At 34.1% G+C, this 144,179-nt stretch overlaps 2 protein-coding genes and 2 long non-coding RNA genes across 4 annotated transcripts; 2 read left to right on the plus strand and 2 right to left on the minus strand.

Annotated features, from left to right (window-relative positions):
- Positions 1 to 32,079: 32,079 nt before the first annotated feature.
- On the minus strand, positions 32,080 to 78,224 carry LOC142237004 (uncharacterized). Its single transcript, XR_012722299.1, has 2 exons — positions 78,159 to 78,224; positions 32,080 to 32,679 (listed from the first exon to the last, which is right to left on the minus strand). It is a non-coding gene; the product is annotated as an uncharacterized LOC142237004 (long non-coding RNA).
- LOC142219934 (uncharacterized) lies at positions 64,942 to 76,744 on the plus strand. Its single transcript, XM_075288710.1, has 9 exons — positions 64,942 to 65,096; positions 68,589 to 68,875; positions 68,937 to 69,109; positions 72,282 to 73,022; positions 73,399 to 73,632; positions 73,701 to 74,142; positions 74,277 to 75,305; positions 75,366 to 75,686; positions 75,744 to 76,744. Exons 2-9 carry the CDS (start codon positions 68,833 to 68,835, stop codon positions 76,547 to 76,549), a joined length of 3,789 nt encoding a protein of 1,262 aa, XP_075144825.1. The 5' UTR covers positions 64,942 to 65,096; positions 68,589 to 68,832; the 3' UTR covers positions 76,550 to 76,744.
- A 570-nt stretch (positions 78,225 to 78,794) lies between the features above and the next one.
- On the minus strand, positions 78,795 to 79,335 carry LOC142219936 (uncharacterized). Its single transcript, XR_012717825.1, has 2 exons — positions 79,033 to 79,335; positions 78,795 to 78,976 (listed from the first exon to the last, which is right to left on the minus strand). It is a non-coding gene; the product is annotated as an uncharacterized LOC142219936 (long non-coding RNA).
- Positions 79,336 to 81,764: 2,429 nt separating this feature from the next.
- On the plus strand, positions 81,765 to 87,474 carry LOC142219935 (uncharacterized). The gene is made up of 7 exons (XM_075288711.1): positions 81,765 to 82,118; positions 82,501 to 82,673; positions 82,747 to 83,484; positions 83,557 to 83,790; positions 84,552 to 86,513; positions 86,651 to 87,128; positions 87,189 to 87,474. Exons 1-7 carry the CDS (start codon positions 82,079 to 82,081, stop codon positions 87,374 to 87,376), a joined length of 3,813 nt encoding a protein of 1,270 aa, XP_075144826.1. The 5' UTR covers positions 81,765 to 82,078; the 3' UTR covers positions 87,377 to 87,474.
- The last annotated feature ends 56,705 nt before the right edge of the window (positions 87,475 to 144,179 follow it).

A 144,179-nucleotide genomic window follows, 5' to 3' on the forward strand; every position in this document is an offset into this window, starting at 1 on the left:
TTTAACAACATCGCTCTAAAATGCCTTTTATATTTCTTTAATAATTCATTTTAAAGAAAATAAACTTTTTAAATTGTTTTAGCTGCAAAACTCGAACTTAATGCCCGCTTTTATATTTGAAGGTGTCCGTCAACTCCTCGTGGACTACTTATTAATAAGGAGGAACTAAACTTTGTTGTTATACATTTTACTTTGTAATTTTTCACTATTTCCTCCTTATTTTATTTTACTGTCCCAACTCTAGAAAGAGTATAGTGCCCTTTTGTTATTTTTATGAAGACCCCTTTTTTCTTTTAACGAAAAATTGTGCCCATAGTGCCAAAATGATAAACAAAACACATGTCCACACATACATAAAATGCTGCTCTCAAGGCGAAAACACAGGCTTTTTTTCAAATGTCTATTCTCTTGGTTCCGAATGTCCATTCTCTTTATTCAAATTAAATAATATTTAGACTTAAGCATATCAAATTTTTGGCCTGATCATAAAACAGTTTTCCGAAACAATATACAAGCGGTTTCACAGAAATTGTTCTCTTTTGATTCTTTTGCTGTGTTATGTTGATATCTTTCGTCAACTCTCCCGGTTTCCATCTCTATTTCTTTCTCTATACTCTATCTCTGTTGCTCTCTGAAAAAAATATCACAACATATGTATGTTTAGTCGAAATTTGTAAATTGATATATGTTTGCATTCACACATATGATTTTTATGAAACATTCATGCCCCAAACATAATATATTCTAACATATTAACATAGATGTCCCAAACATTTAGTGCTAGTTTAGGAACATTACATGTTTGCACTTAAATATATTGTGTTTCAAAATTGTGCCCGAAACACATTTTGTTTATATCGGAACATATGAAAAACATATTTTTCTAACAGTGTAGATGACAAATGGTTTGATAGCCTTACTGATATGAAATTATAGCTAATGTAGATTTTTTTTCTAGAATTTAATTTTTTATAATTATTTGATATCTTTAATAGACTTTGTTCAAATGCATATGTCAGGCAGCTAAAGCTTGTTAGTAAAATCTCCATACAAAGTTCACTGTAAGCTGATTGTAAAAGCTGATTCAAATTGGATTTGACATTAAATAGAGAGAAAAGTCCCTCCCTTCTAAGGAATTCAATGAGTTCATTTATTTTTATTTTTTAGCATAATTAGGTTTTCCATCTCATTACAGAAAACGAAATCCCTAGAACATAGAAATAAGACAAATGACAACAAAGCCAAGGAACATATGGCATGAACAAAGAGAACTTGTTGACAAACAGTCTCAGGATGTATCCTCAAATGACAATTGGTAATTGTCAACACTATCCTCAAGGCATGCGATTACAATTGTCAAATGAATACCGAATTCTTGAATCACAATAATATTCGAAGGTTTATCCGAAATTGATTCCCTCACAAAAAATAATCTAGCTATGCTTGTCCCAAGGATTATGAAGCGATTTAAATTTTCTGTATGGACATATGAAGTGGTTTCCTTCCAATCTTCAACAAGCATTCAGTGTAATTTCCCTCAAGCATATCACCGTCCCATGAATGCACTTATGATCATCCCATCTCAGTACTGTGTGACACAGGGATAATACTCTATGCAGCTTGTTATACTCTGACCATATGGATGTATTGGCTTATTGTTTGATGAGCTGACATTGATGCTGTTGACATTTGTTCCATTCCTGTGCATTGAATATTACCTGCGTTTTTACCAACAAGAAATATGGCCAACGTGCCAAGCCACCAAAGACGATGCTTAGACCGGGGAGCAGGAACGTCTGTAATTTCAACAGCCATAAGGCATGGACATCGGCATGTGCATGAGATGAACATATGTTCGATTTTCTCTTAGGTGAAAGGACACTTTTAGTGCGCAATCAAGCCACGAGAGGAAAGGTACAAGTGTGCCTTAAAATAGGAGGTGTTTCCTATGTAATTGAGTTTTATCACTTCTCCTTCCCTGTAGTGATTGTGATGCAATACAATGTTAAAACGTAACTCGTTATCGATATTGAAACTTTGTATAGGCTCACCCAGTGCGATCACGTAAGCGGGCTTGTTTTCCCTAGAATATTTACATTTGACCATGTCACCAAGCCCAAGACCCTCATTATTTTCACGTTAAATGTCTATGAACACCATATGTAATATTCCCGAAATTCCCTTTGAATATGCATAAAAAATTTCTTAATGTGAGAGGGAATATGCATCTTTGTTGATTTTTCGTAATTAATGACCTCGCCAGGAGATTAAATATTGGAAAGAACTTCCCGAAAATCTCTCACTTTGTGTTTGTCTAAGCAAACTGTGACGTTTGCTTATTTACGCAACATCTTTTGAATACTGCCTGACTGGATGAATGATGGGATTATACTTTTCCGTGAGGTTGTCCGTTTTCCAAAAAAAAAAAAAAACGAACCTATTTGCGTTCGCATAGAGATGCTACTTTTGGGTATAGTTTCTATGTTTATATTTTCCCAATGAAAATTTCCATGGCGCATGTGTGACTTTTGGTTAAAATAACGATTAATGAAGAAGAAAGCCAAACAAACAAATACAAAAAGAACTCCAAAACATTGAACCAAAGTTATGAAGAATAATAGGAACCACGTGAACATTGTTTTCATTTCTTACAAATTTGACATGGTGGTAGACTACAATGCTGTATGCTTACTTAATTATTTATTTTTTAATCATATATTTAGATAATGAGAGTTTTTATTTACTTAATTATTACCAATAATGTGTATAACAAAAATATTGTCTGTTTTTTTGTTTTTAGATACAAAAAATAAGAACTTGTGTTAAAAGACACAGTTCGCAAATGATTCCATTTTCATACGTTTCGATATCAACTTGGACGTTTCCATACTGTTTTGAGATATATTCATTTTTTTAGATAAATTCATTTTCCCTAGGTTATATTTGTCTAACCACCAACCCGTTTGACTTTAAAATTGGATTGAGCGCCTTTGGCATTATCCTTCGTTTTTTTCAGCAATTTGTCAAAAGTAATAGAACACTTGTACAAAACGATAAAGTCTATCAAAAATTGGATTACAATTTAGAGAAACTAATTTTTTTTGTTGGAATAAATAATATTGTTCTGCATTCTTAGCATTTCTTTGTATGTATATTATGATCTAAATTTTCAATGTTTATGACCATTAAAACATATTTCACTGGGGGTATTTGCTTTTAATTAGAAAGACGTTTATTTATGGTCCATACTAACACCTACAGAGACATCACACATTTCATTTCGGTTTTCCAATTCTTCGAAGTTCATCTCTATTTCGTAGCAAGTGAACGTTTTCTGTGTAAAAATCCATCATTCATCCCCAAATTCCATAAAAATGACGCTTAAATAACAAAAAAAACGACCAAAAATGCCATAAAATCAACTACCAACAGAGTTTTTGTATTAACAACGTCATGGAAAATAGAATCTCCTCAGAAAAGAAACCAACACAAAAACCCCGAGTTGTTTTTTCTGTAAATAATGCCTGTGAATATTTGTGATAACATGGAATAGACGGAATCCAAGGGCCATAGATTAAGACTCCTTCCACCAGTAAAACGCAGAGCAAATGTGAAATGGCAGAATAAAAAAACAACCTGGACCTGGGAAGAGACAAACGATGAAAAACATTTAAACCATTTTTATGGTCAACTTAACGATGTTCTGGCCAAAATAACGATTCGTCCGACCAACAACATCAGGTGTAAGTATTAAACGACCAAATTAGTAAAATTAGTACAACTACCGATATTAACATTCTTCAGCAATGGCAAATACCATACGAACTGACCGTTAAATGTAATACGTGTAGACATTAGACCGGTTCCTATACCGGCCAATAAAATAGCTAAATGGAATGTTTTTTTGTTTTAAGCGAGTCTTTATTATACAAATGTTAGTTAGTAGAGTAGTTTTTAGGCTAAAGGGTTGATTGGCATTTCACAACATTAATGCGAGGATATGTGATAAGAAAATGACAATTAGTAAGTGAAGAATTCAAGGTATGTATCGCTTCAATAAATGTGAATTAAGTTTATTTTCAATGTATCTATAGTCCATTTTTTGTGAATATTTAATGATATTTGCTGTTTAAAAAAAATTAAGTTCTCACAGTTGAGATATTTTGAAGAGACAAGTTTTTATGGTATTCCCAGTTAAGTCGTCTTTTTGCAGCTGTATTGCATTTTCTAAAAGGCCAATGGTGGTAACCATCAAATATAGAGGGTGAATGGAAATTGTTACACTCTGGAGTGGAAAAGGGAAAACATGTTCAATATTGATTACAAAAAAAAATATTTAAATTTTCTTTAAGGAGGATTTCTCACAAGTACCCTTTGTTTTCAAGCAACTTTGTCGGACTATATGAAACCAATTGCAATCTTTCTTGTAAATAAACGAATAACATATTTCAGTTGATCTAATAATCAAAGTGTGTTTAACAGGTAAAATGGAGAATGTTCCTATATTAAAAACAAGTATATACGGTCGTAAGTTCGGCCAGGCCGAATCTTATGTACCCTCCACCATGGATTGCGTAGAAACTTCTACGAAAGAATGTCATCCACAATAGAACTACTTGGGTTGTGGTATATTAAAACTTCTTAACATCATTTTCTAAGTTGTGAGTTAGTCCATTCGTGGTATATATTAGACAAAAAAGTTATGTATAGGTAAGTCTTCAAATGTATAACTATAGACCGATATGGACCTAGTTAGGCATGGTTGTTAACGGCCATATACCAGCACAACGTACCAAAATTTCAACTGAATCGGATGAAATTTGCTCCTCCAAGAGGCTCCAAAACCAAATCTCGGGATCGGTTTATATGGGGGCTATATATTATTATGGACTGATATGGACCACTTTTGGGATGGTTGTTAAATATCATATACTACCACCACGTACCAAATTTCAAGCAGATCGGATGAATTTTCCTTCTCCAAAAGGCACCAGAGGTCGAATCTGGGGATCGGTTTATATGGGGCCCAATAATCATTATTGTCCGATTTCGACCAATTTTTGCATGGGTGTTTGAGGCCATATATTAACACCACTTACCAAATTTCAACTGAATCAGATGAATTTTGGTCTTCCAAGAGGCTCCGGAGGTCAAATCTGGTGATCGGTTTATATGTGATTATTATGGACCGATGTGGACCAATTTTTGCATGGTCATTAGAGACCATATACTAACACCATGTACCAAATTTCAGACGGATCAGATGAAATTTGCATCTCTTAGAAGCTCCGCAAGCCAAATCGTGGGATCGGTTTATATGGCTATATATAATTATGTTCACATCGGTCCATAATTATTTTTGCGTGGTTGTTAGACACCATATACTAACACCATGTACCAAATTTCAACCGGATTGGATGAAATTTGCTTCTCTTAGAGCAATCGCAAGCCAAATTTGGGGGTCCGTTTATATGGGGGCTATACGTAAAAATGGAACGATATGGCCCATTTGCAATACCATACGACCTACATCAATAACAACTACTTGTGCCAAGTTTGAAGTCGATAGCTTGTTTCGTTCGGAAGTTAGAGTGATTTCAACAGACGGACGGACATGCTCAGATCGACTCAGAATTTCACCACGACCCAGAATATATATACTTTATGGGGTCTTAGAGCAATATCCTATGGTGGAGGGTATAAAAATGATAACATTTACCAGAACGACGTCATATATATTTACAGTAGAAGTTTCAGTGTTCCTATCTAATGTCCATTTGCTGGAAATGACTTACTCTGTATCATAAAATTACCTATAAAAATATATAACGAGCTCACCTATGTGTGCCATGTACTCGTGTTTAAACGAAGAAGGTCACTACTTATATATTGAGAAAAGTGGGATATGATTTTATATAATCGAAACAGTTTCTAAGTTTTATGTCCTATATGGACATGATATAATAACTGTGATCTGATTGGTAATGTGATGATGATTGATTAAACCTATATTATATACGAAGAGAATTTTTTGATAAAATAACAAAATTAATGAAATTTAAATTAATTTTATTAGATATTTGGGCACAAGTCAAGGAAACTGTAAAATAAGAGTTCGTTTTCACTGTTTTATGCATTCATTTGGTTTTCAAAATGCATTTTGCATCAGAGATGCGCATTCGAGAGTGTTTTAGTAGTTTTGTCTGTACTTTATATATATATGTCTAGCTGCAAGTACATTGTTGCATCAATGTCTATCGGAGATTCAGTTTTTTGTTGGTTCCCATTAGTGTTACCATTGCACAACTTCATTGGCGAATCTTCTCAACGAAGCGATGAGTCTTTTGTACCCTATATTGTGCCACTAAATGCCATATTTTTTTATATTTTTGCGCCAACTTTTTGTCATGTTTTACCACTTATTAATTAATTCATTCTATGCTATAATATATATTTTTTGTAAAATTTTATCAGCATTTCTTTTGATATTAAGTTTATGAGCTGTGCTTTAACAAATAATCGAATTCATGTAACTCATACTATATTTGTTAGAACTTTTCCATTGTCATACAATATTGCTTTCAAGGAAATATGTGAGACCCTTGACAGTATGTGAACCGAGTTGCCCTTTTTTAAATTGCTTTACCACTTTTTATTGCAAATGATACATTTTGTGTCACTTTTTAAAAATTATCAAAACTAACGATGGCTCCCATATTAAACTTCCAATTGTTAAAAACTTATAAGACCTCAGAATCAAAAACTGTTGGTTGAATTTGTTTTTGATATTTTCGATGACATTCGCACGATATAAGAGCTTTGATTCGATGCTTCAATAGCCTTCGACAAAAGTTATAAATCTATTCAATTTTTCAAAAAAAAAATTCTATCCAAATTACTAATTTTCCTTTGCTTCTATATAAATAGAAACCAGTGTTGCCAATTTGGTGCTTTTAGCACCAAATTTAGTGCTTTTTGATTTCTAAAAAGCACCAAATTGCCTTTTTGGTGCCTTTTCAAAAAAAGCACCAACTTGGTGCTTTCTGGCATTTTCATTTAGTGCTTTTGGTGCTTTTTTTATTTTGAACAGTATTAAGTTTAATTGATACAAAAATTTTGATTAGACTTTCAAGAGCACAAGAAACTCAAATTTATTGCCAAATATAGAATTTGATTGTTATGAAGTTGGTATTGATTATTTTGTAATTAATATTGTTATTTAGGGTATTCTGTAGGAAAGTCGAGCGATGAGTGTCGAATTTTTGAATTTGGTAAAGATGTAATTAAAAACGTTTGTATTAAATTCACAAAAGCACGCACAACTGAAATAAGCAATAGACTCCTTCCATATATTAATATTTTCAAAGTTGAAAAACATCACTGATCAAAATGAATTGGACGAAAGCAATAAAACTGATCAAAGTGTATACTTGAATAGCGGTTCATAATGGTGAGTACTAAGTTCGAGTTTTGCCGCTAAAGTGAAAACTATATCAGTAAAAAAGGCATAAAATTATGCATATTTGCTGCAAATTTTATTATAACTTGATGGGGAATAGCCAAAAGCAAATTTTCACAAAGTTTGTATTCCTTAAAATTAATTATTAAAGAAAAGTAATTGTAAAAAAATGACTATTTTAGCAGCTAAACTCGATCTTAATACCCACCTTAACTTCTTAAAATTCAATTCACAAAAGCTCTATAATACATCTTCAGAAGTTTTTTTTTTAGAGAGCATTTAATTTTCGATTTTGTGGTGGAAGGTGGTATATTAGATTTATAATATATTTTTTATAATATATTTTGGTGCTTTTTGGCCTTTGGGAGTTGGCAACACTGATAGAAACCCTCGTCTTTAGGTACATTCATCTATATGGAAGCAATGGTAACACTATATACTTTAAGCATACCAAGTTTTCCTAGTAATAATCCACATCAATGATGGTCTCCTATTGTCCAAAGAGAACATCATTCTATCAAATGTGCACCGTCAAATGTTTTACGTCTCTTGGACAACTAAGAAACAATTTTATAACTGGATTTAGTCGTATTTTATTACCTGGCTAAGAGGATGTTGTTGAATATTTGATGTTTGGCGATAAGCACAAAGGTAGGCCATTTTTTTTAATTTTGATTTTTATAGGCCAAAGAAAATCTTTTATATCATTCTACTCACATTTGCTTGTATAACATTTATGAACATTTTTATTAGAAATGAATGCGTGTGGACATATCAATCAATTTGTAAAGATGACACGTAATAAGAAATTCTTATTTTATCATTTAATTTAAAATGGCTGAGACTGCATTTTGTTTTAGAGAGCTTCATATGAAACATGAGATGCATATGAAGAGGTGAGAAATTCATTATAATTTCCCAAATTGCTCATTTAATAGCCCTCTTCCACAGATCACCTGACATTGATATTGAAGGCAATTTCATCTAATATCCTAGAAAAATATCCAGATTACAAACACACTGAAACTAACAAGTCCTATATGATATTACAGGTTATGTACATATCTCTTACCTATGAGTTCTGCCCGATTCTATGTTTAGCTTAATTACAAGGGTGTAGGTTTTTTGATTTCTAGATTGATGGCACAGGTCAATAATATTCCTTCCATAAACACTAAGTAAGGCAACCTCCAGGTTGGATGTTATAGGCGTATTTTATGTGCATTTTTCATCAAATCCCTTTGATATGCACTACCAGTATTGGTCATAAATCGAATTAAACAAGTTGGAGCATCACTGTAAGCTAAATACACGCTCACAAAAAATCGCTTCTGTAACATATACTCCCAAACATATTTTGCTTCAAGCATATACATTTTTGGGTATTGCCCAAACATTTATATGTTTGATCTCTTCCAATATATAATATGTTTGAAAGCATATTGGTATAAACAATACATGTTTGGGTAGTCTAAGTTCCAAACATTTTGTATTTTAGCATCCAAATTCAATAATGTTGTCTTCCAAAAAACAATATGTTATTATGTGAACATATAATATGTTTGGAAGCATTTTGCACCCAAAAATATTATATGCTTAAAAAATTTTCCCAAACAATATTGTGCTCAAAATTTTATTTATTTATTTATATATTTACAATCATAATGAATTATGAAACTAAACAGGATATATAGGTGCTAACAACATAGGTTTTCGACCTGAATGCTCAAAATTTTGTTTCTGCCCAATTGTATATTCCCACACATCTTTCTCACTTCCACGAGATTTTTTAGTTCTTAGCACCTTTTTCTGTAATACAAACATTGTAGAAGAAATTATTCAATTGTATGATTTTTTTTTATTTTAATTTTATGTTTTGCCGGACGGGGATTCGAACAGCGGACCACACAGTTTGTAAGGATCAAAGAAGTAGCTGATCAATTGCCCAAGGGAAAATAAAATGTTAATTTTGTAATAACAAGCAACAACCACCAACTTAATTCAATATCGCTCCCTGTTAAATAGCGCTCCAAGCTACTAAACACATATATGTTTATAGGCTATTTCTAAATTAATATATGTTTGCATCCAAGCATATTATATTTACAAACATTTTATGTCCCAAACATAATATGTTCTAACATATTAACATATATGTCCCAAACATGTTATGCTATTTTTTGAACATTATATGCTTGCACTCAAAAATATTGTGTTTAAAATTTTGTGTTCCAAACATATAATGTTTATAGCCAAACATATGAAAAACAGTCTTTTTCATCCGTGTAATTATTGGAGTACATACATACATATATGCCGTGTTTCATCAATTTTACTTATTGTCTACTTGGTTTCATAAACTTGCCATGCAATTTTAGCATCTTCACGATGCAGCAGAGCTATGCCAAATAACAATCATGTTCTATTAAAGAAAAGAGGATGTATGCCCATTATTTTTCCCCAGTTTTCACTTAAAGCTTGTAAAACCTGTTCATGTAAGACTTGTAAGCCACATGAAATTTACATTTATTAAATTTTGTATACCAAATTTAATATAAGGAGCACATTCCACTTTCATCCGTCTCTCATTCGAACACCGTTGGTTTACTTTCTTTCAGCAAAAGTGGTGGCGATTCTGATCATCGATTCTTGAGAACTCCATTAAGTGACAACACCCCGTTACACGTTAATAAGCCTTTCGGACACCCCAGCTTTCGAACAATTTGCTTTGGATTTTCCAGTGTACTTAACATAATTACTATTGTTTAAATTACTTGTCATTTGAAATAATTTGCCATATATGTGGGAATGTTGGTTTGTCAATATAGTCAACGTTAAGTTGTTAACACTTTATCCTGTACAAAAGCTTAATAAATGTCTAGAAGGATAGCTTATTGATTCAGTGACTATATCTGCGAGTTTTTGTTAAGCATATTTAGTTATCTTCGTTATTCCCATGTTGTACTATACATTCCTCGAGCTCTTCTTTACATCCACTTAAGACATAGAGCCTCTTTAACAGGAAGCACTCCGACGGAGCTACAACTTGAAGGATATATTCACCCAATCATATTTCATAGTTTCTTCTCCCAGCTCAATAGGAGGGGTAGGAGGGTCTGTCATAGTCTATCCAAAGACAACTTTAGCTAATTCAATTTTATGCTCCAAATGACTCATTCATTTAAGCTTCTAGTCCTTGGCCTTGGAGCCATCTTCTCATCGTCCTGGGTTTATGAGTACTGCAGCAGCAGCAGCAGCAACAACAGCAACCAGTCATTGCAATTGCCTTGCTGGTTGTTGGCTTTGGTGCACATCAAATATCCTGGATGTTTATGTATTTTTAGTGCTCGGCTGGAGTGTTGTTTACAATTAGGGAAACTCTTGAGTAAATGACAATGACAAGAACTTTTAAGCAAACTCTTCGATGTGAATACAAACCACCACCACAACAACACTGGACCGGGGGCCAAAAGAGATGATGATGATGCCTGAATGTGATACATTCATGAGTTCCATGAGGATGGTGACGATGATACTCACATGAATCCTGTGCGTTTCGTCGTACATTATTTGGAGAGTTTTGTTTGTGTGCACTTTGCACACTCTAGGCATTTCCTCCTGCAGTACGAGTAGAGTACTTATATAATCGTTCGTACATGAATCCTGGATGATGGTGCTTCAAGGAAATTATGGGGAAAATTAATGTTGACAAATTGTTGTTTTAAATCCAGACCAGGACTTCATGAACAAATACATGCACACATATATAGTTACAAATTCTCATTCGGATAAACAAACCTTGTTCAAATGAAATTCACACACCAGTGCAAAATAAATACATATTTGATTTTGAATTTCAAGAGAGCAACAAATCAAAACAGAACTAAATCGATTTGAACTGGCAGTGAACTGATTTCAGATTTACCTACAAGTACCCAACATACACTGGTATTTGGCCAATCATTTAAATATTTTTTTTTATATTTTCTATAAAAATGCGGTTTATACACGCTCACAAAAAATCGCTTCTGTAACATATACTCCCAAACATATTTTGCTTCAAGCATATACATTTTTGGCTATTGCCCAAACATTTATATGTTTGATCTCTTCCAATATATAATATGTTTGAAAGCATATTGGTCTAAACAATATATGTTTGGGTAGTCAATTTCCAAACATTTTGTATTTTTGCATCCAAATTCAATAATGTTGTCTTCCAAAAAACAATATGTTATTATATGAACATATAATATGTTTGGAAGCATTTTGCACCCAAAAATATTATATGCTTAAAAAAAATTCTCCCAAACAATATTGTGCTCAAAATTTTATTTATTTATTTATATATTTACAATCATAATGAATTATGAAAATAAACAGGTAATATAGGTGGTAACAACATAGGTTTTCGAACTGAATGCTCAAAATTTTGTTTCTGCCTAATTGTATATTCCCCCACATCTTTCTCACTTCCACGAGATTTTTTAGTTCTTAGCACCTTTTTCTGTAATACAAACATTTTAGAAGAAATTATTCAATTTTATGATTTTTTTATTTTAATTTTACCTTTTGCCGGACGGGGATTCGAACAGCGGACCACACAGTTTGTAAGGATCAAAGAAGTAGCTGATCAATTGCCCAAGGAAAAATAAAATGTTAATTTTGTAATAACAAGCAACAACCACCAACTTAATTCAATATCGCTCCCTGTTAAATAGCGCTCCAAGCTACTAAACACATATATGTTTATAGGATATTTCTAAATTAATATATGTTTGCATCCAAGCATATTATATTTACAAACATTTTATGTCCCAAACATAATATGTTCTAACATATTAACATATATGTCCCAAACATGTTATGCTAGTTTATGAACATTATATGCTTGCACTCAAAAATATTGTGTTTAAAAATTTGTGTTCCAAACATATAATGTTTATAGTCAAACATATGAAAAACAGTCTTTTTCATCCGTGTACATGCAGAGGTCACCTCAAACATGCCGCAAAACGTTGTTTTCTAGTCTAACATAAATCAGATATGTAATTTTCGAGAAACTAACAGGTTTGTAACAAACATGTTACATGTTCCCCTATAACTTTTTCTCTTGAAACATTTTTAAGATTATCATATTCCTTCTCTGGGTATATCGCCCAAAGAAAAAATACTTTTCTCCGGACCGGACAAACGATTTTTATTTGTCTTTTTTTATTTGTCTTTAAAGAAAGTTTTTCAATGTCAAAAGAAATCTTCGTTTGTCTAAAATGTCATTCCGCAGAAAAGAAAACTCGTCTTTCAATGTAGATATCGGGCATAACTCATTGATAAAAGAGAAGTTCACCAATCACAATGAACTGAATAGTCAAATGGAGCCTTAAATATCGGCTTGCCACCTTAACCTTTTTTAGTTTTAAAATTTCTATAAATAATGAGTAACATGGAAAAGATAAATATTTAATTTTACACTTCCAAAAAGATTCATAGAATATACCTCAAAAAGTACAAAAATAGCACATTTAATCACTATTTTGAGATATTGCACTCTTGCTCCTTAAGATCATCTACATGATGCATTGTTCAAATCACATAGTCATATGAATGCAACATTTCACATTGTTTAGGTAATTAATTTAATAAAATTAAATGTATTTCCCCCTTGGTCAAATGTCTAGAAATTCATACCGTCTATTTGCAGAGTGGTACTGGTGAGAGGAAGCAAAATGAATTTATTATTGAATAACAATGGCTGTGAAGGCATAATGCTTTCAAGTATCGGATGCGGGAGAGGAAGGAAACTAATTCTCTGATTTAAAGAATGAAAACATTACCGGAATGAAGAAATATGTCAAATGTTGCAAAGAGAGTCAAACAAAAAATCATGTACAGGTTTGAGGTACGGTTATAGTTAGTGATGAATATTTTTGTATTTCTCAAAAAAAGAGGTTTTAAAAATCGAAAATACTAATGGCTGATGGAGATGCTTCCGCAAAACAAGCTATACTCTAGAAAACAGTAAAGGTAAACGTATTCGATACCCCACACGATTCCACATTAAGAAAGATCGAATATTAAGAAGTCGATTTTTGATGTTGTCAATTTCGCCTTTTTCGTGAATTGGCTGAATCAATAAAAATTTACTGTTACACCATTCCATTGAATTAATAAACTAAAATTAAGATTTATTAACACACAAAAAAAATAATAAATTACAGAGGTTCTAAGTTAAATTATTTAATATTTAATTGGCATAGCTTTGCGGATATGTTTGCGTAATTGAACGCCACGTAGACTTTTAAATTATAATGAAAAAATGCTTCAGCAGCAGCCCTTTTCTCTATTGAAATCCACCTGAAATGACCTGAATATAGGCCAAATTTAGCATCACTCCTTTTTATTTCACTTACATTGAGCGATGCTACATTTTATCTGGACCAGAACTTACCATTTCAATCGACACTAAGTGTATATCTACATATATCTTGTGTACTCAGTTATTGAAAAATTTCTGAATAATTACTTCTGAAATGCATTTGAACGTGCCACAGTGTGTGTGTTTGTCGAGAAGTTTGTTTAGAAACTTCAAGGATTTATTTAAGTATTCATTTATTTGATTTTCCTGTAAACATCCTGTCAGAGATAAGAAATTAATTTATTAATATTTAATCTTTATATTTGTGTGGGTGTGTGGTTTACAAAAACTCTCGTACACACAAAATACATACAAACTAATATTTATAAAATAAATTTCTCTCTAATGGGTTGAAGGGCGAGAGTGGGGTGATATACATACATATGTGCTTGTGTTTGTGAGGCATCAGCATTACCATCATTACCATGCAAAGGCTAAATCAAATGACAACATCAATAGAAGAATAGTTTATTTGTTTAAATACCCAAGTATTTACATCCTTATTTGTTTTTATCTTCACACGCATACATTTAAACTTACATTAGTCATGCACACACACACACATACGCGCACACATGGCTATGTATCTTTTATGTGTAATACATAAGCAGACTAATACAAACTCAAGAGGATAATCAAGGATATTCTCAGGCTTTGTGTTTAGCACTAAATTGATTTGTGCAATTACTACAAATCTCTGCCAATATTTGCAGGACAAACACAACAAGGACTCGGCTGCATTTGAATCAATAATCAAGCAATTGTAAAAATCTCAGCATCTTAAGGACCTAAGTGCTTAGGATTACACACAATCCAACAGCAAATGAATATCTGTAATTTTCGTTAATAGACCAATGACTGTGCGTATATGGGTGATTGAGATAAGCAACTTCATTTTAAAGCACTTTCACTCACACCCAAAGTGTAAGTGTTTTATCTTGTAATTGTCGGAAAACATCATCGATGCAGAACACTTTTGTAACCACCAAAATGTGAAACACCAAGAACCGTGTGTCCAGCAGAACTTATGTACGTGTGTTTGATTCCATAGCCGATAAGCGGAAGGAAGGAAGTCTCCATGCACAGAAATGCGTGAGTTATCACGCGAAAGATGATTGCAAATGCATTCAAGTCTGCATGTGTCATTCACATGAAATAGCACACACACACTCCACTGGCCACAATCAAAACGTATGTGAAGTAGAGATTCACCATCACTCCAGCTATCAAGCTTAAGTTCCTCCTGCAGCCTCAACAACAAAACAAATATGTTTTCATGTTTTCCTAAAAGCATTTTCAACTTCCTCCAGCATGGAAGCCATGCAATTCGGCAAACAAATCAAATTCATTGACAGGAAAAACCACCACCACTAGCTCCATTAATGGCAACACTTCCACAAGAAATCGTTTGACAATTTTGGACATCGATTGATGCAGCAGCAACCGCAAAAAGCACCCTTCGATTCCAGTTGAAGTGCACACAAAAGAAGTTTCTTCAACAGTGGGAGAGAGAAAAAACAGCGTCGATCTCCTTATCTGTGGGAAACATATTGAAGTGGCAACAACGATTAGTGCAAATGCCATGTGAGATAAGGTGGGTACAACTCCTATTGTCCTTGTCTTATTCGATTTGTTGAGAGTCGATTCGAAAAAATTTTTGAACGTTTCACACTCTACTTAACTGAATAGATGATAACATTTTTGTTTTCGATAATTTCATTGATGTAGTACGAATGTTTGACACATTATTCCAAATGTTGGTCTTGCACTATAACAGTCCCAGTGAGTTAGAAGTGGTAAAGACTACTCTATTCTTATTCCTTAAAATATGGTCGATAAATATATAAAATCGACTGTATATGGGACCTCAAATGAATGCCCTCAATAGGACTATTGTTTTCATGCTGCAGCCTTCAATAAGCTGGGCACTTATTAAAAGTTGCAGCGGACCATTTTTCTGATTTCATTTTCTAAGATTCCATATTTTGATTTGGTGCTTTGTGATACTATGCCCTTTATCGATTTATCTGTTGCTTTCACGCTGCAGCCTTCAATAAGCTGGGCGCCTTTTAAAAGCCATTCTTTAAATTATTGAATTGAAGGATATATGAGCTTCAACGATGACCTATGAAATTGGCTGGTACACCATAAAAAAGTTAAATCATGGCTTTTGTTTTAAAACATTAGAAAATCAAATTAAGAGGTTTTTAGCCATTTCCAAAATCCTATGTAGAGTACAGAATCGGATGTTTGTGGCTGAAGCCGAAGCTGATATTCAAATAAAAAGGCAATATTCGACCAAAGCCGATTTTTTAAATCCATAATTAAATAAGTTTCGACTTTCAGCATTCACAATCAAAATTTGACTTCATAATGACAAATACAGGTTTTTTTGAAGCCGGTATTAAGTTCGCATTGTCTCGAGCTCTACGGTTATATTTCTTTAATAATTCATTTTAAATCAAATTATTAAAAGACTTGACAAGAAAGATTGTAATTTTATCATATTTTTATTACTTTAGGAGAAATTATTATCTTCTTTTATGCCATATAAGAAGAACGTAATTTAGACTTTTACATGTACAAAACAATCGAAAGCAAATGTAAATGGAACACTAATAATATTTACCTCTTTTTATATATATTTAGCTAATTTGATATATATTTTTCCGGTAAATAATTCTATCTTTCACAACAAAAACAATTTATCGCCCAATTTAAGTGGTTTCACACGTAGATCAACACTCCATTCGAATTCTAAAATGCAAGTATTTTTACATTGATCGTAACATTGAATCGATCATCACTCATTGAAAAGAGATAGATTCACCACCTATGGTATCACAACATCCCAGCAAAAAAATTTGGAAGTTCTTCCAAAGGCACAACTTTAAAAGCACTTCCAGAAGATGCACTCCCAATGATGTTCTTTATTTTAACTACCCAGGAAGTTCTTTTAATTCAATCTTTTATAACTTGGTTTTTTCATACTTTTAATGGGTAATTTTAAATTTTTTGTGTCAAATAGGTTAAAAACAAGCCCATGTTAAATTCATCGCTTCTGCATCAATTTTGCACCACTTCCGCATCCAAAAAGAACATTTTTATTACTTTTTTGGCGACGCTTTGTTTTTGCTGGGATACTTTTTAGCCTAAGGGTGTCTGTAAAAATAGACAGCCACCATCCTCATCTACGATATTTACAGATTTTCAGAATATCAATAAATTTTGAGAATCACGTTTCAAATTGCTCTCAGTGCATCTATACATCCTTGAATTTATTCGACTGAACGAGAAACATAACAGGTTGGCTGATAAGTCCCCGGTCTGGCATATAGATGGCGTCGCTAGTATTAAATGCATATTATTTTTATATAGTACCAACCTTCAAATGATTGTTATTGTGAAAAAAATGGAAAAAAGGAATTTCGTGTTTTGATAAAATACTGTTTTCTGAAGGGAAAAAATACGGTGGTGGCAAAAACTTGGCTTGATAATGAGTTTCCGGACTCTGCCCCAGGGAAATCAACAATAATTGATTGGTATGCAAAATTCAAGCCTGTTGAAATGAGCACGGAGGACGGTGAACGCGGTGGACGCCCGAAAGAGGTGGTTACCTACGAAAACATCAAAAAAATCCACAAAATGATTTTGAATGACCGTAAAATGAAGTTGAAGCAACGTGTTGGTCATATCATTCATCAATATTTGGATATGCGGAAGCTCTGTGCAAATTGGTGCCGCGCGAGCTCACATTTGACCAAAAACAACAACGTGTTGATGATTCTGAGCGGAGTTAGCAGCTGTTAACTCGTAATACACCCGAGTTTTTCCGTCAATATGTGACAATGGATGAAACATGGCTCCATTACTACACTCCTGAGTCCAATCGACAGTCGGCTGAGACAGAGACCGGTGAACCGTCTCCGAAGCGTGGAAAGACTCAAAAGTCCGCTGGCAAAGTAATGGCCTCTGGTTTTTGGGATGCGCATGGAATAATTTTTATCGATTATCTTGAGAAGGGAAAAACCATCAACAGTGACTATTATATGGCGTTATTGCAGCGTTTGAAGGTCGAAATCGCGGCAAAACGGCCCCATATGAAGATGAAAAAAGTGTTGTTCCACCAAAACAACGCACCGTGCCACAAGTCATTGAGAACGATGGCAAAAATTCATGAATTGGACCTCGAATTGCTTCCCCACCCACCGTATTCTCCAGATCTGGCCCCAGCGACTTTTTCTTATTCTCAGACCTCAAAAGGATGCTCGCAGGGAAAAAATTTGGCTGCAATGAAGAGGTTATCGCCGAAACTGAGGCCTATTTTGAGGCAAAACCGAAGGAGTACTACCAAAATGGTATAAAAAAAATTGGAAGTTCGTTATAATCGTTGTATCGCTCTTGAAGGGAACTATGTTGAATAATAAAAACGAATTTTGACAAAAAAATGTGTTTTTCTTTGTTAGACCGGGGACTTATCAGCCAACCTGTTATTTGTAAAGGGTGATTCTTTTGAGGTTAGGATTTTCATGCATTAGTATTTGACAGATCACGTGGGATTTCAGACATGGTGTCAAAGAGAAAGATGCTCAGTATGCTTTGACATTTCATCATGAATAGACTTACTAACGAGCCACAACGTCGAATTTTCAGTGAATGGGCCCTAGAAAAGTTGGCAGAAAATCCGCTTTTTTATCGACAAATTTTGTTCAGCGATGAGGCTCATTTCTGGTTGAATGGCTACGTAAATAAGCAAAATTGCCGCATTTGGAGTGAAGAGCAACCAGAAGCCGTTCAAGAACTGCCCATGCATCCCGAAAAATGCACTGTTTGGTGTGGTTTGTACGCTGGTGGAATCATTGGACCGTATTTTTTCAAAGATGCTGTTGGACGCAACGTTACGGTGAATGGCGATCGCTATCGTTCGATGCTAACAAACTTTTTGTTGCCAAAAATGGAAGAACTGAACTTGGTTGACATGTGGTTTCAACAAGATGGCGCTACATGCCACACAGCTCGCGATTCTATGGCCATTTTGAGGGAAAACTTCGGAGAACAATTCATCTCAAGAAATGGACCGGTAAGTTGGCCACCAAGATCATGCGATTTGACGCCTTTAGACTATTTTTTGTGGGGCTACGTCAAGTCTAAAGTCTACAGAAATAAGCCAGCAACTATTCCAGCTTTGGAAGACAACATTTCCGAAGAAATTCGGGCTATTCCGGCCGAAATGCTCGAAAAAGTTGCCCAAAATTGGACTTTCCGAATGGACCACCTAAGACGCAGCCGCGGTCAACATTTAAATGAAATTATCTTCAAAAAGTAAATGTCATGGACCAATCTAACGTTTCAAATAAAGAACCGATGAGATTTTGCAAATTTTATGCGTTTTTTTTAAAAAAAAGTTATCAAGCTCTTAACAAATCACCCTTTATGATAAAGAGAAAATTATGTGTCATTATATTCTGGATGAAAAACTTTCCGTCACAAATTCATTGCAATGTGAATAGTTGGCTACACTTCTTATGATATTATCCCACTCATCTCAAAGTGGGCTAATTTTGAAACTCGTGTATCCTTAAACGTTTATTAAAATTCACTGTGGTTAGAGTGTTCTCAAAAACTCATAACTTTGTCATACATCGCGTTAGTTTTACCATTGTTTCTGTCATTTTCGTGATTGACATGTGTCCTTGAAAGAATTTTGTGTTTAAAAGCACAGATTACATATCAGTTACTATTAATAAGGATACAAAGAGACATTTAGAGATGTCATACCATGTACAAAGAAATTAGAAAAGTCATAGACTGGCGATCGACTTGTTTTGCGAAATACCTTGCCGTGATGATAATCTGTGAAATATTGCACATAACATAAGTAGTGAATTTATCATCCAGTTTTTTTTTCAGTTGAAGTCATCCGGAGAGGAAATATTTCTAATTTACTTTCTGTTAACTGCACACAACTAACACAAAAATATATATGAGGATGATTATATTTTTATCAAGTATTGAGAAATGAAGGATGGAATCAAGGCAATGATTGTGAAACGTTTTATATTTCTAAATGAATGGATTCAAAAAAGTAGCCGTGAAAACAAGTTGGTTTTCAGCTTGAAAATCGAACATAGTACTTACCTTAAGATGCAAAATGGACAAAACTGTAGTAAATTGGACAAACCTCTAGTAAATCTGAAAACTTAACTTAAAAACTTCCTTACTCGCATATGAATATATAATATAGAATATAAGATGACAGACATCAGCATACGGCTAAACAGCATTAACGGAGTTTCACGAAAATGGGGGTTACCCAGCACATTGTTTATGCCTTCAACCTCTGAAATTCTGAAGTTATATCTGCATGTTATATATTCCACATTATATACACTGATTGACCCAGAACAACCTGCTGAGTCCGTTGTTTGTGGACCTTTAGGTCGCCATGATCGTAACCCCCGCTTTCATAATATTTCAATGCAACAAGGTATCTGTTATACTTTAGTGACTTCATCCTTAGGACTATGACACCTAAAATTTATTTTCAAGTTACATTACATCCTATGAACTACGGAAATTTATTTATTTATTTTTTCACAAATGCAATCATTATCAAAGTTTGCACATCCCATAAATAGGCTTTCTACAGGGAAGTTGGAGAGATATATTTGTGTTTAGCCTTAAGGTAATTTCTTCGATTCCCTGTTACCTCTTAAGTTGACGATATAAAATATGGATTATTATTAAAATTGTTTTGTTATTTAATGTAATTGCGCGGCAGTCTGAGATTATCTACAAGAAGATCATGAATTTATACTTAAGCATCCCTAAGGCATTTATAAACTACACTCACATTGTGAGTATGTTGCTCGCTACACTCCATTCGTCCGTTTCATGAACACATCCCATCGCATTTTACGACACAATATCATTGCTGACACTCAACATTAACAATGGCACATTAAACAAATAACTTACTCGTACAACAGTTTAAAACACTCCACAACAACGTTGCAAACTCATGCCCGTGGTTGTAGGATGTACACTGAAAAAAATCAGTATAAAAGTACAAAAAAAACTGTATCGTGAAAATGTTCAATAATGTCGGTGATTGGTAATGGAAGCAAAAATAAACAAACATTTCAGAAAAATGAGAGTTGAACGGGCCTTACTGAAAGATGGCAGCTGTATCTAAATTTAAACCGGTCTGATGTTTATCGACTTGACGAAGGATATCACAAGATTATTATTTTCGATATTTCAAGAAGCTAAATAAAAAATAAAAATGTAGAATTTCTACATAGATTTCTAGATTTTTCCGGTATCCATATAGACGCAAATCATGTTTTTTTTCGCTCAAAACCAAACCAAATTTTTTACAAGTTACACTTTTTTTGTTTGTGCATGTCAAAATACGTGCCTTTTTGTGTAAGTGTGAAGATATATGTGTGTATTGGTGTGAGTCCTGGAAGGTAGACAGATTGACAGAAAGAGAGAGAGAGACATAGTACTTAGTTACTTACTTGCTGCTACTAAAAACATTTCATGTTGCATGAACACAACAATACAAACATTTGACAAGTACTTGTCAGATTTATGACAGACTGAGTTCTCGTGGGGTACTGAATGAAGAGCAGCAGCACCAGCACCAGCATCCCCATCATATTATTAGATGATGTACGACGCTACGACCCAATGGTAATGCTTTTACCATAGCTCCATTCCGCATTTCTCCTATTCAGGCTAACATGCAAAGTACTTGGTCTAAAGCAATGGAATGATAATGGCAAAGTAGCAAAGCAACAACCAGGAGAGTGTTTATTCCAAAGAAACTGTAATATTTCAAGTAATTTCACTTGGTTCCTTCATACCCAAGGATACTAGGTTGCCTTTTAAGGATGATAGATTAAAGTAAACTCACCCACACAAGTGTTTGAAGAAGGCAGTGTTTTAATGAAATAATACCGAGGAGCTTGGGGAAGCCTAATCTTTATCAGCATCATGTTGGCAACTACATAAGGAATTAATCGGGTTGGCTTGGCTTGCCATTTAATAGGATTTTAGATATGCACTCAACTATAGCCTTAGGCGGAGAGGTCATTAGAGCTCTTTACATTCGACCACTTGCAGTTTTCAACAATGAAGGCAGAGGAACTTGCAGTGCATGCTTTTTGGAAATTGGATTGTGTTACTTAACTAAATATGTGTGTGGTATTCTCATCATATGGCAAATAAAGGGTTAGGCACACTAGAATTTGACGATAAAACAGTTACGTTTATGCATCGCCAAAATTAAAGTTCGTACTTTTTCATTTAACTGAAAAGAATGATAAATATCTTAGACCAGACAAGAAACTAAGATATAAAATTGTATATGCTACACACAAAAAAATTTCACGAACATTTTTCCAATTAAAATTTTAATTGAGTTTTAAAAAATATTCACTTAAAAATTTAATTGATTCAACAAATTTTTTAATTGAAACAAAAATCAATCACAAAAATAATAGTATTAATTAATTTTTTAATTGGATCAATTAACTTTTTAATGGACCTTCAATTAATTTTTTAATTGATACTATCATTTCTGTGATTGAAGACATTTCAATTAAAAATTAATTGGATCAATTAATTTCGTGATTGAATCAGAAAAAAATTTTTTGTGTGTAGTTTCTGATCATGGGACTAAAACTATCCGGCAACGATTATTGAATATCATATATTTCCTGAAATATATAATATTGCCACATTTTGTTCCATTGAACTGGTCGTAATAAAATATGCTAATTAAATGTTTTTCATCAACAATTGGAGAGCCATGGTCGTAAGTGCGATCTCAGTCTCAGGCAAGTCTTCAGAATGTTATTCAATCGTTGCATAACATTTCAATCATAATGGTAACATCTCTGACTGTTTAAGTTGTTATACAAAAAAAAACTATGAGTGGTACTGAACTCTTTGTGAAAGGTCCTTTTGACTGCACCATAATAAACAATTTCCTTATTATTAAGTTGAAAATTGAACCAGCCTCATTGTCGGAGTATATTCGTTTTCTTGAGCGTTCATACCACGAACACAATTCTATCCCCATTTGGGCTGTTTTTTAACGCCTGCAGTATTCTACGAATCGTGACATTGTCGTCGGTATAAGTAGGTTTTGTTTAGCTAGACAGTTTCACCTCTGCGTCTAACCTACATGAGAGGGTATGGATATGGTGCAAAGTAACGAGTACATTCTCGTAAAGTATTGCGACTATATCCATCAAAGGAGTAGAGTAACTATACAGCATGTGAACTCTCTTTTATTTCGCTGAGCACTTTACCTTTCAAAATCCTGGAGTGGTGTATTTGGAAAGTGAAAATGCTTCTACTACATTTCTTTTTTTTGGATATGTTGGATTAAGCTCGTGGATAAAGCTCGTCCTGTGGAATAAAAGAACGATTTACCAATATAGTCCAATAAAATGAACTAATGACGATGTGGAAATCCGAAACAACTCTCTTCCCAACCATTATAGACAACATTTTTAACATCATAAAAATCTGGTAATGATAGGCTAATAAATAATTCATGATATCATTGCATGAACTATAATACGCTATATGTACTTCGTACAAGAAACAGTCTCGAATGCGCATCACTATGATAAATGCATTTTGAAAACTTTTTCTAAATATATCACGATTCATAATCATATTTCTCTCGAAAGCAACTTCTTTGATGTCTACTAAATTTTGATATCTTGAAATTGTAGGGGATACAATATGTTAACGCTAAATACTTGTTTCTATTTTTTTCTCTTTTATAGCCAATAACGCATGTGCCTTATTTTGGGCACTATTATGCTCATGGTTAAGTTTAATATCAAGCGAACCCATTTAAGTTGTCCATTATCAAAATAAACTTAATTTTATGGACATTACTTTTTGAAATGGTGTAGGGTTTGTTTTTGTTGCCAACTCTATTACTAGACCGAAAAGCATTATCTCTAGCCTCTTCAAATTTTCTTGTAGAAAACTTTGCTCGAGGCCGTGCAGGCATTTGCCATGAAACTTTTGGACAGGGGAAGATCATAGCAATTTCAATGTTTCATTTTCAATTAGCATTCCATAAAAGTAAAATCTTGGGCCACACATACGGCCAAGAGAGCACTCTTGCATTTTATAAAAATCTACTACTGCTCATAATAAAAATATTTTACATAATTTAGGCAAGACCTTAAGCACCGAGCGAGCTATTTCAAGAAATAACCACATCAAACCACACAAAACTCTCGTTTAACGTTCAACGAGCAGGAAAACTTAATTAAATTCAAATCGACAAAAAATCTTAAATGTCAAGAATGTCGTACACGTACACACATACACTCAGACCCCCTCCCAGTCGCCTACACCACATACGAGCACAGGTTCCATATGAGCATATCCTTGGAAAGTAAAAAAGAAAATATTTGCTCTTCCATAAAAGACACTTGCCAACACTCATTCAACTCCGGGGCTAAGAGTCAGGCGGCATTAAGTCATTTTATAAGCTCCAGGAATTTCTCGTTTTTGTCCCTCTGACACACTGGAATTTTGATAATATTTTTTGCTTCTTTCATTTACGTTGTTCCAGTTGTTGGGGTTGAGGTTGTGGTTCCTCATGTCCTTTTCCATGTTCTGGCAATTGTTATATGAGAGAATAATTTTAGGAGCTTTGTGACGAATACTGGCCACCCTGGTAGTATATGAACCTAATAAAATGGTCATGGTCGATTTCTAGGTCCTTCCGTATATCCGCCCACTTAAATGGTACAAAGGTGATGTTCAGCCAAAGAAACCTAGAATTTTGTCAATATTCAAATATTCCTTGTGGGTAGTAACGAGGAAGATAAAATTTACTCCTTGCATTGTATGACTACCAAATTAACCATATTGTCCCTATACAAAAACAGTTCATCAGAGTGACATAAATCATGGCATAATGATGAACCATTGTCGCACATTTTTGTATGTCATAGGGATGAGGAAATGAACAGGGCAGTATAAATTTCCTATTAAATATTGCTAATGATTTTTTTCTTAAGAGTATAAGAGAATAGTAGAATATTTTGAAGAGGTCTCCCACAGATTGATTATACATATGTCATGACATTGCGCTATAGGGATCAATGACAGGTTTTTTATACAGTAACTGAACGGAATCACCCAGAGCGTGGAATTGATAATTATGAGTATATGGGCGTATCGAATTTTCGAAAATTTACCATTAAATTTTGCCATGAACTCTTCCAAAAGTAGTGGAAATAGATTTCTGACTTTTGAATAACGGAAATCTATGAATATATGGGCATGAGCATTTCAGTTTTTTTGCAAATTAAGGCATAATGGTGTAAATTTTTTGCAGAGGAAATTTCACAAATTTGTATTAAATTTTTGGACATCTTCAAAAGCTCACGAAACATTCATTAAATAACACTGGAGATTAGGAAAATGTGCCCACTGCCACATCCGCTTGCCTATGGAAGGTGTATCTCAAACTTGCCAGTGTATACAAAATTAAATATACCTATATTTACATAGAAAACAAAATTTCTGGAATTAATTAATCCAATTATTTTTTTAATTGATATGTCAATCAATCACGAAAATGATAGCATGAATTACAGTTTTAATTGGGCATAAAAAATTTATTGGTTTCATTAGCAAATTTCAATTCATTTTTGAAATGGTTCAATTAAAAATTTAATTGATGTTGATTGCAAAACGCAATTAATCTTTTAATTGAAAACTTAACTATTTTCAATTACATTCTCAAATGACTTAGTGTTTTTAGTTTGATTAAAAAATTGATTGTTTGAAATCAATTTTTCATTAAAAATTAAAAAAAAAATCCATAACTCTTTTAACTTACTCTTAAAAACTACCAATTAATTTTTGAATAAAAAATTTTAAAATTGTCAATTACTGGTTTAATAAACGTAACGTTTCTATTCTGATTAAAAAGTTAATTGTATCCATAAATTTATTAATTGAAATTTTTTTTGTCTTCAATTAACATTTTAATTGGAAATATTTTGGTGATATTTATACCCTTCACCACTACTGTGGTACAGGGTATAATAAGTTTGTGCATTTGTATGTAACGTCAAGAAGGAAAAGTCTGAGACCCATCGTTTAGTATACCGATCGGCTTAGAATTAAATTCTGAGTCGATCCGTCTGTCTGTCCGCCCGTCTGTCTGTATATGTAATTTTGTGAGCAAAGTACAGCTCGCAGTTTAAGCCCAATCAGCTTCAAATTTGGCACAGAGTTTCACTTTGACTCAAAGACAATCGCTATTGATTTTGAAAAAATCGGTTCAGATTTAGATATAGCTGCCATATATATTTATCACCGATCTGGTCATAATTGACGTATTTATCAACGTATTTTCTCAAAATTTCGGGCAGCCAAATATTTTGGGGCTTTCGTAAGATATGCAAAATATCAGCCAAATCGGTTCAGATTTAAATATTATACCCATGTATATCTTTCATCCGATTTGAACTTATATGGCCTCAAAATCCAGAGTTTTGCCCTGATTTGCTTCAAATTTCGCACAAGGAGTACGTTTAATAGTATCATTAAGTGTATCAAATTTCGTTGAAATCGGTTCAGATTTAGATATAGCTCCCATATATATTTTTTATCTGATTTTCACTTATATGGCCAAAAAAGCCAGAGTTTTGCCCTGATTTACTTCAAATTTTGCACAAGGAGTACGTTTAATAGTATTGTTAATTGTGCTAAATTTGGTTGAAATCGGTTCAGATTTAGATATAGCTCCCATATATATCTGTCGTCCGATTTCGACTAATATAGCCTCAAAAGTCAGGGTTTTGCCCTGATTTGCTTCAAAGCTTGCACAAGGAGTACGTTTAAGAGTATCATTCAGTGTGCTAAATTTGGTTAAAATCAGTTCAGGTTTAGATATAGCTCCCATATATATCTTTCGCCCGATTTAGACTCATATGGCCTCAAAAGCCAGAGGTTCGCCCTGATTAGCATCAAATTTTGCACAAAGAGTACGTTTAATAGTATCGTTAAGCGTGCCAAATTTGGTTCAAATCGGTTCAGATTTTGATATAGCTCCCATATATATCTTTCGTCCGATTTAGACTCATATGGCTTCAAAATCCAGAGTTTTGCCCTGAGTCGCTTCAAATTTTGCATAAGGAGTACGTTTAATGGTATTGGTAAGTGTGCCCAATTTGGTTGAAATCGGTTGAAATTGTCTCCAAATCGTTTCAGATATAAATATTTGTATATGGGAATATAAACCTTGATAATAACTCCCAACAAATTTGAAGGAGTTGAGATGGTAACACAAATTTTGGTCTACATGATGGTGAAGGGTACACGCAAATAAAAAAAACGTTTGGAAAACGTGTACCGAAAACGTTTTTCTTTTGTTAGAGTTTTTTGAAATGCTTCGAAAATTTTAAACTTTTATCACCAAAAAAATTCGTTTGTTACAAAATTTTTATTTTTTCAATAAAAAAGTTATTTTTGAAACAACAATACAGTCCATTTCGTTTATATCAAACACTGTTCTTTTCTGATTTTAGGGATAAGACACATTTTACAGTTCAAAATTTAATATACTACAATGTAATATAGAAAATTTTCTCGGAATCTTCCGAACATATCTGGAATATATGTAAAAAAAAAAACAAAAAACAAAACTTTGGTCGAAGCAGGGATCGAACCCACGACCCTTGGCATGCAAGTCGGACGTAGCAACCACTGCTCCACGGTGCCTAACTAAATGTTTTTTCCTGTTAAATAAACTTTGTTTATTTGGTTCGTGGGCCCCGCAAGCTATGCTATATAAATATAACTTATATGGATATTTATCTATTGATGACCATAACAGGTACATAGCTCAGTGGTTAGTGTGTTGGCTTACAAAGTGCATGGTCCGCGGTTCGATTCTCCATCCAGGCGAAAGGTAAAAAAATTTTAAAAATTTATAAAATTTATAAAATTTATAAAGGGTGATTCTTTTGAGGTTAGGATTTTCATGCATTAGTATTTGACAGATCACGTGGGATTTCAGACATGGTGTCAAAGAGAAAGATGCTCAGTATGCTTTGACATTTCATCATGAATAGACTTACTAACGAGCCACAACGTCGAATTTTCAGTGAATGGGCCCTAGAAAAGTTGGCAGAAAATCCGCTTTTTTATCGACAAATTTTGTTCAGCGATGAGGCTCATTTCTGGTTGAATGGCTACGTAAATAAGCAAAATTGCCGCATTTGGAGTGAAGAGCAACCAGAAGCCGTTCAAGAACTGCCCATGCATACCGAAAAATGCACTGTTTGGTGTGGTTTGTACGCTGGTGGAATCATTGGACCGTATTTTTTCAAAGATGCTGTTGGACGCAACGTTACGGTGAATGGCGATCGCTATCGTTCGATGCTAACAAACTTTTTGTTGCCAAAAATGGAAGAACTGAACTTGGTTGACATGTGGTTTCAACAAGATGGCGCTACATGCCACACAGCTCGCGATTCTATGGCCATTTTGAGGGAAAACTTCGGAGAACAATTCATCTCAAGAAATGGACCAGGAAAGTTGGTCACCAAGATCATGCGATTTGACGCCTTTAGACTATTTTTTGTGGGGCTACGTCAAGTCTAAAGTCTACAGAAATAAGCCAGCAACTATTCCAGCTTTGGAAGACAACATTTCCGAAGAAATTCGGGCTATTCCGGCCGAAATGCTCGAAAAAGTTGCCCAAAATTGGACTTTCCGAATGGACCACCTAAGACGCAGCCGCGGTCAACATTTAAATGAAATTATCTTCAAAAAGTAAATGTCATGGACCAATCTGACGTTTCAAATAAAGAACCGATGAGATTTTGCAAATTTTATGCGTTTTTTTTTTTTAAAAAGTTATCAAGCTCTTAACAAATCACCCTTTATAATTTCTTCTACATTGTTGGTATTACAGGAAAAGGTGTTAAGAACTAAAAAACCTTGTGGATGTGAGAAAGATGTGAGGGAAAATGCAATTAGCAAGAAAACAATGCAATTAGCAAGAAAACAATTAGAAACGAACGTTGTTTGTCAAAAATTTCGTTTGGGAGGAAAGAATTATTTTTTTGCGTGTATAATATAGTCGGCCCCGCCCGACTTTAGACTTTACTTACTTGTTTTTCTGTGTAGTAATAATGGGAACCTGTTTTTATCTCAACTTGGTCATTACCTTGAAGTGGAGAAGTAGAGCAATTTTACCAGGTAATAGTTTCCTCTGAATAAATTTCTGATGCTCGCATTATAGACAAACGTTATGTCCTGGTTTATACGATCAATTGTTTTTATGTGTGAGATATCATCGGTCATTGATCTCATGGTGTATTGAAAGGAATAAACTCATAGAGGTACATGAAAGTAAAATTTACCAACATTCAAACTTTTTTGATGATATGGAGCATGAACAAACTCTTAGTATCCAAATGTAGGAGGAAATCTTCCTTTAATAGCGAAGCTTGTATTACTATCCTCTAACAACGGAATAAATGAAGTTCATCTTCAATAAATATTGGTCCAAGGCGATTTGACACAGAATCACTTCCGAAGACGATCTTGTATACTTTTTTCCACTTGCTCTTTTTTCTTTCCCTCATAAACAAGATTTGTGTCTCAGTACATCTATAAGCATTTTCAATTTTTGATTGAAGTTCCTTAGCTTTTTATGACTTTTGCATTGTTGTCTCTCGTTTACGCTTTTCTCCTATTATAGCTTCAAGTACATTTAGTGCATTTACACTAGTTTATTTTATGAAATTATACACATTCTTTGGGGGTATACATCCCCATGTTTTATATTTATATCTAATTTAGAAAATGGTAAACGAATGATTATTTATTTTCAAATTTAATGTCTTTTCTTGTTTCAAATCTATTAAATGCAAATTCCAGTTTCCTAAATATCATGTTTGAATGCATGTATGAACGTAAATGTATTTATCTCAAAACTCATATAATTTTCTTAGAAATCTCTTAATTTGATACAAAGCTCGATACAAAGTAGTAAAGTAAAAATATCATCCATTTTCAAATATAAACACAAGAAACTATGAAATAAAATGACAAACTTATTCCCTTTAGATTCTACACAAAACAGAAATACCTGGGCTTACTGCAATATCCTTGTACATGGTCTGTGGCCAGTTGTTGTTACATCTTGGTAAGCAAAATGTCCTTCTGCTTTAAATTCTTCTACGGTGCTGGCCAAGATGTTAACCGAAAATGTGCTCTGTTCACTTAGTACCAATATTGATTGATAACATCGGCTACTAATTGAAATTTTAGTATGATGCACTTGATAAAAACACTCATTTTGGTCAGGAACATAGAGACAGAAATTTATATTTTGCACAAGATTCGTTGCATGTGTTGGTCTCAATTGGTTTCGGAAGTTAAGGGAAATATTAAAACAGAGTATAAGCCATCATTGAGGATGAGTAATAAAATTGCAAAATGCCATTATTTGTCAATAAAAATTTGCATACACTTTGATTGATGCACAACATTCGATTTGTCTGTAGATGATACCTGATTTTTTTGTTTGCACAAACCGCACTGATAAAAGGAATCTTTTAGTTTTGTTTTACACACTGCCCACACAGGAGGACAATTGAATTGATTTGAAATATTTATATATGTGTATCATGGCACATAAATTTTAGCCTAAATGTTTCATGTACCGATAATAGTCTACGCAACCAAAATGAAAATTCTGATCGCGACGAAAATATTTTTAGAATTTATCGATATAGTCTATTCGTTATAGGTTGAAAACAAAGATAAATACACGCAAAAACTAATTCTTTCCTCCCAAACGAAATTTTAGACAAACAAAGTTCGTTTCTCATATGCTTTCTCATTGGAAGAAAAGTATATACTTTTTATGATAAACGTTTATTCTTTTCCAGAATGTAAAAACAATTTCACAAAGACTAACTAAACAAAAAAACAATCTTTTCTGGCTAATTGCATTTTCCCTCATATCTTTCTCACTTCCACGAGGTTTTTTAGTTCTTAGCACCTTTTTCTGTAATACAAACAATGTAGAAGAAATTATTCGATTTTATAAATTTTTTAAATTTTACCTTTCGCCTGGACGGAGAAACGAACCGCGGACCATGCAATTTGTAAGCCAACACACTACCCACTGGGCTACGTAGCTGTTATTGTCATCAATAGACAATTATCCAAATAAGTTATAAACAAACTTTATTTAACAGAAACATACATTTAGTTGGGTACCGTGGAGCAGTGGTTGCTACGTCCGCCTTGCATACCAAGGGTCCTGGGTTCGAGCCCTGCTTCGACCGAACACCAATAAGTTTTGTTTTACATATATTCCAGATATGTTCGGAAGATTCCGAAAAGGTGTTCAACATTACATACTACTATATTAAATTTTTACTATGAAATGTGTTTTATTATAGACTTAAAGTCAGAAAAGAACAGTGCCTGATATAAATGAAATGGACTGTGTTGTTGGTTCAAAAATATTTTTTTTTATTAAAAAAATAAACTTTTTGTAACAAACGAATTTTTTTGGTGATAAAAGTTTAAAATTTTCGAAGGAATTCAAAAAACTGTAACAAAAGATAAACGTTTTCGGTACAAGTTTTCCAAACGTTTTTTTTTTTTTCTTAGCGTGTATATCGCTTAATCGTGTATATCGCTAGGTCAAGAATGTTCTTTAGCCAAAACTTAGAGTACTTTAGATAGTAATACACGTGGTACTGTTTATACCCTACACTACTCTGTGGAATAGGCTATTATATGTTAGTGCATATGTTTGCAATATCCAGAATGTGATGAGATAGATACAGGGTGTCTTTGTAATTTGTAATTTGCTATTTGTTCCAAATTACAACCAAATCGGTTCAGATTTAGATGTAGATCCCTTATATATGTACCCCTCGCATCAATGGAATTTCTAGCTCATAACTCGTGATCTATCGTTATATCCGTCAAATGTAGATCAATGCAATGATTCAAGGAGATATCTTTTTGTTTAATTTTTCTTAAAGATTGTTCTAGGGCTCCACTCCAAATACCCTTGTTACACAAATGTTTTTTTTTTATTTGTTTATATAAAAAAAAAGTAAATGCAAACAAATCATATCTTGCTCCAAAGTAAAATTTCAACACCAAGTAACTTTGTATTTTTATTGTATCTAAAATGTAAAAAGTTTATACATCCTTAAGGTAAAATCATATGTTTCCGGTATAATTAAAATCAGTTATGAACATTTGATAGTTTTTATCCTTAGCACTTGAAAAAAACAACTTTAAAATCTTATTGATTTTCCCATCCCTGAACTATAGCCATGGTGTTAGAATTATTTTCCTATAGTTAAATGTAGTTGAGATGTTCACATTTTGTATGTGTTTGTGTAGTTGAGCATATGAAAGCTTTTTGGTAAATATTGATTGAATGTTCATTTTACTTAAATAAGTTTTCTAATTTAATTTTATAGATATTTTCTTCAATATTTTCAACTCTTTATGTTGCATGGTCCCTTACATACATACATCGTCCTTACATCGAGATTTTGTCCTGCCATAGATGCAGCATGCATTAGCAGTCAGCCAGCCAGCATCAAGATGCACTTACCAGAAGTGGTAACTTAACAACTTTTGTTTGTAGACATGCAAAATATTCTTTCGGTCCAAAGTCCACAAGTCATCACATAGATGGACTAGAGCTATGCCCAAAGATTTAAGGAGAGAAAACAAATACGAAGCAATATATCTGCAAAGACATTGATAATCAATTAAGAAATGAAATTTGAACAAAACCGAAGAAATTATTTGTGATATACAAACATAAATATGTAAATATGAGTCTTGGGTTTTTGTTTTGCAAAATGCAACCCCATAAACAAATTAAGCCAAAAAAAAAAATATTGCCCAATGCATTTTTATCTTGTAGTAGTGAATTTTATGTTTCTGAAATTTATGCTTGAACTCCCTAACAACGTCTCTAGGATATGCTCAAGAAGGACAGACAGATACTCCCGCATTATCACGAACCTAAATCACTCTCATAGCACTCGAAATATTCTGTAGCATAATTGCAAATTTAAAAAAACGCATTTATACACGCATAAAACAAATTAGTTTATGGTTTTTACTTTAACCCTAGCTTTGGCACTATATACAAATGTAAATATTTCATTTTTGCCATTTCAACAATATAGATCCGATTTTTATGCAATTTGGACTAAGTGGCTAATTGTTCGTGCTCTTTCACAATATGAACATATTTAACAATATTTTTTTACAATATAGCAGTTTTTCAATACATCAGAGAAAACTACCAAAAAAATCCTCTCTGAGTTTGAAATTTCGTCTAAAAATACGAAAGAGAAAATAGTCAAATTGGTTGATGTTAACAAAAGAATTATTCTCTGTAGATGTGAAATATTGTCAATTAAATGACGTATTGGCAAAAATAGACCTTCAAGATTCATTATGGGGAAGTTCGACAGTGGTAACTATTGGTAGATAGCCCAACACAACTATTTATTGAATCTTTACAAAACACCAGAAATCTTTTTGGAATCCCAATGGCGTAGAATATAAATTGCAATTCCAAATGTTTGCAGGGAATTAAGGTATGTTTGAGTGTTTTTATTTTCCATTTAATCCTTAAATGATTGTGAAAGTTTAAGTAGTCAGAGCAAAGGTTATGTTGAATAGAACTATTTAAAGATTCAGGTAATAGAAAAATACTTACCTGAAGAATATCGAAATGATTCGAATGATTAGCTGCACTCGTCGCCATAACCTATTTATGTCTTTATTCAATTGAGCTACATATCGTAATTAACTATTATTCAAATGAGTTCTCAGCTGTTTACAAATAAAGATATTAAACTTAAATATATCTACGAGTAATATGAATTTTAACAAGTAAGAAAGAGATAAAGTCTGAAGGTGTAGATAGAGAGCATAAACCAAAATCAAATTTAATGAATTAGCATACCTTTAGAAATGTCTAATTGAAAGAATACTTTGTGACAATTAATATGTCAAAGATATCTGTGGAGCTACACCTAAATCTCGGTTCATCGGGCGACTCATCTATACAATGAGTGCCATAACAAAGTTCGGCTTTTATATTGACTATTTTGTTGAAAATTTCTAACACCCCTAACACCGCAAAATACACATTAAAAAAAAAACCCTTGGAACACCCAGAAAAAAGGGGCTCTAATGCCAACTGAACTTTATTTTAGTTCATGAAGATTAGTTTATTTTAGTTAAATTTTGCACAATATGAGTAAATGTTTCTTATTTAAATAATTTTTTGCTAACTTTAATGACGTGAACTAAAAATAAGAAAAAAAGTTGTATACAAATATAGTGCACAATTTTACTACAAAATAAAATAGTTCATATTTTCCTATAATGGCAGAAGTTTGTTTAAATTGAGTTCATGAGTCTCTCAAATGAGTAAATTTTACTAAAATTGTACCTATCTTGAACTTCGTACTGCGCTAAAGACATTTTAACAATTTTTAAATCCAATTTTTTTCTTTCAACATATGAAATTTTTTTAAACTACAGAAAAAAATTAATTATTTACAAAAAATTCTTCAGTTTGACAAAAATATTAAATTATTTATAACATGTTGCAATTAGAAAGCTATTTTAGCTAAAATTTTTTTTTGGGAGCCACCGTGGTGCAATGGTTAGCATGCCCGCCTTGCATACACAAGGTCGTGGGTTCGATTCCTGCTTCGACCGAACACCAAAAAGTTTTTCAGCGGTGGATTATCCCACCTCAGTAATGCTGGTGACATTACTGAGGGTTTCAAAGCTTCTCTAAGTGGTTTCATTGCAATGTGGAACGCCGTTCGGACTCGGCTATAAAAAGGAGGTCCCTTGTCATTGAGCTTAACATGGAATCGGGCAGCACTCAGTGATAAGAGAGAAGTTCACCAATGTGGTATCACAATGGACTGAATAGTCTAAGTGAGCCTGATACATCGGGCTGCCACCTAACCTAACCTAACCTAACCTAGCTAAAATTTTCTAAACTAAACCTACATTTTCTTCCACGGTGGGTTCACTTTTTTTGGGTGAAGACTTTATTTTGATTATCACTGTGTTTTTGAGTAGGAGAATGCCTAAATTTGAACCGATATTGTTGATATAAGTCAGACTATATCTTTGTATATTCAATATCATTGGTGCTTGTGCCAAAAAGAGTTATAGCAAATAAGAATAGGTAGACAGACTGATGGGCAACCTGGCAATGTCGTCTAAATTTGGATAGCAACCGTGTTCTGGATAGCAAATATATTATTATGAGTTATTATAATTATTGCTTTACGTTACAATACGAGTTTATATGAAGATTAAGGAATTGATTTTATTAAGTTATTGAAAAGAAAATTATATATACCAATTTCACAAGCCTGACTATACACTTATGTTTCAGTCTTGGCTAATACCCATTTTCATAGGCTATAGTAAGATCTGGCCGGGTGAGATGATTCAATTTGGGTTTTATATTGCTTGTATTGATATGCATTTTCTATTTTAACTTCAGCAAAAGAAAAATTATACTCCATATATTTTCTAGTTTTTTAATTTTGATATATTTCAAATTTTCACCAAAGGTCATTGTTGTTCGCAAAAAATCCAATTATTTGATAAATTGATTCACTTTATTATAAGCATATTTGCCGATTTATATAAAACACATTTTATACTTGCAATCAGTTATATTCTTCACCATGGTATTTAATTGTCCTGATAAGAAAACGTATTCAGGCGAAATGCTCCTTGCAACAATGTCTGACTATAGAAAATGGCAAACCTTTATGGAATTAAATTAAATTTTGTATTTTCTAAAAAGTTTATTAAATGCATACACACACTACACTGCGATTCTGGCAAGTGATATGCGTTTATATGCATATCAAAATCTTTATGTTTAAAAATATTTTACGATTGAAGCAAGATGTCTGGCATGGAGTCTCTTCGAACGTTATATGTTTTTTTTTTTTTTTGACATTGTTAGAAATAATTACATTAGAAATGACAGTCTTTGTGAGCGCAATTTCTTTTAGACTTCAGGCAAATACAGGATATATTAATGGCATCCAACAATAACATCACAAGAGACACAATTTTTCCTTAGACAGTAAAGGGCCCATGTACAAAGTGTCGAAATTATGATCTTAAGTGATGGAGGGAAGGTCACCCAATAAATATAGAGGTTTTATTTATTTATTTATTTACAATAAAATTAAAAATATAATTATAATGTGGATTGATAGGGTCCTAAATTTGAAATATAATGTTTTCTAGTTATTCTTATGATATATAAGTTATTATTTTATTTTTAAAAAATTGTCATTATTGCGGTTTGGACTCCTTAATGTGGATTAAGTTTTCTTAAAGCCACATATGTATATTTGGCCAACCTGGAACTTTTCAATTAAGTTTTTCTATAATGAGTTTTATATCTTGTTTTGAACCAACTAATAAAACATTTTCAAAATGGATAATATCCCTAAATCAACGTTTTGGAACATTTTGAGTCTGAATTTAAATCAAATCTTTCGGTATTTTTAACTTGAATTGCGGGGAGTAGAATGTAAAGATTGTGTTTGTCATTTCCGCAAGTATTACAGTAGTATCCTTCCCCGTTGTATACGTACTATGTAACCCGACAAAACTTATGAAAATATTTGACACACATATACTTGGGTCATACACGCATATAGGCCCTCTATGTATTGGTATACAATACTAAAATATTTAACTCGAATGCGTTCAGCACAAATTTTTTTTTTAACTAAGTCAAAGTGGATTTTGCTAGTCCCATAATAATGGCTATAACTACAAATCTTACTTCTAGCATCGGAACATATTGAGGTGGATTATCTTTATGATGTTCGGGACTTCGATGTATGGCACACTCTGGTGTACATGCTTTTGAGCGAGTGTGTGTATGTGTCAGTATCTATGCAAATTCATAGCAACAAAAGCTTCATTAGTTACCTTTATAAAAATTCGTACGTGTGTGCGTGTGTGTTTGAGAACAAGATCCTGCCTGACTCGGGCAGGGACTATGAGTGAGAGTACAAAACATAATCATAAAAATATCCATGCAAACGTGTATACTTACATTTCTCATATTCTAATCTTCCCATTTGGAGCATCATTGGCATATGGATGGACCTGTTTTCGCCTGTGGATGTGTACCTTGAATTCTTTGCTTGTGTAATGGAGGCAAGATATCCTATTGCCATCTTTAGATGCCTTCTTCCCTTTCCCAATTTCATTTCGAATTTTAATTTTATTCACCTATTCTACTAAGTACATATGTCGATGTGGTTGTATGTCGGCCCATATCTACTCTTCCCCAAATACATACGCTCACCTATGTATGCTCAAGGAAACGCGTAACCATTATTATAGAGTTTCATGTCATTATAAACATGATTGTTATAGGGCTTTGCTATTGAAGCTGAATTGTCTAGAGTAACTTTGATGCGATGGTATCCTTTTTAGCATGCATTTCATAATTAAATTTCATACAAAATATAAAAAGGGTGTTGCCAAAACGAATTGGACGTAACTCTAGCATATGGTGTGCTTGTGAACTTATTGTGTTAGATCACAAATTTCAAGAATAAAAAGAAAAATGTCTGAAAGATAATTTTAGGCATTTTTAAAAATCCTGTTCAGATATAAGCATACGAAAATTTCTATAGTTGATTTATCTTTATTTTAGTAGATTTTAGTAAAATTTTTCCACATGTGAGAACATTTTCGTATTTTAATTATTTTTTGCTTTACAGTTTTTTACAAAAATTGAGTACACAATTTTACTAATTTTGAAATTTCCGCATAATATTTCAAATATTGTCTGTCTTGAACTTCATATAGAGCCAAAGACATTTAAAAAAATTTTAAAAAATAATTTTTATTTTTTCTTAATTTACAATTAATTGTTAATCGAGCTTTATGGACAAAGAAGTTTAAGGAACTTTATTTATTTTTATTTCGTTTTCTTACTGCTGTAATGCAACAACACAAAATTTATTTTTAAATCATGCATTTGGACGTTATTCGCCTGTTTCAGTATCAGGATAACATGAAAAATAATTATTATTTTTAATAATTGTTCTTCAATTTGAAAAAGAGTATTAACTTATTGTAGCATCAGTAAAATTTTTTTATTTAACAGTTTTTTAAAATAAACCTGATTTTTTTTAATGGTGGGTTAAATTTTTGGTGTGTTGTTTAAGTTAAAAATGATTCTTAGGACGGAGCTATAAAACTACAAAAAATCATTAACACATCGTTCACGACTTCTGCACATTTGGCCACAAAGCTCACAACTTCGTTTATAAATTTATTTACCGATCCTCCAGAGTCCTTAAGAATTCCATTTACGTTTGGTATCATCTTCCTAGACAACAGTGAAATCGATTGATGTATAAAGCCTATCAAACAATTTTTTAACGCCCGTCTTTTTCAACTTTGTAACAATGACATAGACCAAGGTTGTTAAGTGCTCGTTTAAAAAAAACACACACACATACATACGTTGGAAAACATATGCGGCTTTCATTTGGCCAACAAAAAACGCACTTTACTAGACTTTGGTCAATTACATCGACTTTGTTAAAAAGTTACTTGCAGTAGCATAAATTTGCTACTATGTCCATCATTGGTGGTGCTATGCAAATGAAACAAGAATCGAGACATTTATAAACACACACAGACACAAGCGCACAAATACATTCATATTTACCAATGCGTACTAACTAATCGGCATATGTGTTTGTATACCATTCAAGTCGAAGAACGAAGGAATGATGCTGAACAGTGCCGTAAGAATGAATAAAAAAGGATGCATCCTGGGAGTCAAACATGTTACAAATCGACATATTGACAAGTCACATGGAGTTAACAAGTTTTGTGGTTTGGGGCAGTAAATCAAGTCCATGACAAACACCGACACTCCAAACACGGCAATCGTCTATGAATGGACGGATGAATTGTCAGCAGGCTATGCCAAGTTGCTGGTCAATAACAATAACGACAAAACTAACCGACCAACGACGATGCACAACCAAAGAATTCCAAAACCAATAAAACCAACAACAACAACAAAGGAAACAATAAAAGTATCCAAAACTGCTAGAATACTGTCCCAAAACGGAAAGCTAACACAAGTAGCAGAAGCACTTTTCCCAATGTTTGTCTTCACCACATCCATTCAGTGCCTAACTACATCTTCTCTGTCCCAATGGACCGACGACCAACAATCAGTTCCCCACAATATGAGCTAACAAAGGAAAGCAGACAATTTGCATATTCCTTAATTCACCGGGGAGTTGGAACAATGTCTCCACCATAAATGTGCATTTGAATGATGCCATCTACCCAGGGGAAGGGTTAACATCATCTTAGGAAAGCAATGAAATGTATGGCCATAGATTTGTTCTCTTATGCGTAAGGTGATGGACTTGTCGAATTTATTAGGATTTCAAGCCAAAGCTAACAAATCTCAATCCGATTTACTGATGAGTGAGTGTATGGGAAATACCTCAAAGTCAAGGATTTAAAATCTGGTTGCAGTGTTAAATGGTTTTAATTTCTTAAATTCCCCTCAAAAAAAAATATATACTGAATTTGAAAGATTTCCAATTTTGTTTTTTTTTTTTTTTATTCTACAGGCCAGACTATAATAACTTTTTCTACCATCTCTTCTAAACTGGGTAGATATGTATAAAAATCTTCATCATATTATAGAAATCTATTTATATATTTTATAAATACAAGGCAACTATTCAAACAAAACGAAACTTTTCATACTATTAATGAACATTTTCATTATCCTAATGAAAATTTTTAATTTTTTTTGTTATTGCTGGTTTCTCCTCAATCATTATTGTTGTTTTTGATTTCAGCTTAAAACCATGCATTGACTAAACTACAAGTGTAGCTTAACCAACAGAGGAAAAGTATGCTTGTTAAATTTATTTGGGCAAAGCCCAGTTATGGACATTATAGGCCATTAATTGAATGTAAAGAATTTCGAGTGGCTTTGATAAAACAAACTTTCTCCCGAAAGACCGCCTCAGATGGTACGTTGGCAGATGTTTAATTTAAAATTCAGCTTCCAAGGACATCGGGTGTGTATGGAGATTTCTCAAGTAATTATCTCCAGATACAAAATCTGGGCCGACATGAAATTTTCGCATTTATTTATGGATCTCAAATATCACAAAATTTCCGACAAATCTTATGAAAATTTTAGACTGGGAAACATTTCTTAAAACAAATCGGAGATGGGTTTATATGTAGGTGCTATATCACAAAATTGTCCGGTATGTCCCATCTTCGCACTCGACATGCCTGCCAAAAATTCAGAACGTTAGGTTCTACTGCTATATTGCCTTAAAATTTTACCTTAATCAAGAGCATATATAGGATTAAAATCGATAGTTTAATATGTTAAAAATGGATTATTTAATTTATTTAATTCAGCCCATATTCTAGTAAAACCTACTTTTTATATCACGATGAAATTTAACCCATATAAATATACTTTGAATGGCCTGAAATCCAGTACTTCGTTTTTCATTGTTCGATTAAAAACCCCAATCGAATCTAATTTGTCGAAATATTTCTTTAGTTACAAAGATATGAAGAGTTCTTCAAATTTTGTTTCGCCGGAGTCGGAGTCGAGCAAAATTTATACGACTCCGGCTCCACTCCGACTCCAGCAAAATCTTCAGACTCCGACTCTGGCTCCGACTCCACAGCCCTGGCTCTAACCTCTCAAATAAATGACATATTTGTTAAGCTTTATACAAAGCAACAATAAGAATATTTACAGGAAGTATGAATGAGATATATGACCTCCCTACCGCGAAATTTAGAGCCGTATATCCTTCAGTTAAATTATAGTCTTAACTTATGAAAATCTCTCAAAAAATCTTGAGCAAAGGCATAAACCATAATATTTATTAGAGTGCCCTTGTTTTTGTACTTATATCGCTTATTCACGTTTATTTTGAAGAAATATTCTCCTTAAAAATCGTTTCGAATTCATTTCTTGAAACTCTTCGAAACATTTCACAATCCCTACTGAGTACTACGAAAATACCTTACCCAATAAAATCTCAGTATTTGCATACTTTTGTAATTTTGCAAACTTTTTTTTAACGAACTAGTTTTTGTAGACCAGCTTATTCAGGTTCACAATTGAATGCAATAGTTGCACAGGTGGTACATTTGGTTCACAGGGTCAATTCCATTGCTACGAAAACATTAAATAAACTCAACTCTCCTGTACTTTACAAGTTCACAGCAACAAAAAGGCAAACTTTTAATCAAATTAAGTTTCATAGTTAACGCTGCTAAACCTGGTCACTATCAACTGGGCCCCAGCACAAGGTAGAGAAGCGAAAGAATTTGTTTCCCTTTCGACTACATTCAAGAGAGAAAAAGGAGGAACTGAATAACTTGGATTATTTCGCATTCCTCTAGTTGGCAATCTGTCAATAAGACGACACAGGCAAACGCACACGTGTCCTAAAAGATATCCGGGCTTTATTTATTGGGACATTCCTTGCTTAGTTTCGAACAAAGTGCTTTTAATCGTATGGACGAGTGTAAGTAACTTTTCTTTTAGTTTCGATGCCACGGAGAGAAGTGAATGCAAAGACAACTAATATACAGAGAGTGTCAATATTGACTACACTACTACCAACAGATTTAAAATATTTCCACCGGAGAAGGATGATCGCCTCCTAAATGTTATTTTGGATAAGGAACATGGAACATTTTGCCGTGGGAACGTTGTTTTTCGCCAAACATAAAATGGTTGTCGAAATCGGATTCATAATAGGGCTGTTTTCTTCTAGCACTGGATACCCTAAGCCGTGAAGGACTAAATGAAAATATCATGGTACCGACAAACATGTTACGTGTAACCTCCAATATTAACCTTGAGGTGATCATATTCATTCTCTGGGCGTATGATCAACACACAATTTTTATTTACTTTTGGTTCATCATCCCCTCTCAGTAATACTGGTAACAAAAAAAAAGGCAGCATTTTCGCATTATGAAGAGCTTGCTATATTATGAAATAACAATAACTTTGGAATGACACTATCATTTGGGGGAAATAGTGTGTGTAACACTAAGGCAACATATTTTCGTAGAATCGAAATTGCCCAAAGTGAGATCAAAATATCGAAATTCGTGAAAGGTTCAGCACTCTATAGAAAATATAGTAAAAGAACACAAATTTATTTATCTCTTATGTATGCTTAATCGCTGATATAAAAATATTAGCAGTGAATCCAAACTAAACTTAAATTCGTTTCATAGCCTTCTTAAACACTTCAGGCAAAACACCTTGCAATGGATCTCATCTAAATTAAACCCCTTTCCCTTTGCCCTTGGTGTAAAATATAAAAATCCATATATCTTTAAATTAGGAGTTACTTCGACACCCACTGTATACAAGTGTATGTTCGTGATAGATTGTCGGTACCACAACTACGCGAAGAATTCCATTGCATGACCTTCTTCCAAAAGTTTGATTGAAATGTTTATGGGATTTGTCAGAAGAAATCATTGTAAGCTCTTTAGTAAGCAACGCTTAAATGGTTTTAGTGCTAATTGTGGTGACCAAGCAGAGGCCACCAGCAAAGGCATCCACTTCAATAAGCATTCGCAATGCGACATCTAATTAAATGAAAAGTTGGCAATTGAGAAGACAATTGTTTTGTGTGCTTCTTCCAGCCAAGAAAAGAACTCAATGGCTTGGCTGTGTGGGTGTTCAGCAGCGTTCAATAGGACAACTTAATTCCACTTTAAGTTGTTCCATTTAATTTCTTTTAATAAGTCTTCCATACTCCCACACAAACAAACAGAAGAAGTGGAATGTCACGCACCCAAGCTAACTTCAATGCCAGTAGACTGACTGATAGCCGCAATAGGCAAAAGCTTATTTACTTCCAATAATGTTATCTCCATAATAACAAATTAAATTATGGCCCTAAGCAAATGGAAACTTGGAATGGGAAAGCAAACATATTGTCAGAGAAGGATCTGTGGACGATGAGATTTTTGGGGAGTTAATGAATGAAGTAATTTCCTCTACTCACATAGCACCAGTAAACGTAACCCTTTTAGGAATAAGTTTCAGTGGATTCTCGACAAGTTGCAACCTGCAGCGCAAACAACTGTCAGCTGTCACAGGCAGGCGAATTAGACAAATTCCAAATTACCAACTTCTAAATGCACAAACTCAAAGCCAAATAGAGCAGAATTCACCTCTATATTTTCCAATAATGGAGAGAAAAGTTCTCCGTAAGACCAAAAATTCCCTTTTCTTGCAACTTTAAAAACGATGTTCATATGGGAAAACAAGTAAGTAAAGTCTAAAGTCGGGCGGAGGCGACTATATTATACCCTTCACCACTATGTAGACAAACATTTGTGTTACCATCTCAACTACTTCAAATTTGCTGGGAGCTATATAAAGGTTTGCATTTCCAGATACAAAAACTTTTAATGGAGACAATTTTTTGTACTTCTACAAAAACTCTAGAATTAAAATTTAAATCGGCTAACACTCTGGGATGAAACACAATGTTAGTAAAAAACAAGGATATTGGTTAGATCTCGCCATGATATGTGGTCAAGTGTGGGTTGTGATATACTATTTGGTCAAGTCGGGCGACTTGGAGCCTTTTTTAAAACTCAACCGTTCTGTGGAAATTTTGGCATTACAGTGTTTAGGATATGACTAAATATGGGGAAATCATCACAGAATTTTGTGTAAAGTGTGGGAATTTTGGCAATATTTGTATAAACCGGAAAAACGAATATATGGAGGCTTTACCTAAATGTGAACCAAATTAGATCAAACTCGACACACTTAAATGTCATATTAAATATATTCCCTGTGGAAACTATCCAGTCAATTGGAGGAAAATTCCATTTGAAAATGGGTCTAAAATATGAAACAGTCTACCATATTTCCCCAACTCTGGTGTAAGTATATATGGGAGCTATATATAATCTGAACCGATTTTGACTAAATTTGACATGCATAGTTAGAATAATAATTCTGCACTCTCTGCAGAATTTCACGTAAATGGGAGTATAAATTTGGCCCCCGTAGTCATATGAGTGTAACTCGGGCGAAAGATATATATGGTTGTCGAAATCGGATTCATAATAGGGCTGTTTTCTTCTAGCACTGGATACCCTAAGCCGTGAAGGACTAAATGAAAATATCATGGTTCCGACAAACATGTTACGTGTAACCTCCAATATTAACCTTGAGGTGATCATATTCATTCTCTGGGCGTATGATCAACACACAATTTTTATTTACTTTTGGTTCATCATCCCCTCTCAGTAATACTGGTAACAAAAAAAAAGGCAGCATTTTCGCATTATGAAGAGCTTGCTATATTATGAAATAACAATAACTTTGGAATGACACTATCATTTGGGGGAAATTGACTAAATTTGACATGCATAGTTAGAATAATAATTCTGCACTCTCTGCAGAATTTCACGTAAATGGGAGTATAAATTTGGCCCCCGTAGTCATATGAGTGTAACTCGGGCGAAAGATATATATGGGAACTATATCTAAATCTGAACAGATTTCAACCAAATTTGGCACACTTACCGATACTATTTAACGTACTCCATGTGCAAACTTTGAAGCAAGTCAGGGCAAAACTCTGGCTTTTGAGGCCATATAAGCCCAAATCGGGCGAAACATATATATAGGAGCTATATCTAAATCTGAACCGACTTTTATTCAAATTTGGCACACATAACGACACCGTTAACGTACCTATCGTGCAAAATTTGAAGTCAGGGTAAAACTCTGGCTTTTGAGGCCATATAAGTGCAAATCGGACGAAAGATATATATGGGAGCTATATCTAAATCTGAAACGATTTCAATCAAATTAACCAAGCATTGGTAGAATATCAATTCTACTCTCTTTGCAAAATTTCACGAAAATCGGTAGTAAACTTGGCCTCTGTTGCCTGAAGCCTGAGCCTGAATCGGACCAAAGGTATATATGGGAGCTATATTTAAATCTGGACCGATTTGGCTGATATTTTGCAAGTTTTTCGAGACTCATAAAAAATGCGGATGTACAGAATTTTAAGAAAATCGGTTGATAAACACGCCAATTATGACCAGATCGGGGATAAATATATCTAAATCTGAACCGATTTTTTCCAAAATCAATAGCGATTGTCTTTGTTCCAAAAAACGACGCTATGCCAAATTTTAGGACGATTGGTCTTAATTTGCGAGCTGTACTTTGCACACAAAATTACATATACAGACAGACGGAGGGCAGACAGACGGACATCGCTAAATCGACTCAGAATTTAATTCTAAGACGATCGGTATACTAAACGATGGGTCTCAGACCTTTCCTTCTTGGCGTTACATACAAATGCACAAACTTATTATACCCTGTACCACAGTAGTGGTGAAGGGTATAAAAAGGCTTGAAATAGGCTCGCCTCTGTTGTTGTATAAAAACGATCTAATAGGTGATTTAATTCACATGCGGTTACTGTTGGAAGCGTTTAAAATTGCAGAAATCTGTTACCGGGGTGTTACCATCATAAGATGAACATGTGAAGCGTATTGGTAGTACTTTCTTTCAGTTTTCATCCTCCTAAGCATGTGTATTCCACTGAGCTCATACCATCACTTACAAAAGGAACTTTAAGTTCTCCCTCTCTTTGGTGCTTTTTCATCATACTTTGGGAAGCGTATTTGTGAGAATCACTGTATGTGAGCCAATGTGTACGAGTGTCTACAACAAAACAAACACTTTGCTTTAGCATATGTCCTTGTCATTTACATGTATGCACGTTTACATTTACAAAGAGCAAAGGAAACAGGCAGCCCTTAAGGTAAATGTTTTCCGCATTCTAACTCAAGAATTACCACCCCAACAATTTACCCAGACTGTCCACCCATCTAAATCGAGTTGAAGAGGTTCCCGCTCCTTTTGTTCTTTCCATTCTCCACCAGCGACAGCATCTCCCGGGTGCAATAAAGTAACGTCAAACAGCACTTTTACCCAGTGACAAACTATTCAAAAAAATAAAAATTACTTCTTGCCCTAAGAATCTATGCTTTTATGGAGGTATGTGGAAGTATGTGAATATGCATGGATATGGCTATGTGTGATGAGCATATCAAAGAACAATAACAGAACTCCTTTAAAATTCTACACAAAGTGTTGTACGCTTTGGCCTTTGTTCTTCGTTTACCGTTCCAACAAAACTCATGAAATATATACGTACATCTCTTGGAAAGAGGTACAGTGGAGCAAATATTGGCTAAAATCTAATAGAGGCCAATATTTCAATAGGAACGTTTTATGCTTGATTGGTATCAATTTTGTATTTGGTGTGAAGGATTGGTAAAAATCGAGTACTAAACTTTAATGATTATACGCCACTATTATTTAGTCGGTTTGGTACTACTTTAAATAAAGATAATAAACTCGCGGAAATAAAAATAATAATCTCGGAAATAAAGATAACAACCAAATGGGCTACTAAAATTCAGTAGTTGCATATATGGATCAACTAAAAGGAAAAAAGCTATTTTCCACTAGTTTGCGAATAATATTGCAGAGCTATTATGCTAAATGATTTGGGCGTGTAGAGCATCGTTCTCGTTCCACGGTATGGTAAGTCTGTTATTATTATTGTTATGGCTTGTAGTTTGTGTTTTTATTGCGTTACTCATTTCTCCCAAGATATTCTGGTGTGTCCACATTGATGTGTCTGTATGTGCATAGTACATATTCAAGGGTATGGGTACGTACGTTTGATAAGGATTTCTTTTGGCTGGGCCCACTCATACACTAGCATTTGCAAGAGCACACAGATTCTATATTCCCAATGAATATTTACTTGAATTCATATGAATACATATCATGAGGGTCTTATACATGTGTTCGTGTGTATCCATGAGGTGGGAGTTGTGCGGATGTGTGTAAATGTAGTTTTGTTTTTCTGTGCGAATGTCTGATCCTTTGGCCCCATTGACGAAAAGTATGTGGGGGAAAACCAAAAAAGGCAAACAAAAAACGTTACACAAAAAATGACTCGACATTTCAAGTTGTGGGTCATAATTTATTTAAGCAGTAACTTGAGTGCATACAAATGCAGGGTTACATTTTCCCTTGTCCCGTCACCCCTTTCATTGCCAAAGCCAACGACACATTCATGTATAAAATAGCATTGCAACACCATCAAATAATTCCAAAGAATCATTTATTGAGTAAAAAACAAAACGGATTCTATCAACACCACATATGGAAATATGATTAATATAGTCTCAATTGTGCACAACTTTGAAGCTTATGATTTGTCACAGGACCCCTTACAAGTCCTGAAACTGATTATTGGCGTATACAGTGGAAGATAGAAAGCAATTTCTTATAAAGTTCTTGATGGCGTGTGTAAACAAGGCCCGAAATATTTTTAATTATCCCAACCATAAAACGTTGGTAGACCTAAACATAAATCTTTAAAATAATCAAATAAGCCCCAAAATATCCATAGTGTTCTTACTTTTTGTAGCTGTTATTGGAGTTTATGTTGGTGTGGTGGTTTTTCTGTGTTTGTTTATTTATATGGCCCAAAATGCCTTTAAAAGTAAACATTGAATTGTTGGTATTGTGGATGTTATTGCCAACGTTGCTGTTGTTTTTGTTTTATTAATAATAAACTTTTGCCTTTGAAAGTTTTCCGCAAGTAGTGGTTCAACCAGCATCCATACATTCGTCCATCCCCCAGAAGACATAAGAAAGAGCTCTCTTACTCGAAATGCTACTAAACAACCACATGGCAAACGAATTTTTTTAATCAAACTCCATATATACTTGTAGAGGTTAGTGATGTGCACGTGATATGACATTTTCATGGATCACGTGTGAGTGTGGTGTCTCATAAAATTCTCTATGTGTGCGCTTGTAAGTTTTCTCTTGTTGTAAATAATTGTCATAAACCAAAACATGTTGTTCAGTGATAGTTTTTGTTGCTGTAACCCAAAACAAATTAATTTCCTACGAAAGCAATTTTTGGACTATTGACAATCAAAGGGGAATGTTATAAAATATTTTCCTCAAGAGCAAATAAAGCCGTTGCAACGATTGTCTTTAACCATCTTTATTTGCTTTCAAAGAAAATTGTTCGCATCAAAAGAAAACTTCGCTTGTGTCAGTCCTAAAAATCTTCTTTCAGTGTATGTTGCATAACTGAAAGGGCAGGAGAATGAAGCCGCCGACTATTTTTGCCCAGTCGAAGCCGTAAAGGGCCGCGGCTCGATTCATCTCGACTGAAATGTTGTCACCAGTTCATCAAAACTTTATACATTTTAATTTGAAAAAATGCTTACAATTATTTTATTTTAGTTTCAGTCGACGCGTCGTCTTCATTCTCTGGTAAGAACACTTCAGAATGTTTATTTATTAACCGACCAAAGCCTATGTTTGTATGATGTTATGGAGAAATGAGATTTAATCCCTAGTAACCATGTGCAACACTTTTTTTCCCCTTGAAAAGAAAATTTGGGCCACTGAAAATCTTTTTTTATAGGCTTTGTAGACAAAATTAGCAATTGACACAATAAATTATGGTTTATATGGTTTGTAGGCCTAACATTTGGTATCGAACCTAGATTTATTTTTGTTTATTGGACAAACTTCTGATTCCATTTGCAGCAGTAATTGAGATAACAGTAAGAATTTAATTCCCATATTTTTCTCACCACATTCCATTTATTCCAATTTTACTCACTTACTCATCTCTACTATAGGTGTCTAATATCTGTATATGTATGTATGTATGCATGGATGATGCTGTTGCATTCACAACGATATGAGTGTTAAATAAAATAAACATAAAAACCTGAAAGATCAAGCGAAGAACAAATAAAATCCCAAGCCTCATACCACCAATTTTCCAAATCCAATACTAATGCGGATACACACCCATATACTCTCACGGAGATGGTAAAGCACAAACAATCACATATAATTTCTGAAAATGGTCATAATGAATGAAGCAAAAGCACTATAGAGAGTTTTTGTTGTTACTGTCGTTAACTGAACGAGAGAGCAAGCCTCAAAGGAAGACGGACGGACGGAATTGGAATAGTCCCGTAGGTATTTACTGAGGTACCATCATCCGTTTTGAAAATATTTGCTCCCATACATGAATTAACCCCATAGCGAGCTATCATCCCCAACCTTATAAACATAGCAAGGAAATGATGACCCAAAGATGACTAAGATTCAAATAAACAGGGTACACACAAAATTTTTTTTTTCAGATTCAATCACAAAATTAATTGATCCAATTAATTTTTTAATTCAAATGTCTTCAATCACGAAAATGATGATTGATTGAACATTCCTAAAAATTATTTTATTAAAAATTAATTGATTTCATTAGCAAATTTCAAATAATTTTTTAATCGATTTAATTAAATTTTGAATTGATGTTGATTGCAATATTCAATTAATTTTTTAATTAAAAACGAAACTATTTTTCATCGCTATACTATATTTCAATCACTTTCTATGACTATTTTAAATCTTTTTTAGTTTGATTCAAAAATTCATAGCTTAAAAAAATATTTGAGAATTAAAAAAAAAAATCCATAATTTTTTAACAGTCTTACTCTTGATTAAAGTTAATTGCATCAATTACTTTTTTAATTGAAAATTTAAGAAATTCCAATCATTAACTTAATGTTTCTAGTTTGATTAAAAGGTTAATAGTATCAATTAATTTTTTAATTGAAAAAGTTTTCAACTTCAATCAACTTTTTAATTGGGTATATTTTGGTGATATTTTTTTCTATGTATGACGAAACTAGGGTCAAGTAGGCCTGTTATTACATTTGAATGGAGGAAACCAGTCTTGCCAATGTGAAGCAAATTTCTCCAATAAAAATCTTTTCGAGCTATGGCCATACGAAAATTGCAAAAAAGTGCTCAAAATCGAATTTGGCGATAAAATTTTAGAGGTTCTCCTCTCAGATTCTCCTCTAATCGAGTACTTTCGGCTGGGATAAGTGATTTTTTGTTTGGAGTCAAAAAGTTGAATTTTGCGTCACAGTGTAATGCAACTTAGAGAAACTGGATGTTAGTAATACCGATTTTTTTTCAAATTCCTCATCACATCCACATTTGTCAAATAATCCCCAGTTCGGGGAAATACCCAATACTGGTAACACAGGAGGATACCAATTTTGTAAACGTTTTTTCCCCAATTGATTAAATCTTGATCTTATAAGTAATCTATTGCAATTTCTAGCACTTTAGTTGTCAGTATAAATAAAAAAATCGGTTACGACTATTCCACTGTTTTGACAAAACCCCGATTAGTTTATTTTCGACTCTTTTATACTAAACTCAAACTTGACACTAGACTAGATTCATGCGTATGAAATGAGAGATCAAATATTAGTTCATAACATCCCATATAAACGTTAGTAAATCGATAATCAGACAAAATGTGATTATCCGATTTTTCACAAAATATTACCGTATTGGATTCATTCATTATCCGAAGTTCTTCAAATTTTGCACAAGTTATGATGTGATGACCCTAAAACCTACAAAATATGTCTGATTTTCGTTTCAGGATAAAAAAAATCCGGCTGGCCTAAACTTTCATGCCAGAACAGGGTGCATGTAGGCGAATATTTTGTCACACCCTGTTTATAGTTAAACATAAGACTCTGTACGTGAGTGGTAGGGGAGGAGGGGTACTAGTTTCAGATTACACCCATCACTTAACATCCCCAGTGATTTTACCAGCACTCAAGCAAATTAAATGAAATGACTACAAAACAGAAATCATAAAATTTATCTCTAAAGAAGAATCTGCAGAATCACACACTAACAACACCGGCCACACTCCCACAAACATTTGCCCATACCAACACACTGCAACCCCCAAAAGATTGCTACATGTTTTCAAAAATCTCCTGCACACATATACACGCACACGAATACATACACACAATACTCTAGACTTTAATACAAATGCACGCATTTATTTGGAAATCAGACATACATTCAAATCAAGTGACCACAGAGCTTTTTATTCTCCATTTCTTCAGTGGTGTAGCAAAACACACAACGTGTGATTCCAGTTTACACATTCCCGAGGTGCTAATTTCAGCATAATAACCCCAACTCAAGTACGTGATGTAAGCAAATGACGCAATTTATATGCATCCATGATCCCATTACCTCACGAGATGGTACCAGCCACCAGTCGACCCCTCGTATAATTTCCTCTAGCTCCATGATTCCAGTTTACCTCTTACACTTGTATTTATTCCAACATGGTCGAGGGGTTGGAGGTGGACAGCATCCCCCTTTGTTGTCGGAAGCTTTTACGAGTATTTATTTATAGAAATAACAAACCTAATTACACGTTGGCCAAATATTTACCGAAGATATCAGCAATCCTGTATCAAATTACCTCTCTAATCAGGGCAACTCAAGGCAATGGCATTACAAGTTGGGCTCCGAACTAAATAATGTTTAACCCCCCCAATACAACATGGCCAAGCATAGTATGTTTACCTACATAAGAACGAGAATACGTGGGATACTCACTACAGTAATTAGAAAACGTTCCTATTTCAAGGCGCCATATCACCTGTGTCCATTGTTTCGAGGCCGAAAAACATAAATGATGGCTGCACACTTGATATGATAGTCAGTACACAGTAAAAAGGGCTTTCATTAAAACTCGGAATGGTAATGCAAATTTATTGGAAAAAATCTGTGACCAAACTGGGACAGGTACTAAAGTTTATATATAGCCAACGTCAACTATTCTGAACAGGTAAAACAGGGAAGAAGCATTTACTTACATGTAATAAAACATTTGGCAAAAAGAGAAGGTGGGAAGGAAACGTAATTTGTTTGCCTATCTCAGATAAGGTATTGACAAAGGCAATCACCATAAACCTAAACTAACTACAGTGTGTATTCATCAATTTTGTTATATTATTTTTTACCTCAATATTTGACAAGATTAAATAGTTGGGAGTAACCTAACTACCAAGAGTAATCTTATACAACAGAGTTGGAGCGAGAAACCTGAAAGACGCTTAGATGCTAGAGCCTCAATATGGCGTCTAAATCGAAAGATCACATAGGATATGCGTAAGTTTAATTAGGCTCATGCAGGTGTATGCAACAATAAACTGGTGGACACAAAAGGAGAATAAGCAGCTCGTTCCATAAGTACAGAAGCCCCAAAACTGACCCACATGAGATAAAACGAGGGCTGTATAAAGTAAATATGTAGGTCTTATTTCAGCCTATGAGGCAAAATACTTATCGAACCTGTAACAGAATACCCCATATCGGCGACGATGTGCGCATGTAAGCTACTTGATCGGGAGAGTGTCTCGAGACAATGAACGAAGCGACCCTTCGTAGGGTATGGTTAGGTAAGGTTAGGTGGCAGCCCGATGTATCAGGCTCACTTAGACTATTCAGTCCATTGTGATACCACATTGCTGAACTTCTCTCTTATCAGTGAGTGCTGCTCAATGACAAGGGACCTCCTTTTTATAGCCGAGTCCGAACGGCATTCCACATTGCAGTGAAACCACTTAGAGAAGCTTTGAAACCCTCAGAAATGTCACCAGCATTACTGATGTGGGATAATCCACCGCTGAACAACGTTTTGGTGTTCGGTCGAAGCAGGAGTCGAACCCACGACCTTGTGTATGCAAGGCGGGCATGCTAACCATTGCACCACGGTGGCTCCCCGTGGTGCAATGGTTAGGTCGTAGGGTATTGCGGATAACAATAAAATATGCTACACTGAAAAAAGATAAAGATTTTGTATTGACACGACGGATGATTTTGGTATTGATTTAGATCCAAAGAAGTGGAGAGTTCACCCAGAGAAGGAATATGATCACCTCAAACATGTTTTAAGAGCAAAATGTTATTTTTGGGTGGTGATCATGTAACATGGTTTTCGCAACCATGGTGTTTTCTCGGAAATCATGTATCTGATTTCGGCAAGCAGGTTATATTTCACGAGAAAATAACATTTTAGTGACAAACATGTTACATGGTCACCATACAAAAATAACATTTTGCTCTTGAAACATGTTTGAGGTGATCATATTCCTTCTCTGCGTATTGAAGTAAGGATACTTTAAGGACAAAATTCCCTTTTAAATTTGATTCTAGGAAATAAATTTACTATTTTATTTTGCAGCTTTTTTCTTCATATACCGTCAAATTCCTTTAAAAACGAAAGCTTAAATTTCCAAATTCAGACTCGACTTCAAGTAGTAATAATGCTATGTTTCAAATAAAACTTGTCTTTAAAATAAAGAGTTGAAAGACATGTCCTATTATTGAACGCTTTTTTTCACTCAGGATGCAGAAGACAACAACTTTATAGATTTTTTCAGAATTATTAAAGCCAAGTGGACCTTAGTCAAACAAAATTTCCTTTCATGTAAAGATACCCATTTCTAAGTCGAATCACTTAACTATGAGGACAAAACGAAAAGTTTATCAACTTTTGGAAATGGAAAAAACTTCATATCAGAGAAATCCGTCTTCTATGCTAAGCAAAACTCGCATTCATATTTTAAGGGCTCAAGACAATAATTTTTTCAGTATACCAATTCAACATTACCAAAGATAAGAGTGGGGAGCTCGCAGAGGTTATGTGGGAGGGGCTAAGCGATTCCGAACTTTAGAAAACATTTTTTTATTATATTTTTTTATTATATGGGAGTATATTAACTTTGTCATTCCGTTTGTAACACATCGAAATATTGCTCTAAGACCCCATAAAGTATATATTCTGGGTCGTGGTGAAATTCTGAGTCGATCTAAGCATGTCCGTCCGTCTGTTGAAATCACACTAACTTCCGAACGAAACAAGCTATCGACTTGAAACTTGGCACAAGTAGTTGTTATTGATGTAGGTCGGATGGTATTGCAAAAGGGCCATATCAGTCCACTTTTACGTATAGCCCCCATATAAACGGACCCCCAAATTTGGCTTGCGATTGCTCTAAGAGAAGCAAATTTCATCCGATCCGGCTGAAATTTAGTACATGGTGTTAGTATTTGGTCTCTAATGACCATGCAAAAATTGGTCCACATCGGTCAATAATTATATATAGCCCCCATATAAACCGATCCCCCGATTTGGCTTGCCGAGCCTCTAAGAGAAGCAAATTTCATCCGATACGGCTAAAATTTGGTACATGGTGTTGGTATATGGTCTCTAACAACCATGCAAAAATTGGTCCACATCGGTCAATAATTATATATAGCCTCCATATAAACCGATCCCCCGATTTGGCTTGCCGAGCCTCTAAGAGAAGCAAATTTCATCCGATCCGGCTGAAATTTGGTACATGGTGTTGGTATATGGTCTCTAACAACCATGCAAAAATTGGTCCACATCGGTCCATAATTATATATAGCCCCCATATAAACCGATCCCCAGATTTGACTTGCGGAGCCTCTAAGAGAAGCAAATTTCATCCGATCCGGCTGAAATTTGGTACATGGTGTTAGTATATGGTCTCTAACAACCATGCAAAAATTGGTCCACATCGGTCCATAATTATATATAGCCCCCATATAAGTTAAGAAGTTTTAAGATACCACAACCCAATTAATTCGATTGTGGATGACAGTTATTCGTAGAAGTTTCTACGCAATCCATGGTGGAGGTTACATAAGATTCGGCCTGGCCGAACTTACGGCCGTATATACTTGTTTTATTACTAAGATAAATACGTTCACTATTAATCGAAAAGTTTTACATCGTCTTTCTTTTAATATATCTCATCTCGACTTTATATATTCCTTACTTCTTTCTTCAAAAGGTCTAACAACTTATAGTATGTCTTATTTACCGCCTGGAAAATTAATTGACAAATCCATGCTCTTCGAACCTATGTTTTTTTTCGTTTTTTTGAAAATGTTTCTTTAAACCTTAAATGCGCATTGTATCTTTTAAGATACATCGAAAAAAAGTAAACTGTTTTATAGGAAGAATAAACTAACTCGTACGAAAATTGAACTAAATTTTGCAACACATTTTGAGATTTCCTCAAAGAGTTGTTAAAACCAGGAAAATTGAATGCCCTGTTGTACTTTTTAACTACAGTTCATAAAAGTACACCCTCTAATAGAAGATAATATTAACTAAAAGTTAAGAAGAAATCATTGGCACTAAATCATGACCATTTTAACCATACAGTAGTTCATTCTTACACGCAAAAAAATAATTCTTTCCTCCCAAACGAAATTTTAGGCAAACAAAGTTCGTTTCTCATTTGCTTTTCGCTGTAAGGAAGTGTATTTGGGAAAAAAATATATACTTTTGGTGATAAACCTTTATTCTTTTCCAGGATGTAAAAACAATTTCATAAGGACAAACTCAAAAAAAAAAAAAACATTGTTTTCTTGCTAATTGCATTTTCCCTCACATCTTTCTCACATCCACGATGTTTTTTTAGTTTTTTAACACCTTTTCCTGTAATACCAACAATGTAGAAGAAATTATACGATTTTATAAATTTAAATTTTTTTTTACCTTTCGCCTGGAGGGAGAATCGAAACGCGGACCATGCACTTTGTAATCCAACACACTAACCACTGAGCTATGTACCTGTTATGGTCATCAATAGATAAATATCCATATAAGTTATATTTATATAGCATAGTTTGCGGCGCCCACGAACCGAAACAAAGTTTATTTAACAGAAACAAACATTTAGTTTGGCACCGTGGTGCAGTGGTTGCTACGTCCGACTTGCATGCCAAGGGTCGTGGGTTCGATCCCTGCTTCGACCAAAGTTTTTTTTTTTTTGTTTTTTTTTACATATATTCCAGATATGTTCGGAAGATTCCGAAAAAATGTTCAACATTACATTGTAGTATATTAAATTTTGAACTGTAAAATGTGTCTTATTAAAGACCTAAAGTCAGAAAAGAACAGTGTTTAATATAAACGAAATGGACTGTGTTGTTGTTTCAAAAATAACCTTTTTTATTGAAAAAATAAAAATTTTGTAACAAACGAATTTTTTTGGTGATAAAAGTTTAAAATTTTCGAAGCAATTCAAAAAACTCTAACAAAAGAAAAACGTTTTCGGTACACGTTTTCCAAACGTTTTTTTTCTTTGCGTGTACTATTTTTGGGAATCATACGAACATTTTCATTTGCTTTAGTTCATATTGAACTTATGCGTACGGTCATCGAACTTTATACTCACGTTTAGTTCATAAAATATTTGAGACATACTTAAAAAAACGAAAGTTTCATTGGGCTGTGGAAAATTTGCCAAAAAGTAATAAAATTTAACTACTAACAAAAAAATTTTTTAACAATAAAAATAAGTTAAATTTAGCGTTAGTTTAACTAACATAAGGTAATTTTTTTCTATGTACAACCAGAAAAAAAATCTTACGTCTTAAAATTTTTACCGAATTCTACAAAAATAAGTTTGGTGAATATAAAACATCATAACGCAGTTTTAAAAAATCTACACACAAAGAAAATTTCATTAAAATTGAGCCAACGAAAATTTTTCATTGATACAACGAAACATTTTCATTAAGACAATGAAAATATTCGTTAATAGTACGAAACGTTTCGTTGACTAACAGAAACTTCGTTACAATAACGAAAAATTTCGTTATATCACTGAATTTGTTTCATTGGCTCAATTTTAATGACACATTTCATTAATATAACGAAACTTTTTCTACCAGTGTATAGTACTTCTGTGAAAAGTGAAATCAAAATTGAAATAAAAATTTGTCCGTATTTGTATCTTTTAAGATACAACCTCTATTTTTGAAAAAAAAAAAAACGAAAAATGTGCGTTACGGATGTCCTTTTTTACCATTACGCATAAAATATATTTTTTTCAAGAATCGGTGATGTTGTGCATTTAAGGGTTAAATGTATTCCGAAAAGAAATGTCCGCAATAGATTTAAAAAATATTATTTGAATAATTTTTCCTTAATTATTATTTGAATAATTTTTCCTTAATTATTCGTTCTTCTTCTTAGTGTATAGTTCCAACTAAGCCAGTTAACTGTTTTGAGCAAAATTCATTTAAATTCCAATGCTGACATCGCTTAGCGATAAACAAAACGCCACATTGTTTATCACCAGCCAGTATGGGATTCCATCGTTCGTGGGTTGTGCGATATGCGTACATATCAATTGAATTGTGGTGATTTCTTGCGTGTCACCACAATTTCCAAACTAATTCCCCTTAGAGCAGATACGATAAGAATGGATTCGTGCACCGTTTATGTCACTGCGGCCAAGACTACGATACCCAAACAAATTGCACCTGCTACTCCTCGCAGCATTTTGTCATGGCAACGCAAAAATTATTATTGTTTTTTTTTTTTCAAATTGTTATTTGTTTTCTAATGCTTCTCCATTCCACCTCCTGGCCAAGTGCATTCCATTCAAAAGCAATCATCTAAATAAAACCAGATAGCGCTTTCAAATGATTGCAACAATTCCATTATGGAAAATCTATTAACAGTGAAAATTGTTCATGCCAAACAAACAAAAAAGTTAATAGCCACCAACTACCTTTGTGCGGTTGCTCTATCCCATAACGAGGGTCCCTTCCCAACAACGCATATTCTTCTGTGTATATAGAGCAGTCAACCTAATTGCAACAAGCACGCGAATCATGGCATTCAAGCGTGAAACCAGTTAATAAAGCCAACAATGTCAAACCCCAAATGTGTTAGGTGCATTCGACTACTGGAAATATGGAGAAGTGGCTTATATTGAATATCTCCCTTTGCTCTTGGGGTTTTGGGGTTATTGTGCACACGCATATCGCAAAAAAACTACTTCAATTCCCATTTGATAGCAAGAAACGAAAATGAGTGGGACTTCAAGTTACCCTCTTTGCTCAATATGTCACATGGTCAAAAATATTGCCGATTTCGGAGGCAATCATGCGACAACATTCAATGAATTGGAAATTGTTTTTTTTCTAATGAAATAATTAACTGTGCAGACGAAGTTGCCAAATGAAAAAACTGAAATAGCGTGTATGAGCATGTGCAACCTACGTCACGATTGTCATGTTCTCGGCAACGAATGAAAATTGGTGTCTTCATCTCAACTGCAACCCGGTTATAAAAAGCGCTGAAACAAAAATATAATCCGTTCAGAAAAAAGCTACCTTTTTATATGTTTGAGTGTAAAAATATGTTACAAACGTTCGATATATGTTAGAGAAGCGATATTGTAGGGTTTAGAATGACTTATGTACTTATGTCCTTTCCACCTAAAACTAAAACACTTTGTCTCTAGCTTTTTGATTTGGACAATGTTTCGGGGCCGATGATGCAAGGTAGAGAGTACAAGATTCACAAGATGCAATGCAATTTTAAGTTAATATTTTACATAATTTAAACAGTAAATAATAGTAGCCTTTTTCCGTTCATGTCGTTAGATGTCACTTTTTAAGATTTTATTCTTTTACCATTGACAACTAAAATAACGCAATAATTCAAAAAGGAAGACAACCCACGCTTCATTAACATATTGAAATTATAAAAATTCGCTACGAAAATTATGACAACCTTGCGGTCACAGTTCGAAAAGTCCACTACATGGCGCACAATCAACGAAGCCTTTGCACTTTAGGGTTAAAGTTTCCTTACCGTTTCAACTCTCGAAGAGGTGATCACAATTGGCTGCCGAAATCTTCTTATGGAGACCAAAATCGACTAACAAAACTTTAACAAAAAAGAACAAAAGCCGAATTTCAGTTGAAAGGAAAATATGAGTAAATCTTTTTATGCACTTAATTAACTACAAATTTGAAAGCTGCGATGTCAAAACCTACTTGTCACTTGTCATAAAAGTCGAAAGTCCACTTCATAAATTAACAAAAAAATAAACTAAAAGTCGACTTTTCTAAATTTTGAAAAAAAATCGGGAATTTCGGATAATGGACATTTCTAAATTTTGACAAGTTCCAAGAGTCGATTTTTCGATATTCCACCAAATTCCTATTATAGTCCATCTTCTAACATTCTGTTGTTTAGGGTATAAGAAAGTTAGCTTTGGTCATGTACTATATTTCGTAAGAACACACAAATTATTTCCGTACGCACTTAAAACCGGATTTTTTAAACGAAATTTACTTGTCACAAGACTACAGCCTTTTACCACTATATTGTTCCTTTTCAAAACTCACAATAAATTATTTTCAAATTAAGATGACTTATCAAACCCACAAAAAAAAATGTTCAAACCCAATATCTCCTATACGTAACCCATCCGAGCTATGCCGCATTGCATTGTCACAAGGAGATGCAAAATTCTTCCACGAAGATACGCATTGGTCACGACACTCACTGACACTTTTAGTAGCTAAGGCAATATCTTCGAACCATTGATGCTCTGGCATTCAAGCGAATCGCAAATGTGTGAACCCATCGATGCAATGCAATGAGGACAACCCAAACAATTTTTCAAAACAAGCGACAATTAAGATTGCTGTCACTTTCGTGGGCGAATGCTTAAATGGAAGTGAAATTAGATATCAAGCTTGGACCAAAAAGGGAGAGAGAGAAGCCGAAGTTACACCTAAAGAAAGATATAAAACCCAAAGCCAGCGAGTATGACCACGCGTAGGAAGCTTTATTCTCATTTTGTTCAAACGTCACAGGAGTCCGATTATCTGAATAGGCCGACGATATTTATTTGTGACAGATAAAATCTTAAACAATTAAAGAGATATTTCATACGAAAAAGGACGTGGTCGTTTAAAACTGGCGATGGAATTGTGAAGATACCACGCGCAACCAGCCAATGCTTCAGATTTAGCAAAAGAAACGTTTCTAAATTCCACTTGAAGTCATTTTTATAGCAGCCATTAATCATGTATGTCTGTGCGTCTGGCAAATGTGAAAATATCGATAGGTATGAATATTAAAAATGGCCATCAAGTGATAATGATTGGTCTCACAAGAGATGGTGAACATAGCTGACAATGACATCTTTAGTGGCCATTATCATATTTGCCTACTTCTTATGAGACTGAAAGATGATGAGAAGAAATCATACCATAGGTAGGATCGATTTTATGCCATAACTAAAGTTTTACATTGGACCTTGATTCATGAAATAGAATTAATTCTGTAACATCCATAAGAAAACTATTTTCTTTTCTTATATCCTAATGGAAGTTTGGTAAAATTGTTAACAATATTTGACACATTCTCCCATCATATTAAATATTGTGTAGTGTCCAAAGTGATTCCAGAATTTAATATTTCAGAATACTCTAAAAAAAGAAAATCGTCATTTGTTAGATTTTTGAGAAGGCGGAAAAAAGAATGTCACAATAAGCCAAAATTTTCTCTTATGTAGTTAATTCCTTTATGAAGCTCTATAAGTTGATCCAATTTGGTATTGCAAATTGCATTAGAAATAATTGTTGTCCATTTTTCATGCCACGATAATTTTGCAATTGATTAAATGCAATGAAACCTACAGGTAAGTGGTCAACTAAAGATAACTTCCTTAAATAAATCGATGATTAAATGGAAAAAAGGAACCATAAAATCACTATAGATTCGATCCAATCCAATCTAAATGTTTAATATGTGAAATCATATGAGACTACTGCTGGCATGAAGGCCATGTATAGTCATGGTCTGTATGGTAAACCTAAAATATGGACACATTGTAACAAGTCCTCAATACTCCTTTCTTATGTGGTTACTGGGGGGTTTTCGTGGAACAACGTCTTGTGCCTGGACAACCGTTCACTTGGCATTTCAGGTTTATTTGTTCGTTAAGATCGCTGAACAGATTGGCAATTAATTGGCAGGCACGTCACAAGTAAATTTGCTTTGGTTTCTTCATTTCATCGCAGTCCTTAGGTTAGGTAAGTGTGTCGGCCGACCATCGAGCAACCATATTACATGATTAAACTACGTGGTGGGTCTGTCAGCATTTGAGTTGGCTGAATGACTTCATGGATGACGTTAATCAGTTTTGGTTTTGATGACTCAATTAAGAAGAATCTGCAAGAATACCAATCAAGTGCATACTTAGATGAGTAAGCTTCGACTACTGGAATAAAGGGCGAATTCTCATTGCATCTTCGACTTAAGTACAAGAGTGATATAGTTAAATAGGAAATGTAAAATTTCACATAGAAAACAATTAGTAGAAGTAGAAGGCTGTATATACATAATGCGACCATCTAGTCTTTTATAATCATATTTTTATACCCTCAACCATAGGATGGAGGGTACACTAACTGTGTCATTATAGTTGGAACAGCTTTTAATGCTATGTCTAATGTCATCAATTGACTTAAAATAGGTTCTTTGCAGCTGTTGCATGTGTTTGCTAAACACCCAGATGTTGCATGAAGCTAAATTCTGTGGTTCTAGAACGATATTGGTTGAATTTTTTGGGAAAAGCTCATGACAATCAATGCGGTATGCGAGCTTAATTATCGTTGACTTTAAATTTCTGTGTGAAATTTAAAGTCATACTATTTTGTCCGCAGGTTTTTATTTACTATGCACAATGTATTTGTTGTAATTCCTTCTAAACTTCAAAATAATTTATAAATATTTAAAAATATTAAGGTCAATACACACTAGATGTATTGTTTGGTTTCTTTAGCCTTCCATTCAAAAACCTCTAAATCACTAATAGGTTATTATAGGTTATTAATGTCACCATTACTGAATGGGTGCCAAAAAGGACAAAGATAATATTTTTGCAGCATCATATTATGTATAACACCTATAATGTATTATTTATCATACTTTTATGAATATAAATTTTGTTGTTTTTCGACCTTTTTGTTTAATGAAAACAAAACATAAGATACTGTTATTAATATAATTTTGGATTTCCTAGTTCTTCCAATATCATTGAATTAGGAAGTTCATTAGTAACTAATTTGAATAATACAACCCTTTCTGCTTGTGAAAAGACAAAGTCAGCATATTAAGAAAGTGTTTATATTATAATTAGCTGATTTGGTCATCCTTTTTTGTTACAAGACAAAAGAGGAAATATGTTATATTATTTATATTGTCATCAGAAAGTTATCACGAAAGTTATGGTCCTTGGAAGCAGTTGTGAGGGATGAATCAGAAATGAATAAGCACTATCAATTATTATTTTTCTAAAAATGACTTTGTTACTGTTATGATGATTATTAAAATGTAAAATTGAATTAAAATTTCTAACCTACTTTTAGGGAAGGGTTTCCTAACAAGAGCATGGGCAAGCCGATTTATCCTATAGAAAAATATATTTTTTTAGATCTAAGAAAGGTTAGGTTATAGGTATTTCTGTGGATAATATATATAACCTTCAGCACCTTTCTTATTTGTTTAGCAACTGCCATTATCAAAGTTCTGAAATTGGCTTCTTGAAATCATAGGCATTGGCGTAGATAGACAATTTTCCTAGGGGGGGCTATAGCCCTCCTAGATAAAACTTAATTGACTGAGCTTATAGGTCCAATTAATGTTTTATTTTATAAAAATGAATAAAAAATCAGACATCAAGATAAAAAACCAAAAATTTCCCATTACAAATAATTCATTCTTGAATGCTAAATCCATTCTATAAAAATCGAAACGTTTCAGACAAGCATTAGAATGCATTAAAAATTATAAAATATATCTATTTGGGAAAATATCACAACATTTTTTAATTCACACTCAAAACACTGCATTCGGATGACACCTTAAGAAGTGATGCAAATTCAGTGTAACGGCTGTTGAAATGGGAGACATCTGTCGTACGACAAGTTCATGTTACAATCATCGCTTCTCCGCCAATTTTGCACCACTCCCAGACCCAAAAAGAACTTTTTCACTAATTTTTTGGCGACACTTTTTTGCAGCATTATTAATATATAAATTTATGAAAGAATAGTTTTAACATCAATTACTATTTTTTAATTAAATTGACTAAAAATCTGACTACACAAAATAATAAAGGAGCTTTAGTTATTAAACTAAACTAAACTAAAAATTTAGGAACTTAAATCATAAGTTCAACCACATAAGTTCAGACTTCAAGCATTCACTTATAATAAAGAAACTAACTAACAATTTAGAAGATAATGTTAAGAAATAAAACTATATATTTCCATCGGCAACTGCTAACACAACCCAAGTAATTTGATTGTGCATGAAAGTCTTTAGTTTATATCGCAGCAAAAAATATTTCAGCAGTAAGAGTTTAGTTGCGCTTTTTTGGTATACAATAAAGTAGGCAGTGCATCCACACTGCATGAATCGGTGGCAATAACGTAAACGAGTAATCAAACTAGTTTATGATCATTCGTTTACGTTATTGCTGTTTTCCTTCATGCCAACAATGCTATACTCTAGATTATATATCACTTCTGAGCAATATTTCTATTAAAATGAGCAATTATATCAGCGCTATGTAGAAGCTGCTTTAAATCGGGACATCGCCCACAAAAATCAGCGCTGATGCGGTTGTTTTGTTAGCAGTTGATACTGCATTTCTCCCTTACAATCCTGCTGAAATAGTGCTCCATTTTTTGCTGGGATATATTTAATTTTATATCACAACAATGGACAATCGTAAATAGGTTTTCAAATTCTGGGGGGGGGGGGGGGGTCTAAGCCCCCTTCCCAGAGGCCTTCCTACGCTTATGGTGGTAGGAAGTATTATACAATTAATTTAATTCGAGTTTTTTTCCCAGAGAGAAATAATTATAATGCTTTGAGCATGCAAAATTATCAATTCCACCCGTGTGACGTTTTCATTCTCATTTCATTGTTTTCCCATATTAAGCTTTATTAGTAATAAAAAAACACGTTATTGCAAAAATAACATGTTCGTTTGCATTAAGACAATATTATGTGATAATAGTCTATTATTATGAATTTTATTAGGTATTAATTTGGAAGATCACTCTTAAAGGTGGGTACTATGTTCGGTTTTCGAGCGGCTCTTTCGCAGGGTTACGATTTCTTTCTTTTCCATTCCCAATTGGACAAAACTGATAAAAAAAAATCCAAAATTTATTTTGGACTTTTACTATAGAGTTTTAGTGAAAAACCGAACATTTTACACACCTCAAAAATGAAACTACAGTCATAAACAATAGTGAAATAAGGTTATCCAAAAATTCACGCGCATAAAAAAACATGTTTGGACATGGTTGCCGCATCCATTTAGTGATTATCTAGAGCATGTAATTGTCGCGATAACCATGTATTTTATCTTTGTAAAAAGATTTTTATAAAAACATTGAGCAGGAATGGACGGACTGTAACTTTTTTGTTTATGAATATAAGTAAATACTTCAAAAGCAAAAGTTTCATATTTTGTTAAGATCTTTACAATGGTTTTCAGAAATGGGGATCATAGATGTATACGAAGCGAGATAAAAAAATTAAAAATCAAATTTGACGTCGGAGTCAAAAATGACCAATGTACGAAATATAGCCCCTGATCAACCACGAACAACGATATGCGTTTCTTTTCGATCGGACTTCAAATGACGACACAGCACAATAAATTGCATTTCGGGGGGTCGTAGGGTGCACGGAAAAAAAGTTTTGGTGTTCTGAAATTGTCTTCGAATATGCTACAAAATTGGGGGGTGACCGCATCAACTTTTTTTCGTGACCCTATCTACTGTACAGTGCTACTGTGTGTTTGGTGTTTTTTTCTTTCTTTCTTTTTTGGTTCTCTTCTAACAACTAAGTGTGACCACAACAACTTTTTTAAAAACTAATCGGAATGTGGTCAGTTTGTTTTGTAGTTTCGAGCAGAAAGTCTCCCGATTCTCTTCGATCGTCGTCTTTTTACAAAAACAACACCGACATACATTGGCTCGACATGTGTTTTGGCAAATTTCCCATAACTTTGGCTTTTCAGTCGACAGTGTCATTTCCCCTACAATAGACGTTGGGGCAGTTGTTTTTATTTTAATTTCGCTTTTAATCGATTTCGTTTTTAGTTGAGTTCTTGTTAACGCACGTGCATTGTTATGAGGTAATTTACATGAATGAATGGAATACAAAAGCGTACGTAAATACGAACATAGAAAATAGAAAACAAATATTAGTGTTTCAATTTGATTTGATTATCTCTACAGAATTCAAATATCAGAACTGTGAGCTAATGATGACTGTGTGAATGGTATCAATGAATGATAATAATCGACCGGTTAATTTATTTGATTAGATAAAATATTTCCAATTATTTCCACTTAGAAATGCCAGTGATGCCAGACCGTTTGCAATAATGGGGAACAGAGAATTTCTAGACATATTAGTTATATACATGGCTCGACACAGATTCGCTTCTTGAGTTGCTTGCCCGTTCGATCTGTTATCCATTTAATGGTCGCAAATGAGGAATGCAGTGATTAAGATGGCCTTTAAATTTCCACATGTTCACTAACATGTACTTCAATGTTTTTGTGGTAATCGGTCACATAGACTATTACCCGATTTCAAATACAATTCACTTGTATTGTGGACGTATGGATATTAAAGGCCCTTGTTTAAGAGTATACAAAATTTTTTCATTTTGGGCTTCTGTCGAGTGGAAGTTATTTCTTGGAGTGATCAGCGTCTACCATGTTATGACATGAAGACAATTTTTCGTAGTGAAGAAAAGAAGAAAAGAGATTTTCGAAAATTGATATCATAAATATTGAAAATAGGTTTACATTTTATACTGTATTAATTTCGAGGAAGGAAAGAATGTAAACATAAAATAGTTTATATTGTAAATATTTTTCGAGCTCTTTTCGTCAAAGGAAATTTGGAAACATCATTAATTAATAAGAAAATGCCAGATACAAATCTAACTGTACATTTTTCAGCCCAGGCTTAAAGTTGGACTTACGTATATGTTAAATCTGGCTAGAGGTGATGACTCAAAAGACAAGAAACAAAGAAGAATTATCCGATATTATTGTAATGGGATAATTTTTGCATGAACCGAAAAAAAGTGAAGAATAAACTACCTCGCGCGAAAATTGAACTAAATTTTATTCCACATTTTGAGATTTCCACAAAGCGTTGTTAAAACCAGGAAAATTTAATGTCCTGTTGTACTTTTTAACTACAGTTCACGAAATTACATCATCCATCATAGAAGAAAAAATGAACTAAAAGTAAAGAAGAAAATCATTGGCGCCAAATCATCACCATTTTAACCATACAGTAGTTCATTCTTACTATTTTTAGGAATCGTACGAAAATCTTCGTTTGCTTTAGTTCATATTGAACTTACTCGTATGTGTACGGTCATTTAACTTTATGAATTTTATGAAGTAAACGTGGGTAGTTTACTTCATAAAATTGTTAAGACATACTTAAAAAAAGTAAGATTTCATTAAGAAAATTGTAGAAAATTTCGAAAAAAATAATAAAATTTAACTACTAGTAAATAAATTTTTCCAATAAAAATAAGTTAAATTTAGCGTTATTTTAACTAAGGAAATTTTTTTCTGTGTGGTTTATCCTTTTGAATTTGTGGCGTAAGAAATTGAGTCCTCTCCTCCAGTTAGATCTACAATGAACATCTAATAATAAATACTAGCTCGAACTGGAGTATAGAAAATCAGACATGTTTGGATTTGTATCTGGAATTTTCTTTTTAATAACTTAATTAACCAATTTCCTTATTCTACTTGATCCATAAACGCTCGAAAAATATTTTTAATAAGTCGCTTGTTTCGATATCCACATAAGATTAAAAGAGTTTACATACAAACGAAGCATCACTATAAATCTGTGTCTGCAGCATGGGATTTAGTCGACAGCATATTGCAATGGGATCCAACATTCGTTTTAGCGCTGTACACAGAAAAAAGTAAACTGTATTATAGCAAGAATGAACTACGTCGTGCGAAAATTTAACTAAAGTATACTCCCTGTTTTGAGATTTCTTCAGCCCGTTGTTAAAACCAAGAAAATATAATGCTCTTTCGTACTGTTTAACTGTAGTTCACGACCCTCTCATAGAAGAAAAAATTGACTAAAATGTATGACATACATTTTTGGCGCAAAATATATAAAATAAAATTTTATATATATTATATATGTTTCAATCAATATTAATTTCCACCGATGTTATTTTCTATTTATTTTTTGTTAACGATCACTTAGAATAGTATCACAATGCTTTGTTTTACAAAAGTACACACCTTCCCATATTTGTTTGCTCAGTATTTTATATGATTTGTTTTCGTGAATAAAAAACTCCTAAAGCTAAATGTTGAATTGCAAAGATTGGTGGTGACCACAAAATGCTTTGGTGAAGCCAGAATTATATGACATCGCCAATAGAATATTAAAACAGCTCTTGAAAAGTGGCGAAAAAAGTAAGGTTTTTAGAAATAAAAAAGGGGACTCCAGTTTTACATTAATATAAAATTCAAACAGCAGTACAGTAATTTGCATGCTTTAAATTTTTTTCTTCAAATTAAAATTGTGTGTATATATTTATTGGCTTTTTGTAAAAAAAAAAAAAAATAACTACATAGCTATAACATGCTGACAAAACTGCAACAACAGCTAAAAATATTCATCTTCGAAAATATTTATGATAATACCATTTTTTTTTTTCATAATAACAATTTTTACATTTTTTAAAAATTAATTTTTTTTTCATTATATTTCATTAACGATGTATTATACGGCAATCAATCGATTTGAGCAATACTTTACTTTTTCTTAAAGTTACCAAATATGTAGCAACCCTCGTACACTTTGTAGTGATTTATTACTTTTTATAATATATTTTTAATAATAATGTGTATATTAACCACCTGTCACAAGAGCATATTTAGCTATCTTTATTGTTTGTTTCCATTGATTATTCATTAGGATGGGGCACATTTAATTTTTCAGTTCTCGAACATTTTTTTTTATAAAATATACCAAAAATTCAACAACTTTTATGAATACCTGAATATTGCAAAACCAAGCAAGCATGACGAAATATTTTTTCTGAGAGTTAAACTAAGTTTGACTGTTTATGGTTTCTAGTTTTAAATAAAAGTTGTTAATATGGGTCAACCATATTTTTGTACCTTTATGACACTTGCATGTAGTTTTCAGCCACCATATGTGATCTGATCCCTATAATAGTTATAAAAACTTCACATTTTCAATAACAAAGGATCTTTACACCTAATAAATTTAGGCAATTTTCTAAAACGAATAAAAGTTAACTGTATGATATGTGCGATTTTTTTAAGCTAAAATTCCTATATATTTCTGCTAATACAAAAAATTTAAATATTTCCTTATTCAGGACACCCCAATGAACATTTCAAATTTTGTCAGTCTATCAATGTCCAATACTAAGTGAGTGGGGCATCTTGCAAAAACAGTGATAATTGCACGCCACTGACCAAAACTTCACAATAACGATCTTCAATTATTTTCTATATTCGATTTTAATTTATCAATCTGCCACTGCAAAATTCAAGTATGCCATAATGTGGTTTTGTTTATTTATTTTCAGCATTAATGTCATTTTAGCTTCATGAACTTGTAACTGTTCGACTCAATAGAGAGGCAACAGTCATTCAGTTTTTGTGCAAACGTGGGGCGAACCAGTCCTAAGCCAGAAAGCCGGTGGCATTTCCGTGATTAAAATCAACGAAGAGATTTTGCCTGCAATATATCCAGCAACAAAAATCTTCCTTTAGTTTCAGGTGGGGGATAAAAGTATTTGGTGGCTATAAAGAAACGATTTATCGACGAGGATGAGTACAACGACATTCAAAATAAATGGAGTTCCATACACAGGTAAAAGATATTGTATATGTGGATGTAGTCAAGTATCAATCATCAATGGATAATATTCTAGTGAACCTATCGACGCTGGCTCCTGATATAACTCTGAATGCCTTTATTAGGGATCATGCCCAATTGACAGCGACCAAATTCATGTGCTTGGAAGGAGGTTGCGGAGCTTGTGTGGTCTCCGTAAAAGGAAAACATCCGGCAACGGGACAAATGAAAACATGGGCCGTGAATTCGGTAAGTAAGCGTATTTATATCTGCCAAATTAGTTCTCAATTATTACGAATTTCCTTAATTGTTAAATATTTTGCAAGGCATTTGGAATATTCTAATTGACATCCTTGGATATATGTGAAAATAACAATTTAAGTTTAAACGTGTATTGATTCTGATTGATTCCGGTGCACTTTTTTTATATACTCTGTCATTTGCGAAACTATACCCACTATACACCGATATATTCATTTTCGTCTCTATATCCGATTTTCCCGAAATTGCGGAAATGCGGGCGAACATATCTGGTAGACACATTTTCACGCATATTAAAGCTAATATATCTCACCAAAAATATGTAATCAAAACTTTTATGATTAGTATTATAAACCCCATGGTACAAAATATAATGTTAAATGTTGCAGCTGCAAAAGTACAATACGTTTAAGCCTAAAAACAAAGAAAGAGTGCCTCATAACCAACAATTGGAAATAAACTTCATTGTGATTTCAAAATCATTAGGTATAAGCAAAAAAAAAAAACGATGTATAATTTTGTACACATCAATACATACTTTTCAATTGTATTATTGTCTTTTTTTATTAGAGACTAATATCATTTCAAACTCTCTACAAAGTCGTGGAATTTGTCGTAGTGGACTAACTATATATATTAGAAACAAAACAATGCAGATGCAACTACAAATAATGACGACATATAAAAGTTTAGCAAAAATTATTCAATTATAGTATTGTTAACTAATTACCCCTAGACGGCTTCAAACTACCGTCAAATGATTTGTGTGATAGAGCAATATGAGTTCAGAAAAATGAGAAACTGTTTTTGCAATTCATTATTACAAAAAAATATTAACGTTTATCAAGTTGATCGAAATACAGTGGCCCAAATAGCAATAGGTACAATAAGTGAATTAAGAAAATATTAACAATACAACTTGGTATTCTGGACCAAGATTTTTAACCGAGTAGATATGGGGAGGGATATATACAAAATAATATCACAAATTTTTCCAAATAATATTTTAAATGAATTTGAAATTATATTCCATTATAAAAGTTATTGATTCCAAATTACTACCACACAAAAAAACTATCAAACCAAAATATTTCCAATTAAAAAGTTAATTGAAGCTGAAAACCTTTTCAATTAAAAAATTTACTGATACAATTTATTTTTAATCAAACTTGAAACACTAAGTCAATTAGGTCAATGATTGAAAAATTTTCACTTTTTTATTAAAAATTAATTGATAGGAAAATGAGTGAACATTTTCGTGGTTTTTTATTAAACAGTTAATGTTGCGATTAACAATTTATTAAAAAATATAATCGATGTTGATTGCAAAACTCAAATAATTGTTCAACAGATTGAATCAATTAAAAAACTGATTGAGTTTTCCAATCGAAATCAATTAAATTTTAAAAATTAATTGATTTTGCCCACAACATCAATTACATTTTTAACCGAATCAATAAAATAATTGAAATTTTCAAATCAAATTAATTAAATGTTTAATCAAATAAATTAAAACTGTGATTCAATTAAAAACTCAATTGGATTACTTAATTTCGTGATTGAATGAGTAAATTTTTTGTGTGCATCTATTGATTTAATGCTCATTATATCGTTATCCTAAGTCTGAGTCACATCCTAAATACTGAATCTGAATCTTGTACAACATTTTTGTAGAATTTCTTCGTTATTGGAAGTAGAACAAAGGAATTTTACACAAATTTCTGATTTTTTATACCCTCCACCATAGGATGGGGGTATATTAACTTTGTCATTCCGTTTGTAACACATCGAAATATTGCTCTAAGACCCCCATAAAGTTTATATATTCTGGGTCGTGGTGAAATTCTGAGTCGATCTGAGCATGTCCGTCCGTTCGTCTGTTGAAATCACGCTAACGTCCGAACGAAACAAGCTATCGACTTGAAACTTGGCATAAGTAGTTGTTATTGATGTAGGTCGGATGGTATTGCAAATGGGCCATATCGGTCCACTTTTACGTATAGCCCCCATATAAACGGACCCCCAAATTTGGCTTGCGATTGCTCTAAGAGAAGCAAATTTTATCCGATCCGGCTGAAATTTGGTACGTGGTGTTAGTATATGGTCTCTAACAACCATGCAAAAATTGGTCCAGATCGGTCTGTAATTATATATAGCCCCCATATAAACCGATCCCCAGATTTGGCTTGCGGAGCCTCAAAGAGAAGCAAATTTCATCCGATACGGCTGAAATTTGGTACATGGTATTAGTGTATGGTCTCTAACAAACATGCAAAAATTGGTCCATATCGGTCCATAATTTTATATAGCCCCCATATAAACCGATCCCCAGATTTGAACTCCGGAACCTCTTAGAGGAGCAAAATTCATCCGATCCGGTTGAAATTCGGTACGTGGTGTTAGTATATGGTTTCTAACAACCATGCAAAAATTGGTCCATATCGGTCCATAATTATATATAGCCCCCATATAAACCGATTCCCATATTTGGTTTGCGGATCTTCTAAGAGAAGCAAATTTCATCCGATCCGGCTGAAATTTGGCACATGGTATTAGTATATAGTCTCTAGAGCCATTCAAAAATTGGTCCATATCAGTCCATAATTATATATAGCCCCTATATAAACCGATCCCCAGATTTGAACTCCGGAGCCGCTTGGACGAGCAAAATTCATCCGATCCGGAAGAAATTTGCAACGTGGTGTTAATATATGGCCGCTAATAACCATGCCAAAATTGGTCCATATCGGTCTATAGTTATATATAGCCGATCCCCAATCACACAAAAATTAGTCCATATCGGTTCATAATCATGCTGGCCACTCGAGCAAAAATAATCTAGAAAAATTTTATTTCTATAGATAATTTTGTCAAAATTTTATTTCTATAGAAAATTTTGTCAAAATTTTATTTCTATAGAAAATTTTGTCAAACTTAATTATATACGTATTTAATCGGCCATCGGATGACAGTCTTCAGTAGATATTTCTATGTTACGCAATCCATGGTGGAGGGTACATAAGCTTCGGTCTGGCCGAACTTACGGCCGTATATACTTGTTTTCCTTTTGCATCTTACATTTGTATTATTTTCTACTCAAGACATTTTCAGATTTGTGTAACCTTATTTCATTTTCTTCGTTTCTATTTCTTTTTTGCAGTGTCTAACATTACTAAACGCTTGTACCGATTTGGAAATTACCACCTGCGAGGGAATAGGCAATAAACGTGATGGCTATCATCCAATTCAAACTCGCTTGGCCAAAATGAATGGCACTCAATGTGGATTTTGCTCCCCCGGCTTTGTTATGAACATGTACAGCTTAATGGAAGCAAAAGATGCGAAAATTACAATGGAGGAAGTGGAAAACTCATTTGGAGGCAATATCTGCCGCTGTACTGGTTACAGACCAATTTTGGATGCCATGAAATCGTTTGCCACCGATAGCAACATTGAGGTTCCGCAAGAGTGCCTGGACATTGAGGATCTAACCAAAAAAACATGTCCCAAAAGTGGCCAACCATGTGCTGGCTTATGCCACAAACCTTTACAATCTCTTAGCTATGACGATGGCAGTGCATGGTATTGGCCAAAAGATCTCACCGAACTATTTGATATTCTATCGAAGATGGATGCCAACGATGAATATATGCTTGTTGCTGGCAACACAGCTCATGGTGTCTACCGCCGATCTGAGAACGTAAAACACTTTATTGGCATCAATGCTATAGGCCCACTGAAGAAATACGAATTGTCCAAGGATAAGTTAACGTTGGGCGCCAATCTCAGTCTTACCGAAGCTATGGATATTTTTGCCAATGCAGCAAAGCAGGCAGGTTTCGAGTACTGTCAACAACTCTGGAATCATTTTGATCTGATAGCCAATGTACCAGTAAGAAATGTAAGTATACTCAATGGAGGCATTGGAACAAGTATTCAGCTTTGACGTGATGATTTATAGTTTGAGTAGAAGCTTCAAACTTAATGAATTCCAGCAACAGGAATGGAAATCACACAAAAAAGTGAGAGTGAATGATTGTATGTTACACAACACCTATGTTAGGAATGGTTCCAAGGTTAACGAGAAAATTGTAATTTATTCATTTACAAATGCAACATCGAGATATATTCACTAAGAGTCAATTTCCTTGTATGCTAACTTACGGGATAGATTTTTTTTTAATGGGAAGTTTTAAAATGATAAACACAAAGATTGTAGGATGGATCCAGAAATTGATTGTCGACTAAACGCGTTATTTGATTTTTCTATTTAATAGAGTGGAACGCTTGCTGGCAATATTTCCATCAAAAAACATTATGAAGAATTTCCTTCGGATGTATTCCTAACTCTGGAAGCTTTGAATGCTCAGGTGGTTGTAGGTTTCAGTGCAGACAAGCAACAAACCATGTCTATGGCAGAGTATCTGAAAGACGCAACTCCAAAGGCTGTTATTCTTGCCTTTGAACTACCATCATATCCCAAAGATAAATTTATTTTCAAATCATATAAGGTAAGACTTCACATACAAGTCGTATTTTATCAAAATAAAATGTATACCAATTTTTATTATATCTTCAGATTATGCCTCGTGCACAAAATGCCCATGCCTATGTAAATGCTGCATTTTTGTTGGAGGTTGAATCTGCAACGGGCAATGTAGCTAGCTCACGGTTATGTTTTGGTGGAATTAGACCTGATTTCGTCCATGCATCAGCTCTCGAAGATCTACTAAATGGCAAATGTTTCTACGACAAAGAAGTAGTAGGGAAAATTTTCTCTCAACTACCTACCGTACTGCAGCCAAATGAAGTTCTGCCCGATCCTTCACCCGATTACCGTCGCAAATTGGCATGTGGTCTTATGCTCAAGTTTCTCCTAGAATGTGCACCCTCGGATAAAATTAAGCCGGAATACAAGAGTGGAGGTCCTATTCTTAAGAGGGAGCTCTCATCTGGCATTCAAACATTCGATACTCAGAAGAAATTCTACCCAGTAACTCAACCTATCGAAAAATTAGAAGGTAATTTTCTAGCTACACTAAATTATACAAGCTTTGTTACCACTCGTTGCTCAATATTAGGGATTAATTATTTTAATCACAACGAATGTTTTTCATAAATTCTATAAGACATTGCTTGCTTTGCCTTGTTTCAGGTTTAATTCAATGTTCCGGAGAGGCCACTTATATGAATGACACTCTTACTCCGCAGAATGCTGTCCACTGCGCATTTGTCAATGCAACCAAAGTAGGAGCTACCATTGAACGCATTGATCCCTCTGAGGCTCTCAGTGTACCTGGCGTTATTGCATTTTACTCAGCCAAAGACATTCCTGGATCAAATACATTCGTCGATCCATCATTTGGCTACGAAGTTGAAGAATTGTTTGCCTCCAAAACTGTTCGATATTATGACCAGCCTTTGGGAATGATTGTTGCCCTTAGCAGTGATATTGCAAATCGGGCAGCTTCCAAAGTAAAGGTAATTTATTCAAATGGAGCAGAGCTGATAATGCCTACTCTACCCGATGTATTTGCCAACAATCGCATGGATCGAGTCCACAGCATAACACCATCTGATTTGAAGGAAATAGAATTAAGTGCAGCAGCTGATTTCTCCGGTAAAGGTATCTTGGATATGGGCCTGCAATACCACTTCACAATGGAACCTCAAACTTGCGTGGCCGTACCCTTCGAGCAGGGCTTACAAGTGTGGGCCACCACACAATGGATGGACCATACGCAATCTGTTATATCGAAAATGCTGCAAATGAAAGCAGCCGATGTTCAGTTGAAGGTTAGACGTCTTGGAGGTGGTTATGGCAGCAAGATCAGCAGAGGAAACCCCGTGGCCTGCGCAGCCTCACTTGCAGCCTATAAACTAAATCGTCCGGCTCGTTTTGTCCAAACCATAGAATCAATGATGAATTGTAATGGTAAACGCTGGGGATGCCGTTCCGATTACGAGTTCCATGTTAAGGCCAATGGCAAAATAGTGGGTTTGCGTAACACATTCTACGAAGATGGTGGTTGCTCTCTCAATGAAAACCCTGTTGATGGGCACTCTACCGCTTGCGCAAAGAACTGTTACGCCTTCACAGCTAACAATCACAAATTGGATGGAAATGCAGTGGTCACAGATGCCACTAGTTCCACATGGTGCCGTGCTCCAGGATCCGTTGAAGGTATGTGACATTCAACTCCTATCTGAGTTGAATGCTAATTGAAATGGTTTTCTTTTTCAGGTATTGCCATGATTGAGAATATTTTGGAGCATATTGCCTTTGAAGCTGGTATAGATCCAGCTGATGCTCGTATGGTGAATATACAGGATGGTCACAAATTAAAGGAGTTACTACCCCGTTTCATGGCATCCACAGAGTATCGTAAGAGAAGACAGGAAATTGATGATTTCAATTCGAAAAATCGTTGGTTAAAAAAGGGTCTAGGTATTGCCATCATGGATTACCCGATATTCTACTTTGGTCAATATCCAGCTACCGTATCCATCTATCATGTTGATGGTACGGTGGTTATCAGTCACGGAGGCATAGAAATGGGTCAAGGTATTTGATATCTCATTAGAAACATAAGTAGACAGTTGCTAATCTCTCGTTTTGCAGGTATGAATACGAAAATAGCTCAAGTGGCCGCATATGTCTTGGGTATCCCGTTGCAGTTAATCAAAATAGAGTCCAGTGATACCATAAATGGGGCGAATTCTATGGTGACTGGAGGGGCTGTGGGTAGTGAGAGTTTGTGCTTTGCTGTCAGAAAGGCATGTGAAACCCTCAATAAGCGCCTGAAACCGGTAAAGGATTCCCTAAAAACCGGTGCATCTTGGACGGAAGTCGTACAAGCAGCTTGGACCAAATCGATTAACATGATTGCCAGTGACTACTACAAGGCAGGCGATATGAAAAATTACAACATTTATGGCTTGGCTCTCACCGAAGTGGAAGTGGATATCTTGACCGGAAATCATCTCATAAAACGAGTCGATATCTTAGAGGACACAGGTGAAAGTTTGAGTCCCTATGTCGACATTGGCCAAATAGAAGGAGCTTTTGTCATGTGCTTGGGCTACTGGTTAACAGAACAATTGGTCTATGACCGCCAAAATGGCCAGTTAATGACAAATCGCACTTGGACGTATAAACCACCAGGGGCCAAAGATATTCCCATTGATTTTCGAATTGAATTACTTCAAGGTTCGGCAAACCCTGCTGGTTTTATGCGTTCCAAGGCCACAGGAGAGCCACCTTGTTGTCTGGCTATTAGTGCTGTATTTGCCATTCAACATGCAATACAATCTGCCCGCAATGATGCAGGTTTGAAGAAAGAATGGGTACGATTAGGTGCCCCCACAACGCCTGAGACCATAGTCTTGAATGCAGGCAATGATGTGGCGTCCTATTCTTTGGAATAGTTTATATTGTTACCATTGTTTTTGTTAGTATCATGTAATCTTTAGTCATAGAACTATGGGGTGGTTGGGTTGTCTAGCTCACTTATACACATACACTCACATACATACATGCATGCAATACAGTTCACCAATATTAAATAAACAATTTTGTGTGATAATAAACAATTTACTGAACAAATGTACATTATTCACAAATGCTTGGCCGTTGTTTTGTTTTGTCGCTATTAGGTGAGAGAGAACAAGTATATACGGCCGCAAGTTCGGCCAGGCCGAATCTTATGTACCCACCACCATGGATTGCGTAGAAACTTCTACGAAAGACTGTCATCCACAATCGAATTACTTGGGTTGTGGTATCTTAAAACTTCTTATTCCTGCATGGTTGTTGGATACCATATACTAACATCACGTACCAAATTTCAACCGAATGGGAAGAATTTTGCTCTTCCAAGGGGCTCTGGAGGTCAAATCTTGGGATCGGTTTATATGGGGCCTATATATAATTATGGACCGATATCGACCAATTTTTGCATGAGAGTTTGAGGCCATATATTAACACCACGTACCAAATTTCAACTGAATCAGATGAATTTTGGTCTTCCAAGAGGTTCCGGAGGTCAAATCTGGTGATCGGTTTATATGGGGGCTATATATAATTATGGACCGATGTGGACCAATTTTTGCATGGTTGTTAGAGACCATATACTGACACCATGTACCAAATTTCAGCCGGATCGGATGAAATTTGCTTCTCTTAGGGGCCTCGCAAGCCAAATCGGGGGATCGGTTTATATGGGGGCTATATATAATTATGGACCGATGTGGACCAATTTTTGCATGGTTGTTAGAGACCATATACTAACACCATGTACCAAATTTCAGCCGGATCGGATGAAATTTGCTTCTCTTAGAGGCCTCGCAAGCCAAATTTTGGGGTCCGTTTATATGGGGGCTATACGTAAAAGTGGACCGATATGGCCCATTTGCAATACCATCCGACCTACATCAATAACAACTACTTGTGCCAAGTTTCAAGTCGATAGCTTGTTTCGTTCGGAAGTTAGCGTGATTTCAACAGACGGACGGACGGACGGACGGACATGCTCAGATCGACTCAGAATTTCACCACGACCCAGAATATATATACTTTATGGGGTCTTAGAGCAATATTTCGATGTGTTACAAACGGAATGACAAAGTTAATATACCCCCATCCTATGGTGGTGGGTATAAAAAGATAGAGAGTGAGGGAAGTTTTACTGCGAATATCGACAAACTTTCATGAAACCAGTTCAATGGCCTTCGAAATTCCTGTAGGTGGATCATGACTATGAGAAGAATATTCCTTATTACCGACCTAAACCTGCAATAGGCAACCACTTATTGAAGCCACACAATTAACTTTATCGAACTTATCAGCAATGACTTTGGTTGAAAAAATCACCAAAAAAACAAAATTTTGATTTATTTATTATTAAATATATCAGTTTTTAATAAAAAAAATTTGTTTTATCAAGAACACGTCTCAAAGTTTTTAAGTGAGTACTTCTTTTCATCATGACTTATGTTAGTAAATTATATTCACGAAAACATTTTGATTTAAATTTACCTGGTAATGGCTACGCGAACGACAATTCTTAAAAGAAGAGAAAAGAAAGACATCTACGTATCCAATCCAACTACCGAGTACTGAGCTATTCCGTTTTATTAAGTTTTCGTTTGGGCATAATAAACACGATCATATGATCGGCATTTTATTTTTTATGTAAAACTTGCATCCGCAAATTGAATTTAAAGAACATGGTGTTACTTTTCTCCGGAACGAAACTTTAGACAAGCGAAGCTCCGCTTTGTATTGGATATTTTGAGTTAGAGTAAGTTATACACACAGAAAAATAAGTATATCATTTATTTTTTGAAATTGAAGTTTGTGGTAAAAGCCTTCGATGATAAATAATTTTCAAAGAACGCAGAGAAGAAACATGATTATCACAATCAATCATCGAAGAGCACAATAATATGATAGGAGCTATTTGTGACCATGTAACATTTTCACCTGCAAACATGTTGGCTCAGTGAACATGGTTTTTAAAAAAATAAAATTGTCCTCATATAAGATGTTATAGTATTCGTCAAAAATATTTTTCTTCCAGTTAAAACATGGTCACAAACTAAAATGATTTGATCTTTATGAAAAAAACTTTTTCGTCGTTGAAAAAAGTACGTCAGAAAAGAAAACACAAAATTAACTTTATTTATTTGTTTTTATTTATTTGTAAACTAATTCATTGTTTATTTGTATTTACAATGTCGTGCAAGCAACATCGCAAATTTTTACATACTCTATTTTGTTTCAATTTCAACAATAAGTAATCATTCCATAATTACTTCGTGCCCATCAAATGTACCAACGCAGACATCATGTAACTGCAAATAAAAATAAATTATACCATATATCAAAATGCAGAACAAAAAACTGGTACATTTTTTCAATTACTCTTTCCTTTTTTGTGTTCACATAAAACCACGTGCAACTTCTGAATAAATAAATTAACACAAAACACAGTAATTCCGTATTCTCCGTCCATTTCAAGAATCAACACACGACTGACGCGCAAAATGAAAATCGTGTGTACCTACCTGCTCAATCTTTTTATAAAATTCTTTTCGCTGCAAAAAAATTAAATGGTCGCGAAAACAATGTACATGGTCTTTATGGCCATGTAATGGTTCTAGACATGTCTATACGTATCCTATAAAAATACTTTTCTCTCTGCAAAAGAGTAAAAAAATTTAATGGTCAGGTACATGATCTTCCCGACCATGTAATGGTCTCAAATTCTATCATATAAATAATAGAACATGTTTGCGGCATTTGCGAGCCATTTATTGCCAACATATATTTTTCTCCGCTCGAAAATTATTTTTACAAGCCAAAATACATGGTTTTTGCGACAATTACCTACTCTAGATAAGCATTAAATGGTTGCGGCAACCATGTCCAAACATTTTTTTCTGTGCGTGCTGTGTGATTTAAAATTCATCAGAATATAAAATGCTTCCTATTATATTTATTTTTTTATTTATTTATTACTTGTAGACCCATTTTGCTGCCTACAGTATATAATATTGGTTTAATAAAAACAAAGATAAAATAACACATTAATCAATTGGAATTTAGTGTGTGCGCTTTGAGGATGTTTGTCATGACTTAGCACCTTTCAAATGAATTTAGCAAAACTTAATTATTCGTGTAAGCATGTCGAAAAACACTTTCAATGGGAAAGATGCAAATGTTTTCTGGAAACTAAAAATCTTTTGAGAATAAAAGAATGAATAACTGCGCTATTCTCTTCAATTAAACTTCATTCGCGTAAAATCAATTTGCTCTCTGCTTCTCCATCTCTCTCACTCACTCTAGCTCCCACCCATCATGACATTGTTAATGTAGTCGTGCAATAATATCTGTAATTTCGCGCAAAGTGAATATTAATCAAATTCATTATTATTATTTGACATTCCACTTCATAGAAAATAACGAAAGGGGCTTGTCATACAGTCATGCCAGATGTGACAAATTTAATGTTAATGGGGGATCATGTAACATAAATGTGTAGCATAATCGTGATTGAATATTTCATGCAATAGTCTCTAATATTTATATGATATGATTTCACCAAATAATAAACTTTAAGATTAAAATAGATCTGCGGCTGGATTTAATAAGTTCGTACACTGATAAAGAAAATCTATAACGCATGGTACTGAAATTATTACCAAAAATTTGATACAATTTTTTTATGTTTAAAATTTCCAAATCGATATCGTATAAGCTACTTAAACTGTGTTACAAATTATTTCTGGATATTGAATTTTTAAACATTTTCCCTCTCAAACATGAACACTCGAAACTATAAAACTTTTGTGAGATGTACTATCACATTGAAATTAAACTCTTATAAATGGACACCTCCAAAATATGAATACAATGTAGGCTACCGTGGATGACCATTTCTAAAAGCTGTCACTGTAGTTTGAAAATAGAGTGTTCCGTTCCTTTGGAAGTTACCCTATTTTAGCATAAGCTTTAATAAAAAAGTATTAATTATCCAAAAAAGACGTAAAACTGCTACTTTTGTAGTGATGGTTGCAATATTAGAAGTATCGATTATGTTAGGCAGTACAGAATCCCAACGAAGTAAAAACTCTGGTAACACTTGCAGTTTCCGCAATTCTTTTTCTCCTAGAATGAAAGAGAAACATATAATAGAGTTGTTTTTGAAAGAATGTGTTTAACTCACAACGCGTTTCCAAAAACCTATGCTTGATTTCCAGCGCCGAATGTATTAAATGGATAATAATAAGAATCATTTAGTCATTATTTTGTCGCAATCTATACAATTTGGCATTACTTTTTGCTACCATTAACGATTCCTACACATTGTCGTAAGGTGAATTTGACCAAAAATATTAAATCACAATAAATTAATGTAAAAATTAGGCTTCGGAAGGATTCGTCCAAAATATTTAGTAAAAAATTAAAATAAAACGAATAAGGAGGATCGCGGCTGTATTCGAATCTGAATGCTATGTATCATATCGGCCAGAGGTAACCGATACTTATTGTTAGCGGTAACCCATTATTTTCAAACACACTGGTAATGCTGCGAGTAATAAGATATTGATTACTGGCGATGCTAAGGAAATACATGTGCTTACCCAATATGAATAATATGATTACTACACAGAAAAAAATTTCTCTAAAAATTTTTCCAATTAAGATCTTAATTGAGTTTTAAAAAATATTCAATTAAAAATTTAATTGATTCAACAATTTTTTTAATTGAAACAAAAATCAATCACACAAATTAATAGTATCAATTAATTTAATTTTTTAATTGATACTATCACTTCTGTGATTGAAGACATTTCAATTAAAAAATTAATTGGATCAATAAATTCCGTGATTGAATCAGGATTTTTTTGTGTGCATAAATATGACCAGTTCTTGCTTGAAGATATTTCCCACTCTTAAAGTAAATGAATTTTTATTAAAATTCAAAAATTCAGTCCGCCGCCAAATCTGTCTCATTGATTCAAACATATTCAAATTCTAATTGAAAATTTGGATTTAAAACATGGTTTATATTTGCAAAACAATTTAAGCTGGTTGAAAACAGTTGTGATCATACAAATTCATATCGCCTGTAAGGTCGCTCTTATCTAGACCGATATTCGTGGAGAACAATTGTTTCTTGCCTGCACCAATATTAATCAGTCGCCTATCTCTGAGAGCACCACATGGAATCACAAAATTATCTCGGAAGTATTCGACACCGTTAACTATTTAAATGATAACATAGGCAGAAAACGAAAATTTAAAATTTCTTTACTTCATACATCGACCAGAGTTTACGGGCAGAGGAACATTTAAAGAGTTACTGTCCGCCTTTAAGGAACAGTGTTATATAACAATCATTATTGCAATTCTTTATCTATCAGAGGTGTCAAACAGTAAAGACAAACCAAATGACAAGCAAGTTTTCTATAAACGGAAAGCCATACAGTGGTAAGTAGAGTGGAGGTGTTGGATCATGTTGGCACATTAATTTTATAGTGGCTATGTCACTGGGAAATAACTATCGCAAACGCACAGACTACTCCCTTTACTCCATAGAAAACATAAGTAAACTTTATATTAAATTTACTATATAAGGAAACTTCTTGGGCAACATTTTTAATGTGGTCATAAATCAGTCATCCGATTCATTGACAAGCAAATCCAAAGATGGTTTTATTTGTTTGAATTGTACACAGCGGCATATTCTTTGAAGTAAAACACCCTATGCGTTTGTTTAAATTTCTCATTTTGGACTTAGTCTACTATGACTTGACTGCAGTTTGCTATTTAATACTAATGAAGATTATTGGCATTCTCTTATTTTGAGTAGTAAACTTGGCTAGTTTACCCGCCGATTTGACCCTGAATTCGTTCATACGAGACTATGCTGGATTATCGGCCACCAAATTCATGTGCCAGGAAGGTGGATGCGGAGTATGTGTCTGCGTGGTTACTAGCAAAAATCCCGTTACTGGTGAAATCCAAACTCGAGCAGTCAATTCAGTAAGAAATATCAATGGGAATTTCCGTTTGTCCAGAGGAATGGCAAATTTGATTGACTCGCATTTCATTTCAGTGTCTAACGCTACTCAACTCTTGCATGGATTGGGACATAACAACATGTGAAGGCATTGGCAACAAACGTGATGGCTATCATCCTATACAAAAACGCTTGGCAAAGATGAATGGTACCCAGTGTGGCTATTGCTCTCCTGGTTTTGTTATGAACATGTATGGACTGCTGCAGGAACGCAAAGGTAAGGTAACCATGGAAGAAGTGGAAAATGCATTCGGTGGCAATATATGCCGCTGTACTGGTTACCGGCCAATCTTGGATGCCATGAAATCATTTGCCGTCGATAGTAATATCGAAGTACCTGAAGAATGCCGTGATATTGAGGACTTATCCAAGTCTACGTGTCCAAAAACTGGTCTCAACTGTAGTGGGTCATGCAAGGCCAAATTGACATTCCTGACTTGTGATAATGGAGACCAGTGGTATTGGCCCCAGTCTCTTGAGGAATTACTCTCGGTGTTATCAACATTTAAGGATGACAATTATATGTTGGTCTCTGGTAATACAGCCCATGGAGTTTTTAGACGCTCTGACCAGATAGACAAATTCATTGATTTACATTCAATTAGAGAGCTACACGAGTATAAACTATCAAAGGACACTTTGGTTTTGGGAGCTAATCTAAGCCTCACCGATGCTATGGTTGCTCTCAAGGAAGCTTCTAAGTTGGAAGGTTTTGAATATTGTGCCAAAGTTTGGAATCATTTTGATTTAATAGCCAATGTTCCAGTCCGAAATGTAAGTCGTAATATTTTCCATAAATTGTGTAAAACTAAAGACTATTTTTTGTTTCTATTTTGTCCATATCAGATGGGCACTTTGGCTGGAAATATGTCCATTAAACACCAATATCCTGATTTCCCATCAGATATTTATGTAGTTTTTGAAGCCTTAGATGTTCACGTTGTAGTGCAAATTGTTGCAGGCAAGGAACAAACAATGTCTGTTGCGGAATATCTCAAAATGCCAATGAGCAAGAAGATAATCAAATCATTTATCCTAAGGCCCTACGATAGCAATGAGTACCTCTATGAATCGTATAAGGTAAGTACGAGAAAAATTATCAATACTTTCACAGACCGTGTATCATTTGTCATTAGCCTGTTGAATAAGCATTTCCTGTTAAATAAGGAAAGTTTTCGTAATATTCGGTTTCGCCGTAATGTCAATTATTTAAGGAGAAAATTCTGCCCAGGGAAAAATATTTACTATTCAATATTTTACTGTAAAACATTTACCAAAATTACAAGGCAATCTCAATACTAGGATTTTTACAAATTTGGCCTGAAAATGTCTGATTTTATACATTCCAAAAATGTGCAAATAATATTTGACCATATTCCTTCGCGACCGAATTTCGCCAAATTTTGCTATGAAAAGAAGATAGCTTTATCTAACGGCCGTTTGCAAAATTTGTACCAATTTCGACAATTTTTAGACAAAAACTCTGTATGTGTGATTCATTATAGTTCGAATCACATATTTTCACATATGTTTGATAACTTATCTAGAATTCATAAGGAAACATATTCAATTAAACCATGCAGGCAAAAAATTGATTTTTTTTATTTTCACTAATCTATTTGTTGTTTGTTGAGCAACAAAAGTCGTGGTGCCTATGGTGGCAATAGTAATTCGCTGGTCACTGTATATTTGAGAGATATTACTCATTGATGATATCTCTTTTGGTTGTACAAAATATAAGCTATTTCAATTAATATTTGAATATACGTTAATATAATTGGGTCACATTTTGTGAATAAACTTTTTTACCTCTATATTTTATTTGTTCTCGATGTTTTCAGATTATGCCCAGAGCTCAAAATGCCCATGCCCATGTAAATGCTGCCTTCCTGCTGCATGTGCAAAAACCCGATTACATTGTTAAATCAGCACGCATCACTTATGGTGGTTTAAGTTCTGGTTTCGCAAGAGCCACAAATCTAGAGGAGCGTCTCTTAAATAAGACCCTATTTACCACAGAGAATGTTCGAAGCGCTTTCAATGCAATGCAAAAGGAAATCACAGCCGAAGAAGTTTTGCCAGAACCATCTCCAGAATATCGTATTAAATTAGCCCATGGTTTGTTTTATAAATTCCTTTTGGCCAATGCACCTTCTGACAGAGTTGCTAAAGAGTTCTCTTCGGGATCTCAGATTCTGAAGAGGCCAGTTTCCACAGCCAAACAAACATTCGAAGTTCACGGAAACTGTCTCCCCTTAAAGAAAGCCACCGACAAACATGAGGGTCTTCTCCAATGCTCTGGTGAAGCAGTTTACTCGAACGATCTGAGCCCACAAAGCCAACAGCTATGGGCCGCTTTCTTTACGGCCAAAAAAATTGGAGCTAAGATTACCCATATAAATACAGAGAAAGCCTTACAAATGCCAGGAGTTGTGGCCGTTTTTACAGCCAAGGATCTACCCGCTGAAAATCGTATAGCCATTCGAGATGGATTTTTCTTTGTGGAGGAAGAACAGTTATTCTTAGATGGCGAAGTCAAATACCATGGTCAACCGGTTGGTATTGTAGTGGCCGAGTCAAATGCTATTGCCAACAAAGCTGTTAATTTAATAGAGCTGACATACGAAGGAGGCGCATCCAAGATTTACACAACCATGGAAGATGTCCTGAATGAAGGACCTAGCAGTAGAATAACTCATAAAATTAAATCCCTTGCATCCGAGGCAGGTACTTCAAAGCAAGCACTGCAGATAAGCCCAGATCAATTCGATGTAACTGGAAAGGGAGCCATGGATATGGGTCTACAATATCATTATTTTATGGAGCCTCATACTACGGTGGCATTACCCGTTGAGGGTGGCTTGAAATTATATTCATCGACTCAATTCATGGATTTAGTCCAAGACACTGTGGCAAAATTACTTTGCTTGCGCAGCAATGAAGTTCAGGTTATCACACATCGAGTGGGTGGCGGTTATGGTGGCAAAGGATCACGACCCAATTATGTTGCGGGAGCAGCAGCTCTAGCTGCATACAAACTTAATCGACCAGTTCGTTTCGTCCAATCACTGGAATCGATGATGGAGTCTTTGGGTAAAAGATGGCCATGCCATATTGACTATGATTTCTATGCTCGTAAATCTGGAAAAATTGTAAAATTAATATCATCCTTCTACGAGGATGCTGGCTATTGTGTTAACGAATCCCCTATGGGCCACACGGTCCTGTTGTCGAAGAATTGCTATCAGTTTACTTCGGACAATTTTACCTTGGATGGGTATATGGTGACTACAGATACACCATCGAATATAGCCTGTAGGGCTCCGGGATCAGTTGAAGGCATAGCATTGATTGAAAATATCATGGAGCACATTGCCTTCGAACTGAATATGGACCCTTTGGACTTTAGAATGGTCAATGTGATAGCTGATCACAAAATTTCAGAAATGCTGCCCCATTTCGTAGAATCCACAGAATATCGGGAAAGAAGGCAAGCTATAGTGGAATTCAACAAACAGAATCGGTGGATAAAGAGAGGTCTTGGTCTAACTATCATGGAATATCATGTGGGATATTTTGGACAAATCCCAGCCACTGTGGCCATATATCATGGTGATGGTACTGTTGTCATCACTCATGGCGGTATAGAAATGGGCCAAGGATTGAATACAAAGGTAGCTCAAGTGGCCTCACATATTCTCGGAATTCCTATGGAAATGATAAGAGTCGAGGGAAGTAACACCATCAATGGGGCCAATGCCATGGTTACTGGCGGATCCGTGGGAAGTGAAGTCGTTTGTTTTGTAAGTACATGATATTATAAAAAATAGAGCTGCTTGTGTCGAAGTGAGATCAGAGCATAAAAAGGGTTTAGAGTTCATTGGGATTGTACTAACTCATATTTCCTATTGGTGATTAATAAATCTTCTCCTCTTTTCAGGCTGTTCGCAAGTGTTGCAATACATTGTTGGCCAAACTAGCTCCCTTCAAAGAACAGTTGAAGGATCCTTCTTGGCTGGATCTGGTAAACAAGGCTCACATGAGTAATGTCAATCTTATTGCCAGTGATAACTGTCAGATGGGCGATATGGATCCGTATGTTGTGTGCGGTTTGAGTCTTGCAGAAGTCGAAGTGGATATGTTGACTGGCAACTACATGGTGAAGCGTGTTGACATTTTGCAAGATGCAGGAGAAAGTTTAAATCCCAATGTCGATATTGGCCAAGTAGAGGGCGCATACATTATGGGATTGGGTTATTGGACAAGTGAGCAATGCGTTGCGGATAAGTCAACCGGTCAGCTACTCACAAATCGCACATGGAACTACAAACCACCCGGTGCTAAAGATATTCCCATAGATTTTCGCATAGAACTACTAGCACGAAGCCCCAATGCTGGAGGTTTCATGGGATCGAAAGGTCAGTAGGATTCCCCAATCATATTTCTGTATTAACACCACAAATTAATTTATTTTACAGCTACTGGTGAACCATCAATTTGTATGTCAGTAAATGTTACCTTTGCTTTGCAACAAGCCATACAATCTGCCCGTGATGATGCCGGTCTAAAGAGGGAATGGGTTACCTTAAATGCCCCCATGACTGCGGAGTATATTCTTTTGAACTCTGGTACTGAAGTGGAAATGATGAAACTGGCTGCCAATTAAAATATTTGCATCGATCTAAACGTTTATCATCGATAGAAATCTATGACAACATTTAATAAAAAGGTCATCACTATTGCTATGTTTTTAAGATATAATAACTTAATGAAATTTAAATAATTTTCAGTAAAATAAACTCTCATACATTAGAGAGTGGGAATGCGAACAATTAGAATTTGTCAGTACAGTCAACATAAATTGACTTGGATAATTAAGTTTGACTGTAGCTTAGTTCATCTTGTACACTGTTATTATCCTTCATTAATCTTCTCTTCATTCACCAAATAGAAATAGATTTCGCAGAATTAAGTCATATCTGTTGAGTTGAGGTTCTTCTGTTCTCTTGAACAAACCTGGAAAAGAAGAGAATCTTAATAAAGAATGACTTTTCGCTTTATATATACTCGGCACTTGGAAGTTGAAGCCCAACATTCAATTTTTTCGATTGCTATGAAAAATATTCCTAATTGCTGCAATATTGAATATTGTTATAGGACACTCACTCTCCAATGCTTCTTTCTCCTTATAGCTTCTTTGAAAACTTCTCATTTACGAATTGCTTGTATTCCTATTACCTATGACCTTACCTAGCACAAAACAATAACACATTAGTCTTAGTGAGTCATTCTTTCCAATTTGTTATGCATGTTGATGGCAACAACCAATTATTGGCACATACATCAATGGTGAACAGACTAACTAATCGACTTTTGTTAGGTACTCTCGGAAACTTAAAGGCATTGTTGCGTTAATGTATTTTGCCCATGGGCATGCGCAACCCATCGGATAGAAGAAAAAGAAAATAGAAAACAAATCAAACCAGGAAACAACTAAGCCAAGTGTCAACACAGACATCCATCCATGTAGCAAACCCAACTAGCCCATCCTATTGCCTCTTCGGCGATTATTCTTATTTACGTTTCCTCAATCATTTGGCTAAAAATTACAATCGTTCGCCAGAATTGCCTATGAAAATAATTCATATGCAATTGATAAGTACCCGTAAAGTATCAAAATGATTAGGCCGGAGGTGCCGAAACTGTCAAATTGTGTGTGAATTTATGGACTTTTGTGGGCGCCCATCTAAACGAATGCATTTATGTCTGGCCTACAGTAAATTTATGATCCCCATGTGAAGCTCACATGCAAACTTCACTGCACCTCTTTCGATAACCAAGTCGTCCATATGTCCAAGCCCATATACTATGTATGTGACTTTGGGAAGAGTATTGAAAATGTCGGAAGTACACATGTACATGGGCCAATTTGTCAGAATATTGTGTTTGCAGGAAGACGTGCAACTAACCAAACATACAAGCGTTCAACACAATAAAATTGTCGAGAGTATTGATTTATATTCGACTTTAATTTTCTTTATTGGTAGAACGAATACGTATTTACGTACGTACCAGAGTAATGTACATTTGAAACTATGACGTCTATTATAGAGTTCGTACTGTGGGTAAGGCTATTCTTCACCATACACCATCATATGTAATAAGTTTTAGTACTACACCTTGCGCAAAAGGGTTGGAGAACTTGCAACTGAGCTTGATTTGTGAAATTCAGAGTATCAGAGACATTGGTACCGTACACCCTCAAAAAAATCGCTTCTGTAACATATGCCCCAAACACATTTTGCTTCAAGCATATATATTTTTAGGATTGGTCCAAACAAAATGTTGTTTGTATTGTTAAAACATATAATGTTTCACCTCAGGTAGAAAACAATTTTAATGAAATTTTCTTTGTGTATATATATTTTTAAGGCGCCAATTGATTACTTCCATTATTTTACTTGCAGCATACTCTCTAGGTCTCTCTTTCTAAACACGTACGATATATGTTTATAGGCTATTTCTAAATTAATATATGTTTGCACCCAACCATATTATATTTACAAACATTTTATGTCCCAAACATAACATGTTCTTACATAGTAACATATATGTCCCAAACATGTTATGCTAGTTTATGAACATTATATGCTTGCACTTAAAAATATTGTGTTTAAAAATTTGAGTTCCAAACATATAATTTTTACACCCAAACATATGAAAACCCGTCTTTTTCGTCCGTGTAGATAGCGGATATAAGAAATTAAGTCCATTTGTCCGATATTTAATTGTTAATATATAGTTCATATTTTTTATCCGACCTTTATGACGTTTTTATATAAAACTTTTCTAATACAGAGACTATTGCTAATGGTATTTTTTTAATTATTTAAGACAAGAACAATATATTCGTCACATATACGGTTGCCACTCGAGCCAAAACTAATCTACCAAAATTTTAAAAAGTTTTATCAAAACCCTATCAAATTTTTTTGGTTATTATGAAAAACAATGTTTCTTCGAAAGAAATGTTTATTATTTTATTTTAGAATTTTATTTATTACTTTATGATCACTCCTAATATTGTGGATGTATAAATAAGTACCTGTACCAACAAGAGAAATTTACTATTTCTACAAAAAGGGAGAACTTACCAACAATGGACTTTGATAGTATGACCTAAAACGAAAAGTTAAAGAAATTAACTGTAGTCAAAAATTTATTTTTATAAAATATGTTTTCAAAATTTTATTTCAAGAATATTTCAAGAAATTTTATAAAAATTGTATTCCTAAGAAAATTTTGTAAAAATTTTATTTCTATTGAAAATTTTATCATTTTATTTCTATTGAAAATTTTATCACCATTTTATTTGTATTGAAAAATTTGTTAAACATTTGTTTCTATAGAAAATTTGTCGAAATTCTATAGCAAATTTTGTCAAAATTGTGTTTCTTTGGAAAATTTTGTCAAAATTTTATTTCTAGAGAAAATTTGCGAACTGCCGCCTCTTATCTGGAGAGAAATATTTTGAAGTTATGGTTCAATAACTTCAAAAATTCTACCAAAATCGACCAGTTTGGGTAGAATTCTATCAACTGTGGCAACCGTGATCACATAAAGAAGATTTTAATTAATGAACACCTAGATTCCTCAATTTCAATTCGACTAGTATTTGATGTTATTGTAAACGCAAAACCTGATATAGAAGGTGGAGTTACTGAAATCACATGAAATCAACCCCAAGATAATTTATAGACGTCTCCGTTTAGACCAAAATAATGGAATTTTGACGGAGACTCGCATATGATACAATCCAATTGATGCCCAATTTTTTGAGTAATTCAACACTTTTACGAGAGAGTGATGGCTTACATTAGATTAGGTTTAGTCGCAGCTCAATATTTTTTTAAGCTCACTTGTGATACCACAGGTGCTGAACTTCTCTCTTATCAATGAGTGCTACCCGAATCTATGTTAAGGGACCTCCTTCTCCTTCCGAACGGCATTTCACATTATGTTACTGTGAAACCACTTAGAGAAGCATTGATTTACTCAACAATATCATCAGCATTACTGAGAAGGCATACTGCACATAATAATACTCATGAGGAGAACATCTCTCATATCCAACAGTTCGGTCTAATTCAAGTTTTGCTTCAATGATATTTGCTTTATCTGTTCTTCACGAGCTCAACTCCAAGAATTTATCAACGTTTGAATCCCCCCTTAGAAAGATGAATCTCCATATACGAACTATTCAACAGCGGTTAAAACCTACGACAGTCAGACGTTTAACTTAAAAGGTCATACAAGGAATTGTATGTAAGATCATCAGTATATCTTCGAATTTCCTTAAGAGAATTCTCAGCTTTTCAACATTCCTGAATATTGCATTGAGTGCTGATACATCTTTTGTGCTCAGCAAGAATGCAAAAGTTTACTAAAATAATTTCTTTGCTTTGGTCATAATTCAATTAAACCTAAATTCAGTTCAGAATTTTTTCTGTTATTGATTTCCCCCATTTTAGTTTAGGAACTTATTTATCGTTTGAAATGATTTAATTGATGCCAATGGCGTGCAAGTTGGTCTGGTTCCCAGCTGGTTGGCGCAGAGGGACGACTATTAAGTGATGCCATTGCCCACATTCCAGAGATAAACATCGATTGAAATTCAATTGGAATGAAGGCGAAACAATTGAAAATCTGGCTAAAATAAACACCAACTGTAACAAATTAAATTAATAACTTGGCGAATGCCAGAGGATGGCGCTATGCCTTACACACACCAGTACATTCTGTGAAGGACTACCACACTCCAGCCAGAGTCCTGCTGTAAGGACAATGGACGCCATCATATTTCTCTATCCACGCTCACATCTATATTTCAGAGTAATGGGTATTCTGCCATATAGAAAAATGTAGTATGCCCTCGAAATTCACCATTTTCAGTTCTCGATCCGCAAAAAGGGAAGTGCTCCCTGTGAAATGGACGAACATTTGTGGTCGCTTTATTCATAGTACTGTTGCATGCTTAAAAACTCTAGTTGAATGTATTAATTACAGCAATGCCGCAAGGAAAATGAATGAACGTGCCGAACAATAATGTCCCACAGTGGTTTGGCTAAAATATTTCCAAAGAAATACATTAACAAGCTTCGATGGCTACAAACTGTAGAGTAGTAAAAATGAGTCTCACTAAAACCTCAGGCTATATTAAATATAAGATGACAATTTGTGTATTTTACTAGAGAGGGGCAATTGCGGAATTACGATCATTTCCTGGGCTAAGGATAACTTTTATATTTGAAACTATCGCTCGCAAAAATAGATGCATGCTGTGTGGATAGCTCAGTTTCCACAATCCAGAGTTGTCCAATCGCAAAAATAATACGAATTGTAAAGCACTGTCCCCCATGGTTCTCCATAATTGTCTCTCAGTCAGCGTAAGCAATAAAATTCAGGACATTGTCAAAGGAGTGCGTGTTCAGCCTTTGGTGATGGTTGTTATTGCTGCCCATGGACTCTTGTGGCCACTACCAATACCAATGCCGTAGTCATTGCTTGTGGCCGTTAGTGTTGTTGGTAAAAATGTTTGAAATTCAATTTAAATACACTCGTCGCAGTCCTCTACCTATTGGAAAAAAATTCTGGACCATAAAGAACACATAATATTTCATAAGAGACAATGAATCCTTGCTGCATGAATTGGTGTACGAGCACATAAGTGTGTGTGTGTATTTGTATGAATGCGAAATTGTCCGTCTGATATGAATCGAATTTATTCTCACTGCCTCCATGAGTCGGAATTAGTGTGTCTGTGTGTGCGCGCGACTATTGAGAGTACTTCCATTCCATACTGGTCCCCAAAACTAACTGGTACGGTGTGCGTACATCGTATGCATCCTTTGCTGAATGCATCCATAGTGGCGAAATTATCGACATTGTGTAACGTATAACTCTGTAATTATGTAAACAAATTGAATTAATTACATTTTGTCTCGATCATCAATGCCGGAGAACAATGCTGCTACATTCCCACAATACGCTAGCAATTTCAATGCTATCAACTCTATTGTCGTGGACCCACATCATTGCATGCAAATGTCCATACCATACGACACAGTTTACATGTGTGACTCAATGGGGAGCTGCAGTTGTCATAGCAAATGAAAAATGGAAAGGTGATATAAATTTTCGATATTAATCAATGAGTGCGTTTAGTTACCTTCCATATTTAAAACGAACGACTGCAAGATTAATTACAACAAATAAAAATGTAGGTTGCTGAGTGACAGGTTGGCTGATAAGTCCCCGGTCTGACACATAGATGGCGTCGCTAGTATTAAATGCATATTATTTTTATATAGTACCAACCTTCAAATGATTCGTGTCAAAATTTGACGACTGTAAGTCAATTAGTTTGTGAGATAGAGCGTCTTTTGTGAAGCAACTTTTGTTATTGTGAAAAAAAAAATGGAAAAACAGGAATTTCGTGTTTGGATAAAATACTGTTTTCTGAAGGGAAAAATACGGTGAAAGCAAAAACTTGGCTTGATAATGAGTTTCCGGACTCTGCCCCAGGGAAATCAACAATAATTGATTGATATGCAAAATTCAAGCGTGGTGAAATGAGCACGGAGGACGGTGAACGCAGTGAACGCCCGAAAGAGGTGGTTACCGACGAAAACATCAAAAAATCCACAAAATGATTTTGAATGACCGTAAAATGAAGTTGATCGAGATAGCAGAGGCCTTAAAGATATCAAAGGAATGTGTTGGTCATAGCATTCATCAATATTTGGATATGCGGAAGCTCTGTGCAAAATGGGTGCCGCGCGAGCTCACATTTGACCAAAAACAACAACGTGTTGATGATTCTGAACGGTGTTTGCAGCTGTTAACTCGTAATACACCCGAGTTTTTCCATCGATATGTGACAATGGATGAAACATGGCTCCATCACTACACTCCTGAGTCCAATCGACAGTCGGCTCAGTGGACAGCGACCGGTGAACCGTCTCCGAAGCGTGGAAAAACTCCAAAGTCCGCTGGCAAAGTAATGGCCTCTGTTTTTTGGAATGCACATGGAATAATTTTTATCGATTAACTTGAGAAGGGAAAAACCATCAACAGTGACTATTATATGGCGTTATTGGAGCGTTTGAAGGTCGAAATCGCGGCAAAACGGCCCCATATGAAGAAGAAAAAAGTGTTGTTCCACCAAGACAACGCACCGTGCCACAAGTCATTGAGAACGATGGCAAAAATTCATGAATTGGGCTTCGAATTGCTTCCCCACCCACCGTATTCTCCAGATCTGGTCCCCAGCGACTTTTTCTTGTTCTCAGACCTCAAAAGGATGCTCGCAGGGAAAAAATTTGGTGATCGCCGAAACTGAGGCCTATTTTGAGGCAAAACCGAAGGAGTACTATCAAAATGGTATCAAAAAATTGGAAGGTAATCGTTGTATAGCTCTTGAAGGGAACTATGTTGAATAATAAAAACGAATTTTGACAAAAAAATGTTCTTTTCTTTGTTAGACCGGGGACTTATCAGCCAACCTGTTATACCATATACTACACTGGTAGAAAAATGTTTCGTACTATTAACGAACGGGCTTCGTTGATTATTTTTCGTTAATATTACGAAAGTTTTCGTTATAAGAACGAAAGTGATCGTTAATACAACGAAATCAATCGTTAAAAGACAATTTTGTGTTTTGGTTTTTTGTTATATTAATGAAACACGTTTTTCTTAAGTGAAAGTCACAATATATGATTATTAAATTACTTAATTTAGCAATATATATTATTTCCTAGTGTATATAAATCATATTTCAAAGATCTTAACAAAAAATAATACACTACCAATGACTACACTCAAATGTAATAATTGCTTACGTTTCATTAATATAACGTTTGTGTTCATTTATACAACGTTCGCAATTCATTTATACCATGAATGATTTTCATTCATACAACGTATAAGCTGCATCCATGCAATGAAAAAATTTCATTCATACAACGAATAATATTCGATAATACAACGAAAACGCTACGTAATAGCAACGTAATTATTCGTTAATACTACGAAATGTATTCCATAAAGGGTTTCGTAAATATAACGTAAAATTACGTTGTTATAACGAAATGCTACGTTGGCTGACTTTTAATGAAGAATTTCGTTAATACAACGTAGAAATTCATCGTATTAACGAAACTTTTTCTACCAGTGTACAATACAAGTCATTTTGCTGCAAGCAAACAAATATGTAGAAGGGAGCCACCGTGGTGCAATGGTTAGCATGCCCGCCTTGCATACACAAGGTCGTGGGTTCGATTCCTGCTTCGACCGAACACCAAAAAGTTTTTCAGCGGTGGATTATCCCACCTCAGTAATGCTGGTGACATTTCTGAGGGTTTCAAAGCTTCTCTAAGTGGTTTCACTGCAATGTGGAACGGCTATAAAAAGGAGGTCCCTTGTTATTGCGCTTAACATGGAATCGGGCAGCACTCAGTGATAAGAGAGAAGTTCACCAATGTGGTATCACAATGGACTGATTGTGAGCCTGATACATCGGGCTGCCACGTTACCTAACCTAACCTAAACAAATATGTAGAAATTGGAATTAACTATTTGGGTCCTTAAACTTTGGAGACTTAACACGTTTGCACAGTGCATACAATTTTTGTTTGAAGAAAAATCTTGAAATATATATGCTTGAAGCATAATATGTTACAGAAGCGATTTTTTGAGGGTATATCTTATATTTATTTATTTTTATATTTATTTAATGCAATTGTAATGCATCAAGTTCTTGATTTTCCTGAGAAAACCCAATGAACCTATGTCCTAGGCTTGTAAATGTGTCCTACATTCATCTGAGCTCTCTCTTTTAAAAAATGTACACTTATGCATAGTGGCAGCACGTTATTTCATGCTCGCTTAGAATATTCAGTCCATTGTAATACCACAATGGTGAACTTTTTTTCTAAAGGATAAAATACTGAGAGATATAGTAATTGGTGCGTGTTTAACTACCATCGAAAAGGTTTTGCTGCTTCTTCAAGAGTTCTGCAATTTAACGGGACCTTTTTCATACAAAGTGGATCCTCTTGATCTAGAAAATAAAAATCATATTTGTTTGGATCCCGCAGTGATCTAGGACATATTGATTTTTTTGCAGAAATGGCGAAACTGAATGTGCTTAATACACAAAAATGTTGCTATTTTTCCACACAGACATGTACGTCTCATATAAATGAAATTCTTAGTACCACCTATGGAATAATCAACATATGGACAAGTTTTGCAATATTTAAGTTCAATATCCATACACAGACGACCTCATCCATTTGAACATGAATAAGTATGGGCATTCATGTATTTCCAGGCATTCAAACATTCATCCTGATAGGCGCATTATAGCCATTGAAATGTATCCGCATGCATTGTCCAGGACCATTAAAACAGAAAACGAAGGAGAATGAGAGTGCGACATCAAAGTAACAAACGAGTGATCCTATTATTCTGCAACCGACAATGACCACCTTCTCATCTCTTGCCAGCGTTATCCCCCACGGGAATGACCATTGTCATAGACACAGTCTCGAAACAAATGAATGTTGAATATTGGACAGGTCCAAGCAAGTCCTGTTTGATTCAAAGGATGAACTCAACGCTAGTCATCAAAATTCAGATTGGAAGCGCACATTAACTAGCCCTAGGTGGCGCCTCTGTTTCCATGCTAACAAGAATCGGACAAACATTACCACAGTCAGACAGTGACACAGGCACCACACACATCTGGAATACTTTTTCAGATTATTGTCATTGTTGACTTTTCATTGCATATCCATCGATTGGCTATTCGATGGAGGTAGGTGAACGTGAATCTGTAGTTGAAGCTGATTCAGTCACATGATTGAATTATAACGCCTGATATTGGCTTATGACTTTGGCCATAATAAATTGTGCATTTCTGTGTCTGTTTGCAGCACGTACTGGAAATTAACGAGTAAAGTGATCCGCACACGTATATGAAACTTGTCATTCGTTTTTTTTTTGTCTCCTTCCTTCTTCTATCGAAATCAACGAAAAACGAAAATTACTACATGGATAAATGGGAATAAAAACAGGGACAGAAACTTTGAAACTCCAGGGGAGAGAAGGAACACAGAAAACAACTCCTATGCCATTTAATCGGTTTAAAATAAAAACAAACAAAAAAATTATATCGAAAAACATTATAACAATTTTAATTACATTTTATGAGTTCGACAATAAAGACGTGACCAGATTTACATATGAGGCGGGCGACAACCACATTAACCACAAAAAAGGACCACACACGCTCAACTCCTCCCGTAAGTGAGTGAGCAAACAAAGAAAATAAACAATCATGGATAAAGGCAAAGACACTTCACTTGAAAGGTGTGCTGATGACGGTCTTATACAGGGCTATATTTACTCTTTGCTTTCAAAATATTTTCACAAATGTAATCTAATAATCTCAAGAGCAGCCACCAGAAGACCCCCAAACGAAATAAAACAGAAATCTCATTGAAGGTATATGTGTCGCTGTGTGTACGCTTCGATAGAACTTCCAGTTGTAGACAGGGGCTTGTTGCATCGAACTACTGGCATGGTGGTCGTCTTGGCCACACTTAAAAAAGTCTCATTCAATTTGGGAAATTTCTATCGAAAGACATATTCATCATTTACGGTGAAAATCAAATGCCAAAGAAATCTAAAGCACAGTTCTTCCAGACTCACGATTCCACATTACAATGATACAGTTTATACATCTACACGAGATTTGTCCAGAGTGATTCAGTGATTTTTTCCGTTACATTACCGCCATTTCATTTCAGGGAATGAAAACACACACACACCAAAAAGGTAAAGAAATAAACAGAATCTTAAGTTCGGACGATATGGATTGTGTCTGTGACCTGTCAATGCTACTTGCAGTGCCACTCAATCAATCACTTTCCCCTGCTCTAGATATGGAGCAGAACAAATCGATATGTATCGGCATGCAATGTTAAAATGGGAACAATCGGTTTTTTTGAGGTTTGAATTCTCTGAAGTTGTCCAAAGGTAAAAAGTCACATAGATACACCACCGCCATTGTCTTAATGGAACACCCGTCAAACATAGATCACAATATTTAAAAAAAGCTCTAAATCATTTACGATCCATTTACCAATAAAAATTTCATAACTTGAATTTATCTAGGAAATAATTATTTATGTACACATATCCATTGAAAATTTATTCCAAATATTGAGATGGTTTTTGTGGATTAAAGATATGAAACTTGCCAGAAAAAAAAATTAATTATGTACTGCATATCTAATCTCATGCATTTTCTGAAGGAGTGCTCTACATATGTCACAATTAATATCACGAGGTGGATTAACATTGTTTGGAGGAAAGGTAATAACTACAACAATAAACGATCTCGATATTTCCGTATGTCTATTAGAATCGCGCTACAACCTTCATTTATATATCAATCGCGCAGACATTTTGTGGAGATTAGTTTGTCTGCACACGAGTCAAGTTTGGTCCATATTATCCATATATGAACAGATCGCACAATTTTTTATTCTGGAGAGGCTACACCTTTTTGTCTCAATTTCGAGATATTTTTTTTTTTACTTTTGTTAAATTTTAAAGCCAATAAATTTATGAAGTCAATTTTATACATAGGCTCACAATTTCAAGTTGCTCCTAAGTAGATCGATCTCCAGATTTTATTTCTTAATTGGCTACTGGTGTTTCTTTGGACTCATAAAGATATGTTCTTAATATGCTTTACAATGATTACTTTTTTATACACCCTAATCTAAATCGATCTTACGAATCGATTTCTTGAACATATCTATGCCGAAACTTTCATCCGATTTGTGTGAAATTTGGTGTATTTTTGGCTCCATGGATAGATATAGTGAATTTTGTCTATATCAGTTAATTTTTTTTAGATTTTTAGATAGGTTTCATACACACGAAAAAATTATTTTAATAACATACCGAAATTGTTCCATTTACATAAGACGATGAAAATGTTTATTAATAGTAAGAGATGTTTCACTATTAAGTTTAGAATACGTAACTGTAACGAAAAAATAATTGTATTTATGAAATAATTCCGTTGGCTCAATGTTAATAAGAAATTACGTTAATATTACGAAGTTTGTCGCATTTAAAAACGTGTCCGGTTTTTCATTGTTTATATCAGATAATATTTTTGCTCATATTTTGATACTTATATAAAAAGATCTTTCCATTTCATTGGGCAATCGGTTAGCAATCGGTTTGACTTAATCCGATATACCCTCAAGGCTATAAATAGACATTATAACACATGATACTGTATATGATACCTACACGGATGAAAAAGACTGTTTTTCATATGTTTGGCTATAAACATTATATGTTTGGAACACAAATTTTTAAACACAATATTTTTGAGTGCAAGCATATAATGTTCATAAACTAGCATAACATGTTTGGGACATATATGTTAATATGTTAGAACATATTATGTTTGGGACATAAAATGTTTTTAAATATAATATGCTTGGATGCAAACATACATTAATTTAGAAATAGCCTATAAACATATATGTGTTTAGTAGCTTGGAGCGCCATTTTACAGGGAGCGATATTGAATTAAGTTGGTGGTTGTTGCTTGTTATTACAAAATTAACATTTTATTTTTCCTTGGCAATTGATCAGCTACTTCTTTGATCCTTACAAACTGTGTGGTCCGCTGTTCGAATCCCCGTCCGGCAAAAGGTAAAATTAAAATAAAAAAAATCATACAATTGAATAATTTCTTCTACAATGTTTGTATTACAGAAAAAGGTGCTAAGAACTAAAAAATCTCGTGGAAGTGAGAAAGATGTGGGGGAATATACAATTGGGCAGAAACATTCAGGTCGAAAACCTATGTTGTTAGCACCTATATTACCTGTTTATTTTCATAATTCATTATGATTGTAAATATATAAATAAATAAATAAAATTTTGAGCACAATATTGTTTGGGAGGATTTTTTTTAAGCATATAATATTTTTGGGTGCAAAATGCTTCCAAACATATTATATGTTCACATAATAACATATTGTTTTTTGGAAGACAACATTATTGAATTTGGATGCAAAAATACAAAATGTTTGGAAATTGACTACCCAAACATATATTGTTTAGACCAATATGCTTTCAAACATATTATATATTGGAAGAGATCAAACATATAAATGTTTGGGCAATAGCCAAAAATGTATATGCTTGAAGCAAAATATGTTTGGGAGTATATGTTACAGAAGCGATTTTTTGTGAGCGTGTATATACCATTTTACTTTGTGAAAAAAAATAAGGTAAGTTTTGAATTGAAATTTGGCTCCGATCAAATATTTAATTTGTTTAACCAACTTAATTTTTGCAACTAAGACATCTCTAATGATTTTTAAAAATCATCAGAATTTCATTGTGGGTAAAGATTCCACAAACTTATTGCGTTGTTAAAGATATTGCCAAACATTGTAGTATTAGCATCTTTGTCAAATAGATAACATTTAATAATATTTTGGATTTGCATCAACTACAAAATTAAATATTCAAAAGATTAACCTATACGAACAATATCTAAAATATAACATTTTGTTTATAACATTTCACACAAATTTGAATCAAACTTGTGAATGCTGGATAATTCAAATGGGTGATAGTTATGTTAAGCAGTCGTACTGCAACTGCAACCACATTTCTATAAAGCACAAAAAATTAGGGATCCAATTCCAAAAATTTTATCTTTTCCTGGGAGGCTTCTTTGAATGGTTTAACATAACACTTATATTCTGTTATAATCACTCGGTTTCGTCAGAAAAATATTGAACTGGGTAGCACCCCACACGCAAAAAAATAATTCTTTCCTCCCAAACGAAATTTTAGACAAACAAAGTTCGTTTCTCATTTGCTTTTCGCTGTAAGGAAGTGTATTTGGAAGAAAAGTATATACTTTTTGTGATAAACGTTTATTCTTTTCCAGGATGTAAAAACAATTTCATAAAGACTTGCTCAAAAAAAAACATTTTTTTCTTGCTAATTGCATTGTCCCTCACATCTTTCTCACATCCACGAGGATATTTAGTTCTTAACACCTTTTCCTGTAATACCAATAATGTAGAAGAAATTATACGATTTTATTAATTTTTAAAATTTTTTTTACCTTTCGCCTGGACGGAGAATCGAACCGCGGACCATGCACATTGTAAGCCAACACACTAACCACTGAGCTATGTACCTGTTATGGTCATCAATAGATAAATATCCATATAAGTTATATTTATATAGCATAGCTTGCGGCGCCCACGAACCGAATAAACAAAGTTTATTTAACAGAAACAAACATTTAGTTTGGCACCGTGGAGCAGTGGTAGCTACGTCCGACTCTCATGCCAAGGGTCGTGGGTTCGATCCCTGCTTCGGCCAAAGTTTTTTTTTTTGCTTTTGTTTTTTTTTTTACATATATTCCAGATATATTCGGAAGATTCCGAAAAAATGTTCAACATTACATTGTACTATATTAAATTTTGAACTGTAAAATGTGTCTTATTAAAGACCTAAAGTCAGAAAAGAACAGTGTTTGATATAAACGAAATGGACTGTGTTGTTATTTCAAAAATAACTTTTTTTATTGAAAAAATAACAATTTTGTAACAAACGAATTTTTTTGGTGATAAAAGTTTAAAATTTTCGAAGCAATTCAAAAAACTCTAACAAAAGAAAAACGTTTTCGGTACACGTTTTCCAAACGTTTTTTTTTCTTTGCGTGCAGTTCACCAACTATAGTTTATCATAATTGACTTTATTGACCAAGCATGTCGGGGAAAATGTGTAGCCACTATACGAAATATAAAACATCATCAATTTCCTTTGTTTATTAAACAAACCCATATATCTGATTTTTCATTTGTTCCCTCTAAACATCTAACCGCTTAGAGGACGATACTACCAATAAACTTAATATAAGTGGCTCTTTCATGATAATCACCATTATCTTTGTTGTGTGTGCACATGCATGCATTTGTGTGGCTCAACCATTTGTGTAAAGCATTTCAATAACAATTGCCAGTGCCATTGAAAGCTTTTCACCAGCTGTTTATGTGTTTGTGCGGTTTTGTTTTTAATAACCGCAAAAAGCATCATCAGTGGTTTATATTGCAACGCAATCACCCGCACTCACCCAAACACTCCATTGGCGAGAGTCCTTACCGAGACAAGGCATATATGCGTATACATCTATGTGATGCAAGAATGCACGAGAGAATGGAGGTGTAACAACACGCATACGTCCTGGGGTCATTGAACACAAAAGCAATAACCATGACATGAAAGAGAGGTGAGTGGTGTTGTGTGTGCTCTCATTCGGTAAACTCACTTAGTCGCCAACCACACTTTCAAACATTTGTTCGTATATCTGTGTATGGCATAGTTTTCAAGTGGAGAATCCTTGCATATCATTGAAATTGATTGATCAGAGTTCAATCATTTATTCATGACCAAGTGTCGAACACACAACACTATCCATGCAATGGACTGTCTCCTTGTGTTCAATGTTGTATTCATAATTGTATTCAAAAATATCGGCAAATTAACTCATAATGAGGTGATTAATTCTGGCTTAATCTGTGGCTGCAACGAATGCCTTGACGAGTGAAAGACAAATGACGACTGCATTTTACTCTTTAAATTTAGATAACTCTTTGCTCTTTAAATTTGGTTGATTGGTTGTAGTTAAGTTACTCTCCACATCTGGTGGTGAGAGAAGTTTCATTCACTTAGGTGTGGATGGTTTTTGTTTTGTAGTTGTGACTTTTAATTTTGCCAAATGTAAACACAAACATTGTCCAGACGAAAAGAAACGCCTCTGGGGTTTATAAAGGGTGATTTGTTAAGAGCTTGATAACTTTTAAAAAAAAAAAAACGCATAAAATTTGCAAAATCTCATCGGTTCTTTATTTGAAACGTTAGATTGGTCCATGACATTTACTTTTTGAAGATAATTTCATTTAAATGTTGACCGCGGCTGCGTCTTAGGTGGTCCATTCGGAAAGTCCAATTTTGGGCAACTTTTTCGAGCATTTCGGCCGGAATAGCCCGAATTTCTTCGGAAATGTTGTCTTCCAAAGCTGGAATAGTTGCTGGCTTATTTCTGTAGACTTTAGACTTGACGTAGCCCCACAAAAAATAGTCTAAAGGCGTCAAATCGCATGATCTTGGTGGCCAACTTACCGGTCCATTTCTTGAGATGAATTGTTCTCCGAAGTTTTCCCTCAAAATGGCCATAGAATCGCGAGCTGTGTGGCATGTAGCGCCATCTTGTTGAAACCACATGTCAACCAAGTTCAGTTCTTCCATTTTTGGCAACAAAAAGTTTGTTAGCATCGAACGATAGCGATCGCCATTCACCGTAACGTTGCGTCCAACAGCATCTTTGAAAAAATACGGTCCAATGATTCCACCAGCGTACAAACCACACCAAACAGTGCATTTTTCGGGATGCATGGGCAGTTCTTGAACGGCTTCTGGTTGCTCTTCACTCCAAATGCGGCAATTTTGCTTATTTACGTAGCCATTCAACCAGAAATGAGCCTCATCGCTGAACAAAATTTGTCGATAAACACATTTCGAACCGAACACTGATTTTGGTAATAAAATTCAATGATTTGCAAGCGTTGCTCGTTAGTAAGTCTATTCATGATGAAATGTCAAAGCATACTGAGCATCTTTCTCTTTGACACCATGTCTGAAATCCCACGTGATCTGTCAAATACTAATGCATGAAAATCCTAACCTCAAAAGAATCACCCTTTACAAGCATTATATCAACACATGGTCGCGGTAACACCAAAAACGCTATATGCCCTTGATATTAAGGTGGCTCTGGCTTAAGATTCATTGTAGAAAAAAAACGTTATTCCTATCATACAAATGTTGTACGGTAAATCTAAAACTATATTTTGCCTGAGTTTAGTAAACTTTATTTACGCACATAACCAAATAAAAGCAGAGAATATATACAGTATGTCAAGAAAGTGTTTTGACAATAGGTTAAAAATTATGTTTTGTTCCAAAATTAAATATAATGAAATTTAAAAAAAATATTTTATTATGTATTTTGCAAAGTATACATACGTACACAGCATTGCTGCAAAAAAATAAAATATTAAATATTTCAATCATTTCTGGAATTTGAAATATTTGGCAATGTCAAAAGACTTTCTTGACATACTGTAGATGGGTTGACTTTCGATATGACATTCTGAAAATATGGATCAAGAGTTCAACGAAGTAGTCAGCGAACGGATAAGATGAGAAAACAAATACTAAAAAATGGTAGATAAGATAAAGTGTAACCAGAATTCCACGCCTACTGAATCAACTACAGAATCCAAGAAAAAAAACGAATTCTCTTGCACTCATGCATCTGGTATTCCTAAATTGAAAAACTTTTCTCATAAGACATTTTCCAAACAAGCTGTTCATTTAATTGTAAATATTTACAAACCTTTGGAAAATGCTGCTTCCACGAATACATGGTAATAAGAATTTTGCCGGGTGGAAGAGTAAAACACAGATTATTTTATTTAAGAATCACCTTAACACACTGGTGGGTGTTTACTTTGCAAAACATTAGCACTGAGAGGACCCTCAGGGAATTCCAATTTCAACGAGGTACAGGCAAACGCTTTCTTCACAAGATAAAACACATATTTAACATTAACATTTTAGAGTTTGAGTGCAGCAAATCTGAAATTTTATATCCATATGAAGTTTAAAATATTTAATATAAAAATGAAAAATTAAGTACTGCAAAAATGATTAAAATTAGATCAAGTTCAATTATTTTTTAAATGTGCAGACTGTAAAAGAAGGCGATTCACATATTTCTTACCTAAGAGCGATTCCCGATTCTGGTGTTCAACCAAAACTGAGATGAACTCAATGACACCCTCGAAGTCGGCTCTGGGCCTCCATCTTATAGCAAATTGTGGAATGTTCAGAAGTAAGCAGGGCCCTAAAGGCGCCTAACCATTGCATTATATAGCCTCAAACGATTTTATGAATTCTACTAATTCAGACAAATTAACTATCCTCTTTTAGATAGATTAGCCTAGACTAGCTGAACTTAACCATTATTTCGATTTTTCCAATTTAATGACATACACTTTTTTCTATCATTTTTATTCTCCCATTTTGGCACAAATGACATCCTCAGGCTGTTATTGGTTAACTTTTTACCACAATGTGCAACCACATGACCACACCGGCGCTTAAAAAAAAACTCTTCAAATGGCTTTTCCAATGAACTTGAACTTGACTCTATGTGAATGCCATTTCATTTGTTAAACCATTCTGCATGCAATGCCACAGTAGTAACCAGGACATCCAAAGAACTCCCATCATTTTTCCCCCTAATGTCATACAGCCTGAAGAAATGCCTGCAGACAATGTTTTATCAGCTAGTCCTTTATAATTTGCATATCGCAGCTACCACCAATGGATGCATCACACATTGGTGTGCTAAGCTTTTATGAGCTCCATACCTTTTGGAAGCGCAAAGAAAAAACCCACAGCCCTATCGGTGCTGACGGCGGCGTTGGCACATAGATGATTTACGTTTAGTATGTTGGCCTTAGCCTTCCTGCTATTTGGCTACGTCATCATTACTACGATTATCTTGCCCTGTCTAGACAATATGGTGCAGCAAATACGACACTTGGCCTAGACCACAAGAGAACATGGCGGATTACATGGCTGGTTTGAAATTTTGAATGAATGCAAATTTTCTTTTTCTTAGTTTTAAGGTCAAAACAACAGCTGCTAATCTTACCGTTCGACTTTGTGCAATTTGTCAGATATAAGCATGGTGTACCCAATTTTATCCAGTAATACTTTTAACTGTTTTTAATTTGATTCGTTAGAGCATATCTAGCGCCTCTTAATTAATATCGTATATGTGGTCGGTATGACAACTGAAACATTAGGGGTTTCTCACGAATGTGAAAAATGCCTTAACAAACTTATGATAACAAAAACTCCGTGGAGTTTTTGGTCTCTTTTTAAATCGATGTAAACGTATGTGAACTTTGAAAAACTTACGTCACATATTCATTGAATTTTGTCTTGAAAGAATATATTTTTTGAAAAAGTCTTTTTTTTAGTTTTTGATTTCGATAAACAATTTGTCATTCAAACAAATGTGCCTTAATTGAAAAAAGCATGTGGGAATAGAAGTTTTTTGTCAGAATCGTAATGTTGCCAAAGATGTCCATATTATTTTTGGTGGGAGCATAAGGCATTATTTTTCTACCACTTTAACGATTAATTTCAACGATCGAGCTATATTTAATAATTTCCTAAACTGTCTAAAATGTTTTTTCTGACTCTCAAATTTGATGTGTAGTTGAGACACCACTCCAAATTACCAGATATTAATTTCGTTTTATACTGTTGTCTCATATTAACTTGGAAGTGTAATTAAAATTTAATTATTAACTTTATTAACAAAATAATGTGTTTCTCTTAAAATATTCCTACAGCATTTGCTAACATATTTAAGTGGAGAGGACATCTTTTGCTTATTGAATTTCGTTGGCCATCGTGCTTATTTATGACATTAGCTTACCAAGACAAATTTGTTTTGGTCTATAAATATTTTGCGGTCAATGAATACCAATACCCAATTTTTTGAAAATATCCCCCATGAGGATGGTATGGTAAATTTATGAATTGCATAAAGGACTTAAACATGTTTCTTCTATAATGGCCAATACAACTTTCGTTTGAGGTCAGCATCAAAATGTGGCCAAATAGAAAATAAATGGCTTTACACTAATAGGAAAGGGAAACTAGCATAACGCACACATACACACACATATTCTCACCTACACATCGTACAGGAATATCGTAGGCCAAAATGGACCACCACAAAAGTAACCCTCGTTTCTTGGGATATATGAAAAATAAGCCGTTGTATGAACGAACATCTTTGGCAATACAATTTATGTTTGAAGTCTTTAATAATATCTAATTTCATGGACCATTAGTGTGTTAAGTTACAGACGGCACAATAATGTTGTTTGTAACAGCATAGTTAACTTTTGAAGCAGACCAGAATAGCCCTCCACTCTAGCATGGAATTCCATTCACGGTACTAGAGGCAGTTGGCCATGAACTGATAGGTCAGATATTGGCAGTGATGTAATGGAGCAAGGTGGAGATGATGAAGAATGGCGATTTCAATTCAATTGCCAATTATCGACGAAACTAACGGATAGGCTTAAAATGTTGCTCTAGCTTAAAGTGAATGGAAGTTTTGTTTGAAACTTTAATAGGTTCCTTTAACTAAAAAGTATAAGAAAACAAGCTCCCAAATAGAATAATTTAGACTGTTCGATAAATGAAATTGTCTAATATTTAAACTGTCTTAGCAATGTATGTCTCTAGGAGAAATTTACCAAACTGGCCTATTGATAAAAATTAATGTGACAATCCAAATGTTCCGATGATTTGGAAATAGCAAATGAATCCTTTTTTAACATCCGCTAGTGAAAAAATTGCAATGCTTGTACCGAAAAGAATAAAACGTTGGACAGCCATCTTTCAATTTTTGTTTTAATTGCGGAAAGCTTTAAAATTTGTAAAATAAAAATCATTTTCTACGGCCATTTGTATTTTTGACTACAATATCTTGTGTAATTGCCTCACATCAAAAAATACGACTAAATATTCATTTGTTATGTCTAAACATTCTTCTCGTAAATGTGAAGATGGCAATAATAATGAGTATGCCTACATACTCAAAAAATACCAAATATGCAGTAAAAAAGAAATATGATTCTAGCAACGGTTTCGGTTTGGAGCAATAACAAAATTTTGCTTTTCGCCAAGTTCTTCACAATTGCTTTAAAAACTACGAAAGCAATTTGCCTCGTCACAGCAAATTCTTTTAAAAAAACTTTTCATTTCAATCATATCTTTATAAAACTCAGCATTTTGATAAGTTTGATTATAGGTGTCGAAGGTTTTTTCCTTTTATTTTCTCGATGTTGGACAAACACAAATCTTTGGCAATGGCAAATGGCTTTGATTTACTTTTTTGCCCGCATCTCAAAAAAAAAGGATACAACTTTCAAGGATCATGAATAGTCAACAAACATCTCGCCTATAGCTTCGACACTAGTGGACAACAGCTGTGATATTGCATAAATATGCAAGTAAATGTCAGAGATGTCATTGTCCCATGAACATGGCTGTAATGGGCAATTCCTGCTGCTTTACTGGAGTGCGAGCATTTGCTATATTCAATATTGCTGACCAGGGCGTAAAAGCAAATATTGATAAATGGCTGCATACAGAAGTGACAAGAAGACTTCGTTGATATTTTTACCATTTAAATGTTCCAAGGCAATAAAGTCAAAGGGAGAGTGGTAGTCGAGGCCAATTTCAAGTGATCCAGTGGTAGTGGTGGTAGCGGAGAAAGCAGGTGATTGCATGCTAATGAAGCTTTATTCTCTGATTTATGGATATTTATGCCAGTTGGGGCTACACCGAAAGTGCCGCAGAATCCTGTGTGTTTTTACAAAAGCACCTACTGATGTTACTGCGCCTATGCGGGCCCACAAAAATTCCGTCTGGCCATTTGTGTTAATTCCGCCGCAACACTTCCGGGCCCACAATCAATAAACATTAACATCATTCATGTGCGTAGAAAGCGAGATTCCTCTCCAGTGTCCACCGGGGTGTAAAAACATAAAAGGATTGAAAAAACAATCATTGAAAATCATGGTCGACATAAAAACAACTGCCTGTCCCTTGTTTGGGCGTGCATCTTCGTAGGCCTGTTGGCCATTTGCCTGCCTGTATATGTGGCCGGTTGGTAATAATCATCATCAGCATCAATGGAAACCGCATACAATGCAAAATTATCATCACAATTCACGATTTATTTCAGTGATTACACCAAAAACATATAAACATATACAAACATAATGGGACACACAAACATACAGCACACACATGGGCATGCATTTCGTGCGTCCTGAATGCGACAGCACTTGCAATACACAAGCAATCAAAGTGCACAATAGCCCTTCTGCGTATACCGCGGAAACGGAAACCAACACTCGCACAATCCTTTCACACACAGGGAGCCATACACTATCCAGACATTCAGCCAACAACACATGGGGCCTTCGATATATGTGCAAGGACTTAATAACTCCCAAATAATATTTAAACAGAACCTGCCGGTGGGTCACCACCACCGACCATGAAAAACTTATACAAGTGATTATAATTTTAAAGCCGACCCACACCTATTCCTCCTTGCCTTCTTCACTGGCTGGCTTGAAGCAAAGCACGAAGTGACATTAAAGCTTGGTCCATAGTCATGGTTTACACTATAGGAGGGTGTATTTATTTATTGGAACGAACCTATCACTGAAGAAATCTTCGAGATTATAGTACACAAGTGCCACTGATGGATTAAATTCCCATTAGTTTCCTGTTCGAGTTCTCGTCCGTTTTTTTTGTTGCTTTCGTTCGTTTGCAGATTTCAATTCATTCGCTTTTCGTCTCCTGGCTGGATTTCAATTCAGCTGCATCACTGAAGTGGAAATAAATAATATGGCACTGGTGAATGCTGTTATGGAAATGAAATTTTATGTTCATCTGTATAAAATATCATTGAATTCTCCTCGCTAGCTCACACATATGTAAGTGTGTTTGTGATTGGTCCTCGGAGGTACCGTGTGGATTGGATTTGTATCCCAGCCGTTTGTTGCAATTCCTCTGAGCAGGACATACATTTAATTTCCGTTTCTGATATGAAATGGGAGAAAAGAATGGTACATTTACACGTAATGCCAGTACAGGTTAAAGTCATTGCATTGGGATTTGCGGGAGGTCTGCGGCAAGTGGCTGAAAGTTAAACTCGCATGGTGAATACCAAATTTGCAGCAAATATTATTAGGTAGTTATATCGTATTTAAAAAAAAGGAAGCATCGGACGTTTCTTTAAAGGCCCTTGTGCATTTAAATATTCGATTCGTAAAATAATATTACTATGCTGATTTTCACTGCGAGTATATAACATGTTCACATCGATTATGTTCAATTAGCCCACGTAGCTTTTAATAACAATTTAGTTATTGTAATCGAATACTCTACGATCGTAAAATATACTTTTTATGCGGCTTGTTAAAAGGCATATATAAATCAGCATATATAGTCACCTAAATGGTGTCCCCTCTTGGGAGGTGTCCAGTTGTGAGAGGTTAATTTTCATTTGTTAATATAGCATCTTTGAGATGTGTCCAAGTTTGAGAGGTTTCACTGTATATAATATATTTTTATAGGTCTTGTTTTCCCCACATTTTGCTCTCGAACTAGCCTCTTAATTGTGTGCCAACTATGTCTCAATAACATCATCCGACACTGTATCATCTTTGTATAAAATTCTCCTCCATAGGTATGGATGAATATGATGTAACGCATACAAGTAAAATATATTTGTTGTAATATTGCTTTAAAGAAATATCCCTGGGATATCCAATTTAAAGTCAGTTTTATTTGTACAACGTTCCTCTGTCCAATCGAAATTCGGTCTTCAACACGCCCATTAACCTCTGGTCATCATGATAGTAATATTCCATTTGCATATACTTGCAGTTGTCATCATCGATCCATGCATGTGGTCAACACGGACGTGGAAATGCAGTAACTATTGCTCGTTAAGGAATCCATCATAAGGATGCTTAACAACAACAAACATTTTAATGAATGCCGTCTCCCATTAAGGATATTGAGTAATTGATTGCAATCGTAGTAGAAAAAAATCATATCTGCCCTTTGTTATATTCCCAACATATCATCCTTAACTATCACTGACTTAAAAATTAAAATATTTTCAAGCAATCAAATAACAAACAAAGGGATATGGTAATCTAGAGCTTCCTTGAAACTTCTTTGAAGGATTCGTAGCTATAGTGTTCATGAACGACCTGGATACCAGCTCGTTGTTTACCGATCCCCGATTTTATTCATCACCAGATTTGGTAAAAAATCAAAAGCTGGTGTCATAAAGGGTGATTTGTTAAGAGCTTGATAACTTTTTTTTTTAAAAAAACGCATACAATTTGCAAAATCTCATCGGTTCTTTATTTGAAACGTTAGATTGGTCCATGACATTTACTTTTTGAAGATAATTTCATTTAAATGTTGACCGCGGCTGCGTCTTAGGTGGTCCATTCGGAAAGTCCAATTTTGGGCAACTTTTTCGAGCATTTCGGCCGGAATAGCCCGAATTTCTTCGGAAATGTTGTCTTCCAAAGCTGGAATAGTTGCTGGCTTATTTCTGTAGACTTTAGACTTGACGTCTAAAGTCATAACATAAAAAAAAAAAAAAAAAAAATAGTCTAAAGGCGTCAAATCGCATGATCTTGGTGGCCAACTTACCGGTCCATTTCTTGAGATGAATTGTTCTCCGAAGTTTTCCCTCAAAATGGCCATAGAATCGCGAGCTGTGTGGCATGTAGCGCCATCTTGTTGAAACCACATGTCAACCAAGTTCAGTTCTTCCATTTTTGGCAACAAAAAGTTTGTTAGCATCGAACGATAGCGATCGCCATTCACCGTAACGTTGCGTCCAACAGCATCTTTGAAAAAATACGGTCCAATGATTCCACCAGCGTACAAACCACACCAAACAGTGCATTTTTCGGGATGCATGGGCAGTTCTTGAACGGCTTCTGGTTGCTCTTCACTCCAAATGCGGCAATTTTGCTTATTTACGTAGCCATTCAACCAGAAATGAGCCTCATCGCTGAACAAAATTTGTCGATAAAAAAGCGGATTTTCTGCCAACTTTTCTAGGGCCCATTCACTGAAAATTCGACGTTGTGGCAGATCGTAAGTCTATTCATGATGAAATGTCAAAGCATACTGAGCATCTTTCTCTTTGACACCATGTCTGAAATCCCATGTGATCTGTCAAATACTAATGCATGAAAATCCTAACCTCAAAAGAATCACCCTTTATTAACCTATCATACGAGATATTATTTTTGGGCACCCTTGTGAAGTTTACATTTTTGAGCATCTACAACATAAGCCGCAATTATTACTCGATTCTTTTTAAAATAGCGTCTGATGTTAGTTTGGTTACGATTTATATAGGGTCATAATTAAGGTATCTCCATATCCTTTTAAGGTTGGAAACCAAATGAAGACTCTCTGGGCCAAACTTTGAAATTACACTGTGTAGGTAATTTCAAATTTAGCTAGTACTTAGCGTAGTGTGAGTAAACGTTTAAAATGTACGATATGTATTTTTGTACGTACGTACATTGGGGAAAACACAACGTGTTTTTTAGTAATTGTTTTCAAAAACGGCAAATGTCAAAATATATATCTAGTATGTGTTGTAAAAGTAACAACAGTACTTGCGATCAATTTCATCCCGTATTACTACAAAGATGATTGTAATGAACGTCAAATAAATGCAATTAAACGATCTTATTTATATTTAATTTTTTAGTTTTCTACACTGAAAAAAAATATTGTCGTGAAGTCAAAGATTCCATGTCCTTAGAATAAGAATGCAAATTTTGCTTAACATGGAAGACGCATTTCTCTAAAATAAAGTTTTTTATACCCATCACCATAGAATGGTGACGGGGGTATAATAAGTTTGTCACATCGAAATATAGATTTCCGACTATATAAAGTATATATATCCTTGATCAGGGAGAAATTCTAAGACGATGTCCGTCTGTCTGTCTGTCTGTCTGTCCGTCTGTCTGTCTGTTGTAATCACGCTACAGTCTTCAATAATGAAGCAATCGTGCTGAAATTTTGCACAACCTCGTCTTTTGTCTGCAGGCAGGTCAAGTTCGAAGATGGGTTATATCGGTCCAGGTTTTGATATAGTCCCCATATAAACCGACCTCCCGATTTGGGTCTTGGGCTTATAGAAATCGTATTTTTTATCCAATTTGCCTGAAATTTGAAATCTGGAGGTATTTTATGACCGTAAAGAGGTGTGCCAAAAATGGTGAGTATCGGTCCATGTTTTGGTATAGCCCCCATATAGACCGATCTCCCGATTTTACTTCTTGGGCTTATAGAAACCGCAGTTTTTATTCAATTTACCTGAAATTGGAAATCTAGAGGTATTGTAGGACCACAAATAAGTGTGCCAAAAATTGTAAGTATCGGTCCATATTTTGGTATATCCCCCATATAGACCGATCTCCCGATTTTACTTCTTGGGCTTATAGAAACCGCAGTTTTTATTCAATTTACCTGAAATTGGAAATCTAGAGGTATTTTCGGACCATAAAGAGGTGTGCTGAAAATGGTGAGTATCGGTCCATATTTTGGTATAGCCCCCATATAGACCGATTTCCCGATTTTACTTCTTGGGCTTCTAGAATCCGAAGTTTTTATCCTATTTGCCTGTAATTGGAAATCTAGAGGTATTTTCGGGTCATAAAGAGGTGTGCCGAAAACGGTGAGTAGCGGTCCATGTTTTAGTATAGCCCCCATAAGAACGATCTCCCGATTTAACTCCTTGGGTTTCTAGAAACCGTAATTTTTATCTGATTTGCCTGAAATTGTAAATATTCTGATATTTTAGGCTCGGTCCATTTGGTAATGCCTCCATATAGACCGACTTCACTTGAATTGCTTGAAGCTCAATGTAAAATTTCCAGATTTTACTTCTACATATTTAAGATATTTTCTTGCACACTTACAAGAGATGTTAATGATTCCTCTAAAACTCAAACAAAAATGGTTCTTATAAATCCTGAATCTGATATAGTCCTCATAGGTGAAATCTTTAAATTTATCTTCGGGAAGTGTCCTCAAGTCCTCAAGCCCTCCTAAAATTTCAAAGGAAACCCTAATATTTGGTTCATGGTGGTGGGTATTTAAGGTTCGGCCCGGCCGAACTTAGTGCTGTATATACTTGTTTTCTTGTCCAAAAGGCAATAAACTTTTGAATGAAGTTGTAATGTCCTTATAATTAAGTGATTTTACTTAAAAATGTGTGTCATAACATGAAAGATAAAATTTTTGACTTTAATAATAAAGAAAAATTCTTTCTGTTTCCTTTTTGCATCTTGCCTACAAAGCAAAAAATCGTTAAAAAATAAGACATGTTTTTCAACACTTTATTTTAAAGACGCTTTTTACTTGAAACATAGCATAATTTCTACTGGAAGTCGAGTCTTAATATGGAAAAAAATAACTCGTTAACTCGTTTTTAAAGGATTTTGATAACAACTGACGAAAAAAATCTAAAAAAATGAAAAATTAACATATGCTTCCTAGAATGCTTCCTTTAATGAAGTCAAAATGGATTTAATATTTCTGAAAAAATCTTCAAAATTAATAAAATATTTCAACACATTGTTTTAAAGTCATTATACCCTAAACCACATAGTGGTTAGGGTATAACAAGTTTGATCTGCCAAAAAATGTGCCTACAAGAAATATTGATTTTAGACCCCATAAAATATATACCGATCGACTTAGAATCACCTCCTGAGTCGATCTAGCGCTTGGCGTCCGTCCGTCCATCCGTCCGTCTGTCCATGTATTTGTTGTTCACAGGATTTCGGTCGCAATTATTAACCGATTTTGATGAAATTTCGTACAGGGAGTTTTTTTTGGGCACAAGGACGAACGTTACTGAGTTTGGAAGAAATCGGATCAAATTTAGATATAGCTCCCATATATATGTATTGCCCGATTTCGACAAATGGGGTCACGTTGCACTTTTTTTACTAACCGATCGTCGTCAAATTTAGCACAAAATAATCTTCTGTATCACCCTTTAGGTCTGAAAATTTCATCGAAATCGGTTCAGATTTAGATATAGGTCCCATATATATGTATCTCCCGATTTTGTCAAATTAGGTCATAAAACCCTTATTTATCAACCGATCTTACTCAAAGTTGGCGAAATGTAATCTTCTATAGCACTAACTATATGTGCAAAAAATCATCGAAATCGGTTCAGATTTAGCTATAGCTCCCATATATGTACCGCCCGATTTTTCTAAATAAAATAAAACTCAATTGAACAAATAATACAATGTTTGTACTATAATTTTCTCGAAGAGGAGCGGAGCGGAGCGATTTTTTTTCTCGGAGCGGAGCGAGGAGCGGAGCGGTTTTTTTTTCTCCGGAGCGGGAGCGGAGCCGAGCGAAAAAAATGGACCGCTCCGGATCCCTGGTATGAACCGGCGCATTATCATTGTGAAAAAGAACTATTCGTTTCCAAATGGAGCCATTATTTCTGTCATTCAAGGTCGAATTATCTCAGCCTTCTTCAGATAGTTGATGGGGATCATACCTTGCAATCCTGGAAATCCAAAGACACAATAATTTTCCACCAAAACTTTTCCGGGCACATATCCTCCCAAACACATTTTGAAGCAAGTAAATTTTTGGGTACTGCTCAACTTTTATATTTTTGATTTGTCGTACAAATATATTAATTTGTGTCATTAGAAACAATAATATTGTTTTCTATATAAGAATGTATTTCGTTGGAACATACACGCAAAAAAATAATTCTTTCCTCCCAAACGAAATTTTAGACAAACAAGTTCGTTTTTCATTTGCTTTTCGTTGGAAGGAAGTGTATTTGGAAGAAAAGTATATACTTTTTTGTGATAAACGTTTATTCTTTTCCAGGATGTAAAAACAATTTCATAAAGACTACCTCAAAAAAATGTTTCTAGCTAATTGCATTTTCCCTCACATCTTTTTCACTTCCACGAAGTTTTTAGTTATTAGCACCTTTTTCTGCAATACAATCAATGTAGAAGAAATTATACGATTTTATAAATTTAATTTTTTTTACCTTTCGCCTGGACGGAGAATCGAACCGCGGACCATGCAATTTGTAAGCCAACACACTATCCACTGAGCTATGTAGCCGTTATTGTCATCAATAGACAATTACCCATATAAGTTATATTTATATAGCATAGCTTGCGGCGCCCACGAGCCGATTAAACAAAGTTTATCTAACAGAAAAATACATTTAGTAGGGCACCGTGGAGCAGTGGTTGCTACGTCCGACTTGCATGCCAAGGGTCGTGGATTCGATCCCTGCTTCGAGTTTTTTTTTTTTACATATATTCCAGATATGGTCGGAAGATTCCGAAAAATGTTCAACATTACATTCTACTATATTAAATTTTTACTATGAACTGTAAAATATGTCTTATTAAAGACCTAAAGTCAGAAAAGAACAGTGTTTGATATAAACGAGATGGACTGTGTTGTTGCTTCAAAAATAACTTTTTTTATTGAAAAAATAAAAGTTTTGTAACAAACGAATTTTTTTGGTGATAAAAGTGTATACTTTTCGAAGCAATTAAAAAAACTCTAACAAAAGAAAAACGTTTTTTTTCTTTGCGTGTACTTTCTCTGAAGCATATTATTTTTACATATTATCATATAAATTCTTAAGAATTTTATTGCCATTGACAACATCTCCACGCTCTTTGATTGTCCTTCCCTACTCTCTTTATATATATATTTTTTTTAATAACAAATTCGTCTCTCATCTGCCTGAAATTTCTAAAGCATCTCTTTCCGATAATGTTCTACATAATAGTACATTTCCCTACCATCAACTAGAGACGCCAAATCTTAACAAGACCGCCCTCATATAGACAATTTCGTGGTCATACAGTCTGTCATGATTCAACTAAATTCCTAACTATGTCCTCGCATGTTTGTCCGAAAACAACATCGTCAAAATACTAAAATTTATTATTCAATATTTGACAATAGCAAAATAAGTTGAATTTAAACATTGGCCGTTATGATACTGCCAAATACACTTCGCCAATTGCAAAAACCAAAAAAAAAGAAATTGAATTCTATTCGAATTCTCGACCACACTCCTCCTACTAAATGAGCTTACCGAATGTTGTAGTGTTGTAGGAAGCAAGCACATATTTTGTTTTTTGTCTCAATAGCCATTTAGAAAGGACGGATGGTGGGAATTTGAATGACGTCCTTACACACCAATCGTGTTGTCTCCTATCTCCGAATCACATCACATTGCAATTGCAATTGCAACTCAGCCACCACCGATAGTGTTCACTGAGCGGAAGCCAAGGCAAGGAAGGGAGCCGAAAGGAAAGGCAACGCATAAATTTAAATGCCGAGCACATTTTCAACACTATCGCACAGACACTATCACTCCGGCAATCACCAACGGCATCAGCATCAACATCAGTAACACTTCAGAGGATTTAGCATTGCATAAAAATTGGAAAAAGGTCCTAAAAAACCTCTATGCTAGCATGTATTCATCATTCGCTCCGTGCATTTGGTGTTGCTGTTGCTTCTGCTGCTGACTGACATTGACTCTGCAATTTGGAGCTTGTCACACCCTACTCGCCGAAATGAAGGATTTCTAGTTCGTTACGAGAATTCCCTCCCCAAGTTTAGGTGCCAATTGATATCGAATAACCTCTTCATTTGTAATTTGCATAAAATTATCCTTTTCTGGGCTAACGTCGTTGTGGTTTCATTTCATGCAATCCTATCTGACTAAAGGGTGCATATCTTTCGTTCTTGTCCATGGAATGAATACAGCAGTGACAGGGAATAACATCGTTTATTCCATGTCGGTCTCTTTTCTTATTTTTTGTCTGTTGTTCCTTGGTATTTTATACAAATTCAGCACCTTTTTCGCAAAAGGGTGTTAAATTATGTGACAGAATGTTATTCTGTAAAAGATTTGCGGTGGCAGTGATAAGTACAAGTTTTAACTTTGACATCAAATCCAGCTCCATTGCAAGAGGCGTTTTGGAGGGGGAGGACGGGACGGTGAGTGTGCATAGTGAAGCCTTGGAAAGTTCACAACTCGAGCATAATGTCAGTGGTATTTGAGGTTGAATATTCTAAATCCCTCATGACACAGAGGATAATTATTGGTATTCGTTTTCTTGTTTGGAAAACGATAAGAATATGCCCTGGGCAAGTGATGATGAATATTTGTGTCAGGAAAGGATTTCTCAACTATTTCTCCATTAATTTTCTATGTTGGATAACAACAAACCGCAATCTGCAAATTTGGTTAGAAGAATATCCAGAAATTTGTTTACCAATTAAATTTAACAAAATGCCAATACACCAGAATTTCATTAACAAAAACAGAGAGAGAGAGACAGCGAGGAAACCTATCGGGGTTTCCTCGCTTGCTTATATAATGATGAAACAAAAATATAAAACTGGTTCTAATTTTCACTCAACTAAAGCTCATATAACCATGAAATTGAACATCTCACTTTGTAGATCTAATATAATACACATCCCAAGAGGACAGAGGCATTAAACTAAGTTTTTGTTGACTAATAAACAATTTTATTTTAAAAGAGAATGGAGAGTAGAAATATTTTTACACTACACAGTTTTTTTACCAACATTACTTTCATCTCTGGTAAATATTATATATCTTCCAATTTGTAAGGTTTTGAATTTTCGGGCAAAATTGGACTTTGGTTTTCGATCACACAAAAGTATTACAGATTTTCCGTAAAAATATTTTTTGAAACTGCATTATGATGTTTTTAATGCATCAATATTGATTTCGTAGAATTCGGTCAAAATTTTAAGAATTAACTACGGCATGGTTACTCTAAAATATATTGTCATAAGCTCTTCAAATACGAGTGCGAGTTTTGCTTAGCATAGAAGATGCATTTCTCTGACATAAAGTTTTTCCCTTATCCACAAGTCGATAAACTTTTCAATGAAGTCAGTTTGTCCTTACAATTACCCAGCAAAAAAAGCGTAATGAAAATGTTTTTTTGTATCCGGAAGTGGTCCAAAATTGACGCAGAAGCGATGAATTTAACTTGGGCTTGTCATAGGACGGAAGTCCTCCATTTCAACAGCCGTTGCACTGAATTTGCATCACGTCTTTAGGTGTGATCCGAATTCAATGTTTTGGATGTAAATTCAAAAATTCTGTGATATTTTGTCAAATAAATACTTTTTATATTTTTTTTATAATTTTTAATGGATTCTAACGCTTCTCGGGAACGTTTAACCTCAAATATTTTCAAAAATTCACAATTTTTTCAGATTGGATTTGGCATTTTTTTCGACAAAATTTAAATAATTTGCACCATTTTATAAATTCTTACTCTGTTTTTAACCTATATGAAACAAAAAAGTTAAAATTATCCATTAAAAGTATGAAACAACCAAGTTATAAAAAATTTAATTAAAAAAACTTCCTGAGTAGTTAAAATAAAGAACATAATTGGGTAAAGATCTTCTGGAAGTGCTATTAAAGTTGTGCCTTTGGAAGAACTTCCAAATTTTTTTTGCTGGGTAAGAAATTTGACATAAGTTTGACTTTAATAATTCCGAAAAATTCTTCAAATTAATGACATTGCCTGTAAATTCGTCTACTTTTTGTAACTTGACTACAAAGGAAAAAGCCTTTAAAAACTTTACACACTTTACTTCGAAAACGTTTTTTACTTGAAACAAAGCCTAATTTCTACTTGAAGTCGAGTCGTAATTTAAGGTGACCTGAACACGTTTTTAAGGTCTCTGATACCACATGAAGAAAGACAGAAAAAACAAATAAATTCAAATAAATTTATCTCCTAGTATCAAGTATGCAAAACTCAAATTTAAAAGAGAATTATGTCTTATCCTTACTTCAACTATCCGCTTCTTTGGCTCGGAATCATTACCAAAATCATTAGAGTAAAAATCTTTGGAACCGGGTAAGCTTCTTTTTTGAGTGTAATATGGAAATAATTTCGCGCTAATGATTCTTTTTCCAACTTTCTGTTAATTATTAACAAGGATAAATTTCGTAAATGGTTGTTAAAAATCCAAAAATGTAGTAGTAGTAGTACACCCTCAAAACAATCGCTTCTGTAACATATACCCCAAACACATTTTGCTTCAAGCGTATATATTTTTAGGATTGGACCAAACAAAATATTGTTTTTATTGTTCAAACAGATTATGTTTCACTTTAGGGCATACACTGGTAGAAAAACATTTTAATGACATTTTGTGGACTTTGTGTGGACATATTTTTAAGGCGCCAATTGGTTACTTCCATTATTTTACTTGCAGCATACTCTCTAGGTATCACTTTCTAAACACATATATTTTTATAGGCTATTTCTAAATTAATATATGTTTGCATCTAAGCATATTATATTTACAAACATTTGATGTCCCAAACATAATATGTTCTAACATATTAACATATATGTCCCAAACATGTTATGCTAGTTTATGAACATTATATGCTTGCACTTAAAAATATTGTGTTAAAAAATTTGGGTTCCAAACATATAATTTGTGCACCCAAACATATGAAAACAGTATTTTTCGTCCGTGTAGTAGTGGAAATTTTAATAATATGTAGAATAACACAATTTTCAATTTTTCACGGAAAACATGTAACATTTTTTCACAAAAATATTATTTTCTCGTCAAACATAACATGTTTTCCGAAAGCAAATACATAATATTCGAGAAAATAACATGATTACGACAAACATGTTACATGAAACACATTTGAGGTGATCACATTCCGTCTCTGTGTGTAATTTGGATAAAAAATCATCCTGCATGGATATCAGGCTAACATAAAAATACAATGCAATTGAATTTTCGTACAAAATAGTTCATTTTTCCCAAAAACAGTTTCATTTGTTTCTGTATAAAACAATTCTTTTAAGTTAATTGATTACCTTTTTATTTTTTTGAAAATTAAATTTTTGACTTATGTAAATATTAATTTTTTAAATTAAAAAAATCTACTCTTACGAGATTTCGCCATTTTAAAATTTTACTAAAGTTGTCAGTTGCATCCACCCATCATCCATTCTTACCTCATGTTTTTGCTACAAAAGAAAAATATTATTTTAACAAATCAAAGTGGAATCGTCAAAGGTAAATAGACAATCAATCTTTTTCTACCAGAATACATGAATCTAAGTGCAATTTGTACACAAAAAACAAATCTCCATGTCATTATAGCCTGAAGCCCTGAAACTGATGTGACGACTATTGTCAGACAAGTTAACTATTCACACTTCGATGATGTGCTGCAACATTCAACTTCATAATGGACTAAAATTCTTGTATGTGCATGCCTTTCCGAATGACGTATGTTTTCAACATCTTCTGCTAGGAAGTAATGGACTCCATACTCCACATATTCCGGCTGCTTTCGCATCTACAACTACAAAAACAAGAATGAAGTAAAAAGTGTTGTCATGTCAAACAAGTGTCATATTTCGTTGCAGTCTTCATCTTTGCCACTGCATATCTGTCCGTCCTGCGTCAGCCGTAAATTTACTTCGCCACTCTGTTGATGCCGGATGACGTGGATTGATCAGACGCATGTATGCAAATGCACCATGTAAATGTGATATGCAACTGTTGCGAATATTTGTCTAAATGCCAGGACAAGAAAATAAAGTTTCTACTATTCCGTAGAGAATGAACTTGGTATGGCATTGTTGAAACTTCTTGCTAGGAGCTTAAATAGAAATTATGGGTAAAAATCGACAAAGTTGACTGCTACAAAATAATTAAAAATCAATAAACATCCTATCTGATATACCAATGAGGTATCACCAAAACTATCATTATATAAGATCTATTCATTTGGCTAACATAGGTAACATGTGAGTGCGTGAGCCTAAGGAGCTTAAGACCATTTTTTAATGACAAAAAATACTGAAATTTCCATAAATTGCAAAATATGTCGATCTATTTCTATGATAAGCCCATGTGAATAGTATTGTTGGCTATGCTGTGTTTGTTGGGATCTGCTGCATGTTAATGATTTCCATATAGCAATGTGGAACAGAATAATTATAGACCGTCAATATCTCTTTATCTGAATTCGCCTAAAAAACTAACAAATAAAATAGTTTCAATTTTAAGTATTGCAATATTCGGTCTTTACTTGCCATAAGGTATTCCCCCCTTGAGTACTTGATTTAGTAATGACTTCAGTTACTGTTATGCAAATACAAATATGACACTCGACATTTAGCCGAAAATTAAGCGAATAAAAAATAATTCCAAGAGCCACATCCATGGCATACAATCCTTTGTCTTTGCTATAAAGCTATGGCAGTGCATTAATTCCTAGTTGGTCTGGTTGGTTAAGTGGCTTATATTGTCTATTCAGGCATCAAAATTATTTAAGAGTTGTGAAAGTAGCAATCACTTTTACAACAAACACTAAGTTATGACAAATAATCTGCGTTTAAGACGCACCAACACAACCATATGTTCTAGCCTCAAATTTAGGCCATTTCACAAGTTTATGACATCCAGAGAAGTTACTTTCGTGGCTCGTAAGATTTTGAAAAGTGCCTTTTTAGATTACAAACCTTTTCGGTTACTTTTATTGCCGTATGCCCTCTTCCCTTTAGGTTGGTTCGCTATGCGATGTGCGATTGCTTATTGCCCGTAGAAAATGAAAAGTTCCTAAGCCTGGTGAATGCATTTAACTTTATAATCCTTTTTCCCAAACTTTTCACTTTTATAGAAGGAGGAAAAAGTATGAACGGATATGGAATAGGAGTACGAGTACAATAAAAAAAGTTAACAACATCCAACGACCGCATGCGCACCATAAATTTAATGTCCTTCTGCCCAGAGGCGATAAAGTTGAGTTGTTTGGCATTTTTTTCCCGCTCGTTTCTACATTTGTTCCCACAAAGGAAAAGTAACAAACATAAAATACTTTGCTAAACTACTTAGAAGACCAACCATGCGATGTGTTGATGTATGCGTTTAAGTATGCATATATGTATGTATAAGTGTCGGTAAATCCTTCTCATTCCTGTGTATGACATGAAGAGAAACCCAGCCCGCATACCCCAAATGCCTCACCCCTCTACCAGGTAAACACAAGTCGTGGGACAGGAGGATGGAGCATACCCCTACCTGAACAAATATTTAGTTTAGTCTCTTAAATATATTTGGCCGAAGAGTTGACAACGACACGTCTCCCTGTAATCCATCATCATAAGGTATGCAGCAGATTTAAGCGTTCGTTGTCTTGCCAAAATAGTCATGTTCTTCAAATTGGCTTTGGAACTTATATGGAACTTATATATTCTTGTATATTAAGCGGGAACGAGAAAGAGATGGCAAGGAAACGACGTGTCATCTTAGACGTATATCTAAGGACCAAATGTTGCAGTTTATTTATGATAGAAAATCTACTTCAGTTTCAAAAACATCTCTTAGGATACGCTTAACAGATTTTTATTGTTTTCATGTTTGGTCTTGTCTTTGTTGACCAACTATCATAAAAGGATACGTCCAAGCAAACAGAAGAAAAGTTTAGCTCATCGGGCCATAAAGGGAAAATGACATAAGATTTTGATATGAAACTGCCAATGGTGTTTCTTCATTCAAATTAAACTCTTACTGGGATTCAGTCACGGTTAGCACAATAATGACCCTCTGAATGTTCTGCTACAGTTGTTAGACTTAAGTTTAACCTTTGATTTGTTGTAGATGGTGCATTGTTTTAGGTTTTATGACACAAGGGACCATTTTCACTCCAACGGAGAGGGGCTTAGTCATATGGGGGAATGTAAAGGCCGATAAAATTTGTAGTCGTCAACATAGGGTGGTAGTATCCACAGACCATTACTTTCATTAAAGAATTTTTATATTAAATTTATCTAGTAGGGAAAGTTAGCTATAGATACACAAAAAGCCTTATGATTTCAAATCTTTGGAAATATTATGTTTAAGGTAAATGCGAGAAATTTGCTAAAAAAAAATCTGAAATAATTATTTACAAATTTGCAATATTTCAAAATTTTGAATATTCAAAATTTGATTCAATGTCGGCTTGCTTCCTTAAAATATCTCTCTTTTAAAGAAGTCGCATCTTTGGTACATAATCGAAACAAAAATATATAGAAGTAGGTCATAATCTTGCAATATTTAAATTATAAAAAACATTTTCAGAGGAACAATAGTATTGGCACAGGTATTTCTAAATTAGTTTTTGGCACTGTTGGACATTTTTTTTTTTTGATAACAGCATCTAACAGTATAGACAGAAAGATGGAGTAATTTTTAGTTTTATTTGTAACTATATTCCCCCATTCTTCCATCAACACTGTACCAAATTTCATCAAAATCGATTAATAATAGCGGCCTAAATACTGCGAACAACAAATACATAGTCAGGCGGACGGACACCAAGGGCTAAACCAACTCAGGAGGTGGCCCTGAGTCGATCGGTATATATTTTATGGAGCTTAAAATCTATATTACTGGTAGGCACATTTTTTCGCAGATACCCTGACTACTATGTGGTTTAGGGTGCTGTGCCAATACTTATGTGCGGCACTGTATATAAAAACTTGTAATCGGGTTGCTTAAGACAATGTCTGTCCATCAATATACATAATTATATTTAAGAAAATTTAATATCGAAACATAATATGTTCTTGTCTTTATTAGTACTGTATGTTTCAAGGACTTTGTTGCGCATAAATAACTGCTAGATGACAGTGATGTGGATCGGTGTTAGCAGGCGTGAGGCCATGTCCTTAAAATACGAATGAAAATTTTGCTTAGCGTAGAAGACGCATTTCTCTAATATAAAGTTTTTTTCCTTGTCCAAAAGTCGATAAACTTTTCAATGACTTAAAAATGGTTATCATAACTGAAAGAAACATTTTTTGGGTCAAGGTAAACTTGACTTTAATAATTCAGAAAAATTCTTTACAATAAATGAAATTGTCGTTAAATTTGTTGTCTTTTTGCATTTTGACTACACGGATGAAAAAGGCTGTTTTCATATGTTTGGCTATAAACATTACTTGTTTGGAACACAAATTTTTAAACACAATATTTTTGAGTGCAAGCATATAATGTTCATAAACTAGCATAACATGTTTGGAACATATATGTTAATATGTGAGAACATATTATGTTTGGGACATAAAATGTATGTAAATATAATATGCTTGGATGCAAACATATATTAATTTAGAAATAGCCTATAAACATATATGTGTTTAGTAGCTTGGAGCGCTATTTAACAGGGAGCGATATTGAATTAAGTTGGTGGTTGTTGCTTGTTATTACAAAATTAACATTTTATTTTTCCTTGGGCAATTGATCAGCTACTTCTTTGATCCTTACAAACTGTTCGAATCCCCGTCCGGCAAAAGGTAAAATTAAAATAAAAAAAATCATACAATTGAATAATTTCTTCTACAATGTTTGTATTACAGAAAAAGGTGCTAAGAACTAAAAAATCTCGTTGAAGTGAGAAAGATGTGGGGGAATATACAATTGGGCAGAAACAAAATTTTGAGCATTCAGGTCGAAAACCTATGTTGTTAGTACCTATATTACCTGTTTATTTTCATAATTCGTTATGATTGTAAATATATAAATAAATAAATAAAATTTTGAGCACAATATTGTTTGGGAGAATTTTTTTAAGCATATAATATTTTTGGGTGCAAAATGCTTCCAAACATATTATATGTTCACATAATAACATATTTGGAAGACAACATTATTGAATTTGGATGCAAAAATACAAAATGTTTGGAACTTAGACTACCCAAACATATATTGTTTAGACTAATATGCTTTCAAACATATTATATATTGCAAGAGATCAAACATATAAATGTTTGGACAATACCCAAAAATATATATGCTTGAAGCAAAATATGTTTGGGAGTATATTTTACAGAAGCGATTTTTTGTGAGCGTGTACAAAGCAAAAAATCGTTCAAAAATAGGATATGCTTTTAAACACTTTACTTTAAAGACGTTTTTTACTTGAAACATAGCATAATTTCTACTGGAAATCGAGTCTGAATTTGGAAAATAAAGTTGTCATTAACTTGTTTTTAAAGAACTTTGATAACATATGAAGAAAAATTTGAATTAAAATTTGCTTTCTAGAATCAAGTACACAAAACGTAAATTTAAAAGAGCATTGTGTCTTAAAACTATCGTAACTTGGATTCTCCGCTTCTTTGGCTCGGAATCAATACCAAAATTGTTAACTTAAAGACAAAATCTTTGGAACCGGGCAGGTTTTTTTCTTTCTTAAATATTCTCACAGAGAGCTGTGTAGAAAAAGGAACTGATGTTTACATATGATGAACTTTTCAAAACGTCAATGATTTTCATCATCAAAAGTTGCCACTACTCTTTGCAAATTTACTTTACATTATCCTTCTTTTATCCATCGAATTGGAAATAGTGATTTGTTTGTGATTTCCGACACATGAAATGAAAAGTTTTGCTGCATTACACTGTACTTCAAAAATATCACCGCGTTTAAGATTAGAAAATTTTAACAATTAAATTTGGTTAAGAGGATTTTATATCATCTCATCATAGCCATAGTACAGCCTGATTTAGTTTCAATCAAGTGAACCCATGAAAGAAAATGTAAATTTAATTTAGAAAAATTTAACTAAAAATAATAAAATGTTAAAGAAAACTTCTTATGTTGAAGGAAACAATTGGATGTAAAAATTGTTCAAATGTCTTTAGCGCTAAACGAAGTTCTACACAGGTAATTTTGTTTAAATTTACTCATTTGAAAGACTTAAGGACTCAATTTAAGCAAACTTCTTCCATTTTAGGAAAATATGAAGTGTTTTTTTTTTGGAAAATTGTGTACCATATTTGTATACAACTTTTTAGTTCACGTCATTAAAGGAAAAACTTATTCAAATCAGGAACATTTGCTCATTGGGTAAAATTTAACTAAAATCAACAAATTTTCATGAACTAAAATAAAGTTTAGTTGGCATTAGCGTCCCCTTTTTTGAGTGTAATGGAATATGTACCCCTTCCGACTAATTGACTATGTCTCAAACCACTCGCTTAGAAGCTCTTCCAATAAAGTCTTTTGTTTTATAGTAGCCCAGTGTAGTCTATTATGAATTTGAATTGCTTTGTGGGGAAATGTTTATTTATACAAATAGCACGTCTGTCGTTAAACTCCTATGCACACACACATGTACACAAGCATATAGGCATCTCTGAGTGACGATGTTTTTTTTTTATTTCTATCGCATCTAGATGGCAATCGTATCATATAATAGGGTTGTGTGGTCCTTCATTTGTTTTTTACAAACGACAAAAGCGAAGATGTGAAAAAATCACCCTTAAATGAACGAACGATAGTGATGAGAATATCGCGACATTTGTTGCGTGAAATGGTTGTTGTTTGTTTTATACTAGTACCTCGTAACGACACTCTAACAATCCCACACACACACACACACACACACTGGCATACAGTCGAACTTTTGCAAGTTTTCCTTAGGTCCTGCTGCTGTACCGTAGTAGCATATGTGATATTTGATTGAAGTTGAGGGGAAAGGGGAGGGGGACGAATTGGATGGTTGCTTGGTTGGTATTGTTAGTGAAAATTTTGTCAATTTTCTGCGAATGAACGGATTTCGAATGTGTTTGTTTTAGATACGAGGGAGGACTAATTTTTTATTGCTTCTTGGGAAGTATTGTTATTATGTTTGTCAATCTGTTCGAATTTAGAGGGATTTGCGATTTGCACAAGAAACAAAACAAACGCGCTCGCGAGTAATTGTGATTTATCGAAGTGACAGCACAAATATCCAAAGATACATAGATGGAAAGGCAGCCAACCTAACCGAGTACTACACATGAATGAATAGATTGTCATATACATACACATATATATGCGGATGTATGTATTTTGGCATATGTATGAATATTTTGTTTACTTTATAGATTTCGTTTCTATAACAATTTCCTGTCGAGCGAAATCCTCTAACGAGCACTTTCACACTCGACTCATACACAAATAACAATGGGAACTTTAAGTTTAGATTTCTCTCTTCAATTCATAATCAAACATACGCTAATTCCAAATTGGATTGGAATTTGCTATTTTTGTTCTTTTATTAAAATTCAATGTGGATTTATAGAATTTATTCGAACAATTTTTTTTTTTCCTTTTTCTAGAATGTTAGCTTCCAATTTAGAAATGTTTTTTTTTTTTTAGATCAATTTAAGAAAGAAATATAGGCAATTTCTTGAATTTGTCGAAAAATATTTACTAATTTTTGTGATATCGGCGTGATATGTCTCTACTACCCAAAAGAAAATTTCAATCAGGAGTCAGGTCTGTACCTTTTCGTAGGCGGATACTCTCGAAATTTTAACAATTATTAGTTTTTTTTCAGCATGCAGTGTTGCTTTGGGCTAAGTACTTATCGAACAACCATGAAACTAACAATATTGATCCTAGATCGCGACATTATGTATCCTGATCGAATTATATCACTTCCTGCTTCAATTTAGCCCGGGCTGTATATTTACACACCCAGCAAAAAAAGTGTCGCCAAAAAAGTAGTGAAAATTTTCTTTTTGGATCCGGAAGTGGTGCCAAATTGACGCAGAAGTGAAGAATTTAACATGGGCTTGTTATAGGACGGATGTTCACCATTTCTACAGCCGCTGCACTGAATTTGCATCACTTCTTAAGGTGTAAGGTGAATTCAGTGTTTTGGATGTGAATTAAGAAATTTTGTGATATTTTGACAAATAAATAATTTTTAAATTTTTTCATGATTTTTAATGCATTATAACGCTTGTTTGGAACGTTTGACACCAAATATTTTCAAAAATTCGCAATTTTTCTAGAAAGGATTTAACATTTTTTTCGGCTAAATTAAAATAATTTGTATCATTTTACTAATTCTTAATATGTTTTTAACCTATTTGAAACAAAATCCCATTAAAAATATGAAAAAAAGTGAGTTATAAAAAAATTGACTCAAATGAACTTCCTGTGCAGTTGAAATAAAGAACATCTTTTGGAGGCCATTTTTGGAAGTTCTTTTAAAGTTGTGCCTTGAGAAGAACTTCCACATTTTTTTGCTGGGCACCTACTATGAACATTTTTATCAGAACTTTCAATATAAAATACTGAAACATATAGTATCCACAGCCCAACAAAAAAACGTCGCTAAAAAAGTAGTGGAAATGTTGTTTTTGGATCCGGAATTGGTGCAAAATTGGCGCAGAAGCGATGAATTTAACATGGGCTTGTCATAAGACGGATGTCCACTATTTCTACAACCGGTGCCCTGAATTTGCTTCACTTCTTAAGGTGTGATCCGAATTCTGTGTTTTAAATGTGAATTTAAAAATTTTGTGATATTTTGAAAAATAAATATATAATGCTAAAATAAATCATTTTTATAATTTTTAATCCATACAACCGCTTGTCCGAAACGTTCGACCTCAAATATTTTAAAGAATTCCAAAGTTTTCTAGAACGCATTTAGCATTTTTTTCTATAAAATTAAAATTATATGTACCATTTTATTAATTCTTACTCTGTTTTTAACCTGTATGACACAAAAAAGTAAAAATTACCCATTAAAAAATATAAAAAAAGCGAGTTATAAAAAATTGATTTAAAAGAACTTCCTGAGTAGTTAAAATCAAGAATATCTTTGGGAGGACATTTTTGGAAGTGTTTTTAAAGTTATGCCTTCAGAAGAACTTCCAATTGTTCTTGCTGGGAAATTATGTGCAATGTTAATCTGCTGTTGCATCCCCATAAGAAAGGCCTAAGAAAACCTATTTACTTTCCTCCTACCTGAAAATTGTCTAGAAACACTGAAGGACATTCCTCAAACCTCTCAACTCCTAGTTTTATAAACATGAACACCTCACTTTATTGTTATATTTTTTAACATCTATTTTTAACTAATGTATTTACCATTCCCTTTTTTGGCTAAAAACTCTATTAATGCCGCAAAAAAGGCAACCACTAATGTCCTATTAGAAATTTCTTGGTTATCGTTAACAATTTTCAAAAGTCAAATATCATTTATATGATTAATCTTAAAGTTTGTTCTAATTGTACTAATAATGAAAATTCCATTTATTTACTATGTTGGTTTTTATTATAAAGATATAATTTATTAGGATATTATTTCTCTTTACCAACTTATTTATTCAAAATCACTGGAGGTGGTATACGGTTACGTATTGTTGTTGTTGTTGTTGTTGTTTTGTTTCATTTGTTTCTTTTTTATATTCAGAGTCAAGAATAAGTAAATTTCCTCTTTCATGTTCAACTCCCCAGATGATAATTTCAACAAAAGAGAAAATTAGATAAATAATCAACTGGATTTGCTCATTAGTTAATAAGTGATGCTATGCATCCTGCTTATGGGGGCGGGTGGGGGTATGGATGTGACCTAAGGGAACCAAGCACACACTCTCAAAGCAGTGTATGTCAGGTTTATGTTGCCATTGGTGTGTGTTAATGAAAACCATTGATGTTGAAGGTGTATGTGTATGTGTGCATGGTTGTTTGTGTATGAAGTTAAGTTTATCAAAATAAATATTTCTCATTTAGAACTGAGACGGGTGGTAGGTTTTGCAATCAGCATTACCATTTATCTATGGTGTGTATAATAAACATGATACTCGTACAGTTCAACAAAAGAGCAGGGTGTAGAGCTGTAGCATCGGTTTTTCAATTATTTCCTGAGGAAATTTCAAATTGGGTATGGACTAGGAAAGCCATAATGAAATGCAATTAAAAACTCGATTTGTTAAAAAAAAACGCCAGAAATTTATACCAAAGTTGGTGCTCGAATAATTTTGTATCATAATTAATAGCTATTTTTTTCGTTTAAATCTTGGGGATGATTTCATCGAAGTTATTACGAACTTTCATAATGGCTATAGTACTAAGTCATCCATGTTACCTCAATAACAACATCATTGTATTATCAGAATATCTTGAAAACAAGCTTCTACAGAGTTTTTGTGTTTATTTTTCGGTTTTGGTATTTGTTCTGAACCAGAGACTTAAAATAGTATCCTAAGCACCGTGGTGCAATGGTTGGCATGGCGGTATGAAAATAGGCCCCAGGAAAATGAGTCCCAATACCCAACGGAAACAGGGGCGACGCTTCATAATGAATATTAGCCCCAAAATAAAATTAGGGCTCATTTTTTGTTTTCATTTAAAATGCCATGTGACAGTGATCCCTAACTGATGGAAACATACGAAGAAAAAAATTAGTATGTGTTACTCAGTAAGATTCTCTTGGGAATCGCGTGGGCTACTTTGTACTCAGTTCATAGGAGAAAGTCTTAAACTCCGGCCGAAAGCCAGCTACTCTAACAGCAACTCTGATGCGATACAATGCTATTCAGAACAACAGAAGTGTGTATAGTTGCCATCATAATCCCTAAAGGAAATTGGGGCTTCATTTCATAACGCAAATGAAGTTACTCCCTGAAAAACATACAAATTTTGTGTTTTTTTTTTTCATATAATTTTTTGGGCCCTATTGGGGCTTATATTCATGGGGCCCATATTCATGCCCGCCTTGCATACTTTTTTTGATTCTCGGTCGAAACTCTTATTGAACCCAGGTTCATGGTTCAATATGCAAGGCGGGCATGTTAACCATTTGTGCAACTGTGTCTCCTTAGTTATCTGATGGTTAGGTTACTTTTAGACAACATCTAAATGTAACCTAAGGAACCTAAATATCCTTATTTTCAACAAAAATTTAAAGAGTTTATCAAAATGAAAGCATAGTATTTAATACGGCTGTCTGTCATTGCAGAAAAGAAAGTCCCCCATATTTGTGGTTTCGATTTCAATAGTTCCTGTTTGAAAAATGTCCATAGAAATGTTACAGATTGCGGAAGTGCAATCACAAAAGCAAATCCTCTCCATCAAACGATAGATAGATCATCAACTACGTAGTTTTTTTTTTGCGTTATCCTTGTTATTATGCATAGGCCATATATTTATTTTACATACTATATTCGCATAGGCAGACATATATTTTATGACATAAGGGGTGGACAAGGTTAAGTGGTTTGTGTTACTTTGTTATTTTTTGCCGGCTTTCCTGAATGAATGACATCTAGAGGTTTGGAACGGAAATGAAAAATGGCTTTTTGTATGGTTCATAATGAAAGTTAATTGTTGCTTCCGCTGTCTAGTCTCGGCTGGTTTCGACTCGGCGGCTTTATGTAGTCTATTTACATTGATGTGTTTCCGCCATCCCTTTGCAAGGGGAAAGCTCAAATATACTCACAGACTCTCCCCCTCCTATGTCATAGAATTTGTTGTGAGTGTTGTGTGTGTGTTTTTTTTTTCTTTTGACTCCTTGACAAAAGAACAAAATTAACATTTATTGCATGCATTCTGTGCTACATAAGTCTCAGGATGGTGTTTCCTCCTGTGTTTGTGGTTGTTTTCCTAAGATCCCTTAGCTGCGTAACGCACCCCCGTTTGTTGGTATTAGGAAATACATAACGAGGCAAAAGCAAGCAACATCACTTGTAGACACTGTCATGGCGAATCTCTGAGGATTTAAGCCAATTTATGCTTTAGATTTCCTACACCAACTTTTATGCGAAAAACAGGTTTACCCACTCTATTTTGGCATTGATGTTTGTTTATGCACCACAAAATGAACAGAGTCCTTCAACAATGGGAACCTAATGAAACCTCTGACAGGTATGGAAATGAGTTCGTGGCAATTTTAAATAAAATCCCCTTGAAGACTCTCCAAGGGCCCTTGCGGAAGACTAAGGAGGGAGGCTAAGTAAAGCCATTGTTTAGCAACAGATTGATTTGCGTCTTCCCACATTGAATGGTTGGATGGTTCACTGCCGCCACACGGACTCACTCCCTGGGCTAAGCGGAATATATCATTTATCATAACATTCTCCAGCCAACAGATCAATCATGCAGTCGTTGTTCATTGACAAGCTTTTTAACATTGTTCGGGCGGGCTATTGGTATTGCCTTTGTCAGAGGCAATCCATAGCTAAGACGAGGCATACGAATTTAATTGGCAATCTCTGGCAAAGTCCTTTTGTAGGCCATGTAGTCATGAAGCTTGCTCCTTTGTACACTGAATTAAACAGCAATGCTCTTTTTTTTTGCAAAATCTAATTAGGATTTGATACTCAAGGCTACGAGTGCCATTGTTAGGTATAATGGTTAATTTATTTGTCAAAAACGCCATGTTAGATTGAGAAACAATATGCATTTTATTTTGTCGAAGAGAGCTTTATACAGAATGTTTTTTTGGGGAATTTGTAGTGGGAGTTTAACACAGAGTGAGTGAGCACCTTGAGATGAGATAAGATTTAAATTTCCTATGCATCGAAATATTGGTATAAACCCCAAAAATGTACTTGAATAGACTCGAACGATATAAAATTTTGCCACCAATGCATCTTATAACTGTAGTTTGGATTAATTTTAAATAACGTTAATCAAACTAGTACTGGATATAACATAAACATAAAGGTCAAACCGAATTCTGATTCGTGGGCTAAAAGTTCATTATTCGCAATATTCGACATATTCATATCCACAGGTATATAAAAGGATGAAGGCATCATAATATCCCAGCAAACACCAACAATCTGGAAATATCATTCCACTAAACATACTGAATTATTCTGTTATCTTTATAGAAACAGAGTGGCTGCAGCTATTTCCCACTTAAAGTCAATATTCTCGCAATGAAATAACGATAAGCCAAGGTTGACATTTAACCAAGCGCCGAATGGAGAATTGCTGAAAATTAAACAATGTCAGTATTATTACTTCGCACTGGATAACTCCTCTTTTTATACCCTCCACCATAGGATGGGGGTATATTAACTTTGTCATTCCGTTTGTAACACATCGAAATATTGATCTAAGACCCCATAAAGTATATATATTCTGGGTCGTGGTGAAATTCTGAGTCGATCTGAGAATGTCCGTCCGTCCGTCCGTCTGTTGAAATCACGCTAACTTCCGAACGAAACAAGCTATCGACTTGAAACTTGAAACGGATGGTATTGCAAATGGGCCATATCGGTCCACTTTTACGTATAGCTCCCATAGAAACGGACCCCCAAATTTGGCTTGCGAGGCCTCTAAGAGAAGCAAATTTCATCCGATCCGGCTGAAATTTGGTACATGGTGTTAGTATATGGTCTCTAGCAACCATGCAAAAATTGGTCCATATCGGTCCATAATTATATAAAGCCCCCATATAAACCGTTCCCAGATTTGATCTCCGGAGCCTCTTGGAGGAGCAAAATTCATCCGGCTGAAATTTGCAACGTGGTGTTAGTATAAGGCCGCTAATAACCATGCCAAAATTGGTCCATATCGATCTATAGTTATATATAGCCGATCCCCAATCACACAAAAATTGGCCCATATCAGTTCATAATCATGGTTGCCACTCGAGCCAAAAATAATCTACCAAAATGTTATTTCTATAGAAAATTTTGTCAAAATTTTATTCCTATAGAAAATTTTGTCAAAATTTTATTTCTATAGAAAATTTTGTAAACATTTTATTTCTATATAAAATTTTCTCAAAATTTTATTTCTATAGAAAATTTTCTCAAAATTTTATTTCTATAGAATTTTTTTTCCAAATTTTATTTCTTTAGGAAATTTTTTCCAAATTTTACTTTTATAGAAAATGTTGTCAAAATTTTATTTCTATAGAAACTTATTTATATACGTATTTAATCGTCCTTTTTTAGTTTAATACACAGAAAAAAAAGTGTCTTGTAAAATTAAGGACCATTTTAACTTTCACATAGTTCAACAAATTTACTGTAATATAGTTCATTTTTCGTAACCACAAAGAAAATTAACTTAGCTAAAGGAAAACTTATAAAAATTCAGTAAATGTTTTTTAGTTCACTAACTACGAAATGGGAAGGATTTTTCCTTAAATAAATTTCCAACACAGTAGTTAATGCATCGTTGATTCTATTATAAAAATACATGGGCAATATAAAAATCTTACTACGAAATGTGGACAATTTACTAAGAAAAAATTTTGTATGGAAAAAAATTTTTGTAGTAAAAATTAACTTAACGACATTACCGATTCGTACGATGACTACCTACAGATTATTTCCCTTTTTATTATATGTTGGAGTGTTTTTACTCACATTGAAAATTGTAGTTAAAATAGAATAAAAATTAGTTAATATAATCCTTGACAGGTGTATATAATTTTTATAGATTCCTCATAGATTTGGTATATATTTTACCTTAACTTATAGATAGAATTCCAACTAATCAATAAACGTGCTACTGGAAAATGTGAGTACATCATGCGAGAGAGTTTTTAGAGACATTTTGTGTATATCTCGTATGATTGTTTGTGTTTGTTATTGCGTCATTTATGCTGTTGTTGGTTGTTTTGATTCTAGAGACAATGGAATGTTCCTTGTTGGTATCTTTTGTGGTGAGAGTTGTTTTTTTGCAATAGCAAGATCAGAAAGGGATCGCGTGTGTGTGTGGAGTTGTTTTTCTTTACGGCAGGTATGTATCCCTTATGACTATTTCTGTCTTTGAGTTTTATTGTTGCATTCAGTTATGTTGATGCATTTATGAAGTGCACACGTGGATTTAATTTTGCAAAATTGTACGTGCGGTATTGGTGTTTATTAATGAAAATACATTTATTTCGAAACATTTTAGAAACTGAGAAGTGAATGATGTGATGTTAGAGGAATCAAAAACGCTTTTTATTGATAAAAAACAAATAACAGATTAAGGAACTGTATATTTCTGTTAATATATTAGTTTAAAATTAGTGCGGATTTTAAATTGATTTACATAAAAAATATACAACATGAGTGGTAATAGGATGATTTATATTTATTCTACATCTGGATCACAGGTTGAGAAGCAACCATTTTTTTTGAATCTATATTTTTTACGTTACAGCAATTCCTACAGGTGAGTACTAAGTTCGAGTTTAGCCGCTAAAATTAAAAATAAATCACTAAGCAAAGTATAAAATTATACGTCTTCGATACAAATTTAAATATAACTTGATGGAGAATAGCCCAAATCAAGTTTTTTATAAAGATTATTTTTTATAATGGATTATTAAAGAAAACTTATCATGGAAATTGCAATTTTAGCCGCTAAACTCGAACTTAATATCCACCTTAAATACTAAATGCTATACTGACAAGTGGAAATTATGTCTAATTTTATAATATTTTTTATTTCAAATATATTCTGAGAATAATTTCAATAACGTCCCATTTGTCCATGGATATGATTCCAATAACGTACCTACTGGATGGATTTTTCAATGTGGTAAGTTTTTCTATAAACGGTATTTTGTCCGTTTTTAATAAAACCAAAATTTCAATTTATTAAAAATTATTTTTTTCACTTGCAGGTAGACAGGTCTCGTAATGGTAATTTTTTGAATATTCTTACTGTTTAATACTAATTAAGCTGATATCCTTATTGGCTCTAGGAAATACTCTTGAAAACCGTAAGTTAAAGATCAATATGAACGATAGAATTAATTAATTAATAATATTTTTCTTATATTTTGTATAACTTTGCAATTTCAGATGCTTATAAGCCAAATCAGCCCAACAAAAGTTAGCCAAAATCGATGAAATTTGACAATTCAATTGAATATAGCAACTTATGCCACATATATCTTTCATATGGATAGAAAACATGGAAATTTAAATTAATTAGTTTAGTCCTAATAACATAGAATATTACTCTTTTGAAGAAGCAATTACTAACTACCGACAAGTAAATGCGTCCAACGTACTAATAAAAATATTTCCTTTATTGTATATCATAAGCCATAGTTTTGTGTAATATAATAATAATTCTTTGAAATAAAATACTGGTGGTTATAGAAAATTGACTTGTTTTGTACGAAAAATTTCTTAGTTGTATACAGGCTTGTTGTACCTTTGATTCCTCAATTTCTCTACTTTTTTGAAAATTATACCGACAAACAGTTTATTTCAAACCAATTTCTTAATACAGGTTTCCCAAAAAATTGTTAATTTTTCCGGATAGCAGGAATATTTTGAATGAGTTTAACTATATTCTTCCCACAGCATAGTAATAATGAACTAAAATACGATGTAATACATGAACTAATTTATAAGAAAATCATGAACTTATCTAGATGAAAAAAATCTTTGGCGCCAAATCATGGTCATTCTTACTATGGGTTAGTTCATTTTTCATAAAAAATAGTAAACTTTTTTTTCGGTGTACGGTGTTAGGAAGTTTTAAGATACCTTGCCATCGGCAAGTGTTACCGCAACCCAAGTAATTCGAATGTGGATGATACTCTTCAGTAGAAGTTTCTACGCAATCCACGGTGGAGGGTATATAAGCTTCGGCCTGGCCGAACTTACGGCCGTATATACTTGTTTCATAATTTGACTTCTTAGCGCACAATTGGAAAAAGAGACTACTGACAAAAGACCTTCGATACACTCAAAAAAAAGTGAACTCTCTATTTCACTAAAGCCATATTAACTTTATATTAGTTCATAGAATCATTATGTTTGGAAAAAGTTTATTTTAGTCAAATAATTTTTTGCGTATGTTAGTTAAATGAACTAAAAAACGGGAAAAAGTTATACACAAATAAAGCATAAAGATTTCCTAATTTCGTATTTCTTACAAAATAGTTCATTATTTCTTTAAATTTGTAAATTTTACCAAAAATGTGTCCATCGTGAACTTCGTATGTCACTAAAGACATTCTTGCAATTTTGAACTCCAAGATTTGTCTTAAAACTATAAAATTTTCTTTAACTACTGAAAAAATTTAGTTATGTCTAATAAATTTTCTTGAATTTGTCGAAAAATATTTACTTATTTTTGCCATATCGGAGTGATGCCAGCGCTTGTAATACCGTTTAGTTAAAATTTTCTAAAAAAGTTCAAAATTTTCTAAAATTAATCGAAAGTTATCTTTCCTGGTGGGTTCACTGTTTTTTCAGTGTAGGTAAAGCCCTACTCTACATCCTAGATACTCTTCCAAATTGACGTTTATTTTCACTTAATATTCCGCTCTATTCTCTATCAATGCTTAGTGGATATTTGTATGTATTATTATTACAATTTTAATACGAGCTTATTGGACATGAAGATAATGAAATTGATTGACCATGAATCTATTGAAAAGAAAATGTCACATACCAATCCCACAAGCCTAACAATGTTTCTTTGCTGGCTAATGCAAGTTTCTATAGTCTTTAGTGTAGATATGGCGGGGTGAGATGAATCATTTTGGGCCTTATATGCTAATTTCCTAAGGAAATTACACACGAGTACTATTCCTCCCAAATTGAACCATTTTTCACCACCACTGTGCATCATACTCTCACATAGCTACAATTCTTTTCTTCAGGGTCTATCAATTCCTTAATCTTCATATCCATCGTATTAAAATTGTAATAAGTAAAGTAATTAATTTGGACAAAGAACCAGACTGCATTGTTATCAGGCTAACACAAAAATTGATATTTTATGTTTAGAGAAATGCTACATTCGTTGGTGAGGAAATTAGTAATATTATTTATGGTTCATCTTCCAATTGTTTGCGATATGTGTGAACTTACATTTGACATTCACTGTATACTTTGAACTTAATCAGATATCTTAACAACTGCTTAAGGCAAGTAAATAATACTCTTAGTACATATTATCAGGGGAATCAGGGGTCGCAAACTGTAAGATGTGAGAAATTGATTTAGGTGTTCGTTTATTTAACATCGCTGCTTATTGTGAAGTAGTCACTGATGAAGTGCAAGAGGAAACGCTAACAGCAAAGGATATCAAATTTTCAAATGCACTAAAATCAGTAATTGAACTGAAGTTGAGCAAATATTTTAGCAATTGAAAGGATTCCTCTACCCCCATACCTAGGCAAGGTTGCAATGACGACAACTTAATAATAATCATCATAGCACCTTGTTGTCACAGGATAAGGTAATGAGGCATACAAGAAAGTTCTGTCAAACAATTGTGGAAGTGAAGTTTATGAGCGAGTTGTGAGCTATGTTGTTTGCACTCGGCAGGCACTTGGCAAGCATCTTTGTCGAAGTTTATTTGTCTTCTTTTGAGATTTTTCTAATTTATCACCGTCTGTCGCAAATAATTTTAATAACTTTTCTAAAAACTCTTGCATTGCTGGCTGGGAGGGAGCAGTTAGAGCCATCCAAGCAACAAATGTACAATACCATCAAAATTGGTTACTTGGCTTCCAGACGCCAGCTGGCACAAGCTGCTTTCGAGAGATTCCTTGACGTACTTTATTAGCAGCGAACTAGCAAAAGAGTTCGCCGAGGAACGCATTTTGCAAATTGCAAAAATTACTTCTACTTTCATTCACATCTCCAGACTGCGGCCGACGAAATGAATCTGGCTGCAAGGATGGCTCTAACTGTGACTGCAGCCATGAATTCCACTTCGACAGCGACAACAACTAAGGCAATAACTCTAAAGTCACCGGAAAGTATGAGTACCTACTTATTTGCCAGTGAGGAATGTTGCAAAGTTTTACCAGTCGTTTTGTAGTATTTTATCAGGACTTTCTTTTCCGCACCGGTAAGAGTCGGCTCGAAATATTTGTATGGGTGTGTGTGCAACTATAAACATAGTCTTATAATTTCTTACATTGTAGTCGTGTAAGAGAGTTAGTTTATGAAGGGCAACGGATACGTTGTTTCTAGTACTGATATTGGCACTGTAATTACATTGAAAGAAACCTATGAAATTGTTTGAACGACAATATGACCAACCATGTTTCAATACTAATTACAGATATAGGCGATTTTTTGGAGATGTTATGATGCAAAAGTATTAGAATATTTGAGATATTAAAAAGCCATCAACAAATTGTTACAAACTATCCATAAATTGGATCTTATAATAAAAAACTCTCGTACCCAGCCATTTTCAAAATTTGATTTCATACCATAGAAGAAAAGGACAATTAGTGAGTGTTAACGATAATGTAAATTTATTCTTCAAGTGTATTGCCATTGCATGTCTTGTGATGTCAGAGAAACCAAAAAAAAAAAACGAAAGCCATGGAAAGAACTTTTTGGTCAGATCTAATCAAAAATTCACTTAAAAAGTTTTTTTTCTTCGCTCACAATAGTTTTCCATTTGTTGGCCTGGCGTGATGTACGAGTGGAGTGTAGTCACGCATACATTCATACACACTTCTGCAGGTATGTGTGTTGGGCTGATGCAACATTGTCTTCAACAACAAAACAAACTGAGGACAGGAAGTGGTGGTACCTTGTATTCGAGATTCTTCATAGCAGTTGAAAGCTGCCAGAAGAAGTTGTGGCGTAGAATAGAGGAGAAATGCTGTTGCTGACATTGTTGTTGCCATTTTTGTGTTCGAGTTGCGATTTCATTGCACTTTTATGTTGAACAACATCTTACGACAAATGAAACGATACGCAATGTAATGAAATGAAATGGCTTTTTACCCCCTTCGTCCTTGTCCTTGTATTACACTTTCGACACAAGTCGACTGACTCGCTTCTAAATGGATTTCGGCAAGAGTGTTTTAGAGCCCCATACTTCTTCTCACCGCATGCACGAAATGGTCCACAAACAACGATTCGACCAATGGAGTGTAGTCATGAAAAGAAACCATTTCATCGTGCCCAAGATGCCTGGCCGTCCGTCTGTCCGTTTGTTTGCATGTTTGTTAATGTCCTAGACCTAAAAGAGTCCTGTTTGTTCGTTTCTTGGCTGATGCCTGGACACTTTTTTCCAGGCTAGCAAGAAGGAAATACAAAGTAAATAAACAATTGTTACAAAGTATTTTGTCAACAATTTTATCAAAGTTAGTCAAACAATTCAAAAGAAAAACTCCACAAAACACACGTATGCACTCGCATCCCAAGTATGGCCAGGATGAAATTAAATCGAATACGGATGCATCTTCAAGTGACAGTCGACCCATAAGATTTATTGAAATGTAATCAACGAACTTTAATTTCTTTGTAAAATTTCCTGTTTGACAGGATTTCAGATGAAATTGAAATGCGGTTTCTTGAATTAAACAAAAAAAATTGGACGCTTAAAGAAACACGAAAAAATTGAATGGGTAACTTGTTGCCAACCAATAAATATGGGCTCATTACACGCAGCCTTCAAGTATGCTTGAAAGTAATGACTTATAAATAACAACCAAATTCATTAACACTGATCATGTTTTCATTGGTCATGAACTCTTCATTAATAATTAAGAAAATATTTATTAAAATCAAATATTTTAAATTCAATGCTAAATTAATTCTAGGCAAAACGTATGCAATTTTCGAAAAAAGACATGTAACAAAAACAAACGACTTATGTTGATGCATCTATTTTATTTGCTTCTTCGTTAACTTCAAATCATATTAACTATATACATTTCAACATACATATACATATGTACGAGCGCTTCATTTCTACAAATATTTAAGCAAAAATTAGTGCATAAATTCTAATATATATTGATTACCAAACAAATATTTAACCAAAACTGCAAACTTCAAAGGAATTTCAATGATTCAGCAACATAAGCATTTATTTAAAAATTCAATACTCGTCCATTTTGCAAATGGTTTCCACATCATTCTGTGATTTTATTTTGGGAAATCGTTAAGTTCACATACGCCACCCCAATACGATTCATTTTCATCCTGCATCATTAACATTACTCATACAAATGTTTTCCGCTCCCATTTAGGGCAAAAAAAAATATGCAATCGGGCGTTTCTTTCTTATTTTGAAAATAATAAAACGGGTTTAACATCGAAAGTAAGTGGAGAGAAAGATCTATTATATTGCGTGGAATAAAATCTTCATATAGTTATGATAAGATAAGAAAAGTTGATAAGAGAGAAGATCACAAACTGTGGTATCACAATGGACTTAAAGTCAAGTGAGCCTAACAAATCCTGCTGTCACTATACCTAACATTGGAATGACAAATAAGAGGTCAGTGACATGGTGATCTGCTATCGAATAGCGTGTGTGGAGAAAATAAGAGGCTAAACTCGTACAGAACCAACTAAATGGTAAATGGAAAGCTAAGCCCCAGAAGATTTAGCTGATCTCCCTCCAGAGATGGCAATTAAGGAATTGACCACAATGAAGTGAGAATGGGAGCAAGTATCACATAAAGTTATTCGAAACCATTATCAACAAATCATTAATATAAAATTGTTTTTACATCTTCTAAAAGAATCAACGTTTATCACTAAAAGTATTTACTTTTCTTCCAAACAATCTTCCTTATAGGAGATAGCAAACGGGAAACGATGTTTGTCTAAAAGAATTTTTTTTCCTGCGAACTACCTTATTATATCATTTTGTTGTGACGCACCCAATCCTATATTTGATGGGAATGATCTGTATATAAATCTGCGTATATAATATTTGGACTTTAACTATGATGCCGGACACATCACATGAAGATATTTTTTTAACCATGTCGCTATTGCTTATCGAATCTTACATTTATTCCTTCTACGCAATTTCTTTATCATACAAAACATTCATAGTTTCCCTCGTAACAAGAACTTCATTTATAACGAATGCATAGTTCGGTTTTGATACACCTGGAAAAGGGAAATACTGCTGATGCATACTAAACAACTTAACAAACTGAGAACACCCCAACACAAAAGCTTCCTTTAGCCACTTTCGAAGTAGTTCATATGTGAGATGATTTTTTTCGCATGTTCGCATTGCTGAAAATAAAGAATCCATGAAAACCACTATGACTCAACTCATAAATGAAAAATTTTAAATCCCATAAATATTTTCTCATGCACAGAAAAAAATAACATAACGAAAACATTTTTCAATTAACGTTTTGATTGAAGTTGAAAAAATATTTCAGTAAAAATTAATTGGACCTATTAATTTTTTAATTGGATCATTAGTTAAATTGGCATGGTTGAAGAAATTTCAATTTATTATCAACTGGACCAATTAATTTCGTGATTGAAATAAAAAAATATTTTTTTTTCTGAGTGACACATAAACGAAATTTTACATACAACGTTTCGATTATCTTGATATTAGCTACGCCGCTGCTAAAAGACTTAGGATATTTTTCCATTCTAGGACTCAGACTTATACACGTTCATATGTGAAGTGCATGCATAAATAACATGAGCATATTTAAGGGCGTTATACAGCGTAAAAGTTGAAAAATGGACAAGATCTGCAGCAATCATCTCAGGGCAAAAAGCATTTAGAATCGTATATATGTACACATATACACGTATACCACCTACCTGGAACATATACGTATTCTCACACAATCATACATAGAACATATGAGAATAACATCTTAACCCAGTTTAACTAAGAAAAGCTGACAAAACTCTCAATCTTATAGCTGCAATATTGCATTTTTCGTTATTTGTTCGATGGCACACAAACAAACCCCTTGAAGTTATCCACTGGGCCATCAGGTTAGTAAGTATGTTAATGTATTACATATTTGTATGTACAGAGTATGTGCACCCAAATGCATACTAAGCTTGTGTTGGTTGTATTGGCCATTTCTGATAATTCATTTATCTTCTTCAAGCCATTTTTGCTCTTCGAGACAGCTCAGGTTATTAATTGTTGCGAAAATGGCAACCAGAGTGTTTTAGCAGCCAAACTAGCAAATGCGTAAAATCTCATTTGAGAAACGACGGAAAGACCAACTCTACGTGATTTATGTATCCCATATATGTTTTGCAGCAGCATCAGCCACTATGAAGTAAATGCAAATCTCCTCAACTCGCTCTTAATTGTACAAGTCCTCGGAAAAGTAAGAAGACTGATGGTTTCGCTGTTTAACTTGGAACAACGGCTATTAATAAGTACAATTCGAATGACCCCTTCAAGTACTCAGTGCCCTAGTATCTAAGCAAACATATGGTGAAAATGGGCAAGATGCCAGTTGTCAAGCAATTTATCTCCACCTAAAGTGGATACTTAGAAAACCAAACAGAAAAAGTCAAATTTGTATTGAATTTAAAAACCAAAGAGTTTTATTTAAGTATAAGGTTTCTATTACTGGCAACTTGATGGTGATTTCTAAGCGAACTATTTTCGTTGAAAACACTCACTTGATTATTGCAACATATAAAGAAAAATGTATGCAATTTGAAAATTGAAGAATTTCAACTTTCCAAATTTAGAAAATCCACTTCATAACAAACACTTTAATAAAAAAGATATACTTGATTTTAGAAAAGCTTAAATCAAGAAAGCAAAATACTCCAAATAAGTTGTAGCTTTATTTTTAATCCAAAAACTTTAAATCTCAATTAACATAGCTTTAAACTAAACCATTTTTTACATTAAGAAAAATTTCAGAAATAAACGACTTTAATAAAACGACTTAATTGCCCAAGAAGAGTATACTAAATTTGAAGAAATGATTTTAAACTGGCTTTATTTTAAA

The sequence above is a fragment of the Haematobia irritans genome, chromosome 1 (genome assembly GCF_050003625.1).
Source record: "Haematobia irritans isolate KBUSLIRL chromosome 1, ASM5000362v1, whole genome shotgun sequence".
NCBI lineage: Eukaryota > Metazoa > Arthropoda > Insecta > Diptera > Muscidae > Haematobia > Haematobia irritans.

Bases quoted from the DNA above. Each gene is read 5' to 3' on its own strand.
- LOC142219935 (XM_075288711.1), top strand. From the start codon at position 82,079: ATGACAAGCAAGTTTTCTATAAACGGAAAGCCATACAGTG. The intron at 83,791-84,551 runs GTAAGTACGAGA...CGATGTTTTCAG, and splicing joins ACCTCTATGAATCGTATAAG to ATTATGCCCAGAGCTCAAAA. The intron at 86,514-86,650 runs GTAAGTACATGA...TCCTCTTTTCAG, and splicing joins GAAGTGAAGTCGTTTGTTTT to GCTGTTCGCAAGTGTTGCAA.
- LOC142219934 (XM_075288710.1), top strand. From the start codon at position 68,833: ATGAGTACAACGACATTCAAAATAAATGGAGTTCCATACACAG. The intron at 73,023-73,398 runs GTAAGTATACTC...TCTATTTAATAG, and splicing joins CCAATGTACCAGTAAGAAAT to AGTGGAACGCTTGCTGGCAA. The intron at 74,143-74,276 runs GTAATTTTCTAG...GCCTTGTTTCAG, and splicing joins ACCTATCGAAAAATTAGAAG to GTTTAATTCAATGTTCCGGA.